This window comes from Pleurodeles waltl, chromosome 4_2 (genome assembly GCF_031143425.1).
Source record: "Pleurodeles waltl isolate 20211129_DDA chromosome 4_2, aPleWal1.hap1.20221129, whole genome shotgun sequence".
Taxonomy (NCBI): domain Eukaryota; kingdom Metazoa; phylum Chordata; class Amphibia; order Caudata; family Salamandridae; genus Pleurodeles; species Pleurodeles waltl.
The window spans coordinates 1,056,154,213-1,056,290,434 of NC_090443.1; the positions used below are offsets into that span (position 1 = coordinate 1,056,154,213).

General features: G+C 46.9%; 1 protein-coding gene across 1 annotated transcript; it reads right to left on the bottom strand.

Moving 5' to 3' along the window:
• Positions 1 to 46,863: 46,863 nt before the first annotated feature.
• Positions 46,864 to 120,166, bottom strand: LOC138293741 (glutathione S-transferase P 1-like). Its single transcript, XM_069233079.1, has 7 exons — positions 119,929 to 120,166; positions 99,676 to 99,711; positions 91,052 to 91,164; positions 84,776 to 84,863; positions 80,610 to 80,713; positions 50,784 to 50,885; positions 46,864 to 47,204 (listed from the first exon to the last, which is right to left on the bottom strand). Coding segments are annotated over exons 1-7 (702 nt in total). The 5' UTR covers positions 119,930 to 120,166; the 3' UTR covers positions 46,864 to 46,946.
• Positions 120,167 to 136,222: the final 16,056 nt, after the last annotated feature.

Sequence of the window (136,222 nt, forward strand, 5' to 3'; positions counted from 1 at the left end):
GATGGCACAATGCCTTCCAATTTACACTAGGTAGAACTCAACATGCACTGTATACATTTATAGAAGGATTACAAAAAGAGCAAAGCTGCCAAGCCAACATCTAAGAATGGAGCAATCTGTTACCCCAAATTAGCCCTAAACCTAGCAAACAAACCAAAAGAATGTACATGCTACAATTTAAAGCAAAACTCTTCATAAATAACAAAAGAATACATTACTTAGAAATGATGACCAAAAGCATATTATAAAATGAATAGTGACCTAACAAGGCACCTCATTACAAGTTTGGTGGACGGGATAACCCATCTGCTGAATATCCGATGGAGAGGTTGCCACCATACTGGCTCCTGCCCCGCCAGGCCCATTACAACTTTCCAGCTGAGCTGATGGGCAGAAACCAAAGTTTCCGCCTGTCAATCCAGCGGGAAAGTGGCGGTAGCATTGTCACCGGCTCATAATGCTGCTGCCTCAGTGGGCACCAGCACCCTCTCAGGAGGATCCCTGCACTGCCCATGCCATTGGTGGTGCAAACCGTGACAGTCGGAAGCCACATCAGTAAAACACCACACCACATTGGATAGTTTGAAAACCCAACACCTGGCACACATCCACACATCCGAAACACCTACAAACTGTACTATATAACGCACCCCTTCACATCCCACAGTCCTTTGCAGCAAAAAACCCCCACACAAAAAATATTACAAAGCACACAATAGGCAACCCTACACATTTCACTCAGCACTCATCCCTCACTTGCAAAACACATAAATGAGTACCCCACACAATACACACCAACTGTCACCCACTCACATCACAGCACCCACACCTAAACACCTATTCAGTTTTCTTTACAGTTTTCTCTACCTCACCGTCTGGTCCACCACTATAATGTTCTCACAAAACATCCGCGTTTCACTGATGATGAGTTGAGGGTCATGGTGGATGAAATCATCAGAGCAGAGTCATACCTTTTTGGAGCACAGGTCCAGCAAACATCAATAGCCAGGAAAATGAAGTTGTGGGAAAGGATAGTCGACAGGGTGAATTCTGAAGGCAGCTACACATGCACAAGGGAGGACCTCAGGTGGAGGGTACATTCCATGGCATTCAGGCACCAGCTGGCGGTCCTCAAGACTGGTAGAGGACCCCCAGCTCCTCCCCCTATTTCACATCATGGGAGAAGAAGGTCTTGGACATCCTGCAGGCCTGACAGGACTACCTGGGGGAGTGGAGTCTGGTAAGTCACTACACAATTCATGCCACCAAACAGTTTTGTCTTGCATGAACACTGATCACCTTTCATTACCTCAATGACCAAACCACCCATCACCCCTGTGTCCCAATGTCCAAATACCCCTCTCTGGCATGCCCCAAGTCAACTAAAATCACCTGGGGCCACAGTGTCTGTGTATGGCATAGGTAGTACAGGGGCTGACAGCACTATAATTCCTAGCAGGCACTGTTCCGCCTGTAAGAAAACCAGAACAGTGTATTACAAGTGAAATTGCCCTACATGTTAAACTGACAATGAATTCAACCCACCTGAATTCTTGACTATTGAATACTCTATGGCAATGACAGCAATGCAATGACCAACCCCCACTACTAATACAAGCAACACAGAGCTACAGCTGTGTTCCCTACTAAACTGGCCTTTGAAATTACCATCCAAATAATGTCATGTACTCACCTGGGGGGGAAACTATATAGGAAGCTGGATGTACTGGCAGTACATCCATACAGAGGCCCAGGGTAAATGGTAGCTCCCATATTGTTGGCTAGCTCAGTTACCATTGTATATTGTGAAGCTGTTAGTTGACTCAATTATGACATACACCTTACTAGGAGATAACTTTACATTGTCATGTCTTTACTCAGACAAGATGGGAATCAACAGTTGTCTAACCACCAAGATACTCCAAGATCTTAGAGCATGGTGCATGCAATTGCAAATCTCTGTGCCCCACATAGATCTAACCCAGATTTAGAAGTAGCTGTCGTTGTCATTTCAGGGGATCATGTAAGGGCTTTGTGTGCATGTCACATAGCACGTCTAGTGGCCAAACTTAAATATCACTTGTTGCATTACTTTCAGCAAATGTGTGTTCCAGTTCTCCTACAGGTAACCTTGCCATTCTCACCACGTAGATGACACCAAACACTGCCACTACCCCTCTGGATGATGGCCCCAGTGAGGAAAACACCACTGGATGTATGGACAATGAGGACAAAGCTGGCTCATCAGGGACATCTGGTCAGTCAACAGCTGTGAGCCTCACCCTGCCCCCATCGACTCCTCCCAGCCCAGTTCCATCAACATCACAGGCAACGATTTGCCCCCAAACCTGTGTCCAAGGGCTGTGTCTTCCATCTTGTGCCCCCCAGTACAGGTACCTAAGTCTCCTGTTGTGACCCCAGACAATGATGGACCTGGCACGAGTGGTAGTGGCCAAACTGTGCTAAGGCACGTGGGGGTATGGTGCGTGGGAGAAATGGGGTGGGCCACAGGATGGAGGCTCCAAGGGACACAACTGGCCAGGACACCATTTCCCAAGTCTTGGGAGCTTACCAACAATCCCAAGGTGTGATAGGCCAGGTACTACCAGCAGGTGTTGAATACTGGGGCTTTCCCCCCCTCTGGAAAGAAGCAAGTGTAATCTCTCTTAAAAAGAAATGAGGAGGCAACCCTAATGATCTTAAGAATGTGCGCCCTATCTCGTTATTACCTACCCCGGCTAAAATTCTAAAAAAGCATCTCAATATCGAATTAGTCAGTTTCCTTCAGGAAAATGGTTGCTTAGACCCCACCCAGCACGGGTTTCGTAAAGCACACAGTACCGAATCTGCCCTCTTGCCACCTCTGACTCTATCCGCCGGATGGTGGAACAAGGTGGGGAGACATTCTTGTATTGTTAGACCTTTCAGCTGCTTTCGATACCATCTCACCTCAACTGATGATGCGTCACCTTCATCAGGCTGGGGTAAGAGACGGCACCTGGGTATTCTGCAGTCATTTCAGTGTGAAAGATACACCATTGTGAGCTGTGGGGACTTTAGAGCTGCCCCGTTCCCACTCCCTTGTGGGGTCCCTCAGGGATCTTCACTCAGCCTCACCCTGTTCAATCTGTATGTGGCACCGCTGGTGAAGTTGATCCGCTCGTTTGGTTGTCAGGTCTCCTCATACGCTGATGATACCCAGCTTATCATCCCGGTTAATAGGAACTGGGAGGAGGTGGCAGACAGGTTTCAGAATTGTATGAATGAGGTCAACAAGTGGATGAGCCAGAATTGGTTACAAATGAACTGAACAGAAAACTGAAATCTTGTTCTTCGGCGCCAACAGCTCACTATGGAGCTCGCGCTGGTGGCCACAATCCTGCGGCGACCTGCCTGCTCCATTACCGGTGGTGAGAAATTTAGGGATTTTGTTTGACTGTGCCATGTCTTTTGACCTACAGGTTAACATTACCATTAAAACCTGTTTCTGGGTGATTAAAACCCTCCAGAAAATTTTACCCTTCATCCCGAAGGATCTTAGGATTTCGGTGATACTTGCTTTAGTCATATCTAAACTGGACTACTGCAATGCATTGATGCTGAATATCAACCAAGGCTCTCTTCACAAGCTGCAACTCATACAGAACACCGCAGCTCACCTGGTGTTGGAAGTTCCGTGGACGGCGTCAGCCAGTGAAAGTCTTAGGCGGCTGCATTGGCTACCTGTGGTGAAGTGCATTTTCTTTAAAGCTCTCTGCTTCACTCACAAGGCTCTTCACTCCCAGGGCTCCAAATACCTGTGCGCCACTTTAAGACGGTAGGCGCCTAGTCGCCTCTTAAGGTCGACCAGTCTCCACCTGGCCTCAGTTCCCCGTTGCAGGAAATCTAAATTGGATGACAGAGCTTTTTCTGTGGCAGCAGCTAAGCTATGGAATACTCTCCCGCTCTGTATCAGGAAACTGGAAACTTTCATGCCTTTCCAGAACCAGCTGAAAGCCTGGCTCTTTGCCCTGTAACTTCTTGCCCCTGAGAAGTTGCTGCTGCTCCTCCATCTCTCTCTGCATTTCTCTGCGCTTAGCGCTTCGATGCTACGGCCGGAACGCGGTCTACAAATACGCATAAATATAAAATACAAATACAATACTAACCATGATGGGGGAGATCAGACAACTGCAGAGGGACAACCACCAGGAAGTCATGCAGCAGTGGCAGGCCCAACATGCTACCTTGCTTCCATTGCTGGGGTGCTGCGAGACATGAACACCACCCTGAGTAGGTTTTGTACTCACCATCTGGCCTCTTCCACTAGCAATGAAACATCAGGTCCTTCTACATCTGTGGCTGCGAGTGAGATGGAGGCCCTGCCAGGGGAAGGGGAAGCCTCAGACACCCAAGCCTCTGGAGCTGAAGAACTCCCCCCAAACACCCTGGAGGAGCAGATGCCAAGAACAAAATCACTGCCAGGGAGTGAACCTCTACTGATTGGTTCCCCTTCTGTGGCACACACACACCCTGCTGACTGTTCTGGAACCTATCTCCATTTCCCTGTGGTACAAGGACACTGGACTTGTGTTTCCAGATGGAGCAGCAGCTGCCCTGATGATGTCACCCACCAGGACTGAACCATTCACTTTTTACTTTGTGTTTTTCTGTATCATTTCAACCATGTTGCTGTACACTTCCCAATAAATACCACTTAACCACATATGTGTTAAAGTTATTTATCAACCACATAAAACTGTCGTGTATGACACCTCTTGCACAAAAACGTTTCGCTCAAATGTAAAACCTTTCTTATGTTCCATCACACACGTACTGTGGAACCAGGCTACATTTTGCATTGCCTAATTATGGAAGACAATACACAAATCACTTGTATTGCACTTTCCCACATACAGATTGGGAGAATGGCAATGATCATACAGTGAGGTACTGCTGCTAACTTCAGAGTTTCGGCATAGGTGTCATACACTACCAACCCACAGTCTTCAGACGTTAGGGACATGTCAGTCTTTCCGTATCCCAGGAGGCAAACATATTGGTTCAATGCATCATCAGCTAAAGCCTCATCATAAACCCATACGATAGCTCCCAAATGACCGTACCCCAGGAAACAGACGTCAGTACAAATGCCCCAACATGGAACCTTCCAACTTACCATTGTCAGTTATCCGAAGGCTTGGCACTCACCTATGTCAGTCTTCAGACACATGCACATTGGTCTGCAATGAGGAAACACACTGACAGCTACATACAAGTTAGTTCTAATCCAACACAAACCATTATGATGATAGAGGGTATGGATACCACATTATGACATGTGTCAGAGATAAATGAACAGACACATGACACCATTGGCCCCACATCCAATGCCAAACAGGTCTTTAGTGTAGAATAGGACACGACCATCCCGCTGTCCTGACAGTCTGGACATAGAACTCACACACCACAAATCACATGCCTGACAGTACCTGGTTCAATCCATGACCATCGCAATGGTCAGTCTGCAAATCCCATCTGCCTGTGACACTGTCTGATATTGCCAAATGAGGATGAGCCAAACAGTGAATCTGCAACCTGCAAATGACAAACCTAAGGTATAGGTTACATTGCTACATAAACATTACACAGCCAATTCATATATACAAATATAACTCTGATTGTACATTCTCATAAACTTAGACTGTGTTGATTAAATGTCTGTACACTACTCCATGTAACAATCCTCATGCATATCTGAGTCATGGGCTTTGGAGCCACTTATGACTTCTCTGATGGTCATACTAAGAACCTTATCAGGCATTCCTAACCTCGCCAGTTCTCCACTGAATCACCTCAATCACATCACATACCTCAAGTCAGGTGAAGTACTGATAGAGGAGATCAGTCCTGATATCTCCAGCTTCCTCTTCATCATGTTCATCCTCACTTGACAAATCTGCATCCTTACCCGCAGGAACTGCTGGCTCCCCCTCATCTGCTATTAATGGTGTCTGACATCTCAGGATGAGGTTGTGGAGCATGCAGCAGGCAACAGTAATTTGACATACTTTGTTGGGTGGGTCGAGGAGGGCTCCTCCAGACTTATCGATGCAGTGAAGTCTTGCCTTTAGGAGCCCAAAAGTCTGCTCTACAACATGCCTTGTCCTTTTGTGGGCCTCATTGAAGCGGACTTCCTCTGGAATGGTTGGGTACCTCACTGGTGTCAACAACCAAGGACAGGTTCGGTAGCCAGAGTCCCCTGTAAGGAATAGTTACAACAAGCCAAACTTAAATCTTGGACATCCCCATATCTGGTAGCAGATATAAGTCACAGACACACATGACATATGTGACTTACCAACCAGCCAGGCCCTCTCTGTGTATTGTCATGTTATCAGCAATGGGATATAGCTGCTTCGCATGATGAAGAAATCATGGACTGACCCTGGGTACCTTGCACAAACCTGTGAAATGTAGAGATCAGCCAAACAGACCATTTGGACATTAATGGAGTGGAAGTTTTTCCTGTTCCTATACACCTGTTTATTGGCATTTGGGGGAACCAAGGCTACATGGGTGCCATCTATGGTCCAACCACATGTGGAATGTGTCCCAAAGCATACAAATCAGCCTTTAAAGACCAAAGTTTCACACTGAAAATTTGATGTAGCTGTCCAGGTGTTTCAACAATGCAGATATTACAGCCTTCAAGACCAGACTGAACATGGGCTGAAGCATCCCTGCAGTTAGGGCCACGGTATTTTGAAAGGATCCTGTAGCCAGAAAGTGAAGCACTGACATGACTTGTACAATGGAACATATGCTATTGGGATTACGAATGGCGGGCATCAGACCTGGCTCCAACTGACAAATCCATTATTGTACGCCTATCCAGGCGGTAGATTTGAATCATATGTTGCTCCTCCATGGTCTGCAGGTCTGCTAGTGGACGGTCCACTGGAGGTTGTCTTGCTCTTCTCATGCCAGGGTAACTATGTTGGACAAAACCAGAATGTATGTGTACCACTCAATCTGTATAGCATAAGTATGATCACACCTATATATGATGCTAAATATTGAAATATTAAACTGTAAAAACATTGTACTCAGCACATACCTAGGCAAATTTAGGCTTATAACTGCACTCAGATCCCCTAACCCCTATCATGTTCTTAAAATGGAGAAACATGCCACTGACAGTATATGTGACATTAACTTACTTAACATGTTGCACATATTTGGTACACCTATACCATTTTCAGATTGTCATTACTCTGCTGAAAAAACTATTTCATGTACATAACTCAGGATACAGCAATTTAACATTCTCTACATAATACATGCACATTTCTACATGTTTGCATAAAGCCAGCAGTGAACACAATGTTGTAGATACATTTCACAGCTTGTGACACAATTTTCAAAACTTTATCATTCATCTATGAGCCTTAAAATGGCAGCTGCCTGACCTACTGTACTGGACATTAGAAAGTGTCTTAACTCCACCGGCGGATGTCGTCATGGCAGTGGGCGGATACAACGGCGGTGGACATTGCCATTGGAACACATTGCTGCCTTTGGCGGACTTGGGCCAATGGCGACATCTGCCGCTGGTGATGGTCCTGTTCGTGGCAGACGTGACCGCCATCTCATGCTTCATCACTCACTTGACTCCTGACACTGCTGCCAGCAAGACCTCCACAACCTGAGCTGCTGTGTACTGCCTCTGGGAGCAATCATGCCACGTCCAGCAGGTGATAGGGGCCCCTGACTTCTCACCAGAGGAGTTGGATAAGCTAGTGCCTGAGGTCCTTCCCCTGTATGGACAGCTCTATGGTGCACCAGAGAAGCAGGTACGTGCAATGCAATACCAATGTTTGAATTGATGAAGTTCAGGAAATGTGTGGTTCAATGAAGGATTGAGATAATATGTGTAGGTAGATGGACATGTGCACATGTGCATAGATAGTTTTTGAGTCCTGAAACATAGTAGAGAGTGTGTGATGTATGTATCCTGACCAACCTACAAACTGTATTACATGATAATTGAAAATAGTGTGAAAAATATTTGGACAGATATACCATGTTTAGAGACATGCTTGTGGTCTGGTCACATGTTTCAAGCTGGATATGCATGTTGTATGCCTGTCTCAACGTCAAACATGGCCTGACTGCAGATGGTCATTCTACATAGAAGGGGATGTCGAAGAAAGTCTGTGTATGGCTACTTGCACTAACTTGTATTTACAGCCTGCTTGTTTTGGTATGGTGCATGTGGACATAACATTCTCTTCTTGTCTGTGTCATGTATGCAGGTCAATGTGCATCAGAAAAAGGGGACGTGGTGTGCCATCGCCAAGAAAGTGCGGACCCTCTGGGCCCACAGCTGGCGGAGCACCCACTGTAGGAAGCGGTGGCAAGACCTGAGATGCTGAGCCCAGAAGACCGTAGAGGCCCAGCTGGGGATGTCCCCCCAAAGAGGACGGGGTGCCCATCGGACCTACTCTGTGTTGGAAGGGCGTTTGAGGGCAGCACAGCAGCACATTTTCATCCCTTCACCAGGTTAGTGTATGATGTGAAAGAATCTAAGCTGTGACAATGTGGTAAGTGCAAAGAGTCAAAGATCTCCAAGTAACACATAGATGTACAGTCCTCAACATTGGTACACAGGTGTGCACATTCTATTGTATATAGGGACAAGTTACTCACCTATGTTGTCCCCTCTGTACTGAAGCATATGATGATGCACATGTGACTGTGTCATATGTGTGCCACTTTACAACTTTTTATTCCCTGCTGGCTGTTCCTGTCCAGGTCTTTGCCCTCTGTCCATTTCAATGTCCCTTGAGCCATGTCTATGCGCAAAATAGGATTTGACATTTGGAAGCCATTTCTACTTTTCAAAAAAATTCTGATGAGTAACAGCATCATGTGAGTCTCTGCTGTCCATCTGACATTTCACATGCTTTACAAGCACAACTTATTCTGACCTGTTACAAAGAGAACCTCCTTGGTAAGTGAGGGATGTAAAGTGGCCTCTGTAATGTGTCATCTGGGTGGACATCGTACATGTTGGTGACCATGGAGGTATTGCTAGACTCCTATAGTATCACATACATTGGTGTGAGAGCTATGAATTTTAGTACCATGTTCATGTTCTGCAGGTGGGAAATGGCTGAACAGTTATTTCCTTAGCCACAGTGTTGTAGGCATGATAAATAGACCAAGACATCTTCTTAACAGTTACAATCTTAGCTGGTTTTTGCCGACATAATGTGTACATTGTAAGGGTTTCTCAAAAATCAACATTGTAATATGTCTCAAACATACCTTCTTTTGCTATTTTGGATATGTTTTGAATGATTTTTGTAGGAAAACCTATTGTTTGCACTGACTACATTGTGATGCAGGTGTGGTAGTTCACACACACATGTGGGTGGAATGGTATGTGTAGTCAGGCATTTGGCTTGCATCAAGGTGTATGTCCCTATCATGGTTGTCTCAGATGTGGTTTGTGTCTCAGATTTTTTCCCAAACAGATGTAAGGCCATTCATATCTGATGTGTGGATGGTGATGTTGCCACTCGGTCATTGGGCTATTGATGGGATAACAGCATGAGACGTTGAACTATGTGTCACCTTCATACACATGACAGGTGTCCATTGTATTGAAAGAGTGGTTATACTACATGTGGTTGTGTGTGGGGAAATGTTCTGGGCTAATTAGGCCCTTAAAGTGTACTATACTTTGTTTACAGGAGGACAATGACTTCGATGACTTGGTCCACAAAGTATGTATCATCCTTTCCTACATCGCAATTGGTACATGTGTTGGTGGCATGTGTTCTGCCTCATCATACTCCAAATGTGGATATGCCAATTAGAGTAGTTGCATGTTTGCAGATTTCCATTGTGAAGGTTGTGAACTCAGTGACATGAAATAGGTTATGGTTTGTATGTAAAAACAATGAGGGAGAAGGAGGTTGTGGGGCTGGGTCTGTCCTCCATATAGCCTATATAACATTACAAAAGAGGCCCAGCTAAAAGAACTACCACAGGATGGACAGGAAAAAGGATTCTCCCACCCACCAGGGTTACCCCTTGGTGGCATGCTTCATCATTGGGTTTCTTCCCATTCCGCTGCGTAGCGGGGCGTGTCACGGGATACGTGGGAGCATTGATTTAGCCTTGTCAATGTAAATGTGCTGTTTGTGTGATGTGTGTGTCAATTGGTATGTTGTATGATTGTGTAATTGTTGTGTGTTTTGTTGGTTATGCATGGTGTTGTATGTGTGATGAGTCCCCGGATAGTATCGGTTGTGAGTGATTGCCAATGTGTTTATGATTGTGCGGATGTGGTGTTGTTGTGACGTGTTGTTATGTTGTTTGGAAATGTGTGAGACTGGGCCTGTGCTGTGTTGTCGTGCTCAAGTGTGTGTTTTTGACGTGTAGTGTGTGTGTGGTGGCTGCACTGTGTGTGCTGTGTATGTATAAGTGTCTTTCTTGATGTATGTGAGTGTGTGTGTCAGCGTACTGTTACATGCAAGTGTATCCCTCGCACCCCCTTCCCTATGGTATGTTATGTAAGTGCACAAAATTGAACAATATACAACAGTAACAAGTGAGCATGTGTACTTATGGTTGCAGTCGTCGTCGGCAGCGAAAATTCCATTGTCTTTTGGCAAGCAGGAGCAGCGGGATGACGTCTAGTTCTGGTTCCATGGAGGCTCCAGACGAGTATGGCTTCCTGAAAGTGAGTGTCTCCTTTTTATACAGTTCGTTTCCACGGTGGTCCGACCACGGCGGAAATCTTAGCGGTGTGGAGCCTTGTACTAAGTCTGACGGAAACATGGTCTCTGCCGGCCTGCTATTGCCTTCAATCGTCCATGGCAGTCTGACCACATTGGCGGTGCCGGTGGTGCTTTGGCTGTATTCCGTAGTGACTACTGCCAAAGTTATAATTTGGCACTCTTCTCCGCCAGCCTGTTGGTGGTCTGACCGCCAAACTCGTAATGAAGCCCAAAGTGTTGAACAATGGAAGGAAAGTTGAAAATCTACACCACACAATACTATGTAAAAATAACTTGCATTTTTTATCAATAAAAAATAAATGTTTTATTTACTTACCTTTATTAAAATGTGTGTTTTTCAGATAAAATATCAAAATTAAAAATGTCAAACTATACAAAAAAAAACTCTTTGAAAACAGAAATAAAACGAGAAACGTGTAAAATGTCTGTATTATACAAAACAATAAAATTAACCCCTCGGATGCCTGGGACGAGCTGGTTTCATCCTTGGCCACGGTGCTCGGGTTCCGAGGACGTAACCAGCTCGTCCTGCACCCGGTCCCCCCGTGGGCCTCCCATCCCCCTCCCATGGGCAGGGATGGAAGGGGAATCGCTTCCCCTTCCACCCCCGAGCCCCTAGTGACATCTGATTACGTCAGAGCGCGATCGGAAGAAAAATTAAAGCATTTTTCTTCCGATCGGGGGGGGGGAGGGCAGAGAGACATGAAAGGAAAGGAAAGTTTTTTCCTTTCTTTTAATTCCTTTCTGAGCATTTCTGCAGCCCGATCGTAAATCGATCGGGATGCAGAAATGCCCACTTGACACCAGGGACTTTGTTTTGGTTAAAAATAAACAATGAAGGGGAGCGACTCCTTGGACAAGGGTCGCTCCCCTGGGGGAGCAAATAGTTTTTAGGCCATTTCTGCCCTCCTTGGGGGCAGATCAGCCTAATTTTATTAGGCCAATCTGTCCCCAAGGGGGGCAGAAACCACTAGACACCAGGGATTTTTTTTGTTCATGACAATTTCACGAAAGGGGAGCGACCCCTTTGGCAAGGGTCGCACCCTTGGGAGGCAAATTTATTTTAGGCCATTTCTGTCCCCCTTGGGGAAAGATCGGCCTATTTTACTTAGATCGATCTGCTCCCAAAGGTGGCAGAAGCCACTAGGCACCATGGATTTTTTTTAAACATTTTTTTTACAGATGGGGAGTGACCCCTTAGGCAAGGGCCGCTCCCCTGGGGGTCAATTTTATTTTAGGCCATTTCTGCCCACCTTGGGGGCAGATTGGTGTATTTTTCTTAGGCCAATCTGTGACACCAGGGATTTATTTTTTGCGCCAATTTCACGCAAGGGGGGCAGAAAGCCTACTAGATGCCAGGGAATTAAAAAAAATAGTGGGGTGGTGGCTACCAACCATTATGGGCATGGTTATGGCCTCACCCCAACTGAAGGGGGTAACAGTCTTTCAGCTCTCCCCCCGCACACTAAAAGATATTATCCCAATGACAAGCAACAGGACATTTGATTATTTTGGGTTTTGGTTTTACATTTGGGCCATGAGAGCTTGTCTAACTCTCAAAATCGTCCCACTTGGAACGGTGAGGGCTGCACTGTTTGGATTATGGGACGCTGCCATGTAGAAAAATCTACGAGACTTAGACACATCTGAAATCTAAACATCTGGGTGAGTCCAGGGTGGTGTGCTTCACATGCACGCTGCACCATTTTCTTACCCACAATGCCCTGCAAACCTCTAACTTTGCTTGAAATCACACATTTTTCCCACATTTTTGTGATGGAACCTTCCGGAATCTGCAAGAATCCACAAAATTCCTACCACCCAGCATTGTCGCATCCATACCGATAACAATTCTGCCCTACTTGTCAGCCTAAAAACGTTTTTTTCCAAACTGCCCTTTTGGACCCACTTTGGTTCCCCTCAATTTCAACTTGTTTTTGGACCTTCCTTGTCACAGGCATTTGGCCCACCTACACAAGTGAGGTATCGTTTTTATCGGGAGACTGAGGGGAACATGGGATGGTAGGAAATTTGTGCTGGTGCGGTGATCTCACTCAGAAATGTGGGGAAAATGTGATTTGTTAGCTAAATTTGAGGTTTACTAGGACTCTGGGTAAGAAAACACTGGGGGATCCACGCAAGTCACACCTCCCTGGATTCCCTCGGGTGTCTAGTTTTCAGAAATGTCTGGGTTTGGTAGGTTTCCCAAGATGGCTGCTGCGCCCAGGACCAAAAACGCAGGTGCCCCCGCAAAAACAGGTAGTTTTGTATTTGATAATTTTGATCTGCCCATGTAGAGTTTTGGGGCATTTCCTGTCGCGGGCGCTAGGCCTACCCACACAAGTGAGGTACCATGTTTCTCGGGAGATGCGAGGGAACGCTTGGTGGAAGGGAGTGTGTGGCTTCCCTCAGATTCCAGAGCTTTGCAGCACTGAAATGTGAGGAAATATTGTTTTTTTGCCAAATGTTGAGGTTTGCTAAGGATTCTAGGTAACAGAACCTGGTGAGAGCGCCAGAAATGACCCCATCCTGGGTTCCCATAGGTGTCTAGTTTTCAGAAATGTCCAGATGTGCTAGGTTTTCCCAAGTGCCGGATGAGCTAGAGGCCAACATCCACAGGTAGGCACTTTGCAAAAAACAAGTCAGTTTTCTTTGGGAAAATGTGATGTGTCCATGTTGTGTTTTGGGGCATTTCCTGTTGCGGGCACTAGGCCTATCCATGCAAGTGAGGTACCATTCTTATTGGGAGACTTGGGGGAATTCTGGGTGGAAGGAAATTTGTGGCTCCTCTCAGATTCCAGAACTTTCTAGCACCGAAATGTGAGGAAAAAGTGTGTTTTTTGCCAAATATTGAGGTTTGCAAAGGATTCTGGGTAACATAACCTGGTGAGAGTGCCACAAGTCACCCCATACTGAATTCCCCTAGGTATCTAGTTTTTAAAAAAATGTAGGTTTGCTAGGTTTCCGTAGGTGCCGGCTGAGCTAGAGGCCAAAATCCACAGCTAGGCACTTTGCGAAAAAGAGGTCAGTTTTATTTGGGAAAATGTGATGTGTCCATGTTGTGTTTTGGGGCGTTTCCTGTCGCGGACACTAGGCCTACCCACACAAGTGAGGTACCATTTTTATCAGGAGACTTGGGTGAATGCTGGGTGGAAGGAAATTTGTGGCTCCTCTCAGATTCCAGAACTTTCTATCATTGAAATGTGAGGAAAAAGTGTTTTTTTTGGCCAAATTTTGAGGTTTGCAAAGGATTCCTACAAGTCAACCCATCCTGGATTCCCCTAGGTGTCTAGTTTTGAAAAATGCACAGGTTTGGTAGGTTTCCCTAGGTGCCGGCTGAGCTAGAGGCCAAAATCCACAGCTAGGCACTTTCCAAAAAACACGTCAGATTTCAATGTAAAAATGTGATGTGTCCATGTTGCGTTTGCTGTTGCGGGCATTAGGCCTACCCACACAAGTGAGGTACCATTTTTATCTGGAGACTTGGGGGAACACGGAATAGAAGAACAAGTGTTATTGCCTCCTTGTCTTTCTCTACATTACGTCTATTTGAGAAATGTCCTGTAATTCACATGCTAGTATGGGCACCCCGGAATTCAGAGATGTGCAAATAACCACTGCTTCTTATCTTGTGCCCATTTTGGAAGTACAAAGGTGTCCTTGATACCTATTTTTCTATCTTTATATTTCACCAAATGAATTGCTGTATACCCGGTATACAGTGAAAAGCCATTGCAAGGTGCAGCTCGCTTATTGGCTCTGGGTAACTAGTGTTCTAGATGAACCTACAAGCCCTATATATCCCCGCAACCAGAAGAGTCCAGCAGACGTAACAGTATATTGCTTTTAAAAATCTGCCATAGATGGAAAAAGTTATAGAAGAAAATGTGGACAGAAATGGCTATTTTTACACCTCAATTTCAATTTTTATTTTATTTTAGCTGTTACTTTATGTAGGAAAATCTCGAAGGATCCACACAAATGACCCCTTGCTAAATTCATAATTGTGTCTACTTATCAGAAATGTTTAACTGTCTGGGATCCAGCATTGGTTTCACACCCATTTCTGTCACTAACTGGAAGGAGGCTGAAAGTACAAAAAATTATAAAAATGGGGTATGTCCGAGTAAAATGCCAAAATTGTGTTGAAAAATGTGGTTTTCTGATTCAAGTCTGCCTGTTCCTGAAAGCTGGGAAGATGGTAATTTTAGCACCGCAAACTGTTTGTTGATGCCACTTTCAGGGAAAAAAACACAAGTTTTCTTCTGCAGCCCTTCTGCCCATTTTGTTTTTAAAAAACGAAAGTGTAGCTGTATTTTGGCTAATTTCTTGGTCTCCTCCAGGGGAACCCATAAACTCTGGGTACTTCTAGAATCCCTAGGATGTTTGGAGAAAAGGACACAAATTTGGCATGGGTAGCTTATGTGGACAAAAAGTTATGAGGGCCTAAGTGCAAACTGCCCCAAATAGCCAAAAGAAGGCTTGGCACCTGAGGGGGAAAAGGCCTGGCAGCGAAGGGGTTAATATTATTATTGTTTACAAACATACACCTATTTTTATTGCATTACTAATGACCAATATTAGTGAAATAACACAAATTATTGCTACTATATACAAAGAAAAATAAGATAACATATTTCAGAAAAAAAGTATACAATTAAATAATGACAGTCCAACATAAAGCATTTATAAAAAATTATTAAAGACTAAAGGGGTGAAATGTACTTTTTTCACGCTGATCTAAACCAATTTAGGGAAGGTGTTGGACACCAAAAAGGGTGCCATTTACCATACACACTCCAATCCAGCAGGAGTTGGACACTAAAGGAGTGATATTTATTATTTCCACTCTAATCTTAACCAATTTGGAGAATGCGTTGGACACTGTATGGGTGACTAAAGGGATGACATTTATTTTTTCCACTCCAATCCAACCATATTGGAGGAAGGTGTTGGACACTAAAGGGGTGTCGTTTACTCTTCATACTCCAATTTAAACCAATTTGGAGAAGGTGGTGGACACCAAAAAGGTGAAAATTACTATTTTCATTCCAATCTAAACCCATTTGAGGACATATTGGACACCAAATGTGTGACCTTTACTATTTCCATTCCAATCTATACCAATTTGAGGAAGGTGTTAGACACTAAAGAGGTGAAACCTACTATACGCACTCAAATCTAAGCCAATTCGAGGAAGGTGTTGGACACTTAAGAGGTGAAACATACTATACCCACTCAAATCTAAGCCAACTTGAGGAAGGTGTTGGACACTTAAGGGGTAAAATTTACTATTCTCATTATAGTTCAACCATATTGGAGAAAGGTGTTGGACACGAAAAGAGTAACACTTAATAATCCCATTCCAATTGGAGGGTATTTGATAAAGCAACTTCGGTCTAGGCAGATGTGCAATCATGTTAACTGTGTCTAGTTCAATCCCCAGAAAAAACAAGGTTGTACTGGGAACTTCTGTCGTCTCAGGAGCCAAGGGCACCCCAAATTCATCAGCCATGACCTCAAACTGATGCAGTATCCTGCCACACTCACCTGCACCCGCCTTGCCGACAAACAAGAAGTCATCCAGGTAGTGCGTAACCCCCGTATGTCCACTGCCCTTCACAAAGACCCATTACAATGAAGAGCTGTGCACTCAAAAAGTGCACAGGAAATGGCACATCCCATAGGCAATGCCCTGCAATGTAAATAGCCCCATCAAACTACATCCCCAACAAGGAAAAATTCCCTGGGTGAATAGGCAGTAAAAGAAAGGCAGATTTGACGTTGATTTTGCCAGGTAAGACCCCTGCCTGCATTGTCGGCCCAAACCCACAGCAACATCAACTGAGGCATACAACACTCTAGTATCGTCTGTGGCTATGAAGTCATTGACCGATATCCCCTCTGGCCATGACATATGGTGTATCAACCTGTACTCCCCCTCTTGCTTCTTGGGCACTACCCCCAGTGGAGAGATCATGAGGTCCAACATGGGCCAATCAAAGAACGGCCCCGCAATCCTATCTTTCCTCGTTTCTTTGCACAATTTTGCCCTCACCACATCCAGCAGCTTCTTGGCTGACCACAAATTGTCAGCCAATCTGCGACCCCTAAGTCCTTGATACCCCAGTCGAAAACCTTCCCAAAAACCCCATTCCAGTCTCAGTGCCACATCCACCTCAGGATGTCGGGCCAGCCATGGCAACAATGCCTCCAACTTAATTGGCGTAGGAGCCCTTTGGACTAGCAGAGCCCTGCTGTCCTCTGCCCCTTCTGGCCTTCCATTGCTCTGCCAGGCTGGCCAGCATAAAGCATTGTGTGATGGGATGTCTGCCCCCACACTTGGAGCATTTGTGCTTGAATCTGCACTGTTGCAGAAACCCTTGTTATAATTCCAACATGCCCCGGATGTCCCCCTGGCTGAATTGCTTCTGGCCCCGGTGTTGACTGCACCACCTAGCCCCTGCTGGGCAGTGCGTGGCTGAAAGGACTTATAAGTGATAGGCAATCCGCTCGCTGTATGAGTTGATGCCGTAGACTGGGTTAATGATATCCATTGCATTCAGGGTTCCGATTCCACATCACCCCACGGCTTGTCCGAGTTGACACTGACTTATGCTCGGAATTCCTCATCGTAGTTAAGTCAGGCAAACCCCCCAAAGTGCATTTGGGCCTTCCTAATGATGTCCATGTATTTAAACAAGGCGATTGCCCTGTCGGGGTATTTATCACAATAAACGTTGCCATATGTCTAAAATGCCGACGTCCAGTTCTCCATGGTAATAGGAACCCTAGGTCACCTGGCTAACTCCCATTCTTCCTCCTTCGATCCTTCTTTGGCCTGAATATCCCTGTGGAGAAGCTTAAACACATCCACATGTACATTCTTCCAAATCCTACTTTTCGTTTTGTCAGATAGATGTGATCCCAGCGGCATGGCCAGCTTCATATAAGGTAACTGCTTCTTGTGCCCCACCTCTTCCTTGGACTCCTCACTCTCTACAACGCCAACCGCCGCTGACTCCCTTACCTGCTGGGATGCTCACATCCTTCTTCTGTTGCTGGCCGCCGGGACCACCTGCTTCCTCCCCCCTTGCGTGCCACTAAGACCAGCCCTCTTCTCCTGCAATTTGGCTACACCCGACATCTAGGCCTCCCCTGTTAAGCCCTGACATTGTTGTCTGGGCCCCCCCACATCCTCACTCACCTCACCTTCCTCCCATGCATCACTCTGATTGTCGTAATCATGTTCCAGCTCATCCCGTCACTCGAACATATGAACCACCTTAGCTTGTGTTGCCATGGAAGATTGCAAAACCCGTTCCCGTTTTGTCTTGACTTTGGATGTTGCAGAACGCCCAGGGTCCGGAGATGTAGGGAGGGCTGCATTAAACTCCCCTATGTCTTCGAAACCACGCCCAGTGCCCTCTTGGGCAGTGATTCTCCACATCCCTCTTAGTCCCACCTCTGACCGACACCCCTTTTCCCTTCTTAACCTGCTGCACCTGCTCATCCCCCTCCTACCTGCACAATGTTTCCGATAAGGCCTCCATCTCCTCCTCTGCCCGACGCTGTTCTCGGATCCTGGCTACCTTGCCAGATTGGTCTGGTGTCTGCTGTTCTGGCCCTCAGGCCCACTACAGCCCTTACACCCTTTGTGTCCTGCTGCAGCCAAACCCTCACTTCCTTGCACGTTGCTGCTCACAAATGTGCCAGCACCCTGCCTGACACCACAGCCGCCATCACCTGCCTGTTTTCTCTTGCCCCCGTAGCTTTGGGCACGGGCTACCGTCCCCCAGGTTCTATAGCATCTGCCCTCGTACACTAAGGTCCAGTGAGCCCTCTCACCCTGTGGCCCCTAGGTCCCCCACGTTTGACAGCTTGCCGCCTTAAACCCTCAAGTGTGGGACAGGTCTGCTGTGTCACACTTTACTCCTCCCAGGCAGCCCCCCCTGCACCTAAAAGCTCAGATGTGTTAGCTTGCAGCTCCTCAGGTGTAGGTTTTGTCCAGGGAGTTGATTCCTCCTCCTCAAAGGTGAAATCTTAATTGGAGGGAGGGATAGTGGATAACATTTTACCCTTTCTACCCCTGCTTTTGGGAAGCTCTTGGTCCATTGTTCCAGGATCCAAGTTTCCCTGTATTCTTTACTTCTTGGCCTGAGCCCCTGTCAAAGCAAAGATGTGCCCAGGAATGCCCAGCATGGCAGCATGGGCCTCCAACTTTCTTTGGACCAGTAACCCCCTCCCCCCCAGTTACGATCAACAACAGCCATGGGGTTGGCTTACAGTGTTGTTATGGGCATCTGTCACTTGGTACTGATGACCAAGTAGGTGTTACTCAGGCACCAACAGTTTTTCAGTCACCATTGTGACACTGGCACCAGTGTCCCTGTAGGCCTCAACCTGATCACCATTTATTAGGGGTTGTTGCTTGTACTTATCCATATTAAGGGGACAAGCAACAAGGGTGGCAAGGTCAATGCCACCATCAGAGACTAAAACAGCCTCAGTTGTTTCCCTAACTAAACCAACCCCCACTACACTTCCCAGAGTGAGCCCTGCCACACCCTTGGAATGACTATTGGTAGTGTTATTTTTCCCACCACCATTGCTATTGCCAGGGGCACTAGTTGAAGCAGTGGGGGTTGTGGTGGTGGGAGCCTTGGTGTTTTTCTTTGGACAAGTACTGTCCTTTGTTCTTACACATATAACACCAAGGCTTCTTATTCTGATGGTTGGAAGAGGATTTAGACCCACCCCAGAAGGTTTCTGTGGGCCTGATGAAGACTCTTTGTTTTGATCTTTGTCCCCACCTTTGTCATGAGACTTGCCATCTTTCTTCTTGTCCTTGTCACCCCCTGTATGAGCTTTTCTGCTCACCCTTGTTCTGACCCATTTGTCTGCGATCTGAGTTTACCAAGTACTGGTGCAACAAGTCAGACACACAGTTATTCAAAATATGCTCTCTTGGAATCAGATTGCATAAGCCCTCATAATCAGACACTTTGCTGCCATGTAACCAGCATTCTAAAGCCTTAACAGAACAGTCCACAAAGTCAACCCAATCCTGAAAGGACGCTTTTCTGTTTTCTCTGAACTTAGGGCCAGATGTAGCAAAGTAAAATTTTGCGAGTTGCAAATTGCGAGTCATACCGACTCGCAATTTGCAACTCGCAAACTTTTATGCAGAAAGGTGTCTCAGACACCTTCTGCGACTCGCTATGGGGTCGCAAAGACCCACCTCATGAATATTAATGAGGTGGGTCGCATTTTGCGACCCCATAGCGAGTCCAGGCACTCACAGGGATGGTGGCCTGCTGGAGACAGCAGATCTCCATGTCTGTGACTGCTTTTTTAATAAAGCAGTTTTTTTTTCTTTTTGCAGCCCGTTTTCCTTAAAGGAAAACGAGTTGCAAAAAGAAAAACTTCCGAAACCATTTGGTTTCGTTTTTTTCAGAGTAGGCAGTGGTCCATAGGACCACTGCCTGCTCCGAAAAAACATTGTTTTCGGCATTCACAAAGGGGAAGGGGTCCCATGGGACCCCTTCCCGTTTGCGAATGAGTTACCACCCACTCCAAGTGGGTGGTAACTGCGAGTTGGTTTGCGACATGGCGATGCGGTCGCAAATAGGAAGGGAACACCCCTTCCTATTTGCGAGTCGCATCCCCAAATTGCGAGTCGGTACCGACTCGCAATTTGGGGATGTCCATCGCGTTAGGATGTTTGCATGCCACAAACTGCGTTTTTCGCAGTTTGCGACATGCAAACAGCTACCTACATCTGGCCCTTAGTCCTGTATTGTCCGGTGGTTAAGCCAAATCCATTCAAGAGTGCAGTTTTAAGAATACCATAATTGTCGCAGTCTTCTTTTCTGACAGTGAGAAGTCTATCCCTTCCCTTGTCAGAAAAGGACAACCACAGAATAGCAACCCACTGCCTTTGAGGGACCCTTTGAACTGTGCAGGCACTTTCAAAAGCAGCAAACCACTTGTAAATAGAATCCCCACCTTGTATGGGGGAACAATTTTGTGCAAATTTCTAGAGTCAATGGTGTCCTCCCTAACTCCCTAACCCCTGAAACTGCTGCTGCTGCCACCATGGGGAACTAACCCCAACCCCTGCCTTTCCCTTTCCACAGCCAAGGCCTCCCTATCTAGGGCTAGCTGTTGCTGCTGCAGCCTCAGCCTGGCCTCCTCCAGTCTCAGTTTCCCGACCTCCCTATCTATGGAGTCATCACCTGGGGCCAGATGTAGGAAGGAAGCAATTTGCGAGTTGCAAATTGCGAGTCCTTCCGACTCGCAATTTGCAACTCGCAAATTGCTATGCAGTACGGTGTCTCAGACACCGACTGCAACTCGCTATGGGGTCGCAATGACCCACCTCATGAATATTCATGAGGTGGGTCGCAAATTGCGGCCCCATAGCGAATATAGGCACTCGCTAACATGGAGGCCTGCTGTAGTCAGCAGGCCTCCATGTTAGCGACCTGCTTTTCAATAAAGCAGTTTTTTTTTTTTTTAAATGTAGCCCGTTTTCCCTAAGGGAAAACGAGCTGCATTTCAAAAAATCCGAAACCTTTTGTTTCGTTTTTTTCAGGGCAGGGAGTGGTCCCTTGGACCACTCCCTGCCCTGAAAAAATATTTTGGGGTCCATTCACAAAGGGGAAGGGGTCCCATGGGGACCCCTTCCCGTTTGCGAATGGGTTACCATCCACTTCAAGTGGATGGTAACTGCGACTCCATTTGCGACCGCATAAGCGGTCACAAATGGAATTGCATACCATTGCGAATCGCAAATAGGAAGGGAACACCCCTTCCTATTTGCGATTCGGAAATGCATTTTGCGAGTCGGTAACGACTCGCAAAATGCATTTCTGCATAGGAAACACGCATTTGCGAGTCGCAAACGGCAAATTTTGCCGTTTGCGACTCGCAAAGTGCTTCCTACATCTGGCCCCTGGAGCTGAACCATGGGATCCCTCAGAAACTGAGGAGATATGGGAATGGGCAGAGGTAGATCTTTCCCTAACTGTTGTGACCCTAGTGACTTGACCTCTGGGTGTGAAGGGAGCCCTGACTGAATGACTACCACTACCAGCTACACTATTGGGTCTACTAGGTGTAAGGTCTTTGGAAGAGCCCTCCCCTGAACTTGAAGGATGATTTTCTGATTCTAAGGATTTAGAATCTCCCTCCGCCTCCTCCTCCTCCTGGCTATAAGCATGTTCCTGATCATCCTGAAGGAGAAGGCTCAAAAGAAAATTCTTATTGGGGTTCTTCCCTACATCTAGTTTTCTGTCTGAGCAAAGCCCCTTCAATTCCTTGAAGGTCATGCCCTTATAGGGTGTACCCATGACCCCAGTGGTAGGCCCACCAGTAGACATGATGTGAGCGTGTGTTAGTGTAGTGTAGGAAACCCTAACCTGCCTAACCTCTAGTCTCTTGGAAAGCAAAGTAAGAGATTAGAAGCCTCTACAAGGTATATGTGTTTAGCTCTAGGTAAAGAGTATTCTTCCCTGTGGAAAGCACGGGTGACAGAGTGATAATGCAATTGTAAGTGCTTATCCCACCGCTGTACCACCAATGGAGGAGGCTGGCCTGGTTTGTAGTACGTACCTAAGGTACTTACACCTTGTACCATGTCCAGTTATCCCTTATTAGTGAAATGTAGGCAGTGTCTAGAAGCCAGGCTCTCTAGAGGATCTGTAGCTGAGCATCCAAGGCTTATCTAGGAGACATGCAAAGCTCATGCAATACCACTGTAGTCAAACAGTACTCACACCTGAAAGAAAATACTCAATGTTGAAAAAATAAAGGTACTTTATTTTGGTGACACAAATGCCAAAGATACCATAGAGACTATACTCTCTTAAGAGGTAAGTAACACACAAATTATATACACTAATATGCAGAAATAGCTAGCTGTAAAACAGTTAGAAAAAGTGCAAATAGTGAAAATCACAATAGGTAGGAATGGGCCTAGGGGGAACACAAACCATATACTAATAAAGTAAAATGCGAAAATCGGTTTCCCACCTAGGCAAGTGTAGTCTGTAGAGGGGTGCTGGGAGTATTAGAAAACACCAAAGGTAAGTAATAGAACCCACCCCAGAGCCCAGGAAAGTGGGAGTAAATCACAGTAACTTTCCTAGAACACACAAGAACACGAGAAAGAAGATTATGCAAGAACCAGAAAAGACTGCAAGACACCAATAATGTACTCCTGCATCTGAAGACCTGTGGAAAAAGGGGACCAAGTCCAAGAAGCACAGAAGAGTCCAGGGAGAACAGGAACCCCTGCTACCCACGGATATAGGTGCAAAAGAAGAACCATTGATTAAGAACAACAGTCAGTACTGCACCCAAGAAGACGGATGTGGGTTCCTGGTTGGTGCAAATGATGTCCCACGCTGGATGGATGATTGCAGTCAGGTTTCGTTGCTGGATTCCGCCAACAAGCCTTGGCACACGCAAAGCTCGCAGTTTTCGGAAAATGGCGCTGCCCGGGACCAGGAGGGATCTGGTGGGCTCTACCCAGGAGGAGGAGTCAGAGGGGGCTCTCAGCAACTCAGAAAGCCCTCCGAAGACCAGGCAGCGAGCACAGGAGTCCCACAGCATGGGTACAAAGGAGGTGTAAAAGGAGGCCCACGCAGCACTACAACAAAGGATCCCATGCCGCTGGAGAATCATGAAGGAAGGTGTGCATCGCAGGAAGATGTGCTGTGGGCTGGAGCTGCAGGGTGCACAAAGAACTTTGTGGAAGGATGCCAACAAAGCCTTGGCAACTGCAAAACATGTGGTGCACGGGGGTACTGTCTTGCGTGGGGAGGCAAGCTCTCACCTCCACCAAAGTTGGACAGTTGGACGGCAGGACCATCGGGACCACTTCAGTCCACCACCCATGATGCAGGATCCAGGCAACTCGTTAGGAGAGGGGACCCACGCAGCCAGTCGTTGATAAAGAGAGGTGCCTGCTGAAGCAGGGGAGGGACTCCTTCACTCCAAGGGAGATTCCTTCGTTCCTCTGGTGCAGGCTGAAGACAGGCTGTCCTCTGAGGATGCACAAATGGGAAACAGTTGCAGTTGCTGGCAGGAGCTGAAGCTACAATGTTGCAGAAGTCGTTTTTTGCTTCTTTGTTGCAGTTTGTAGAGTTTCTGGAGGGTCCAGATGCAGTTTCATCTATAGGAAGGTGATGTAGAGGATGCAGAGGATTCCTGCTGGAGTCTTGCAATCCGAATCTGAAGAACCACCCAAGAGAGAGACCCTAAACAGCCTTGAAAGGCGGATTGGTCAACTACACAGGTAAGCACCAATCAGGGGAGGGCTCTGAGGTTACCATGGCAAAAAGAGGGTACTTTCCTACAGTGGAACTTTCTAATCATTGCTGCCATAACTTTCCAACGCTATAGTTAATACGCCTGAGTGTTGTGACTGAATATACCGGGTGACTGGTCTGCTTGCTTTAAAACCTGTGGAAAAGTTAAAAAGTAGTGTTAACGGGCCACACTAACCTCCCATTGAACTGGAAAGTAAAGAGTTGTACATAACATTCTGCACTATTTTATTAAGCTGTTCTTCTGTGATATTAATATACTTTTGCCAATTGTCAAACCGTGCAAGAGAAGGAATGCTAGATGTATTTAAATTTTTAGTATTAGCTAATCCAAGACACGTATGAGGTCATTCTGACCCCGGCGGTCGGTGTTAAGGTGGCGGTAGTACCGCCAACAGGCTGGCCGTACACACCAACAAATAAGACATTGGCGGGTTGGCTGGAGCCAAACTGCCAATTTACCATTCATACTGCCAATCTCCAGTCCGGCCGCCGCAATAGTTCCGCCAGTGGCATTTTGACCCTGCCTACCGCCATGGTTTTCGTGAAGTTAGCAATGCCACGAAAACCATGAGGGTAGGCTCTACCACTGACAGGGAATTCCTTCCCTGTCACTGGTAGGAGGCTCACCCACCCCCCATACACTCCCCAGAAGCCCCCCAGGCCCCTCCATCCACGCTCCCCCCTTCTAATCCCCCACCCCTCATGCACGCACACACTCCCAGACATGCACAACGCATGCACCCACTCACTCACACTGGCATACACGCATTCATTCATGCATGCACACATCCGTACACGCATTCATTCATGCGTGCACACATCCGTACACACATTCACACTGACATGCAGACATGCATTCACATTTCCATTTTTACACGCATTCACACACATGCATACACCCACGCAAACAGCACTACACACACAGACACATTCACACACAAACTCACACATTCATGCACACAACCCCCCCCCACACACACACACACAACACCCCTCACCCCCCTTCCCTGTCGGAATCCCAACTTACCTGCATCCAGGTGGTCTTCCGTCAGGGAACGGGACGGGGCGCTGCTACCGTCAGCACCACCGCCAGCAGAACACCACCAGGCCGTATCATATGTCATGATACGGCTGGCAGCGGTCTACTGGCATGGCGGTGCTGGTGGTAGCAGCGCCACCATACCAACATCCACCAGAATGGCCACGGATGGATTTCCGCCCTTCTTGGGGAGGAGGTCCGGGTGTGGTCATAATCTGGCGAACGGAGGCTAGCCGCGGTGACGGTCTTTTGGCGGCGGTCAACGTGGCGGTAGGTGGTTTATACCGCCAATGTCATAATGTGGGCTGCAGTCTGTTGTACTGGTTTGTTTAAAAATGTAATTTGCCGAGGGATCAGATAAGCCCTAAATCAAGTATCAATGCCCTGGACCCGCCAGTGTTGTGAATCACAAATTGATTTTAAATCAATATTGTCCTTCCAATATTTATAACCCTTGAGTGTCAATTTGGAAATAAGGGAATCAGAATAAATCAATTTTGTTTGCTTTAGCATATTTTTTTAGCTTGGGAAGGCATGAGCCTATAATAAAATTAAACTGGGTCTGTGGGGACATGAGAAGGAAATAATAAGGGAACTTTTTTGAATATTGTTGGGGACTCCTTACAGTTGGTGTGAGGCAGTGTTCCCACTGTGTATAGTTAAAAACACCACATGGAGCAGTAGCTCTGAGTAAATAATGATGTGCTTAGTAATGATAACAAAACACTGCTCCATAATTTGCAGAATTCAAATACAAATCCTCATTTTTGAACACTGTATAGACTTCTTATTCAAATATATTTGAAACAGTTGCAATATCACATAAATCAGACGTGGAACCTGGGTGACAAAGTTGTTCATAGCAATCTTAAAAACATAAGGAATTTGTAACATTTCTGTGGGACCAAAAATGTCATAAGGGATCTTATACCAAACAATACCATTATGGGCAGAAAATGCAGTAATGCTCACAAGAGACAAGTCTCTTTGGACCTTATGTGAGGAAGAATGGGGTTTAAGTACTTCCACTGCCAGTTCTGGAGGAGAGCGATCTGGGAGATGGTGTCCATTCAGCAGCAGGAAGAAAACCGTAACAAATCCAATCCAGATGAAGAGAAAAAACAAGGAAAGAAAAATCCAAAGGTAGAACTATGGAGTAACCAGGTAAGGCTTTTTCAACCAAAACAACAGCACATGTGCACCATGCAAGTAAGTATGTGAACATTTTGAAGAGAAATTGCCAATATCAACAAAATAACTAGAGGCAATCTGTGCAAAAACAGGGATCTCATTAGACAAAGGAGAGCAAGCTGGTCCCCCCAAAGGTGGTTCATAATAAATAATTGCATTATTAGGGGCAGCCGTTGAAAGCTGTAGACCCACATCAGAAATGAATCCTGTTTTGGCACTACTAACAAGCACCAGGGAAAGTTCAGCAGCAGAAGTCCCCTACTGGGGAGTAGTAAGATTAGGGCTTCTTAATGCATGTAGAGAGATCTCTTGCAGGGTAGGGAGGTGATACCCTTGTGGCCTACTGCGGAGAACTGCCCACATGATGTAACTTAATCAACTCAATGGAAACTTGTTGTTTCTGCTTACAACCAGCAAGAAGTAGTAAAATCACAGATCAAGTACTTTGAACAGCAAGGACAGACACTGGAGCTTGGTAGGGTGGGCCAAACTCTTTTTTAACTGCAATTTGCTCCCAGACTACATCCCTAACTGTAGGAATCCAGCCAGAAGTCACTGGTTGCTTCTTTACTTCGTCAGTGGCAGAATGTTTAGAATTCACACCGGAGTGCTCATCTTGGAAGTCCTCTAATTCCTGTAAGACAGTGAAACTTCATTGATCTCAAAGGGTGCATCTGCCTCCACTGTGCCAGGGTTATCAAGATCAGGACATACATATGGACCCAAAAAAGGACCTCATAGGGGGGTCTGACTACCCAAAGACGTAGACAGATTATTTAAAGCTCAATGGACTCCATAAAGGTGATGAATCTAACTAAGACCTGAACCTAATACTCTAGCTGTTAGTAACTGCTTTAAGTCACGATTCTTCTGTTCGGCTATTGAATTTTCCTTAGGATGATAGGGGGTGGAATAATGTACAGCAACACCCAGGGTGACCATGGTATCCCGATAAGCCTTAGAGGCAAAAGCCGGTCCCTGGTCCGAATGGAATACTGCTACTGCATATGTTCTGATAAAGACCTGCAAATCTTTAATAACAGTTTGAGCATCAGTTGATTACTGTGGCCACACCGATAGAAATTGAGAACATGAATCAACAGCCAATAAAACAAATTTAAAGGTACCATTTATATGGAGTGGTCTGCAATGATTTAAATAGACAAATTGTAGTGGCTTACTCAAGACTAGAAGGGGTGTCTGCAATGGGCGTGCAACAGTGGAATTTTAAACTTGTTGACAAATGTCACAACAAGGGACGGTTTTATTTAGTTTGTTTAGAAAGACCTTGCCACCATTAGCATATCTGTAACAAGGAAATTGTAGTCGTCACACCAGTATGGACAGATGCTAAACCTTTATAAGCAGAAATTATTAATTCTAACCTGTGGTCCTGGTTGGTATCACTTGATCATCCATCTCAGGAATGCAGGCAAAGGGGATATGTTGGGCACTCAACAGATAAGAGCATTTTTTTGGAAAATGTTTTGGTAGAGATGTGCCACTAGTCGAAGTAGTGACAGCAGTCATAATATCGTCACCTAGTCTTGTATGTGAATGAGTAATAGTAGCTACTACAACAGACTGAACATCCGCTTTAGCAGCTTCATCAGCCAATGAATTCCCTATGAGTACACCAACCCGTTGATGCCTCAATGTGCGAATGACATGAGACCACGGCAAAACACCTTTAAGAGCTGGCATCTTCCCCAAAGCAACGTATGCTTGATTGTGTTACCTTTAGAATCTCTGAGTCCATTCAAACGCCAGCAATGGAAGTGATCATTATAGGCCTTGACGCAATAATAGGAATCACACACTACAAGTGTCTGGAATCCTGGATCTGTATTCTGCAGTGCCAGAACCAGAGCTTTCAAATCAGTCAGCTGAGCGGTACAGTCACCCAAATTTTCTGTATGTGTTTTTATGGCTGAAATTCTCCATTTTTCATGACACCCTTCACCGCAGCCCATGGTGATGAGTACTTATGTTTAGTACCAACCGTGAGCTGGACTGAACTATCAGTAAATATTATGTAATCATACTGATCTAGGGTCAAACTTTTATTGGACATGGGGTATTCCTGTGTTTTTAATGTAGGATCAAAACATAATCTACACCAGTAGCTGTCAAGGAAGTGGCCCACTACATCCATCATGGATGTAAGGCTTTTGCCTTAGGAACACTTGCCTTGTTCACAGTCTCTAAGGCTGGAATGGGACAAACCACAATTATGTGCTTCTCCTGAACCACTAGACATTTCTTTAGGACAGCTCTCTGAACTGCAGTCAGAATTGTTTCTGTGGATGCAAAACACATTTTTTCATTAGAGTATAAATGCAATTTACATGCAATTGGTACAGTTTCATCTTCATTAAAGGAGACATATGTGTAACCAGTAGAACCTGCAATTATGCGGATCACTAAGGGGGTCATTTTGACCCTAGCGGTCTTCCGACTGCCAGTGTAAATGTGGCGGTCCCACAGCCAACAGGCTGGCGGTGCAGACCGCCACAGCCACATCTGCACTCATACCGCCATGGCGGTCTGAACCGCCGGGCCAGAGATGATCATCTCCGACTTGGTGGTCCACAGAAGACCGTCGGTGGTATCAGGAGCCAGCCTTCCGACATGGTTTCTGCTGCAGTACCAGCACCACGAAAACCATGGCAGAAGGGCTATCAGTGACAGAGAATTCCTTCTCTGTCACTGGTAGACGGCTCACCCCAGCAAGCACTAGACCCCCCCTCCAGCCACAACACCCCTCCCCCAGCCGCCCTTCTGACATAGCGCCCCCTCCCCCTTCTGACACTGCACTCCCCTTCCCCTATCCCCCACCCACCTCCCCGCATACATGCACACAGACACACACATGCACCACGCATACACCCATTCATCTACACTTACATACATGCATCCACTCACACGCATCCATGCACGTATTCACAACATCCATACACACATTCACAACTCCAAGCATACACACATTCCCAACTCCATTGATACATGCATTCACAACTCCATTCATACACACATTCATGCACGCATTCTTGCACACATCCAAACATGCATACTCACACTCATACACACTGACATACAGACACGCATACAACCACGCACACACACATTCATGCACACATGTAGACACCACACACTCATACACACACACACAACACCTCCCACTCTCCCACCCCCTCCCCTGTCGGACGATCACCTTGCCTGTTCCGTGGAGAAGGTCGTCCGGCAGGAAACAGAATGGGGCACTTCCACCGCCGGCAACGACCTGCCAGCAGGACACCGCCAGGCCATACTATGGCCCATAATATGGCAGGCGGTGCCTTACTGGTGGGGTGGGCCGGTGGTGGAACTGCCAGAGCGCCTATGCCTGCCAGCACAACTACTGCCGGATTTCCACCCAAAGTGTGGTGAAAATCCAGAAGTACCCATAATATGGCAGGCGGAAGACCGCCAGCACTTGCGGTCTCCTGTCGCCCGTGCCATTGGCAGTCTTCAAGGAAGACTGCCAAAGTCATAATGAGGGCCTAAATTAGTAGTGTTAACATGAGTGTGTAGGTGCTTAGATGCAAGCATGTCTGTTTGCAATGTTCTGAGTATATTAGATTTTTCCGTAGTCCAATGTTGGTCTAAAAAATAAGGATGAATTAAATTGTACAATGGTTTAACCCATGGTACATAATCTGGTATGTGTGTTCTACCAAAACTTAGAAAGCCTAAAAGTGATTGTAGCTTTTTTAATGTATTTGGTGGTTGTAGAGAGCACACTTATCTAAGAAGTGTGATACAAGGCTTCTGCATTGATGTGATAATTCATATTCTAGAAACAGGACAGTGAGAAAAGCAATTTTAGATTTTTGAAAAATGAATTTAGAGCCATGGTGAGCCAATCCTAAAACTATGAGATCCACTCTGGCAAAATGTGTGTTTAAATCATCATATCTGAGGTAAATGGCATCAATGTAAGACATTGTTTCTGAGTCAATTTCTTGTAAAATTGACAATACACAGGCAGTAATTGGACCTGGACTGTTCTTGTATCCTTGAGGGAGCCTACAGAATCTTCAATGGGGCTCTAAAGTGGTAAACACTGTCAAATCTTTGCTTTTAGGCGCTATATTTTGAAATAAAAAAAGCACTGGAAATGTCCAATGTAGTTTTGTATTTTTTTACGAACAATATTGTTCATTAAAGCTGTGCTTTGTGAATTTTGTATTTCAAAAGTCTGTGTATGACTGTTTAAATGTGAATAGTCTATGACTATGCGATAGGAATGATCTGGGTTAGCTACAGGAAATAAAGGATTATTCATAGAAGAGATGCAAAGGTCAATCACGCCTTGATATTCTAATTATAATAGAATTTCCCTGAAGGGTGTTTAGCTTCATGTTTGATAGGGTAGTGTTGTTTCATTTGCAGACTGGATCTCATGGGTATAACATGATAAGGTGAGTCTTTCTCCCTTTCTACTTGATTGCAATATAATCCCGGGGCCTGTGCAAGAGCCCATTTCGTGTCATATGCTTCTTTAACTTCATTGGAACAAGCACAGAAAAGGATGGTAATATTACATCCGCCCCGTGGCACTTTTCTAATAAACTCAGATGCCAATCCACCTCAGCCAAGAGAATGTCATACGCATTAGACAAGTTTTGCCAGAATATTACTTTAATCGTACGCGGTGTATCACCCTCGATTTGGATATCCAAATCATAAAGTCTATCAGTAGGAACTGGAGTTTCAACTTGTATGAAATCCATTAGTCAGTCTTGCTGCCAGAAACTCTTGAAGAGTCTGGAAAACTATTGTGACCTCTACTGCACTGTCGAGCAGTGTTTTTGCCCACGCCTTGCTCAGAAGATGTGTCCTGAGTATTTCTAGCATATTTATTTAGTGGAAATTCCTGCCACTTCCTTCTTTTTAAATTGTGTTTTTTTGCTGTGGAAATTTTGCTTCCATTGTTTATGATGGGGTTAGAGGAGTGCTGTGAGTCTATTTTTGGTTTCACAAACTCTTCCTGTCTGTGTGCACCTTGCCTCGCTCTCTCTGACTTTCTGTCTAAAGAGTCTGAAAGGAAGGAGAAGCACTGAATCAGAACACTGATACCTATCAGGCTGTTTAATTGCATCACGGTTATGTAAATTATAAACTTGTTCAGTAGACTCTGGTTGCAGAGGTCCACTCCGTGTTTTAGTTTTATCTTTATCTTTATTTTTATCTCAGCACTTTTAGAAGACTCAGGTGTCTGCTTGGAGGTGCCTGTGTCAGACGCCGTTTTAAGTTGTGGCTTAGGAGGCTTGGCTCCCAATTTATCATGACCTACAGATAGATAGGCCTCAGAAATATTTTGAGGGAGCTCGCACTGCTGATCCGCAGTGGGAACTAATGTGAGACATTGGCCTATTGCCAAAGATGCTGCCTCTGCTTTATTGAGGACACCCTGGCACCTTCTGGACACTCCCAAACACCTCCACCGAGGTTGAGATGTTCATCCTCCTTTATGACATCATCAGTACTCCATACCACACATTGCGTCATCCTTGGATGTTTTCCAACCTTTTATTGTAGTTCAACTTGTGACCGCCAGGATGAAATCTCCATACAAATTTATGTCATTGTGTAGGACAGATGGGGTCCTCAAAACAAAATCTGATGTATTTAGAAAGTAAACACCATTTGTGTCATAATCATCGGTGGTGTCAAATAGTAAACGACGTGTAGTAAACGAACAGTCTGCCGTGGGGATCGCTGCACGTTAAACCAGGTGCACTTGTGCCTAAGTTTATAAACCACGGGTGTTCGTGTGACCAATTGTGAAAAATAAACCACCTAGAAAACTTGTGTGAACTCAGACAGGACTCCAAGAACAATTTCAATTAAATAAACATGTGCGTGAAAGGAATAGTGCGCATGGAAAAAACAGCTCATTCCACACAGCTAATTGTGCCGGCCCTACATCTGTGACGTGACTCAAACAGGCGGGGGGGTCAAAATAACCCCTCACTATCAAATAGACCAAATATTAACGTGACAGTGTATTCATGCAAACACTGTGTGTTAGTGACTGGAATAGAAGCCGCTGTTCATCTCCTTTCCATGTACATGTCTAGCCCGGCTCCTCTGTTTTCAGAATCTAAAAGTGACAAACACATAGCCATGCACTGGCGTGACTCCTGCGGCCAGGAATTAACATCTGGGTCTCTGAGCCACTTATAAATAAATGCGCTTAGCTGTGTGCGAGCGCCTGCTTGTTCCCTTCACGGGGTCTGGCGAGGCCACCATGCTTACTGCGTTAAATATTACAATTCAAGCAAAGACAGTACCCCATATAACGCAATCTTCAACTAGAGGAACCATACCAAGTGGAAGACACATAGGGCCTCATTACGAATTTGGCGTCCTTTAACAGGACCGGCAAAGTCGCTGCAGGCAAAAGACCACCAGTACTGGAGGTCTTTTGTCCGCCAGATTAGGAGTTTTCCGCTGGGCCAGCAGGCGAAAACAGCATGTTCGCCCACTGGCCCAGCGGAAAACTCACCACAACATTGACGCTGGCTCTTAATTGAGCCAGAGGCAATGTTGTGGTGCGTTGGGTGCGACAGCACCCGTTGCACATTTCACTGCCCGTAATAAGGGCAGTGAAATGCGCGATGGCGCTGTGCATGGGGGCCCCTGCACTGCCCATGGCAAGTGCATGGGCAGTGCAGGGCCCCCAGGTGCCCCCCGACACCCCCATTCCACCAGCCTTTCCATGGTGGTGTTAACCACCATGGAAAGGCTGGCAGATGGGGACTCGTAATCCCCGGGGCAGTGCTGCCCTGGCAGATTACAACCACTGGGACCGCCAGACTGCCGGCTGGCAGCATCCTGGCGGTGTCGGCAGTTGGACCATGGCGGCTCCACCAAAGTCATACTGGGGCGGTCGGACCATTCTGTCTATGGGGGTCTGACTGCCATCGTGAGGCTGGCGGTATTAAGACCGCCAGCCTCGTAATGAGGCCCATAGTGACTATTTTGGGTGTATCTTGGAGCCCCCTGTAGGGAAACACTGCTGCAAGCTGATTTGTTGTTTGTGCAATCCCAAAAAGAATTTCCTCCTGTTCGGTAGGTATTTTCCGCATTAATACTAACTGGACTAATTGCAGGCACAGCTAACTGTGGCTGTCCAGCTTGAAGAGCCCTTGCTAGGGCAGTAGTTATTGTGCGCATAACAAACTGCATTAGACGTCAATACAGTCTAACTAAATTAGTGTACAGAGCAAGCACTTTACGATTATTTAATACCCCTGCGTTTGGATATGGTGCATAGCCAGTGAAGACTGGTCATGTTGCCCCCTAAGTACTGAGAGGTCTCAGTATTTCATGTTGAGGTGTTTGTGGGAGGGCTCCTTGGAACCAATTTTTATGTTCCTAGTAGGTTTATAGCATTTTTAAATATTCTTAAGGTGTAAATACACGACTCAGTGTGTGTATGAAATGTTTGTGTTAGCATCGACTCCAGGAAAATTAACCCAGGAATAAAAAACTTCACATTTATAAGCTTTGTATGTCTCAACCACAAAGGGAACATCTCCACAGCCATTGACGAGCCCATTAGCAGTTAAATGTGCAGCTACTGCCTGTCTGCCATTAACAGGAATATTCACTGGTTGTGTCATATTTAATGAATCAGATCCAAAGAGAGGAAACACTATGGGGGGGTAATCCTTTCAAAAGTTGAATCTTTTTCACCACTGATGTCTCCATGAAGAGGAACCTTGCTCACACGTGAGAAAGCTACTGAGGAGACCCATTAAATAAGAACCTGGCGCCATGCAATACAGATCCTACGAGTTCAGTAGGACTGTGTGTGTGACATGAACTTCACATTATAGAGACTTTGGGTCTGATTTAGATCTTGGTGGATCTGGCCCCGCCTTCTCTTTTCCATTGGTTTCTCCGTCCGCCTACTAGGCGGTCCTCCTGCTCTGTTTAGATGCTGGCAGGTCGATGTATGAAAGTCCGTCAGAATGTCGCCGTCTCCATCCACATTTTCCCCTGCGGCGATGGCGCCATAGCCAAACGTGGCTGTCAGAGGGAGTGCAGCCACTTTGTCTGCCCGGCCAAACACGATTTGCCTTCCCGCCCATGTAAATGAATTGGAGAACTGGAAAGAAATATAAGGTTGAAATGTACCCATTTTTTGCCACTTCTTTTTACCCAATCGCCCGAGTCCTTACTTTGCTGCTGCAACTTGACCATGAACCTAATCAACCCCATTGTCACCAGAAACAAAGGTAAGCTACTTTTTTACGTGTTACCTTTTTAATTGTTTGTTTACATTAGCTCTGGACTCGTACATTTTTATTTCACTCTTGCAAGAAATATTTTACTAATGTGCAATGCATATATGTGTAATGTGGTCATTTAAGAAATTTAAAGAAACACACCTGTATAATTTTATTTTAATTACAAATTTAGTGAGAGCTACATTCATGATAATGGACATCTACACAAAAATGTACATGAATCTTAAATTCAACATGTGTCCATACAGGTGTGTTTAATTATTTTTCATAAACTATCAAATCATATACATATGCATTACACATTATTGGAATGAATAAAATGTAATACATTGTAGAAATTGTACTAGCAAGGCAAAACATTGGTTACAATAAATGTAAAATCAATGTTACTTCTAAATTTAAAATACCTTATATATTTAGTAATGTCACATTTCCCCTTGTCTAGTGCACTTTCTGTATATTATTAAATTTTCCTTTACTCAATTTGTTCAAGGTGTAATGCATGTGTGTTTATTTTTATCACTTGTCAAGTTAAAATAAACACCCCTGTATTTACACTTAAAAAAATGTTACATTTTGGCGTAAGTGTCCATTACCATGAGGAATGCTTCACCAAAATGTCTATGTCCATTACAAATTTTTATCACTAATGTTTGCTCTGTACAAATTTGTTATTTAAAAAAGCTTTTGCCTTTACTGTCATAAATGTAAGTAAGAATACGTATCTCACATTTCATCATCATCATTATCATTTATAATAACCAATGACTGGTAAATAAATAAGAATGTCAGGACAAACTTTGGAGAAATAAAATATTTTTATTATTAAATGAGATACTTCTCTCAAATAATTTTATTCCAAGACAAATTATAAAGGGACGCATAACCATGATGCACAGCAACAGCCTGCGTGGTTCTTGCCAAGAATGTGCCTCCTAAACAGTCTGTCAAAAGGTAACCTCCTCTGGAAGGGGCATCTAGTGAGCACGGAGCAGGCACCTCTATAATCTTTCTTGGGAGGGGTGGGTTTACATTTCACAGGGTTTAGGGACAGGTAAGGAATGAATTCATGAGAAGTACGGGCAGGGGAGTGGGAGAGTGTTGGGTTTGGGAGGTAAAAGGAGCTGGAGTGGGTGAGGTGTATGTCTGTATGCTTTAGAGTTGCATGTGGGTATGGTGTATGTTGTGTATGTTTGGGTGTGTGTTTTTTGGAAGTTGTTTGGTGTTCAGGTGAGTGTGCATTTGGGTTTGGTTAGTGTTGTGGGTGTGCTTTTGTGTGAGTGTGTTTGTTTGGATCAGTGTGCTATTGAGGTGGTTGTGATTCACATGTCTGCATGTTTTGCAGTTGCATGTGGGTCTGGTGTGTTTTTGGATGTGTGTGGTTTGGCAGGTGTCTGGTATTTGGGTGAGGTGTGTGTTTGGGTTTGGTGAGTGTTGTTTTGCGTGTAGGTGTGCTTTTGAGTGAGTGTGTTTGTTTGGATGAGTTTGGATGTGTGTGGTTTGGCAGGTGCCTGGTATTTGGGTGAGTTGTGCTTTTGAGTTTGGTGGGTGTTTTGCATGCAGGTGTTCTTTTCTTTTTTTTTTTGTCCTCATTTATAACAAAAGGCAGGAGGTATCAAGCTTGTATCCAACTCCGGCTTAAACCCCACCATGGGGTTAGCCCTTAATAACTAACCTCCGCTAACAAAAAAAGAGGGCTCCTTGTTGGGCCTTGTTTCTTAATCATTGGACTGTCATATGCTCGATTGTCAGAGCAGATTACTTGTCCCCCAGGATAGAGACAGGGGAGCTAGCTGAATAGAAGGATAAGAAAGGTTCCCCCATTCTAAGGCATTTCTCTGAACCATTAATACAATCTAGGTTAGCAATTCTTTGAACCGAAAATAACTAATCCATATGAGTAGAGGGAGACTTAAATATCCAATTAATACAAATCTCCCTGCGCGCTACTAGCACAAAATAGAAAATAAGATGCATCTGAAGCTTTCCTACCTCATCACCTGGACTCATCCCGGCCCCCTCGTGCAGACCAAATATAACCGTTGATAGGCTTACCCCTATTCCACTTTTCATTATAATTGAAACAGTCTTACCCACTTCTCGTCAGAAGGTTTAGATATCCGGACATTGCCACCAAAGATGTACATCGTCTGCACCTTTCAAAGTGCACTTCGAGCAGGAACTCTTCCTCAGGGCTCCTAGTTTTGCCAATTTATTTGGAGTCCAGTAGGACCTGTATTTAGTAAACAGATGGTTCCTTCTAAGGGATGCAGACTTCACAACAGACCAACGTGTGCACATTGATACTTGCCAAAGATGCAAGAGATTGGAGGCAGGCAGGTCCGTTTTCCAAACATCTTCAGATAATGGGAGAGAGACATCCTCTGCTTGAACTAATGACCAGTACCATCTTGATACCTCCTTCTTTAGCACCCGTTACCTATTATTTCATTTTCCCAATTTGTGCTGAGTCCTACCTCAGATTCTCCTTGTAGCCAGCTTTTAATTTGTAAGTATTTAAACCTAGATAATCTGGTGTTGGTCCAGCTGGATAAGAAGTCCCATGAAATCATGGATCCCTCCATGACTAATTGCCCCCATCGTATAACACCCGCATCAATTAATGGAATTGCCAGTGCATCCTGCAGGCACACCGGAGTACCAGGAGTGTTCCAAATCGGGGCCATCTCACTATAATATGGGATTCCCAGCTTTCTCCTCACCTGAAACTATGTCCTACAGGCCTCATTTAGCACCTTGGGTGACCAAATTTAAAGAGGAGGTAGAGACCCTGCTCCCGGAAGTCTTCTGTTAATGCCCGCAGTCAGGGGATGTGTAGTCCTTAGACAGTAATAGTCTAATTTCTTTCAGTTAGGAGGCCCAGCAATATAAATGAAAGTCTGGAAGTGCAATTCCCCCAGCTAACTTCTTTTTGAGAATTTTTTCCAAGCAATTCTTGGGTTTTTATGTGACCAAATAAAGCTAGATGTTTCCCCCTGGAGTTTTTGAAGCCAGTCAGCCTTGAAATATAGGGCCAAAACACTAAAGATAATAGTAAATTTAGGCAGGGTCTTCATTTTTATTAAACTAGTTTTCCCTAGAATGGTAAACAGAAGGTGTGACCATTGATGAAGAAGCCTCTTCGTTCCCATCAAGAGGCTTGTAAAGTTTACCTGGGCCATATCCCTCAAGTTCTTCACCACCTTAAATCCTAGATATCGGGTTTCCTCTTTTTCTAGGGTATTATCCTGTGGTCCATTCTAAGTCATCACCTCTGACTTATCAACATTGACTAAGTAACCAGAGACTTTCCCAAAGTCATTTATAATTTCTAAAATTGCTGGAGAAGACCTTTGAAAATCTTGCATATAAATCAGTAAGTCATCCGCGTAGAGGGCTTCCTTCATAACCCAACCTTTATGTTGCAAAGGTAGTATCCTCTGGTCTTGCCTGATCCTCCTAGCAAGTGGTTCAATATATAAATTAAACAGGAGTGGGGAAAGTGGACATCCCTGTCGTCTTCCTCTTCCTATTTGAAAATGCGGCAAAAGGTTACCATTAATGAGAATCCTAGCCGTGGGGACTTGTAGATTGCCTTAATAGATTTAATGAAATTGTCTCCTAAGTTATTCTGCTTAATTATTGCCTGTAAAAAAGGGCAACTCACTCTGTCAAATGCCTTTGCGGCGTCAATAGTCATTATAGACAGAGAAAAATTGGTAGTTGTTGAAAAGTCAATTGTGGAGACCAGGTCATGGATCAGTTACCCTAGATGTCTATCTCTCATGAAGCCTTTCTGACTGTCAGGAACCAGCCTACCAATCACTTTGTCCAACCTCTTAGCCAGCAGTTGCACAAAGATTTTATAATCATCATTAAGCAGTGAGATAGGTCTGTATGACTCTCATCTCCTTGGATCTTTCTGCGGTTTTAAGATTAAAGGTATGATAACCTCGTTCCAGGAGGCTGGGATCGGAGAAGCCTCTATGAACACGGAATTAATCAGATGAGTTAAGACTGGGGTAGGTTCCTCTTTTAGGAGCTTATACAGCTGAGCTGGTATGTCATCCAGACCCGGTGCCTTCCCATTCTTCAACCCACCAATCATCTTATTTACTTCTACTATCTTAATCTGCTGATTGAGGATTATGTTCATGTCTTGATCTAACAACGGGAGATTATCCTCCCTCAACCATTTGTCATTTTCCTCCTCAGAAGCAGATATGTGATCTCTGTAGAGATCGTGAAAGAAGCTGATGAAAGCCCTCTCAATGTCTAGGTCTTCTACACAGCGCTCACTAGTCTTATTAGTTACTATGGGCCAGATGTAGGAAGAAAATATTTTGCGACTTGCAAATTGCGAGTCATTCCGACTCGCAAATTGCAACTCGCAAAATAGTATGCAGAAAGGTGTCTCAGACACCTTCTGCGACTCGCTATGGGGTCGCAAAGACCCACCTCATGAATATTTATGAGGAGGGTCGCAAATTGCGTCCCCATAGCGAGTCCATGCACTCACAGGGATGGTGGCCTGCTGGAGACAGCAGACCACTATGTCTGTGACTGCTTTTTTTAATAAAGCAGCTTTTTTTTTTTTTATTGCAGCCCGTTTTCCTTAAAGGAAAACGAGTTGCAATTCAAAAAAATCGTTCTTTTGGAGACCGCCCGCCAGCCCAGGGAAAAACTCATAATACCCTCCGCGGTCTTCTGACCGCGGAGCGGTATAATGGAGGGTGGAATCCTGGCGGGTGGCCTCCGCCGCCCGCCAGGGTCATAATGAGGCCCAATGTCTCCTAATATGGTACATGGCATTTATCGCAGCAAAGTCTCCTGCCTCCTTGCATTTTAATCTTCCCAGAAGGGAGTAAAGTGAAGCTGTTGGAGTCTGATAGAGAGTGAGTTGGGTCTACGTCTGTCTGGGGCACAGCATGGTCCAAGATTAATTCCACCCCCTGTCTGGTAGCACCACAGGAACCTTGTTTTTCTTTTATAAAATAATGTTTTATACTCATGTATCTCTTCATAAAATGAGTCATACAGCTGGTTATATTTGCTTGTGTGGCTCATATAGACGCTTTCAGGAACACGTGAGCAGGCCCCAGGCCCAGCTCTCCCTGTGCTGCTGCATCACCCTCGCGTCTGTCTTCTCCTCGCATTTCCCCAGTTTTTTGTGTTCCTTCTCCTTGCTTTTCCCTCATTCTCACTGCTTTCTTCTTGCTTTTTCCCTCATTTACTGTGTGCCTTTTCCTTTCTTTTCCCTCTTTTTTACTGCCTTTTCCTTGATTTCCCCTTATTCTCACTGCTTTCTCCTTACTTTTTTCCCGTTTTGTGTGTGCCTTTTCCTTGCTTTTCCCACATTCTCACTGCTTTCTCCTTGATTTCCCCTGTTTTTTGTGTTCTTTCTTCTTGCTTTTCCCTTGTTTTCACAGCTTTCTCCTTGTTTTTTCCCCCGTTGTTGAGTGCATTCTCCTTGATTTTCCCTTGTTTGCACTCCTTTCTCCTTGCCTTTTCCCCCATTTTGGAGTGCCTTCTCCTTACTTTTCCCTTTTGTTCACTGCTTTCTCCTTGCTTTTTCCACCTGTTTTTTGTGTACCTTCTCCTTGCTTTTCCCTTGTTTTCACTGCTTTCTCTTTGCTTTTTCCCCCATTTTCTGAGTGCCTTCTCCTTGCTTTTCCCTCTTGTTCACAGCTTTCGCCTTGCTTTTTCCTCTTGTTTTTTGTGTGCCTTTTTACCTGCTTTTCACTCATTCTCACTGCTTTCTCCTTGCTTTTCCCTTGTTTTCACTGCTTTCTCCTTGCTATTTCCTTCTTTTTGTGTGCCTTTTCTTTGCTTCCCCTTGTTCTCACTGCTTTCTCCTTGCTTTTTCCCTGTTGTGTGTGCCTTTTCCTTGCTTTTCCCTTGTTCACACTGCTTTCTCCTTGCTTTTTCCCTGTTTTTTTGTGCCTTTTCCTTGCTTTTCCCTTGTTCTCACTTCTTTCTCCTTGCTTTTTCCCTGTTTTTTTGTGCCTTTTCCTTGTTTTTTGCTTGTTCTCACTGCTTTCTCCGTGCTTTTTCCCTGTTTTCTGTTCCTTCTCCTTGCTTTTCCATTATCTCCGCTGCCATCTCCTGGATTTTTCCCCCATTTTTTGAGTGCCTTCTCCATGCTTTTCCCTCGTTTTCACTGCTTTTGCCTTGTTTTTTTCCCCATTTTGTGAGTGCATTCTCCTTGCTTTTCCCTCATTGTCACTGCTTTCTCCTTACTTTTCTCCCATTTTGTGTGTGCCTTCTCCTTGCTTTTCCCACATTCTCACTGCTTTCTCCTTGATTTCCCCTGTTTTTTGTGTTTTCTCCTTGCTTTTCCCTTGTTTTCACAGCTTTCTCCTTGCTTTTTCACCCGTTGTTGAGTGCATTCTCCTTGATTTTCCCTTGTTTGCACTCCTTCCTCCTTGCCTTTTCCCCCATTTTCTGAGTGCCTTCTCCTTGCGTTTCCCTTGTTTTCACTGCTTTCTCTTTGCTTTTCCCCCCATTTTTTGAGTGCCTTCTCCTTGCTTTTCCCTCTTGTTCACGGCTTTCGCCTTGCTTTTTCCTCCTGGTTTTTGTGTGCCTTTTTACCTGCTTTTCCCTCATATTCACTGCTTTCTCCTTGCTTTTTCCCGTTTTTTGTGTGCCTTTTCTTTACTTTTCCCTTATTTTTACTGCTTTCTCTTAGCTTTTTCCCCCATTTTGTGAGTGCCTTCTCCTTGCTTTTCCCTCTTGTTCACGGCTTTCTCCTTGCTTTTTCCACCTGTTTTTTTGTGCCTTTTTACCTGCTTTTCCCTCATATTCACTGCTTTTTCCGGGTCCTGCAAGCACCTGGGTACTCTGTCAGGTGATTAGCTATGCTTTACAGATCCTGATTCACTTGACATCTTTATTTGTCCAAATGTGAATATGTTTTGGAAATGTAATTGAACAATGAATTGTATTTGTAATATTTCAATTCCCTCCTTGATGACCAGCATGGATGTACCTGGTGCCCATGATGGCTGGTCTCCTGATGGTTTGGAGGGGGATTTGTGGACATTCGGTTAGCTGTGTCAATACAAACAATGACCTCAAACTTGGGAGTAATTGGATAATAATTAATTTAAAGTGTGGTGGGATTGAGAATGTCAAAATCACCGATTGGACAGACATAATTTGAATTCTCTACTATTAGCAATCAAATTACTTATCTAAATCTCTCCATTATTTCTTCAAACACTGTTGAGGTTCCTAAACCTCCACATTGTTCAGTAGTTTGATAATGTGTTCAGTGTTTCCAGATTTCATTTGTATTCTATACATTGGCTTGTATTGCTATTGGAATTCGTTTTGTAATCAAGGTATTGCTATCCTTTTGGTGTTTGCTTTTATAGTTGCGGGTTTTATTTATATTAATTGTCCTTTCTTTAGTGAACTATTAATTTATGTCCCTCTTCTTCTTTAACCTCCCTTTGTTATTTTTTTCTGTTTGTTCCTTTTTCTTTGCTTTTATTCTTTGGAAGATATTTGTACATATTCACCTGTTTGAATAGTTTATTGGAATTTGTAGTCTCATATTTAATTGAGTAATTCTTCTTTATCTCAGGTTTCTGTAATTATTTTGTATTTATGCATATTTAAGAATTATTTGACTGATGTTTAACAGCAGCTATGTTTTTTTAATAAGCTCCATATATCAGTAACACATATTAAACTCAGTCAGGGTCCCCTGTTCTTTTACTCCATCTGTGAACCGTGGTGCACTTTGGGTTTTGTTTTCATACATTAACTTCTTGGAAAAGTCCAAAGTGTAGAGTACACAAGAGAGACCTCCAGCTCCAGGGCCCCAGTGGCAGACAGCAGAAGCAGCATTCATCTTCTCTACTCTCAACCTTTGGCAAAGAGAAGGGCCCAGCAGTGGAAATACAAGGACTCCATGGGAAGCCATGAGGAAGGAGGAAGGTAGAGCTAGGATTAAGCCAGGATGACATTTCTGAAACAATATCATATTCTTTCAGACTCTCTGTAATTGTTTACTTCCTGAATTTCCACTATTATGCCACACACAGTGATTATGCGCTGTTTGCGTTAAAAACTGTACACGGGCAGACGGATCAGCGTGAGTGAATAAGACTTGGTTGACCACGGCATGAGTGACCAGGGCATTGGTGAACACATCATGGGTGACCACAGCATGGGTGACCAGGGCCGGAGTGCCGGGGCATGGGTAACCAGAGTATGGGTGACCAGGGCATGGGTGACCAGGGCAAGAGTGACCAGGGCATGGGTGACCACAACACGGGCGACCAGGTCATGGGTGACCAGGGCCGGAGTTCCAGGGAATGGGTAACCAGAGCATGGGTGACTAGGGCATGGGTGACCAGGGCATGAGTGACCCAGGCATGGGTGACCACAACACGGGTGACAAGGGCATGGATGACCAGGGCATGAGTGACCAGGGCATGGATGATCAGGGCATGGATGACCAGGGCATGGGTGACCAGGGCACAAGTGACGAAGGCACTGCATTAGTTCTCGTCCCATCATAGTACCCACTTCCTGTCTGTGTCCCAGTGCTACCATGACCTCTGACTACACCCCTATCAGTAGGTGTCCTTCAAGGTTCAAGGTTCAGCCTTGTATCCCATCCTCTTCTCTCTACACAGGAGCATCTGTGACGTCATCTCATGTCCCTTCTGTGCTGAGTACTCAAGTGATCTTCGTCCCACCTCCCACCCCTCCACCTTCACAAGGAGAATCTCTCATCGGCTTCCAGTCTTCAAACAGTGAATGCACCCCTCTTTCTGTGGTGAAACACTTCCAAAATAATGCATTCTTCTCATCCTCCTGTTCTCTAGCTCTGCTGCTCCTCGATCACTGTCCTGATGAGGGAACATCAACACTTTCGGCCGACTAGCCTGGCGTGCAATTCTACTCCAGCACGGGACTGGTATGACCAGAGAGAAGACAGAGTCGTGTCATCCACACATGGGATGCAGACCGTCCCTGGAGCACAGGATGGATCAGCTCACATGCAGGTACATCTCTACACCTCTGCGCCTTCTCGTTGGAGTCAGAATGGTGGGATGTGGTCAAGTCCTGCTTTACTTTCTTTATGGCTATAGTTTTGTGGTCCCTGGAATGTCCCAGGTACTGAGACAGGGTGTGCACCTTGGAGCGGATGCAGGATCTTCACAAGGGTCATGACTTCTTGTTGTGTTGAGTGACACACAACATCAGCGGTGAGGACATTGTCCCACAGCTCCCTGTAGAGAACCTTGGAGTCATAAAACGGAGAAAGTCAAAAGCAGAAAGAAGGGAACTGACATCAGCACCAAGGATGGCACTTTTATGCGGCTCTGGTCTATCACTTCTGGGGTGGCATGGAGGAAATGTGGAGCCGCACTACGCCACTAGTGGCGTGCAGGAGCACTGCTGCAAACAATCTTGGCATCTTGAGTGGACTTCGGGGATAAAGTGAGTTATTGGCGATCAAAACTGTCCATGCAGAGCCCTGTCCACGCAAACAATGACAGACTGACCCTGAGGAAGGTGAACTTTGACCATTCCGATTGTTGTGCACCTGAGTAAGCTTCCTCCCTGTAGTGTTGTGGATCTCTCAGAGGAGCCTCTTGATGCCGGGAGACACTTGGGGTACACTATTCCTTTTCCGCTCTCTGTCCACTCTGACAGTCTTGAGCTCAGCCTCCGCTCTCGGAGCTCACTATGTACTATCAAATGAATGATCCTCACTCCTCTGGAATCTGGTAATGTACATTACGGGAGGGCAGCTAAATCATCCCAAAGCACGCCTCTGTTTCCACCCAGCTTCGTAATCTTCACTGTTTTACTATAGACAAGTGCATCAAGTACAAAGCCTTGTGCTACATGCATAAAGCCATGATTTGGTCAGGACCACGGAGCTTGCCGCCGTCGGGGTGCCATTACTTTTGGGACTCTGGCGACACAGCCCGTACCCTATATTTACAAGGTGACATATTTAAGCATGTGCATCACTTTTTGTAGGCCTGCATCAGAAAATACTTGTGCCAGAAGCAGCTGTGCCGAGCAGAAATTAAAATATGCAAGGTAGGCATTTCCTCATAAGGTCTATCGTACAACTGACGTGGTGGTATCAATGAGTTTTGTAATGTGTGACACATCTTTTAGATGTGTTGCACTAAGCCTGGAAGACGTCAAAAATCCTACGCCTCGATAACCCAGTCTTAGGGAATGACACATACGCTGTGGTATAGCAATCCGACCAGCTGAAGTCCCTTAAAACACTGTAATAAGTAAGTAAATCACCCCCCCCTCAACTAGTAGTAGACCTACACATCTATCAATCATGTTGTTGGATCACTCGAGCAACCTGGGACCATGGCTCCTCACATATTATTATCCACTGCAGCAGTTCTATGTGATGCTGTGTACTCCGTGTAACGGACAGGTCAGAATTGCCACATATCCATATAGGAATGGGTCCCCAAGTCCAGCCAAGCCTACTGCAAACCACAAAAAGTAAGTACACACATAAGGTAGGCAAGACAGGAACTTTCAGTTTACTTTATATTAGTTACTGGTATTCACTCACATTAACGTTTCACTCAATATGTCACACATACTTAGGTATCTGTACACATAAGTAGACTCTGCCCACTGTAATGTGACACATAGCCATACTTGAATCCTTTACATTCAGGACCAATAGAATAGTGTCCAAGGTGGATTTTGCACCATTTCAAACACTACTACATTGGGTCCCACATGATAGGTCAGTAGCATCAGTCAGGACTGGTGCATCTCCTCTGTTTTGTGACCCATTGCTGAAGTTTTGCTTGTAAGCCCAACTTCAGCAGTGCGCCACTTTTCGGGCAGATGCATTGCACCATCCTTCCCATAGATGCATCAGAATTTCTGATGCATCTTGGGAACTTGCAACATGATGCGCCATACAGAAGATATAGTGCATCCATCTCGCTTCTTCTTGGCATGGTGTAGCGCAACTTTTTCTGATGCATCGATGCTGCAACGCAGCAATGCATCAGTTCTCGTAAATATGCCCCTAATGTTTTATGGATGCTTGTTTATCCTTACTCCCCCAACCATTCTCTAGGCTCGGGCAGTCACAACCCAGCAGTGATTCCTCATGTGACCATGGCCCTACAACCAGGGTGTTCTTTTGTATATTTGGGGCCCAAACTTTGGAGCTCTCTTCTTCCTTCTATGAGACTTTGCACCTCCTTTGAGAGGCTCTGTAAGCAATTGAAAACTTGGTTGTATTCATCTGTTACACTGCTCTGCCAGCACTGGAAGACATTACAAAGCCAGCTTTACAAAACAGATTAACATAGCATACCATGACCAGGGCTTACATAGGTTTCCAACCCTCCCACTCACACGCCCAGAGAAGACAGGGACCTGCCATCCATACATGGGATCCAGATCTTCTCTGGAGCACAGGATAAGACGACTGACCTGCAGGTACCTTGCCTGCTCCGGGGAAGATTGGGGTGCGGTGGGGGTGTCATCAGTGAAGGGCACATTGAGCTTGCTGGTGCGACAGAGACTCTTCAGTACCTCTCTCTGAGGGATCTAGAAGGAACTCAGGGGGGTTCCACCGCAAGTGAAACAGTGTCCAAGGCCCTGGAACACTGGTGGTAAATGACAACACGAATGAAGGAAACTGCCCAGTAACATCTGGATGTTCCAGACCCGGAGAAAAGGCCTTACCTACCCAACATCAATGTGCCCTTCACTGATGACATCTGACTCCCTCATTTCTGTCAGCATCACATCGAGTGGGTCCTACAAACTACTTAGACATCTCCACTGGAGCACCCTTGTCTCCAATCCTGGGGCAAATCCATCCTTTTCTGCTTGCAAATCTGCCCTCAAAGTCCTTCGAAGGTTGGAGGACCAACACTGTTGACACCTCCAAACTCCTCATCCCATCCCTGGCTATCCTATGTATCTGAATGTAAATATATGATATTATCAATGCATTATGGGCCTGGTTCACAAAGGTAAAGTTAGACCAACAGTCTAAATTTAGAACTTAAGTCTAAGTTTAGAGTTAAAGTCTAAGGGCCCCATTCACAAAGGTAAACTTAGCCCAAAACCCGTGTACAAAGTGCATTGTTTCTTTTCAAAGTGCTCTGATTTAAATAAATACTGATACAATTAAAAGCACTCTTTCACATGAGCAGACAAGACACTTTGACGACAAAGCTTTTTATTTTCAGCATCCTCCCATGAACACAGAAGCTGCACAAATCCTTCCACTGCATGAAACAGTTGGTCACAGCTTCCTGCTGAGGTGGAAGTGAGGTCTGATGAGGTTGCAGGTGGCACATGGATGTTGGCCGAAGTGCCGGCTTAATGGGGGGAGGAAAATGCGGTTCTTGTGATCGTTCGACTGCAGGTAGGCCTTGAGTTTGGGACGGCATTCCATCTTTTCCTTGAATGCTTTCAGATGGGGGAAGCTGTTGAGACAGTCGGGGACATAGACCAGGTGGTTATGGAGAAGGTCCAGGAGGTTGTAATCAGCAAAGGAGACCTGTCCAAAGGAAAAGATCCAAGTGATGAAGGGATCGCTCAAAGGAAAATAGAAAGCAAAGGGGTTTGTCAAACAAGATTTCTCCAGAGAAGTTAGAGAAGAGAGAAAGGAATCTGTTGTGTGACCAGAGTGAGAAGAGGAGCTCTATTTATTTGTTAGTCCTACCGTCAAAACAAGCATTGGAGAAGCCACCACTGTGGGCTAATAGAAGGTGGAAGTAGATTATTAGAAAAGCCAGGTCTTGCAGGTCAGATGAATGGACAGTAGTGAATGTTCCTTTCTAATGAGAAGAGAGTAACCATACTCTAGGTCCGAGCACTGTGAATCTTTGGTTTCGGTATGTTTTGGATGTTCTTCAAGGGAGTGTCAGAAGCACAAGATCATATTGATGTTTCGTCTGAGGTACCAGGAAGCCAGACTGGCAAGACACTGATAAACCAGTTCAAAATTGTTCAAGCAATCCTGCCCTGTACCAGGAGTCAGTGTTTGGACTGTAAGATAGGAGAGCAGACCAACGTTTTGAAGTCTGCAGATCATGCATATGTTTGTAAATACTGCGATCATGCTCTCAGAAAATTCAACAATTGACCACACAAGGCATTGCTGTAATCAATTGCTTAATTTGTAAATCTCTGACAAATACTCTATAGGAGTCCCTGTTCTAAAAGCCAGGGATTTTTTGCAGCTGTCAAACTTAAACCAACGTCATCCTTGATTACTTTGTTCATTTGGGGAGGAACTTTCTAGAGGAGAAGACAAAGAGACAAAAGAATTATCTCTATAAGACAGAAAATTAAAGGAAGCACACGACGGAAAAGGTGGAGAAGACACCATAGAAATGAAGGAATCAGCAAAGGGACCTGTCAGAAGAAGAAGTGGACACCTATGAGATGAGGGAATCACCAAAGAACAAGACGGAGTAACAGGAGGAAAGAAAAGAAGCCATTTCAGAAGAAGAGTACACTGGAGAAGAAAGAATCACAACGAGACAAGAGTAACAAGAGAAAATGAAAGGAGACCTGTGTAGGTGGCTGGCCCGCTAAGTAGTGTTCAAAAGTTATACATTGTGCAGAGGGTCCAGGCAACCACATGTTGGTTTACAGAGGTAAAACCTAGACCACCTAATGCTCTAATTTTTATGGTAGCTTTGTAGAGCAGTTAGGCTAATCTTGGAGAAGTGCAAAGCACTTGTTGTACTCACAGTATCAATAAATGAAAACACACACTCAAAAAAATAACTAAAGATCAATTTCCAAAAATGTTTCAGATTTTTATAAACTTTTTAAGACCAAGATCATCAAAATCGGGTAAGTCCATTTTTAAGTTATGAATTTTCAAAGTTCAGAAATGTCTCAGATCTATGCATAATTAGTCACCATATTAATCAATCGAGAAATACTTTAACAATGCATACAAAATCAGTGTTTACCAATGTTTCCTCTTGGTTGTAGGTTGAGGTCATCGGTGGACCCTGTGTACCAGCTGGCAAAGTTCAGGCTGCTCCCGGTTTTGGAGGGAGCAGGTGCAGAAAGTCTTTTGAGCTGGTTCAAGGCCACTGCAGGGTACCACTTGGAAAAGCACTGCACAGGTGGACTTCAAGGAGAGTCCGTGGGTACCCTTGGAGTGTCAAGGTTACCAGGGTGTGATGGACACTGAGAACACATCTGGATCTTCGGTGCAGGGCACAGGGCAGCCGGGTACAGAGCGAATAGGTGAGCCAAAATCAGTTTTTCTGAACTCTCTCAACTGGGGCTCCCTTCTGGTCCTTTTTTAGTCTGGAGTGGACTGTCCTTCTGGGTGTCTGACGTTGGGGTCCAGTACCACTTGCTATTGCACAGTTCAGCCACTGGAGGTTGCAGTGCCACCAAACTTGGCACACTTGCAGGCTTCGTCCCCGGGTGTTCCAGGTGAAAGTTGTTCTGCCTGTGGTGTCTGGTTCCTTGATCAGCAGCCAGTCAGTGAACTGGACTTCACTGGCTTTTGAGTCTTTGATGCAAAAGAGTCATGCCTTCACTCTGAAGGGAGATCTTCAGCGATTTTTAGAAGAGTGGAGGTCCTCTGGGGAATCTTAGAGTCGGTTCGATGTCCGAACAACCCCTCAGCAGCAATTGTTGAGTCCTGACTGCAGCAGGCAGAGTTTGTTGCCTTTTTGGAGATGCAGCAGGAGGGAGGAAAGGCTTTGTTCTGGGACCCAGGGAGCAGGAGCTCTCACCCCATGGTTCCAGAATCTTGTCTCGTGGTGGCAGGCAGGTTGTGACCAGCCAGCAACAATGCCAGTGTTAGGTAGCTTTGCAGGAGTCACCTCAACGGTTGCCCCTGGGTACATTTTGCTATAAATCCAATACTGGTACCAGATTGGATTTATCATTCTGAGTTGTTTGATACCAAACAACCCAGGGTTCAGAGTAGCCATCATGTAACTGTGAAACTCGTACTGACCAGTGATCAGCACATGCATTTAAAATGGCTGCTCTGTTCACTCACTATTTCCCAGGGTTGGCATGGACACAGTAGAGGCACATTGCTCATGCATCTAAGCCCACACATACAGTATACTGCACCCTGCCTTAGGGCTGGAAGGCCTGCCAGAGGGGTGACTTACCTATATTGCATACAGTGTGTAGTGGACAGAGAACACAGACTGTGTGCCATGTCGAGTTTGCATTTTAGGGACTTATAGTGGCAGCTAAAGGTGTTGCCAATTGCATCAATATCTTTACAATTTTAGGGAAATAACACTGGCAATGGGGGCCTGGTTAGCAGGATCCCAGTGCACTCCAGTCCAAGTTGCAGCCAGAAACCAGGCAAAAAGTGTGTGTGGGGGGGGATACTGCAGCAAATTGCCAGTTTCCCACAACCTGTCAAAAGAAGAGGACACTGGAGAAGGAGGAATCGCCAAGAGACAAGAGTGTGAAAGAGGGAAAAGGAAAAGGTGATCTGTCATAGCCTGTCAGAAGAAGAGGACAAAGGAGAGAGAAGTAACAAAGTTAACTAAAGAAGAAGTTTCTGACCAAGAGGACACCAAGGGCACCCATGAGATAAGGGAGTGAAGAAGAAGGGAAGAGAGATGCAGCCAAGGAGGAGTGAAAATGGCATAGACCATCGATAGTAGAAGGAAGGAAGAGATGAAAGGCAACGAGCTTTATCTAGAGAAGAAGTCATCAATGGAACCAGAGAGAGATGGAAAACATTAATGAACAAAGCTACCATCCACTTCCAGCAGCCTCCCCTGAACTCTTCTGTTTAATGTTCCCAACACCCAGATGTACAGTTGCACCAAAGCCCACTCTGTCTCTGTCTGTCTCTGCCACTGCATGAATCAGTCATCTCTATGCAGTGTGAGGGACCAACTGCACAGACCATCTACCCCTCTGTACCTGCCAGGCTCTGTCACCTCTGTACTCTGAGAGGGAGATGAGTCAACAGACCACACCGTCTCTGTCACCATAACGTATTATGAGGGACAGAGTCCATGGTCCGAGGCACCGGAAGTCTCCAGCACTGTGGCTATCCAAAGCCCAACCTCTCTTCTACCTGCAGTTCAGTGTCACCCCACCAGAGGGACGTCATGTTTCTCACCGTGCTGCCAACGAGGAATCCAGATGAGTTCTGGGAGAGAAGACGTTCAAAAGCCCTCAGCTGATTGGGCAAATCTTCCATGTACTTCTCCTTGCCAGTGTCCTGTATGGAAATAAACCAAACATTGACAAATCCAATATGTTTGTTTCGTACATAGTGTATGCACACATAGATACCCAAAACAGGCATAGTGGCTCACACAATATATGTATATCTGCTGACACCAACACACACAGTCTAACAGGCACCACCAGGAACTACTCAATCAATCAATCAATATTTGTAAATCGCAGCTACTCACCTGGGTGGGTCTCAAGGCACTGGGGGGAGGGAAATGGCCTCATCTGAAGAGCCACGTCTTGAGGTTCTTCCTGAAGATGGTGAGCAACGGGCTTTGTCTGAGGTGCAGGGGGTGATTGTTCAAGCTCTATGCTGCAGTGTAGGTGAAAGATCGTCCTCCAGCGGTGGTTTTGCAGATGCAAGGGACGGTGGCCAGGACCATCTGGGTGGAGCGGAGGGATCTGGCGGGGTGTTGAAGGAGACACAGTGGTTCCACGATGGTTCAGATAGGCTGGTCCTGCGTTGTGTACGGCCTTGTATGTGTGGGTGAGAAGCTTGAAGGTGATTCGATTCTCGATCGGTAGCCAGTGGAGGGCCATCAGGTGTTGGGAGATGTGTTCTCGGTGAGGGAGGGCCAGAATGAGTCTGGCGGCGGTGTTCTGGATGAGTTGAAGTTTTTTGATGTTCCTAGTTGAAGTGCTGGCGTAGAGGGCGTTGCCGTAGTCTAGCTTGCTAGTGACTAAGGCGTGGGTGACTGTCCTGCGAGTCTGCTGGGATCCATCTGAAGATCTTACAAAGTTTGTGGAGTGTGTGCCAGCAGGAGGAGGCAACAGAGTTTACCTGGAATGTCATTGATAAGGAGGAGTCGAGGATGATTCCTAAGTTGCGGGCATGCTCAGTCGGTGAAGGTGGGGCGCTGAGGGATGTGGGCCACCAGGAGTTGTCCCAAGCTGAGGTGGCATTTCTGAAGATGATGAGCTCAGTCTTGTCGGAGTTGAGCTTGAGGCAGCTTTCTCTCATCCAAGTGGTGACGGCTTCCATTCCTGAGTGGAAATTCCTTTTGGTCGGGTCTTCAGTCAGGGAAATGATGAGCTGTGTGTCGCCGACATATGACACAATGTTCACACCATGGTTTCTAGCGATGGCAGCAAGAGGGGCCATGTATACGCTGAACAGTGTGGGACACAGTGAGGATCCTTGGGGGACTCCGCAGATGACCCCTGTGGGTCTGGAAGTGTAGGGTGGGAGTCTGACTCTCCGCATCCTCCCGGAGAGGAAGGAGTGGATCCATTCCAGGGCTCTTCCACGGATTCCTATGTTGTGGAGTCTGGTACGCAGAGTGCTGTGGGAGACTGTGTTGAATGCTGCTGAGAGGTCGAGGAGTATGAGTGCTGCAATGTGCAGGATTTTTGGGGAGGAATCTGTCGTAGAAGTCCTGGATCTTGAGGTGGAAAAGGAGGTGAGTTTGTCACAGAGGTCCTGTGACGGGTGGGATGCTGGTGGCTTCGGGGGGGCTCTGTGAACTCTTGATGACTGAGAAGAGTTCCTTAGTGTTGTGTGTGGAGGAGTTGATGCGCTCCCAGAGTGCGTCCTTCCTTGCGTTCTTGATTTTTCGTCGGTGGGCGGCAGTTGCAGCTCTGAATGATGCAAGGTCTTCGCTGGTTTGGCGGTTCCTCCATTTTTTCTTCAAACGTCTGCGGGTACGCTTTCATTCTTAGAGTTCGGTGGTGAACCAGCTGGTTTTTATAGGTACGCGTTTGGCCATTTGTCAAACGGAGAGGGGCTAGAGTGTCGGCGCATTCAAGATCCATGCATTGAGATTGCACGCTGCTGTGTTGGTGTCATGAGAGGGAGGAGGGAGGGATTTGGCACACAATGAGGTGAGTTGCTCGTTGGTGATTTAGTTCCATTTCCTGTGAGGGGTCCTGGGGGTGCGGCTGCTGGGTGCGGTGATTGTGAAGTGTATGCAGAGGTGGTCGGTCCAGTCTGGGGTGGAGATGGTCTCGATGGTGATCCGGTTGCTTGAGGTGAAGATGGGGCCCAGTGTGTGTCCTGCGATGTGTGTGGGTGCGGAGACCAGCTGTCTGAGGCCGAGGGTGGCAAGGTTGTCGAGTAGAGTGGTGGTGTTTGGGTCGGTGCAGTCCTCAAGGTGGAAATTCAGGTCGCCCAGGAGGAGTTAGTCGACTGACGCCAGGGCCTGGGCAGTAGCGATGTCGATGACATTGTCTATGAAAGCTGGCTGGGCGGGGGGGCCTGTACACCAGGGTGCCGGGGATGGAGGAGTTGTGGTTGGAGTGGACCAGGAAGTGAAGGTGTTCCATGGTGGTGCACTGTTCTTCTGGGACGGCCATGACACGTAGCGAGGACTTGTGTACGATGGCGAGTCCACCGGGTGGGAGGGCCGGCCCCTCCTTAGGATGCTGTAACCGTTGGGAACGGCGATGGCAATGTCTGGACCCAAGGTGTGGTTGGTCCAGGTCTTGGTAAGGAAGGCGATGTCTGGTCGAGCGGTGTCGATCAAATCCCAGAGTTCGGTGGCGTGTTTGTGGAGGGAGCGGATGTTCAGGAGCAGGCAGTTGATGGGGTTGTGGAGGTTGTTGGTATCTCTGTGTGGAGAGTACCTTCGCTTGTTGAGGCCTGCGCTGAAGTTGCAGTTCCTGCAGGGGAAAGGTCAGTGGGTGTCCTTGGGGAGATGATGCAGCAGTTGCTGAGACATGAGAGAATTTAGAGAAAAAGGCAGAAAAAGCAAGAGTGAAAGAGCGACAGAGAGAAAGAAATACTTACTTGTGATGGCCACTAGACCATCACGGATGAGGCGAGGGGACGAGCCTGCGGGTGGAGGAGGGCCTCAAACTGAGAGTCAGGAGACTCTCAGGTCGTCCCAGCAAAGGCAGAGGCAGCAGCAGCCAGAGGAGCAGGGGAGGGCAGCAGATGCTGACCAGGAGGTCAGTGCAGTTGCCAAACGCAGAGAAACTCATATACATACACTCTCCCATGTATGCAGAGCAGCAAACATACAGCTACCTAGCCAAAGAGATCAATAGAAATGCAGGAATCTGTGTACACACACCAACAAGCATAAGGTAATCATACAATTAGACCCGTAGACACACAGACACTACAGTACACAGACCTACAGACATCTGTGTAGAAAGCCCAACAAGCATACTGGTACCCATACACTGTGAGAACATACATGCAGGTACCTATGTACCTGGACATACAGACTTTCAGGCCATCAACACTGCCCTCCACACATACTCTTCATACACTGACCAACAGTCTATCCCATGTATTCAGACCTAAAGATTTATAGGCACAGAATTAACTACAACCACTGATGGACACACACAAAACACATAGAAACATTCATGTGTGTAGCAACGTAGAAAGGTTCACATACACACCTCAAACAGACACGCACACACAATTCATCAGCAGCACAGTCAAAAACAAACATGGCACCCATGTACACAGACCAACAAGCTTACAGATGCCATTACAAACAGACCATCAGCCACACATGTACAAGAAAATAAGCCAGCCGACATGCAGATACGCGTATACACAAACCAATGGACATACGCGAATCCATGCGCAATGGCCAACATAACACAGTCTCCCATGAACATGTACAAATAGACGTACAGGTGCCCATGCACACCACTTCTCATTCACTGATCAACAGTCCTAAACTTGCATAGAGCCCTAAAGACTGACACAAGCATATTTAAATGCACACACAAAAGACATACGGATAACATAATACAAACACACAAGCAGTCCCAGACATAACAATCAACCACAGACATTCAAGTGCACATGGAACAAAAAATGGATGGACCAATAAACCAGTTTATGAAAGCACTGATCAAAGGACAGCGAGAAAGGCAAATGGGTGAATTGATGGATGCATAGTTAGCGCAGAAGAGATCCAGGGCCACATGTACAAACAAAAACCTTTGCAATTTCCAAATTGTGATTCAATGCGAATGGCAAATAGGAAATGGCAATTCGGTATGTACGTACAATGTGAGTCCACAAATAGCGAGTCAGTAACAAGTCACGTCACAATTTTAGAAATCGCAGATAGCTATTACCAAATTGCGAATCACATTCCAAATTGTGACACCCTTGAACATAAGGTTTGCGGGTCGCAATTACCGATTCTGTATTTGTGACTTGCAAATACCGGTCTCTAAAAATACCTCTTCGCAAAAGTGTTGCATCGTTATATTGGCTAACGAAAGGCGTTCGTACATGCCAAAGCACCACTTTTTCAGTCGCAAATACGTTTGCAAGCTATTTGTGAGTCACAAACCATTCATACATCTAGCCCTTAGGCTTAATTTCTCCTTAATCTTTAGCCCTTCTGCAGAGGAAATCACAAGTGAGGTGTAGAGTGCAGTGGGGCATTGATTCTCATTTCATCCTTTGCCTCCCTTTGGAAGAATTAGTTCCAGAGGATGGTGGCCGATTCCAATCTTCACGCCCAAGTTATCACTGCAAATATTGGAAGAAGCCCAATTGGTAACAACGCAAGGTGTTCTGCATGCCAATTCAACTTTGGAATCTGTGGGGAAAAACACACCTACAGCACTGCAGTTCATTCACTCCAGTGATCTCTTTTTATGAAAAACAAATGACATATCAGTGCAGTCCCTTCAAGCATGATCACTTGAGGAAGTTTCATTTCTACTGGAAAATCATACATTTGATATTTGTGATGTTGATAATTTGGCTTATTTGTGCTTTTGTGCATTCAGAAGATGTAAAATATTCCCATGTTGACATTTGGCAACAATGACAATAACAAGAAACTTTCAAAAGTTTGAATTTTATGGAGTCTGCTTGCTTCTCAGACATTTCAGTTTCGGCAGTTAGATTTTTCTGCAGACATTAAAGCCATTCCTGGATGCCAGCCGTGCGTCATATTTAAGCTATGACGCTAGCCGGCGGTAAGGCCCAGTTAGCGTCAAAATTATTGACTCTAACCGGTTGGGGGAGGTGTAGGGTAAACAGGAGGTTGTGCGTGAAAGAATGGCGCTTGTCAGGTAAGAGTAAAAAAAAATGACTCTAACATGATTAGCGTCATTATTCCCATGCACAACCCCCATGGATATGACTCCTGTCTAAGTAAAGACAGAAGTCATGTCCGCCAGCCCAATGGCCATGCCCAGGGGAGTCCCCTGGGCATGGCCATTGGGCACAGTGCCATGTAGGGGGGCCCAAGTTAGGCCCCCCCATTGGCACTTTGCAAAACAAATAAAAAAACTTACCTGGACTTACCTGGGATGGGTCCCCCCATCCTTAGGTGTCCTCCAGGTGTGGGTGCGGGTGGGTGGGGGTGTCCCTGGGGGCAGGGAAGGGCACCTGTGGGCTCTTTCCAAGGTCTCTGACCATAGAAAAACGCCCACAGGTCCACTAACGCCTGCCCTGACCCAGGCGTTAAATAATGGTGCTAAGAAGGCTTAGCGCCATTATTTAAGGCCCTCCTCCTCCCATGCATGATTTTTGCATGGGAGGATAAATAAGGCACTAGGGCCCTTTGAGTCATTTTTTGCCCGGGAACACCTACCTTGCATCTCATTGGCGCAAGGTAGTTTTCCGCAGGCAAAAAATGACTTTAACTCCAATATTTTGGCACTAGACATATCTATCATCAAAATATAAATATGGAGTTCAGTTTGCGCCAGATTTGCGTAAAAAAAAACGCAAATCCGGCACAGAGTATAAATATGCCCCTAAGGCTCTCACACACAACTCATTTTAATGCGATAGGGACTTTTTAACCTTATATCGTTATGTACGGTGGCGGGGGGCCAGCCTGCGCACTGACTGCTGTAACTCAGGTCCTGATTTAGATTTCGGATAGCCCATGCGCCAAACTATAAATCCGAAATACAGAATTGCTAATTGTGATTCACAAATCTTATGTTCGAGGGTGTCGCAATTGAGATGCAGTTGCAATTTTGGTAATAGCTATTTGCGATTTCTAAAATTGCTAAACATTTTGTTATATCCTACGGGATTTATATTTCGGCGGACGGGCTAGCTGTCATCCGCCGAGATCTAAATAAGGGCCTCAGCCTACTTTGTTTTGCAGCCAATGTGACAAACTTCAACAATTACAAATATGTATATCGGGCTGGAGTGTGGACACAGGTACACTAACTGTATCACTGACAGAATATCAAAAACACAAATATCATGTGGATAAAATATTGTGCCCAAAATATCGAGGAACAAAATATCGAGAAGTTAAGTGCACATAAGCGAGTATAGATTTACCATTCGTAACTCCACATTTATCTACCTTGAAGATATATATATCATCCAGGTACATATTTGTGGAGTTAAGTATATTAAAAGTTTACTTACTTCCACAATATTTTTGTCCTCGATATTCATGACACAATAATTTTTCCCGCGATATTTGTTTTCTCAATATTCTGTATAAATACCCACTGTAGGAGGCTGGCCTGGTTTGTAGTGGGTACCAGAGGTACTTACACCTTATACCAGGTCCAGTTATCCCTTATTAGTGAAATGTGGTCAGTGTCTAGAAGTCAGGCTGTCTAGGGGTAGCTGTATCTAAGCAGCCAAGGCTTATCTAGGAGACATGCAAAGCGCATGCAATACCAGTTTAGTCACACAGTGCTCACACAGATGAAAGAAAATACTTAGAGGGTCATTCTGACCCTGGCGGCCGGTGGCCGCCAGGGCCACCGACCACGGGAGCACCGCCAACAGGCTGGCGGTGCTCCAACGAGCATTCTGACCGCGGCGGTTCAGCCGCGGTCAGAAGCGGAAAGTCAGCGGTCTCCCGCTGACTTTCCGCTGCTCGTTTGAATCCTCCATGGCTGCGGAGCGCGCTCCGCAGCCATGAGGATTCTGACCCCCCCTACCGCCATCCTGTTCATGGCGGGAAAGCCAATGGCATGGGCACGGCAGGGGCCCCCGTAAGAGGGCCCCGCAAAGTATTTCAGTGTCTGCCTTGCAGACACTGAAATACGCGACGGGTGCCACTGCACCCGTCGCACCTTCCCACTCCGCCGGCTCGATTACGAGCCGGCATCCTCGTGGGAAGGTCGTTTTCCCCTGGGCTGGCGGGCGGTTTTTCAGCAACCGCCCGCCAGCCCAGGGGAAAACTCGTAATACCCGCCGCGGTCTTTTGACCGTGGCGCGGTATTTTGACCGCGGCGCGGTATTTTGGAGGGCGGCATCCTGGCGGGCGGCCTCCGCCGCCCGCCAGGGTCATAATGAGGCCCTTAGTGTTACAAAAATAAAGGTACTTTATTTTTAGTGACACAATGCCAAAAATACCTTAGAGACTATGGCCCAGATGTATCAAAGGATTTGGCATTCGCAAACGGTGCGAATTCCAAATTCCACCGTTTGCGAATGCAAAATCGCCTTTCATGATTTATGAAAGGAATTCGCAGTGCAATTTTAAGGAATCGCAAAAATAGTGATTCCTTAAAAATGCGACTCCGATTAGGAATAGGTAATCGCAAATAGGGAATACCTGTTTGCGATTACCTATTCACATATATCATGCATTTCCTAAATGCGAATTTGGCATTTAGGAAATGCAATTACCACAAACTCAAGTTTGGTGGTAAGCATGTGCAATTTTTAAAAATGCATTACAAATGCATTTTTTTAAATTTCATGTAGCACACACATGCCCTTTGGGCATGTGCGTGATTTACATGTCCACAAATATTTTTTTGGGGTGCATCAAAGGGGGCCTTAGGCCCCCAGCACCCTGGGGTAATGCAAAACCATTCTCACCTATGGTCCTACGGGCCCATAGGGATGAATGGAGTCCCATTCCCTAATTGCGATTCGGTAATAGCAATTGCGAATTTTAAGAAATAGATATTACCGAATCGCAATTTTCATACATCGCTATTTAGGAAATGCAAACCGGGATGATGATAAATCTGGCCCTAAACTCCCTTAGGAGGTAAGTAATATACACACTATATACACTAGTGTCCAAAAACAGGTAAGTAAATAGTGAAAATCACAATAGGTTGCAATGGGCCTGGGGTAACACAAACCATATACTAAAATAGTGGAATGCGAATGTCGGTTTCCCACCTAGGAAAGTGTAGTGTGTAGAGGGGCCCTTGGAGTGTAAGGAAACACCAAAGGTAAGTAATAGAACCCACCGCAGAGCCCAGGAAAACAGGAGTAAATCACAGTAAGTTTCCTAGAACACACAAGATGTTGTGATAGAAGATTATGCAAGAACCAGAAGAGACTGCAAGACACCAATGATGGATTCCTGGACCTGAAGACCTGTGGAAGAAGGGGACCAAGTCCAAGAATCACTGAAGTCCAGGGAGAACAGGCGCCCCTGCTAACCCGGATGAAGGTGCAAAAGTGGAACCACCAGTGAGAAGACAAAGTCAGTTATGCACCCAAGAAGGTGGATGCAGTTTCCTGGTTGGTGCAGACGATGTACCACACCGGATGGATGATTGCAGTCTGGTTTGCATTGCTGGATTCTGCCAACAAGCCTTGGCACACGCAGAGCTCGCAGTTAGTGGAAAATGGCGCACCCCGGGACCAGGAGGGACCTGGTGGCCTCTACCCAGAAGGGCGAGACAGAGGGGCCTCTCAGCAACTCAGAGACCCTCAGAGGACCAGGCAACGTGCACAGGAGTCCCACAGCACGGGGACAAAGAAGGTGCAAATGGAGGCCCACACAGCATGACACAAAGGGATCCCATGCTGCCGGATAACCACTCAGGAAGCAGTGCGTCCCAGGATGGAGTGCTGGGGGTCTAACTGTGCTGTGCACGAATAACTTTGTGGAAGGTCACCCACAAGCCTTGGCAACTGCAAGTCACGCGGTGCAGGGGGGTACTGTCTTGCATGGGAAGGTAAGCCCTTACCTCCAACAAAGTTGGACAGCTGGACCTTTGGACTGTCAGGGTCACTTTAGGCTACCACCTGTGTTGCTGGATCCATGCTCGTCGTCAGGAGATGGGTCCCACGCCACCGGTCGTCACTGCAGAAGGGTGCCTGCTGAAGCAGGGAAGTGACTCCGTCACTCCATGGGAGATTCCTTTGATTCTTCTGGTGCAGGAGGAAGACAGGCAGTCCTTGGAGGATGCACAACCTGGGAACAGTTGCAGTTGCTGGCAGGAGCTGAAGATACAATGTTGCAGAAGTTGTCTTTGCTTCTTTGTTGCAGTTTGTAGATTTCCTGGAGTGTTCAGCTGCGGTTCCGTCAGTAGAAGACTGGCCACTCAGATGCTCCTAGAGTTCTCTGCCCATCCTGAAAACAAGATGGCAGAACCCAGGTACCCTCTGGAGGAGCTCTGAGCACCACCCCTGGGGTGGTGATGGACAGGGGAGTGGTCACTCCCCTTTCCTTTGTCCAGTTTCGCGCCAGAGCAGGGACTGGAGGGCCCTGAACTAGTGTAGACTGAATTATGCACAGAGGGCACCATCTGTGCCCTTCAAAGCATTTCCAGAGGCTCTGGGAGGCTAACCCTCCCATGCCTGTAACACCTCTTTCCGAAGGGAGAGGATGTAATACCCCGTTCCCAAAAGAAATCCTTTGTTCTGCCTTCCTGGGACTCAACTGCTCAAGCAACAGGAGGGCAGAAACCTCTCTGTGAGGTGGCAGCAGCTGGGGCTGCCTGGTAAACCTCAGAAGGGTGGTATGGCAGTACTGGGGTCCACTGTCGAGCCCCAGGAGTGCATGGAATTGTGCATCCAATACCAGAATCATTATTGGGGTACAATTATTTATTGTTAGACACCTTACATGGCCATATTCAGAGTTACAATTGTGAAGCTGGACATAGGTATTGACCTATGTCCAGTGCACGTGTAAAATGGCGTCCCCACACTCACGAAGTATGAAAAAATGGTACTGGACGACGTGGGGGCACCTCTGCTAGTGAAGGGGTGCCCTCACACACAGATACTCTGCGCCCTGCCCTCAGGGCTGAATGGCCTACTATAGGGGTAACTTATAAGTGATCTGGTGCAGTGATAATGGCTGTGAAAGGCTGCATACACCTTTTCAAGCAGTCTGCAATGGCAGTCCTGCAGAAGCCTTTGCAGGGGCTCCCTATGGGTGGCAAAAGTAATGCTGCAGCCCATAGTGATCCCCTGCAACCCCAATGCCCTGGGTACTTAAGCACCATATATTAGGGACTTATAAGGGGGCACCAGTATGCCAATTTGGGATGACATACTGGGTTACCAGTATGTAGTGACAAATTTGGGAAAAGAGAGAGCATAAGCACTGGGGTCCTGGTTAGCAGGGTCCCAGTGACACAGTCAAGCATACTGACGAACAGTCAAACACACTGAAAAAAAGGCCAAAACATGGGGGTAACCATGCTAGAAAGAGGTTTCCTTCTCACACCCACTAACTGTGTCTTGGCAGCCAAAGTCTGCCCTGGCTGTCTGTCAAAAATTATGTGTGGTTTAATTTTTGTAGTATAATTGTCCTGGAAATAGTTGTATTAATTCTGCACGTCTAAAGATAACACAACTATGGGTCCCATTAATTCTGGATACCCTCAGTGGGTGGAATGTTTTTATAGCCTTATAGCCCTTCTGCCTCAGGCTATACTGGTTGTGAAGGTTCCTCTACCTTGTTCCAGGCCCTTGCCTCTGACTTGGCCTATAACTAGGGCTCACGGCCTTTAACAACTGGTATACCCTCAGCAGCGGGCTATTGTTTTTTTTAATGTCTTTTTTGCCTCTTCCTATAATTTATCATTAATTTTCTCATTGAGGTATGCGCTAGGGGAACCATTAAACATGACAGTTTGTGGTAGAAATAATTTAGGTTCACAGCATTGGTGTATGTTTTGTGGCCTGTATTAACCTCTTAAAAAAATAAATTTGTTCATGTAAGACAAAGAGAAGTTTCCATGGGCGTATCATGTCAGCACCTTAATTAAAATATAGGTGGTCCCAAACTGTAGATTTATCTGTATTGCAGTGTTATATTAATCATGCAGTCATCATGGAACTTTAACAGTGTAGTTGGGGCTTACTGATTTTAATTGTATTCATATAGCGCTTACTACCCTTAACGAGGCGTCAAAGCCCTTTTTGGCGAGTAGCACGCTACTCCGGAACCCAAGATGAATTAGTGGTGGATTAGTATAGGGAAATATGAGTACATAAGTAGTATTATTATGAGTTAATTTGAGCGGAGGGAATGTGAGTTTGTTAATTGGATTGACTGGAGTAATGGAGGGATAGAGGAGGGAAGAATCCAGAAGTGTTAATTGGGAGTTTACAGTTATAGGATGGGGCTTGGGATGAGTAACGGAGAGATGGAGGAGGGAGATCATAGAAGCAGGAGGGGTTTTGGATGAGTAAAAGGTGAGATAAATGAGGGAGAATTTAGTAGGGTTGTTTGGGAGATCACAGTAGTAAATTGAGGTTTGGGGGTGAGCCAGGAGCGGTAGAGGAGGGAAGAATTTACGCAGGGTTATTTTGGAGATCAAAGTAGTAGAATGGGTTTGGGATGAGTCAGAGTGGGGATGGAGGATAGAATGATAGAGACAAAGGGTGATGGGGAGACAGAGTAAAGCTTACAAGAGAGTACTTTTTTAAAAACAAATTTTATTTAATTATTTATTTGTAGAAATGTCTTTAATTTTATTTATTTGTATTTCTTTTTTCTCTAGTACAGTATGACTAGAGTAATAGATAGATATGTAAATACACAGTAACTGAGTATATGTGCAAGGAATATAATAATGGGTATAATAATATGAGAAGAAAAGTAGCATTGTATAAACACAGACTTTTAAAATTTGTAATATTTGATGTTAATTAATAAGTGTACTTTTCTAACATTAATTTATCTTCCCTCAATTTTTCAACAGAAAAATGCTTGCTCGCCATCATACATAAAAGCACCATCAAGATCACCACCAACACCAAGGACACCCTAGACAGTGCAGAACACCTACACTTCTTAATTCACATAAACGGCAACACCACCCTCAGAGGAACCCTCATTTACAGACCACCAGGACCTCACCCCCCTTTCTGTGATGCCATCACTGACACCATCAGCCCCCACGCCCTCAGCTCCACAGACTATATCCTCCTCGGTGACATCAACTTTCACCTGGAAAACACCCATGACCACAACTCCACAGCCCTGCTAGACAACCTCACGAACCTAGGACTCAAACAACTGGTCACCTCCCCCACTTACTCAGCAGGACACACGCTGGACGCAATTTTCACCTCCAGCAACCACATAACATTCACACACACCACCGAACTCCACTGGACCAACCACCACTGCGCCCACTTCTCCTTCACGAAACCCCTCACCCACTACCGACAACACTCCACACCCTGCCCTATGTGGGACAAGATCCCCACAGAACACCTGAACACCAAGCTCGCACAAGCCACTCCCCCCCACCAACGACCCCAACATCGCTGCCCCCAACTTCACACAATGGCTTACAACCTGCGCAGACTCCCTCACCCCTCTGAAAAGCAACAACACCACCCGCAACATCAAGACCGTCCCCTGGTTCACCACTGAAATCCAAGCCTCCAAGCGTGAATGCTGCAAAACCGAGAAAGCTTGGCACCAAGAACCCTCCAAGATCAACTTCTCCACCCTCAAAACCACCATACGCAAACACCACCAACTCATCCGGACCACCAAAAGAGCTTACTACAAAGAACACATAGATAGTAACTCACATAACAGCAAAGAACTCTTTACCATCATCAAAGAGCTCACCAAACCTAAATCCTGCAGCAGCGACCCCACTCACAGACAAAACCTTTGCAATTCCCTCTCCAACCACTTTCACCTCAAAATCTTAGACATATACAACAGCTTCACACCATCTGCACCGACCAACACCACCACTGACACAACCAACAACACCACACCCCCCCACTCCAACGTACTACACACCTGGGCCTCTACCGACGACGAAGAAACTGAAATAACATGAACTCCGTCCACTCAGACTCCCCGACAGACCCCTGCCCCCATCACATCTTCAACAAGGCCAGCCCAATCATCGCTCCCCAGCTTCGCGCCGTAATCAACAGCTCCTTCGACGACACCACCTTCCCAGACGCCTGGAAGCACGCCGAAGTAACCGCACTCCTCAAAAAACCCAAAGCAGACCCGGAAGACCTCATGAACTACCGCCCCATTTCTCTTCTCCCCTTCCCCGCCAAGGTCGCTGAGAAGATAGTGAACGCCTGCCTGTCTCACTTCCTAGAGGAAAACAACGCACTCAACGCCTCCCAGTCTGGATTCCGCAAGAACCACATGTAGAAGGCTGGACTGGCTTGTAGTGAGTACCAAGGGGTACTTGCACCTTGCACCAGGCCCAGTTATCCCTTATTAGTGTATAGGGTGTCTAGCAGCTTAGGCTGATAGATAATGGTAGCTTAGCAGAGCAGCTTAGGCTGAACTAGGAGACGTGTGAAGCTACTACAGTACCACTTAGTGTCATATGCACAATATCATAAGAAAACACAATACACAGTTATACTAAAATTAAAGGTACTTTATTTTTATGACAATATGCCAAAGTATCTTAGAGTGTACCCTCAGTGAGAGGATAGGAAATATACACAAGATATATATACACAATAGTAAAAATATGCAGTATAGTCTTAGAAAACAGTGCAAACAATGTATAGTTACAATAGGATGCAATGGGGAAACATAGGGATAGGGGCAACACAAACCATATACTCCAGAAGTGGAATGCGAACCACGAATGGACCCCAAACCTATGTGACCTTGTAGAGGGTCGCTGGGACTATTAGAAAACAGTGAGAGTTAGAAAAATAACCCTCCCCAAGACCCTGAAAAGTGAGTGCAAAGTGCACTAAAGTTACCCTAAGGACAAAATAGTCGTGTTAGAGGGAAAATGCAAGGAAAACACAAATCAGCAATGCAACAACGATGGATTCCTGACTGAGGGTACCTGTGGAACAAGGGGACCAAGTCCAAAAGTCACAAGCAACTCGGAGATGGGCAGATGCCCAAGAAATGCCAGCGGTTGGTGCAAAGAAGCTCTTACTAGGCTGAAGAACTGTGAATACTGCAGGAACGACAAGGGCTAGAGACTTTCCCTTTGGAGAATGGATCCCCCACGCCTTGGAGAGTCGTGCAGAAGTGTTTTCCCGCCGGATGGACGCCAACAAGCCTTGCTACACGCAAATCGTGCGTTTGGCGTTTTTGGACGCTGCTGGGGCCCAGGAGGGACCAGGAGGTCGCAAATTGGACCTGCAGAGAGAGGGGACGTCGAGCAAGACAAAGAGCCCTCACTGAAGCAGGTAGCACCCGGAGAAGTGCCAGAAACAGGCACTACGAGGATGCGTGAAACGGTGCTCGCCGAAGTTGCACAAAGGAGTCCCACGTCGCCGGAGACCAACTTAGAAAGTCGTGCAATGCAGGTTAGAGTGCCGTGGACCCAGGCTTGGCTGTGCACGAAGGATTTCCGCCGGAAGTGCACAGGGGCCGGAGTAGCTTGCAAAGTCGCGGTTCCCAGCAATGCAGCCCAGCGAGGTGAGGCAAGGACTTACCTCCACCAAACTTGGGCTGAAGAGTCACTGGACTGTGGGGGTCACTTGGACGGTGTCGCTGGATTCGAGGGACCTCGCTCGTCTTGCTGAGAGGAGACCCAAGGGACCGGTAATGCAGCTTTTTGGTGCCTGCGGTTGCAGGGGGAAGATTCCGTCAACCCACGGGAGATTTCTTCGGAGCTTCTGGTGCAGAGAGGAGGCAGACTACCCCCACAGCATGCACAAGCAGGAAAACAGTCGAGAAGGCGGCAGGATCAGCGTTACAGAGTTGCAGTAGTCGTCTTTGCTACTATGTTGCAGGTTTGCAGGCTTCCAGCGCGGTCAGCGGTCGATTCCTTATCAGAAGGTGAAGAGGGAGATGCAGAGGAACTCGGGTGAGCTCATGCATTCGTTATCTAAAGTTTCCCCAGAGACAGAGACCCTAAATAGCCAGAAAAGAGGGTTTGGCTACCTAGGAGAGAGGAAAGGCTACTAACACCTGAAGGAGCCTATCAGCAGGAGTTTCTGACGTCACCTGGTGGCACTGGCCACTCAGAGCAGTCCAGTGTGCCAGCAGCACCTCTGTTTCCAAGATGGCAGAGGTCTGGAGCACACTGGAGGAGCTATGGACACCTCCCAGGGGAGGTGCAGGTCAGGGGAGTGGTCACTCCCCTTTCCTTTGTCCAGTTTCGCGCCAGAGCAGGGGCTAAGGGGTCCCTGAACCGGTGTAGACTGGCTTATGCAGAATTGGGCACCTCTGTGCCCAACAAAGCATTTCCAGAGGCTGGGGGAGGCTACTCCTCCCCTGCCTTCACACCATTTTCCAAAGGGAGAGGGTGTCACACCCTCTCTCAGAGGAAGTTCTTTGTTCTGCCATCCTGGGCCAGGCCTGGCTGGACCCCAGGAGGGCAGCTGCCTGTCTGAGGGGTTGGCAGCAGCAGCAGCTGCAGTGAAACCCCAGGAAGGGCAGTTTGGCAGTACCAGGGTCTGTGCTACAGACCACTGGGATCATGGGATTGTGCCAACTATGCCAGGATGGTATAGAGGGGGCAATTCCATGATCATAGACATGTTACATGGCCATATTCGGAGTTACCATGGTGAAGCTACATATAGGTAGTGACCTATATGTAGTGCACGCGTGTAATGGTGTCCCCGCACTCACAAAGTTCAGGGAATTGGCTCTGAACAATGTGGGGGCACCTTGGCTAGTGCCAGGGTGCCCTCACACTAAGTAACTTTGCACCTAACCTTTACCAGGTAAAGGTTAGACATATAGGTGACTTATAAGTTACTTAAGTGCAGTGTAAAATGGCTGTGAAATAACGTGGACGTTATTTCACTCAGGCTGCAGTGGCAGGCCTGTGTAAGAATTGTCAGAGCTCCCTATGGGTGGCAAAAGAAATGCTGCAGCCCATAGGGATCTCCTGGAACCCGAATACCCTGGGTACCTCAGTACCATATACTAGGGAATTATAAGGGTGTTCCAGTAAGCCAATGTAAATTGGTAAAATTGGTCACTAGCCTGTTAGTGACAATTTGAAAGTAATGAGAGAGCATAACCACCGAGGTTCTGGTTAGCAGAGCCTCAGTGAGACAGTTAGGCACCACACAGGGAACATATACATGCACACCTATGAGCACTGGGGCCCTGTGTGACAGGGTCCCAGTGACACATACATATAGGCCACAAACCTATGAGCACTGGGGTCCTGACCAGCAGGATCCCAGTGACACATAACAAACATACTGAAAACATAGTGTTTTCACTATGAGCACTGAGGCCTGGCTATCAGGATCTCAGTGAGACAGTGAAAACAGTGACAAACACCCTGACATACACTCACAAACAGGCCAAAAGTGGGGGTAACAAGGCTAGAAAGAGGCTACCTTCTCACACAACCCCCCCCGAAACGAAGGACAATAAGGCTAACCTTGGCCAGTTGAGACTTTATTGTCTAAGTGGTGATAAGTAGAGAGTAGCTCTGCAATAGACTGGTTACTCCCTTTATCATCCACTATAAGGTTACTTCCCTGTGGGGATGTAAACCACCCTGTTTGAAGTTTTTTAGCTAAGCAACAATGTGAAGATGTATTTTCAGAGTTTCTATCAGTAAGTTTTAGTTTAGAGCAGTGGGAATTGTCCACTGAACCTATTTGTAGTGATGGAAATGCCAGACAGGGATGCTGTCTCAGAAAAGCCATAGCTGGGCAAAAACTTTGTCCATCTGGCTGGAAGAGAGAACAGGGATGTTGTTTCTCTTGAGTTGGAGCAGGGCAGGGATGCTGTCCTATGAGCTCCACACTAGGGCAGGGATGCTGTCCTAAGTGTTGTGAGGTAGTGCAGGGTTTCTGCACTAAAGTTTCTCTGGGAGGGTTGGAGGGATGCTCCATGTTAACTAAAATGGTGCTGTTTTTCTCACCAATGTTAGTTATCCCACAGAGAGGTACTTCCACCTCAGGGAGTCCAGCTTTGCCAGCTGATGATTCCCTTGGAACAGGTGCCACCCCAGGAGAGGTTTCTCCCACCACAGGAATAGTATCCTGAATGGTAGGGTGGTTAGGGGATACTGTGATACCCTTTTTACCTGTTGATGGAGAGGGATCCTGAGTTTTCAGGCCTTCTCTCCTTTGCTTTTTCATTTCACTTGAAATGAGAGGGAACAATTCCTCAGGGATGCCCAGCATGGCCTCATGGGCATAAAACTCTACATCAGCCCAACCTGAGGCCTCTAGGTCATTACCTAAGAGACAGTCTACAGGTAAGCTAGGTGATACCACCACCTGCTTAGGGCCAGTAACTCCACCCCAACTAAACTGAATTATAGCTAAGGGAAGAAACTTAGTGGAGTTATGGACATCAATAATCTTATACTGTTGTCCAATGATGTGTTGATCAGGGTGCACTAGGTTTTCAGTCACCAAAGTGAAACTGCCACCTGTGTCCCTGTAGGCCAAGGCCTCAACACCATTTATTAAAACTGTCTGCCTGTACTTATCCATTGTAAGGGGACAAGCAGCCAGTGTGGCAAGGCCAATGCCACTAGGTGTGACAGAAACTGTCTTGGGACTGATGACATCAGTTTCCACTATGGACCCATAAGTGAACCCAACTACACCCTTTGCTTGACTGTTGCCAGCAGTCCCACCACTAGTACCACTACTGCTAGGGGCACTAGAGCTTGATGTATTAGTGGTGGTAGGCTCAGGGGGTTTACCTGGACAGGACTTATTCCCTGGCCTATGGCCTCTATTTTTACACACAAAGCACCAAGGCTTTTTAATGTGTGCAGGTTGGGAAGAAGAGGAATAATTTGTTTTATCCCCACCCTCTGAAGAGTGTTTAAGATTTGAAGTGGGATCTTTGGTTTTACCCTTATCCCCATGCTTATCTTGAGATTTTTCACCATCTTTCTTCTTATTGCCATCTTTGTCACCCCCTGTATGAACTTTTCTGTTCACCCTTGTTCTGACCCATTTGTCTGCCTTCTTTCCCAATTCTTGGGGAGAGGTCAGATCAGAGTCTACCAGGTACTGGTGCAACAAATCAGACACACAATTATTAAGTATATGCTCTCTCAGGATTGTGTTATACAGGCTTTCATAATCAGTAACTTTACTGCCATGTAACCACCCCTCCAAGGCCTTCACTGAATGGTCAATAAAATCAACCCAGTCTTGTGAAGACTCCTTTTTGGTCTCTCTGAACTTTATCCTGTACTGTTCAGTGGTTAAGCCATAACCATCCAGGAGTGCATTCTTAAGAACTTGGAAATTATTAGCATCATTTTCTTTCACAGTAAGGAGCCTATCCCTACCTTTTCCACTAAATGATAGCCATAGGATAGCAGCCCACTGCTTTTGAGGGACATCCTGTACAGCACAGGCCCTCTCAAGTGCAGCAAACCACTTGTTAATGTCATCCCCCTCCTTATAAGGGGGAACTATCTTGTGCAGATTCCTGGAATCATGCTCTTTTGCAGGATGACTATGGGGAATACTGCTGCTGCCACCATGGGTATCTAAACCCAACTTCTGTCTTTCCTTCTCTAATTCTAAAGACTGTCTATCCAAATCCAGCTGTTGCTTCTTGAGCTTCAGTCTGGTTTGTTCCACTCTCAATCTATTGAGCTCCCTTTCTAACAATCTGTCATCAGGGTGGGTGGGAGGGACATTTCTAGATACAGAGGTATGATGGGAATGAACAGAAGGAGACCTGTCCCTTACAGAGGGCACCCTAACAGCTTGGCTACCAGTATAATGTGAGAGCACACCATCAGTATGGTGTGATTCAACCTCTGTACCAACTATGCTAGACTGTCTAGTAATGGGCAGGCTGAGAAGTTTCTTTCCTGAACCTTTTCCTGGGGGAGTCCCTGGATCAGATTGAGAACCATTAGCTACTTTTTCACCAGATTTGGCACTTATGGCCTTATCCTGTACTCTAAGCATATTAATTAACAGTTCTAAGGAAGGATTCTTCCCTATACTCAAACCTCTCTCTATGCAGAGACTCCTTGCTCCTTTCCAGCTAAGGTGATCATATGCAATTTTGGACAGTTCAACATTTTGGCCTGTACCAGACATTTTTTAGAGAGAGTTAAAGTGATAGAAAAAGAGAAAAAAGTTTTCAGAACTTTTTGGAAAGACAGAAAAAAACTTTTTAAACTTTTAAGAACTTTTTGAAAGTTTAGGAGTACTTTTCAGCACTTAGAAAAGAGTGAAAAGAGGAAATGCAAAACTTTTTGGCTATGTGTATATACACTGACCTTGTTTTGTATATTTTTCTCTTATGAAAAGTACAATGACAAGAGTGGTAAGTAGTCTCAAGCACTTATCCCACCACTGCACAACCAATGTAGGAGGCTGGACTGGCTTGTAGTGAGTACCAAGGGGTACTTGCACCTTGCACCAGGCCCAGTTATCCCTTATTAGTGTATAGGGTGTCTAGCAGCTTAGGCTGATAGATAATGGTAGCTTAGCAGAGCAGCTTAGGCTGAACTAGGAGACGTGTGAAGCTACTACAGTACCACTTAGTGTCATATGCACAATATCATAAGAAAACACAATACACAGTTATACTAAAATTAAAGGTACTTTATTTTTATGACAATATGCCAAAGTATCTTAGAGTGTACCCTCAGTGAGAGGATAGGAAATATACACAAGATATATATACACAATAGTAAAAATATGCAGTATAGTCTTAGAAAACAGTGCAAACAATGTATAGTTACAATAGGATGCAATGGGGAAACATAGGGATAGGGGCAACACAAACCATATACTCCAGAAGTGGAATGCGAACCACGAATGGACCCCAAACCTATGTGACCTTGTAGAGGGTCGCTGGGACTATTAGAAAACAGTGAGAGTTAGAAAAATAACCCTCCCCAAGACCCTGAAAAGTGAGTGCAAAGTGCACTAAAGTTACCCTAAGGACAAAATAGTCGTGTTAGAGGGAAAATGCAAGGAAAACACAAATCAGCAATGCAACAACGATGGATTCCTGACTGAGGGTACCTGTGGAACAAGGGGACCAAGTCCAAAAGTCACAAGCAACTCGGAGATGGGCAGATGCCCAAGAAATGCCAGCGGTTGGTGCAAAGAAGCTCTTACTAGGCTGAAGAACTGTGAATACTGCAGGAACGACAAGGGCTAGAGACTTTCCCTTTGGAGAATGGATCCCCCACGCCTTGGAGAGTCGTGCAGAAGTGTTTTCCCGCCGGATGGACGCCAACAAGCCTTGCTACACGCAAATCGTGCGTTTGGCGTTTTTGGACGCTGCTGGGGCCCAGGAGGGACCAGGAGGTCGCAAATTGGACCTGCAGAGAGAGGGGACGTCGAGCAAGACAAAGAGCACTCACTGAAGCAGGTAGCACCCGGAGAAGTGCCAGAAACAGGCACTAGGAGGATGCGTGAAACGGTGCTCGCCGAAGTTGCACAAAGGAGTCCCACGTCGCCGGAGACCAACTTAGAAAGTCGTGCAATGCAGGTTAGAGTGCCGTGGACCCAGGCTTGGCTGTGCACGAAGGATTTCCGCCGGAAGTGCACAGGGGCCGGAGTAGCTTGCAAAGTCGCGGTTCCCAGCAATGCAGCCCAGCGAGGTGAGGCAAGGACTTACCTCCACCAAACTTGGGCTGAAGAGTCACTGGACTGTGGGGGTCACTTGGACGGTGTCGCTGGATTCGAGGGACCTCGCTCGTCGTGCTGAGAGGAGACCCAAGGGACCGGTAATGCAGCTTTTTGGTGCCTGCGGTTGCAGGGGGAAGATTCCGTCGACCCACGGGAGATTTCTTCGGAGCTTCTGGTGCAGAGAGGAGGCAGACTACCCCCACAGCATGCACAAGCAGGAAAACAGTCGAGAAGGCGGCAGGATCAGCGTTACAGAGTTGCAGTAGTCGTCTTTGCTACTATGTTGCAGGTTTGCAGGCTTCCAGCGCGGTCAGCGGTCGATTCCTTATCAGAAGGTGAAGAGGGAGATGCAGAGGAACTCGGCTGAGCTCATGCATTCGTTATCTAAAGTTTCCCCAGAGACAGAGACCCTAAATAGCCAGAAAAGAGGGTTTGGCTACCTAGGAGAGAGGAAAGGCTACTAACACCTGAAGGAGCCTATCAGCAGGAGTCTCTGACGTCACCTGGTGGCACTGGCCACTCAGAGCAGTCCAGTGTGCCAGCAGCACCTCTGTTTCCAAGATGGCAGAGGTCTGGAGCACACTGGAGGAGCTCTGGACACCTCCCAGGGGAGGTGCAGGTCAGGGGAGTGGTCACTCCCCTTTCCTTTGTCCAGTTTCGCGCCAGAGCAGGGGCTAAGGGGTCCCTGAACCGGTGTAGACTGGCTTATGCAGAATTGGGCACCTCTGTGCCCAACAAAGCATTTCCAGAGGCTGGGGGAGGCTACTCCTCCCCTGCCTTCACACCATTTTCCAAAGGGAGAGGGTGTCACACCCTCTCTCAGAGGAAGTTCTTTGTTCTGCCATCCTGGGCCAGGCCTGGCTGGACCCCAGAAGGGCAGCTGCCTGTCTGAGGGGTTGGCAGCAGCAGCAGCTGCAGTGAAACCCCAGGAAGGGCAGTTTGGCAGTACCAGGGTCTGTGCTACAGACCACTGGGATCATGGGATTGTGCCAACTATGCCAGGATGGTATAGAGGGGGCAATTCCATGATCATAGACATGTTACATGGCCATATTCGGAGTTACCATGGTGAAGCTACATATAGGTAGTGACCTATATGTAGTGCATGCGTGTAATGGTGTCCCCGCACTCACAAAGTTCAGGGAATTGGCTCTGAACAATGTGGGGGCACCTTGGCTAGTGCCAGGGTGCCCTCACACTAAGTAACTTTGCACCTAACCTTTACCAGGTAAAGGTTAGACATATAGGTGACTTATAAGTTACTTAAGTGCAGTGTAAAATGGCTGTGAAATAACGTGGACGTTATTTCACTCAGGCTGCAGTGGCAGGCCTGTGTAAGAATTGTCAGAGCTCCCTATGGGTGGCAAAAGAAATGCTGCAGCCCATAGGGATCTCCTGGAACCCCAATACCCTGGGTACCTCAGTACCATATACTAGGGAATTATAAGGGTGTTCCAGTAAGCCAATGTAAATTGGTAAAATTGGTCACTAGCCTGTTAGTGACAATTTGAAAGTAATGAGAGAGCATAACCACTGAGGTTCTGGTTAGCAGAGCCTCAGTGAGACAGTTAGGCACCACACAGGGAACATATACATTCACACCTATGAGCACTGGGGCCCTGTGTGACAGGGTCCCAGTGACACATACATATAGGCCACAAACCTATGAGCACTGGGGTCCTGACCAGCAGGATCCCAGTGACACATAACAAACATACTGAAAACATAGTGTTTTCACTATGAGCACTGAGGCCTGGCTATCAGGATCTCAGTGAGACAGTGAAAACAGTGACAAACACCCTGACATACACTCACAAACAGGCCAAAAGTGGGGGTAACAAGGCTAGAAAGAGGCTACCTTCTCACACCACAGCACTGGGACCGCCCTCATCGCCTGCACTGACCAAATCAGAACCAGAGTTGACAAGGGCGAGATGGTCGCACTCATCCTCCTGGACCTCTCTGCAGATTTCGACACTGTTTGCCACCGAATCCTCCGCGCACGCCTTTTCAATGCAGGAATCCGACACAAGGCCCTGGACTGGCTCACCTCCTTCCTCGCCGAAAGAACCCAGAAAGTTCGCCTCCCTCCCTTCCAGTCCCCAGCAACCAAGATCATCTGCGAGGTCCCCCAAGGGTCCTCCCTCAGCCCTACCCTATTCAACATTTACATAGCCCCGCTCGCCAACATCCTCTGCCCTCACAGAATCACCATCATCTCGTACGCAGAGAACACCCAGCTCGTCATCTCCCTCACCAGGAACCCCACCACCACCAACACAAACCTCCACGCCGGACTCCTCAATACCGCCAAATGGATGACAGCAAGCCACCTCAAACTCAACTCCAACAAAACAGAAATCATCATCTTTGGCCCGACAAGACAGTATGGGACGACTCCTGGTGGCCCACTGCCCTAGGACCACCCCCAACACCCTCCACCCACGCACGCAATCTCGGCATCATCTTAGACTCATCTTCCTCCATGGCCCAGCAAATCAACAGCATAACTTCCTCCTGTTTCAACACCCTCTGCATGCTACGAAATACCTTCAAATGGATCCCCAGAGAAACCAGGAAAACCGTCACCCATGCACTCATCAGCAGCAGACTAGACTACGGAAACGCTGGCACCGCAGCCAAGCTTCAGCAGAAACTCCAGCGAATCCAGAACGCAGCTGCACGCCTTATCCTGAACCTCCCACGCCATGAACACATCTCCGCCCACCTCAGATCCCTTCACTGGCTACCCATCAGCAAAAGGATCATTTTCAAAGTCCTCATCCACGCCCACAAATCCCTCCACAACACTGGACCAGCCTACCTCAACGAACGAGTGAACGTCCACACACCGACTCGTCTCCTCTGCTCTGCTGACCTCACCCTCACCGCAGTCTCCCGCATCCAACGCACCACCTCTGGAGGCAGATCCTTGTCCTACCTCGCCTCCAAGACCTGGAACACCCTCCCCACCAGCCGACGCAAGACCCAGGACCTCCTGACTTTCAGAAAACACCTCAAGACATGGCTTTTTGAGCAGTAAATTGGCATCCCGCCCCTCTTTGTCCCCCCCACAGCGCCTTGAGACCCTACCAGGTGAGTAGCGCACTTAATACATTTTTTGATTGATTGATTGCTGTTAAAATAGTCAAGATAACATTTTCTCATTGTGATATAACTAAGAAAGCAGGGATTCATAAGTATTTATATCACAGCTGATCTATGAGCTATGCAATGACCTATGAACATGTAAGGCATAGAATAATATACAGATATATATGTATATAGAAACACAAATACATGCATGCACACACACGCATACACACATATATATATATTTAACCGTGAGTAAATATACATTTGTTAAACAGGTTTAAAGAGTATGTGTATCATTTATTATTATGAAATAGTAACTATATATATGTCCTAAAGAAATATACATATCTAGAATATACACATAATCAGATTATAAATATTTATCAACACGGGCATATGCAGTCCATTGCTGTTTGAATATGGTGGTTAGGAAGGAAAGAGCCAACTCTTGAGTAGTCTTCTGAAGACAAGATAGTTATCCGTGGATCTTATATTTGGGGTAATGAGTTCCATAGTTTGGCTTCTTGAACAGAGAAGGATGTACCACCTATTGTCTTTTTCTTGTATGGTGGTGTTTTAAGGTGGGGTGCCAATCTTGAGCGAAGGTTTCTTTGCTGAATGTATTTGGTTATTTTGTTTCTGATTAAAAGTGGTCCTGTTCCATGTATAGCTTTGTGGGTGATACAAAGCAGCTTGAAGGTGGATCTTCTGTCAACAGGTAACCAGTGTAGTGCTCTCAAAGGCAGGGGAGATGTGGGCTTGTGGCTTTACGTGTAATAGTAGCCTGGCAGCTGAGTTCTGAATTCGTTTTTTCACAATAGATAGAGACGATTCCATGGTAGGGACCATTGGCATAATCCAGTTTGGATAGTACAAGAGAGATACTAGCCTGCACCTTTTGTAGAAATCAGAGGTGGGGGAAGATGCGTTGCAGAGTCTTCAAGGTGATGAAGCTTGTTCCTGCTAATTTGTCCACTTGGGCATTCATTGTTAACTTGGAGTCCATGGTAATTCCAAGGTTTTTAACTTCCTTGGATACTTCAGGAGGTGGTCCGAGATCATCAGGCCAGGAGCACAGTGGGTCATAATTTTTCCAGTCTCCACGTGAGTATTTCCGTTTTGGAAGCATTTAGTTTGAGATGGCTCCAAGTCACCCATTGATCAACAGCTCTGACACAACTGAAGATCTGTGGGTTTTCAATATCTTTGGGCCATTGCAATTTAAGTAGTATTTATGTGTCATATGCATAGTTGTAGCATGTGAATTGAAAATCATTGATCAATTCTGGTAATGACATCATGTAGATGATGAAAAGCAAAGGTGAGATGATTGATCCTTGGGGGGCCCCTGCTTTTGTGAGGTAGTGTTTGGATGAGAAGGGGGGAGAATAAATTATATTAGTTCTGTTTTGAAGGTAGGATGTAATCCAGTCGAGAACAGTCCCTTCTATGCGGGTTTGGTGGAGTCTTTGAATTAGGGTGTCATGGTCAACCGTTCAAAGGCAGCTGAGAGGTCCACGAGAAGTAGTGCAGCAACTCCATTGCGGTCGACTGTGTTTTTAAGATCATCCCAGATAGCTATGAGTGCCAGTTCAGTGTCCCTTCCTGGGCGGAATCCAGTTTGGTAGTCTCAAAATATGGAGTTGTCTTCAATGAATTGTGACATCTGGGTGAATGCTGCCCTTTCTGTCAGTTTGCCCAGCAAAGGTCTATTTGTCTGTAGTTGTTGGGGTCAAGCAGGTCTAGGTTTGTTTTCTTTAAGAACGGACTTATGTATGCCTTGTTCAGGTCTTCAGGAAAAGTTCCTATAGTTAAGGAGTTATTGATGATTCTCCTTACAGGTGTGGCAGCAGAAGTAGATAAAAGAATGTTCTTGAAGATGTGTGGTGGACAAGGGTCAAAAGGGCAGCCAGAAGGCCTGCTTGTTTTGACAAAATCCATAAATTCACCTTGTGATATTTGTTTGAAGGAGTGCAGAAACTGGGTTGGTTTACTCTTGGAGGGGATTTTAGGAAACAGGTTGGTGCTGATGGTTTTCTTCTGTTTTAAATAGGAGTCCAATTTGTCTGCCTCGGTTGTGTAATGAATTGCCAGTTAGGTTGTGAAATCTTGAGTAGTGGGATGACTTCCATCCATGCATTTAGATTTCCGAAATACATTGAGAATTTTATAAAATGTTTTAGTTGTCGTTTAGCATTTTGAATTCTGTCTGAGTTATACCTTTTTTCGCTTTTTTGATTGATGATTTATGTATTTTGCTAAGTTTGTGTAGCTGAAGTTTGTCTTGAATGTTGTTTGCTTTGTGCCAGGTCCGTTGCAGCCTTCTGATTTGTTGCTTTATCTTTTTAAGTTCTGTGTTTCTCCAAGGTGTTGGTTTTCTTTCGTCCTGTTTAGTTTTTTTGGTATTAGGATATTGAAAGCTTCCTGTAGCCACTCCTAAAGTTCTGGAACATAATTAATTGTGTCTAGATCTGTGTTGGCTGTTAGTTGTGTTTCTAAGTCTTCAAAACTGAGTTTGCTCCATGGTCGATAGGTGCATGTATGTAAGTAGTTGTGGGGTGTGTTGATTTGTTGTGTTTTATGTCAGAAAGTTACCAAATGTTGGTCTGACCATGTGATTGGCGTGATGCTTTGAACGGTAACTAGTTCAGGGTTTGCAAAAATGACATCTAGGATGTGTCCAGCGATGTGTGTGGGATTGTGCACAATCTGATGTAGGTTCAATGCGACTAGGCCAGTGGTGATAGCTTTTGGATGGGGCGTATTGGGTTTGTCAAACAAAATGTTTAGGTCCCCAAGAATGCATAGGTTTGAGTATAATGTAATAAGGTTTGAGACTGTGTCTAGAAAAGCGTCTGCGAATGTTGAGCTAGGTGGAGGTCTGTAAAGGAGGAGAAAGTTACAGGAAGAAGTTGGTGTGTGGTGGCATCTGGCAAGGAGGGCCTCACAACCTTGGATGGAAATGTTGTCTGTTTTACTGAGATTTATTGCTTGTTTGTCTATAACAGCTAGTCCACCTCCTCTCTTGCCTATACGGTTTTGTGTGAGATTTTGAGGCCCAACTGGAGGAACGGCATCATGCAACACTGGGGCATTGTCATCTTCCAACCATGATTCTGTTATGGATAGTAAGTCAGGTTGTGTGTCCGTGAGCAGGTCGGAGATGTGGTGCTTGTTGAGAGTGATCCCTCATTTATGAATAGGTCGTTTAGAAAATGCGTGTTTGTGGCGGTGTCATTTTGTTTTCGAGAAGGGTGAGCAGTATATTTTGAGCTTGTAGACTGTATGAGGGTCACAATAGCCCTGTTTTTCTATATAGTGTTCCTCGTCCAGCAGGCCTAGGAGGCATTTTGTTGGGTCTGTGTGTGTTGGTGGTGGACTTGGAGGCTGATAATGACATGGTGAGTGTAGTTTTCTTTTGTACAGTAGCCTTATTGTGTAATAGACAAGGGGATGCGAGGTTGCTATGAGTGGCGTGTTGTTTATTTTGTTTGCCTCTGTTTAGTGTGGATGGAGTATGGGTTAGGGGTGGTGGAGGAGCATGTGAATCCTAATGTAAGGCTCTGAATTGTGCAATGGATGAGCGGCGGGTGAATGAATGTTGCTGTGTTGGGGTGCTTGGGGTAGATGTTTGTGAAGTGTGAGAATGTAGGGGTAAAGATTGGTCAGGGTTTGTGTTATTTGTGTAGTCATGAGGGTGGGAGTGGGTGTGACGGAAAGTATGAAAGTTTGTGTTATTTTGATGTGCTGATGTGTGTGGTTTGTTTGTTTTTGTGGAATAGTGAGAGGAGATGTTGATGTAGTGGTTTTCTGTGAAGGATTTGTATGTGAGTTACTGCTGGTGAGTGGTATTAGAATATTACAGGGGGTGTTGATGTGTTTTGGAGAAGTGTATGAGGTGTGTAAGAGGGGATGGACGAGAGTTCGGGGTGTCTGTGTTAGTTCTGATCACTGGAAGAGGTAATATGTGTGGTGGAGTGGAGTGTAAGGATTGTATGGTTGTGTGTAATTGGTGAAGAGAGGTGTAGGAAAGTACTCTCTTTCTTGGGATGGTTACCCCCTATTTATGTCTGCTGTCAGTGTGTTTGACTGTGTTCATTGGGATGCTGCTAACCAGGACCCCAGTGATTATGCTCTCTCTCTCCCAAAGCCCGTATGTCATCCACGTTAGGCATACTGGTGCCCCCATGTAAGTCCCTATTATATGGTACCTAGGTACCCAGGACATTGCGGTAACAGGGGATCCCTATGAGCTGCAGAATGTATTTTGCCACCCATAGGGAGCCTATGCAAACAGTTCAGCAGGCCTGCCACTGCAGTCTGCGTGAAAGGGTGCATGCACTCTTTCACTTCCAGGTCACTGCACCAGGTCACTGTAAGTCACCCCTATAGCAGGCCCTCCTAGCCCAGAGAGTAGGGTGCAAGTACCTGTGTGTAATGGCACCTCTGCACTAGCAGAGGTTCCCCCACGAATTTCAGTTCCATTTTCCTTGATTTCATAAGTGTGGGGACGCCATTTTATGCATGTACTGGACATAGGTCACTACCTATGTTCAGCTACAAAATGGTAACTCCGAACTTGGGCATGTTTGGTATCAAACATGTCAGAATCATACCCCAATACTGTTGCAAGTATTGGAAGTATGATTCCATGCACTCTGGGGGCTCCCTAGAGGACCCCCAGCATTGCTACCACCAGTCTTACAGGTCATGTGACATCACTTCTTGGGAAGGTTATGGATCAAAAGTTGTGATGGAACTTCCTGTGATGTCACTGAGGTCAAAGTGTATGTGATTTCACTTCTATTACGTTTAATATTTTGTTAATCGACAAATCAGTCTTTGTGTAATTCCCCATTCTTGGCCCAATGTTTAAATCAAGTGCAAAAAACAGTAGAAGTGCCAAGAGCAAATGTAATCTGTGCCAGTGATATTTTTGCACCCTTTGTACAGCTCAGGTCTCACTGTGCCCTCTCTCGCCAAGAGTCATTGGCTGCTCAATGGAATCATATTCTTCTGTTAGCAGAGGGAGTTCACTGTCCCCTAGTTCAAAACAGGGACTGGAAAAAATAAATGAGAAACTCTGTTTAATTTAAAGCTTCTCTACCTCCAGGAGATGATGAACACCACACCACCTGCATGAGAAGCCATACCCCCTGTCCTCCTCTCTAGATTAAAGGATCTCGAGGTCAAGAGATCAGGATCTCTTGGTAGCCACTCCTCAAAGCAGCTGCACAGACATCGAGGGGCTTATTACAAGCTCTTGCGCCACCTTAGTGCCATCATATTCTTTCAGCGAAGGCGGCACTAAGGTGACTTTTCTGCTGCATTTTATTTACAAAGTGGCCCAATGCATGCATTGCACCACTGTGCGACCCTTTGCGCCACATTATGCCTGCGTCAGGCCTAATTTATGCAAGGGGGGCATTCCGGCGCAGGGAGGCCCAAAAAATGGCGCCGTGAAATTCCCAACATTTCACTGCGCCATTTTTCCATAATTTTTTACGCCTGCTCAGAGCAGGCGTAAATGTGGAGCACTCTGTATTCAATGGGCCTCCCTGTGCTTTGCTGCACTAGTGCCAACACTTTTCACGCCAGTGTAGCAAAGCACCACAATAGCGTAAACAATGCTGACGGTATTGTGCTAACGACCGCCATGGTGCGCCGTATTATAAATATGGTGTAACCATGGTGTCATTAGGTGCTGGTCAAAGATGCGCCACTTTCTTGTAAATATGCCCCTAAGTGTCACAAAGTGGCAGAGATGGGCAGTCCTACAGGTGCTTGCTGACCTGTGATTGTCTCTGCACCTTACAGAGGCATGGATTGAGTGGGAAAGCACCCCATTCCCCAACAGACATTTCTGCTTCTGAAGTCTGCAACAGGTTTCTCTCTTGGTGCCATGAACTGAACCCTAAAAAAAGAGGACCCAGCGGTCTTGCAGCCATCTTGTAGTAAACATAAAAACAAACCTACCCATTCGAAGAAATAGCATCTGTAAAACTTCTCTCGCAGGTCCTCCACCCCGTCGTTGGCCATGTCAATGAGCGCAGCTTCCTTGTCGTTCTTCCCGTAGACATCTGTGAGGGAAGGTGAGGTGTTTAGAAGGGTGGAACGGAGGCAACACACTACAGACGGGACTTTTCAGACACATTTATAAGGCTTGAGAGAGCTGTTGAAAAGGATGACATGGAGGCAATGTGCACTATGGGTGGCTAGTATTGGCGCTTTCCACTAATGTAAAAGATCTGATTGGATGGATTGAGTCCATGTCAGTCCCAAGGTTCTAGGCAAATTACAGAAAATCAACACAGCAAAATCCCCACGCAGGACAAAATATAAAGTCCAAAACTTGAAAGTTTATTTAAAAAGTAACAATCATTACAGAAGGCAAAAGGAAAATGGCTAGTCGATTTCAAATCCATATTTAATATTGTAAGTCAAGAGACATTCTAAGTATAGTGTCCGATAACAGACTGTCATATCAATCAATCAATCAAGGATTTCTAAAGCACAGGGTCTCAAGGTGATGTTTCAGGTGTGTTGCTCAATCGAAGAGCCAGGTCTTGGGGTCCTTCCTGTCCTGCTTCAGTGATGCGGTCTGCCTGAGCTTGAGAGGTAGCGTGTTTCAGGTCCCGCTGCGCGATAGGAGAAGGATTTTCCTCCTGCTGTACTTTTTTAGAACTTGGAAACGGCGAGTTGGGAAGAATGGAGTTCTCTGTTGGGTACATAGAGGGCGAGGCGGTGGTTGAGGTATGCCAGTCCTTTGTTGTGTAGTGCCTTGTAGGTGTGGATCAGGAGTTTGTATGTGATGCGCTTGTTGACTGGGAGCCAGTGTAGGTCTCTGAGGTGGGAGGAGATGTGACTATGTCGGGGATGGCCAGGATGAGTCTGGCTGCTGCACTCTGGATTCTTTGAAGTCTTGATTGTAGTTTCTTGGTGTTGCCGGAGTAGAGTGCGTTGCCATAGTCCAGTTTGCTAGTGACAAGTGCATGGGTGACTGTCTTCCTCGTGTAAGAGGGGATCCACTAGAAGATCTTTCGAAGGAGTCGGAGGGTGTGGAAGCATAACGACGAGTCGGCGTTGACTTGGCAGGTCATGGATAGAGAGGAGTCCAGGATGATGCCCAGATTGCGTGCTTGGTCCGTGGGAGCGGGGGCGCTTCCCAGTGCGGTGGGCCACCAGGAGCTGTTACAGGCGCAAGGGGTGGAGCCGATTACGAGGATCTCCGTCTTCTCCGTGTTGAGTGTGAGGCAGCTGGCTTCCATCCAGGCGGCGACTGCTCTCATTCCATTGTGGAAATTTCTCGTTGCCTTTACAGTGTCATCTGACAGGGAGAGGATCAGTTGGGTATCATTGGCGTAAGAGACTATGTTTAGCCCATGTTGTTTGATGATCTTGGCTAGCGGGGCCATGTAGATGTTGAAAAGCGTCGGGCTGAGTGATGATCTCTGGGGCACGATAGTCTGACATTTTGTGTTCTTCTGGTGAGGAATGATCTGATCCATTCCAGTGCTTCATCTCGGATGCCGGCGTTGTGGAGTGTGACGCAGAGAGTGCAGTGGGAGACGGTTGAATGCGGCGGAGAGGTCGAGGAGGATGAGTGCAGCCATGCCTCCATCGTCTAGTATGGCATGTATGCTGTCAGTGGCCGCTAGGAGTGCTGTTTTGGTGCTGTGGTTGCTGCTGAATCTGGATTGGGATAGGTCTAGGATTTGGTGTGTCTCGAGAAATTTGGTGAGTTGCTGGTTGACGGCCTTTTCCGTTACTTTGGCTGGGAAAGGGAGCAGAGAGATGGGTCTGTAGTTTTTCAGCTCCGTTGGGTCAGCGGTGGGCTTCTTGCATAGCGGGTTGATCTCGGCATGCTTCCAGTCTGATGGGAAGGTGGCGGTCTTGAAGGATTGGTTGATAGTTCAGCAGAGCTCAGGTGCTATGGTGGCGCTGGTCAGGTTGAAGATATGATGGGGACACGGATCCGAGGGTGCTTCTGAGTGGATGAAGTTCAGGAGTCTTTGCGTGTCCTCTTTAGTGATAGGGGTGCAGGAGCTCAGGATCTGGTGTGGTGCTGGGGTTGTGGTGGTATTTGTGGGTGGTACGGGCGGGTTTTGGTTCTTGAAGCCTTCGTAAATGTCAGGGATTTTTCGGTGGAAAAAGGTGGCAAGGTCATCGCAGATGTCGTGGGAGGGAGGGATCGATGAATGAGGTGCCTGTCCTAGGGTTTGTGAACTCTTTGATGGTAGTGAAGAGCTCTTTGCTGTTGTGAGCGCTGGTGCTGAGGTGTTCTTGAATGGCAGCTTTTTTGGCAGCTTTGAAGCTCTGGTGGTGCGTGGTGACTGCGTTCTTGTAGGCTGCACGGTCTGTCTTAGCTAGAGGTATAGATTGCGTGCGACTTCATTAGCATCCGCTGCGTCCGGCGGGGGGAGTGGCTCAGAACGTTGGTGAGTTGTGCTTCTGAAACTTTGCCCCAGCGTCTGCCGAGGAAGCGGGGGCATAGCGGCATGCAGTGTTCTTTATGAAGGTAACGTGGACACACTTGTGGTCGGTCCAATGGTATTCAGATGTGTGAGAGATGGTGATGTTGTTCCCTGCTGAGAAGACGTGGTCGAGGATGTGTCCGTCTCTGTGGGTGGGGATGTTGACAAGTTGTTTGAGGCCGAGTGTTGCCAGGTTGTCTGAGAGATTTGTGGTGTTGGGGTCATCGTGGATATCAAGGTAGAAGTTGAGGTCGCCGAGTAGGATGTAGTTGGAGAAGGTGAGTGCTCGGGGGGCAACGAGGTCAGTGATGTCTTTGCCGAAATTAGGTTGTGTCTGGGTGGCCTATAGATGAGTGTGCCACGGAGGGAGGAGTTGGGGTTGGTCTGAATCTGGAAGTGTAGGTGTTCATGGATTGGCTGTGACTGTGACTCATTGGTGGTTGTCAGGCAGAGTATCTACTCAGTATGAAAGCAAGGAAGAAGTCTGAAATATTCTAACTACAAAGTCAAATCACAATCTGTCATGGGGACGGCTAAGTTAGAATAGGGAAAAAGCTCAGGCTCACATCCCTAAATTAGCACATTATATAGGTTTTAAAGAGTAGAAGACCACACTCTTTGCATTGGGGTGATGTGGCAGCACGGCCCGCACTATTAAAGGTTACATGTCAGAAAACAATCAACGTTTCATGGATTGCGTTACGTAAAGCAGTCTCACTCTAGAAACACTCCAAAAATGGATAGTCAATGAGTAGCCTTCACCTACATCCAAGAGGAAATGACATTGCACTGCCAAACAATAAACTACTGAAATATGACTGAGAGCACAGTGTAACCAGCATTAACCTTGAACAATTGTAACTACATGTAAATCTCTGGCAGGCTTCCTCCTGTCTGCATAAGGTGATACAGTACAATGAAAAGAGTACAATTGCCTCTGTTTTATAATGAATAAAAAACACAGAATGAGGGAAATCATGCATGTAGTGCAACCTTATAAAAGCTCCTTTCCTTCAGCTGTCAGCAACCAGACTAAAGGCATACTAAATTAATTTTGCAGCCTACTCATGCTAACTTAAATACACAAACATGAACATTCATCATTACTAGTAAATCTGCGCTCACGCTAGAGAGAGGTGAGGTTCAGAAACCTTCTGGTCTCTAAACTTTCTATGAGTACAGCAAGGGTGACTGCAAAGCTTCACCAGCTAGGCTTCTTCCACACACTGGCCCTAAAGCTTTTGTTGAATCCTGATGGTGTTTGTTGCTTCCTTGCTTCCTGAGGTTCTGAGACAGTGACGTAACAAAACTTGAGGGGGTCCCCCTGCAAAGTACAAGGAGGGCCCCCCAATCCATTGAGGGGCTTTCAGGCTAAGGGTCCTCTGCCTGTGCACAGTGTACTGTGATAAGTGGGCCCATTGGAGCTCGGATGGCCCAAGCACAACAGGGGCAGCGGGGGCCTTTGGTATGCTACTTCACTTGATCCTCACTTATTTCATTCCTCATACTATTTCTTTTGTAAAAAAAATTGAATAAAATGTTCTTGAGACAGAAATATTATTTGTGACTGGCCATCACCGTATAATACAGAAAAAGACCAGCAGAAGGAAAGATTCCCCCCAACCGCGCTGTCCGCCAGTGCTCCACACCCCCTTGGATGGTGCTCACCGTGTTTGCGCCCCAGATATCGAAGGATGGCTTTCGACTGAAACAGGATAAAATCACCATCTGCAAACATGGGCAACTGCCCAAAGACCTGAGAAAGGAGGAGAAAGAAGAAACAGTCAATATGTTGGGACCAGTATGGCAGCTAAAGTCCCAGAGAGGAGATCCTGATGAAGAGTTATGGATGAAACCTCAGAGGATGAGGGGGCCCGATCAACAACCAACCTGCTACCTATCAGCTCCTGGTGATATCCTGAGATAGTTAAAAGAGGCCTGGTGCGAATCCCCAACGTGGATCCCACATGGGTACCTGTGTGTGCTGTTAACAAGGTGCACCTCACAGAACCACCTGGCCCATGAGGCAGTGATGCCTGAGTTTCCTGCCCATCTGTGGCAGCCCAAGAGGAAGCGATCAATCCCATCTGGTGCAGTCTCTGTGTACAATGCAATGCCCAGACAAGCCATCCATACAGCCCAGGGGCATAGCTTCAGGGAGATTTTTGGGAAATGACACCACCCAAGTAAATACATTCTTTGCCTCGTAGTTGGGTCTGGGGAGCTTGAGTCAGGTTTGTTGTCTCTGTGTCGGTTTTCTCATCCTCCCCCAAGGATAAAAGAGAAAACAGCCACTTTTGATGTAAAACAGAGGAGAAAGAGACAGAGGCATATGCATGGTGGCTGAATTTCAAAATGTGAAACCAGATAACTTGGAATCAATACAGCTTCCCTGCTTGCACAAAGTGGATGATGCTAGTCAAACATTACATTTCACAAAGTCTCCTTTTTTCTTGATAATCACCTATTTGAGAGCACTTTTAAATAATTGAGATCAGGATGTGAGCTGTACAAGCACCTGTTGCATTTGATTTAGTAGACTATAATGTGGGTCCATCTGTAATAAAAATCTAGGGCATGTTTATGGTTTACGTGACTACTGATTCGCCTCTTAGTTCACTAATGACGTTATCATTGGGAGCGAGCCATTCATGTTTCCAGATCATGTTTAAAAAATATCACTTTTATTAAAGGTCTATGTAAGAAATTGAGTTATTGATTGAAGGAGGTAAAAATCCTAATCGGGCAACAACCACGATCCTTGTCAGGAACCACAGAAGTCACTAAATTAACCTGTGTTTAATATTCAGGGCGGGCACAAAAGCAGTCAGGCTTAACTTAGGGCCACAGTGTTATATATTTATGCGGCACACAAACAGTAATAAAGTGAAAACTTTAACAAAAGAAAAATCCTAAACCAATGTAGAGAAATAGAGAAACGTTTAATAAATAAAATGACACCAAAACGAACAAAACTCAATCATTAGAATCAGAGCTATGAATTTTTACAATTTTAAGCGAAAAATAGTACCTAAAAGATCAAAGCACCAACAGCGGCTATCTGGATTTCGATGGAGTGCTGGCCGGATACACGAGGTCGATTGTTATCTTATGGGAGAGGTAAGCAGTGGAAAACGAATCTAGAAGTTTTTGGCTACCAGGACATGTAAAACATAAAAACACATGTCCCACTCTTTAAATGCAGTACTGTTTAGGGCTTATTGTAGGAGTTATGTATAGCCTGGCAAAAAGTCTATTTTGCAGGTAGAACTGGCAGTTTAAAACTGCACTACAGGCTGCAAATACACGCCTGGGACATGTTTTAAAGGGCATCTGTAGTGGGTGGCACAATCAGGCCCTGGGTAAATGTAGTACCATATATTAGGGAGGTATAAGTAAATTAAATGTTCACATTAGGTGTAGGCCAGTAGTACCATATTTTAAGGAGAAAGCACATGCAGCGTAGCACTAGTTAGCAGTGGTAAAGTGCACAGAGTCCTAATGCCAACAAAATGAATTTCAGAAAACTGGATGGGTGAAGCCAAAAGGATTGGCGGACGGCCACACCAAGGACGTCAGGTCTAACAGTCTATTTAAACAGTGATTTGATGTGCCCAGCTCTTAACTTGCTGGCATACCCACCTCTATTTTGCAACTCGGGTTTGGTACATGGGGCCATCAGTCACTTTATGAAAGGACTGGAAGCACGGCAACTCTACCATCAAGGCAGAGACGAAGAAGAGGGCTTCCAGTGAATATACATTGAAAAGAAGTGATCCCAGGGCAGGGACTCCAGTCAGTTGTACATATACAGAAAGGTAGTAGTGGTATATAAATCACATCTCCTATTGAACAAACATTAATGTGGATAATGTAAACAAAGAACACAGCTGATTAGGGCGGTGCTTGACAGGTATCATGTGTCCTACTACCACGGGATGAACAGCAATGGTCCAATAGGTCCACTGTATGCTAAAGTATAAAAAGATACTCAAGCACTCATATAGTATTCCAAAAGGAATTGTAAGTCTATAGAGTAAGAATTCATATCTAATGAGTCCCATCAAGTGAGTTTTATTCGGGACCCCCAAGCCCAGTGGACCACCACCCCCTGGGCTATGTCCTCGTTGGAGGGGGACCCCTTCTTGGAGCTACTGATGGGCCTAGGAACCACCTCCCAGAGCCGGCTCCTTCTATGTACCGGGTTGCCCACCCCCGGGACATAGCTGTTTGCTGCGGCTTGGCTGTAGCTCTGCAGCTACAGCCAAGCCACAGCAAACAGTCTAGTTTTTGACAAGGGGACCTGTAAAGCACCCACTCACTCACAGACCCACTTAGACCCTCATGCATTCACTAACAGCCCCAGTCAGAACCTCATGCTCCCACTCTGACCCACTCAGGCAGTTACGCACCCACTCACAGATCCAATGACACTCTGATGCACTGTTTTGCTTCACTACTGACCGAGCTGAAATACACACACAGTGAAAATAATCTCTGGAATGCAACTCTTAGTCTAGGAAATACACTTAACAAATCATTCTGCAAGGCTCGTAAAGGAAGGTCAGTACAACTGAAAGTGCACTTTAAAAATGGGCGCAACAATAAAGTGAGGACTTGTACAAAGAATCTTCAACCTCTAAACAGCAAATATATACATGCAAAGATACAGACACCTATATTTATATATATATATATATTCATACACAATGCAAAGCAAATAATTAATAAAAATTCATCACCATGGGGCACAGCTGCTCCTTCATCTTTCTCTCAGTAGCTTCAAGCTGTAGAACCCTAAGATCGGCTGCAAGGAGAAAGAGAGATCTACCCTCACGGGAGGTCAGGCATTAACATCTCAATCCTGACTGAAGTCTCTGAGTCTCCCCACCGTCAACCCTAGGTCTCTTATATACCTTAAACAAGCCAGTGAGGAGATTTCTAAAAAAAAAACCTTGCTTCGCAGTTGGTCATTCAAAAATGCTGGCTACTTCAGGTCAGTTTAGAAAGGAACACACTGGAATTAGTCAAGATCCCACGGTGCCCTCTCTCAAAACAAAACCGTTCCCTGCCGTACAACAAACATCATCCTAGCACATTCTTATCAGCCTAAGCCCTTGGTGAGAAAGAACATGCAGACACACAGAATAAAAACATGAGCAAAAAGCACATTGCATAACATGGGCACTGATAAAATACTTGTAGCTTCTGCATTTCTAACATCTGTACCTCTAACGTGGCAGTGGCTAACGCTAAAATAAAGTCAATAGGCAAAATAAATCCGGTGGTCACTAATGTGACGGCGTGCTGCTAGGCTAAGTGCGACGTGGAGTCAGTGGTCAAAACACATATCATTTCATGCACCCACTCACAGAACCGCGCACATAGTGATGCACCCACTGAAACACTGATGCATGCACTCTCACACCCACACAGACACTCTAACAGTCACTATTACCCCCGATACAACCTCTCACACCTACTCTCACACCCAGGGAGGCCGCAGACAATTTCCACTGTGCAAGCGCAAAGGGCCATGCACGGCATTGGGTTGGGTGGTTAGGGGGGTTGGCCGCAGGGACTGGCTACAGGTCAGCCATTGTGGGCATTCCCTACTGCACACAGGAGAAGGCCGTGCATGATTCAACATTGGGTGCTTATAGGGGATTGGCCTCAGGGCAAGGCCTCAGGGCATGGCCCCAGGCCAGGCCCTGTGGCCAACCACCGCTGCACAGGGCCGAAGACCGTGCGCAGCGGTGGTTGGATTCACATACAGCAATGAAAATTACTTTACGTAAAAAAAACCATAGAAATTCACTGAAAAAAACAAAGGTTACAGGGACGTTATACTTAGGTTCTGAATTTACAAGTACAAAAGCATAGAAATTTAGCAGTTATACTTAGAGTTTTTCAAGTAACTAAAACACGTGCCCTGAGGTAACTATAACTCGCGCCTCCACCATGCACAGCTAATTACTCTACATGTTATATCATTAATGACATATTCTATGCCATCTTTCATAGTTTCACTGCAACATTTGCAATAAAATTATTGATGAGACAACTGTGCATGGTGAGGGCGCTAGTTATAGTTACCTTAAGGCACGGGTTTTAGTTACTTGAAAGAAAGTAAATTCAGAACTTAACTATAATGTCACTGTAACCTGTTTTTTCAATGAATATATATATATATATATATATATATATATATATATATACACACACACACACACACATATATATGTATATAGATATATATATATATATATATATACATATATAAATATATATGTGTGTGTGTGTGTATATATATATATATATATATATATATATATATATATAGTGTCTGGTTTACCAAAAACTAGTAAATAGGCACTTGAACGGGCACAAATTTACAACTTTTTAGAATTCACAAACCTTGGCAGTAGTAGGCTTGGAAAGCTGCACCTGCCTCAGGTTTCAAGGCACACTGCTGGCAATCAAACACCCAAAAGGTGATGAGATGAACGCTTGTAAATGGTCTCATCCATGGAATTTGCTCGGGTTAACCTTTCAACCCATTGTTTTTTACCCACTGTGCCACTCTAGACAGAGGCCCACCTAAAACAAATCAGTGCTGACCCTGTTCCTCATGGACACAGTAAATCCTGAATCTTAGTCGTCTGAGCTCTCCTCTCTGCCCCTTTTTTAGTTGTGAAATTTGAGATTCTCCCCCCCCTGAATCTCAAGGTGTAAGCCATGCCTTTGATACAGCCTTTGTTTAGCCTGAGACAGAGGTGTCCCTCACTGACTATCTCCTCCTTCAACAGGACATCCATGTTCTTCTTCAGACCGGTTGCCGCTGTGCAGCTCCTGGACCCGGCTTACTTGCACAAATACCACTCTACTTGGATTAAAGGTTACCCTGTGGCTTCCAAGGTCAGGAACTGTATTTCAGGGCAAGACACTCCAATCTTAAAGGCCATTTCAAAGCTCCCATTGGGCAAGTGTGTGCTTTTCCCCCTCTGGGCGGCAGGAGCATCCCCTGCCCTCCCCTAAAAACAGTGTTTTGGTTTCCACATTTCAGACAATTTCCATCAATAACCTCAACTCCTGTCCCCATTCAAAAGCTGAACTGGGCCCAGCACGCCACACACACACGATGCTACTGGATCTCACCAGGCTTCTTCTTAGAGTGTGTGGACGGTGAGCAGCTGGCAAGGAACACAGAAGTAGACCTGTCGCAGGTACTGGACTCTGGCTCACCCTACGACGAAGACTCGCCTTCGCGACATAGCAATGATTTACTACTGGGAACTCTCAAACTGCTCAGTACAACACTGTGTTGAACACTGTTTGCGATTCCCAAAGGGGTTGCAACATATTCATGAGGCAGGTCGCAATTTGGGACCCATTTGGGAATGGCCAAAGTCACAGAGATGGTGGACTGCGGGGTTAAGCGGACCACCAGGTCTGTGATAGCCTTTTAAATAAAGCAGTCCGTTGTTAGTCCGTTGTTCTAGGGCAGCCAGTTTACTTTGAAGGGAAATGGTAGGCATTACAAAAAGAAAAGTGAAATGTTTTCTATTCTTAAGAGTAGGAAGTGGTCTGTGGGACCACTGCCTGTTCTTAAAAAATGTTTGCACCCCCACTGGCAAAGGGGAAGGCTCCCTTGGGGACCCCTTCCCTTTTGCAAATGGCTTACCACCAACTTGAAATTGGTGGTAATCTGCAAATGTATTCCCAGTTGCAAAACTTTCCTCGTACCCTTGTGATTCATTAGTAGGAAGGGACGCGCCTGTCATGCCTCTTCCTAATAGAGAGTCGCAAACTCTAATTTGGGAGTCGGTAATAGGTTGCTGACTCGCAAAATCTGGCTGGTACATGTCTAAAGGCATCTAACCGGCCACCAGCAAAAATGCTTCATCTATCTGGCCCAGAATCCTTACGCTCATAAATACTCACCGCTGTCTTCTTGAGATCAACCTTTCCATCAATCCAGTCTTGAAGGGACACTACCTCCTCCTTCCACTCGCAGCCCTGGTCTGCCAGCAGGAACCGCGTGGCCCCTGAACGGCCTACAGGGAAAAAAGCAAAGGAAAGTTAGGACTTTACAAACACTTTACAAGGCACTGCACGTGGGTTACACTGTGAGCTGTACCACTGAGATATATAATACAAGAGTTCATGCAATCCCAGTATAAACACCTGCCTCTAATTCCATTATTACAATTGAGTTGTTACATCTGTAGTTTCCTACAAAACCAAAATGATGTAGCTTCCCAATTGTAATAACGTGTTACAGTGGAACAGTGATTCATAATGCCTATTGCAAGTGCCAGCAGCCAGAGTGAAAGGCTGGTCACAGAGCATGATTACAGATGCAACTTAAAGAACAAAAATAAGAACGTCTTTTCATTCTTCTGTTCTCTTTTTCTAACATGGTCATTCATCAGCATAAACGAGAAAGTTATATTAATACGGTTATTTTATGCACATAGTTCATTAAAGAACACCCAACTTTAAGAGGCCTCTTTCCTCTATATGGTCATGTAGCTTCTCAGTGACTTGCAATGCCTTTGAAATGTATGGTGGGGGTATTTTTTTCCTTATAGATAGCTCTCTGCCTTTACTGAGGCGTTAACTGTTAGATAGGAGTCCCCCAGGTCCCTGACTTCATGGAGGACACTTCCTGCACACTCACAAGAGGGAGACGTGGCACCCTGCCCATCCACATTAAATAGGCATGCAGCTGTCCTGCACACTCACAACAAGGAGGCGTGGTGTCCCACACATTCGCATGAAAGAGGCATGTAGATGTCCTGCACACTCACAAGAGTGAGACGTGGCTGTCCTGCACATTCACATGAAAGAGTCATGCAGATATCTTGCACACTCACAAGTGGGAGATGTGTACATTTCCTGCACACTCACAAGTGGGAGGTGTGTAGATGTCTTGCACACTCACAAATGGGAGGTGTGTGGGAGGCATGTAGACGTCCTGCACCCTCACAAGTGGGAGGCATCTAGATGTCCTGCATGCTCATAAGTGGGAGGCATGTAGTTGTCCTTCACACTCAGGAGTGGGAGGCATGTAGATGTCCTGCACACTCATACGTGGGAGGCATGTGGACATCCTGTACACTCACAAGTGGGAGGCGCGTAGATGTCCTGCACACTCACAAGTGGGAGGCGTGTAGATGTTCTGCACCCTCACAAGTGGGAGGCACGTAGATGCCCTGCATTCTCATAAGTGGGAGGCATGTAGCTGTCCTTCACACTCACGAGTGGGAGGCATGTAGATGTCCTGCATACTCACAAGTGGGAGATGTGTACATTTCCTGCACACTCACAGGAGGGAGGTGTGTAGATATCCTGCACACTTACAAGTAGGAGGCATGTAGATGTCTTGCACACTCACAGGAGGGAGGTGTGTGGGAGGTGTGTACATGTCCTGCACCCTCACAAGTGGGAGGCATCTAGATGTCCTGCATGCTCCAAGGTGGGAGGCATGCAGTTGTCCTTCACTCTCAGGAGTGGGAGGCATGTAGATGTCCTGCACACTCATAAGTGGGAGGCATGTGGATGTCCTGTACATTCACAAGTGGGAGGCGCATAGATGTTCAGCACACTCACAAGTGGGAGGCATGTAGATGACCTGCATGCTCATAAGTGGGAGGCATGTAGATGTCCTTCATACTCACGAGTGGGAGGCATGTAGATGTGCCACTCACAAGTGGGAGGCATGTACATTTCCTGCACACTCACAAGTGGGAGGTGTGTGGGAGGCCCGTAGGAGTCCTTCACCCTCCCAAGTGGGAAGCATGTAGATGTCCTGCATGCCCATAAGTTGGAGGCATGGAGCCGTCCTGGACACTCACAAGTGGGAGGCGTGAAGATATCCTGCACACTCACAAGTGGGAGGTGTGAAGATGTCCTGTACACTCACAAGTGGGAGGCGTGAAGATATCCTGCACACTCACAAGTGGGAGGCGTGAAGATGTTCTGTACACTCACAGTATGTAAATGTAGATGTCCTGCACTCTCACAAGTATGTGCATGGGGATCCACTAGCTAGCCACACGTCAGATGTAACTGAAGCCCGACAACTGATTGGAATAATACTTAGTAACTTAGATGCAGATGGAAAAGAGGTCCGAAGTGATCCAGAATATGAATAACATGAATCAGTAATGATCCATAATATTTAGGGTGACAGAGTTGATTGTTCGTACAGTATTTTCTGCCTTGTCCTTTACATTTATGAGGACTGTCACTGCTACTTGGAAACTAAACAAAATAATGAACTTAAAATAATAATCAATGAGTAAAGACTTTTGCAGAAATGGTACTCTAGTTACTATAATACTTTATGAGCAGTTATTTGTCCTTAAGTAGAAATGTGGTACAATTCCAGGAAAAGGATCTGGAACAGCCGCAGCCCAGACAGCACCTGATAGCAGGAACATGATTAACAAAGATCCAGCAATGTCTCCAAGAGTGTGGAAACAGAACAAAGAGACAAGCAAACCTTTCACCAGACTGCTCCTGAGGGCAACAACACGATTAACAAACACCCCAGTAATGTCTCCAAAAGTTTGGAAAGAGAGAAAATGGAGAGACCTTGAAACCTTTCACCAGACCACTCCTGAGGGCAACAACTTGATTAACAAAGATCCCAGCAACTTATTTGAAGCATGTGAAAAGAGAATGAAGAGACCCTGAAACGTTTCACCAGATCACTCCTGTGGGCAGCAACTTGATTAACAAAGAGTCTAGCGATGTCTTCAAAGCATGTGGAAAGAGAACGAAGAGATCCTGAAACCTTTTACCAGACCCTACTACATTTACATGCAGTGGTGTAGCAAGGTTGCATTTGGCTATAATGCAAGCAAGGGAAATGGACCATCTTAGATTAGACTCCGCCCATTCGTCAAACTCCTACAGCATAATCTATACCTCCCACATCATCATCTTCCACATCCCACATGAGCACACCTCTCTTGTCTTTCTCCTCCCTTGCATTGCAGCTGTGGGTATCAACGCAATAACCCTCAGAAAAGAGGGGCGGGTGAAAGGACAAACCACCTATTAGCAATGTGTTGACTGTGTTAGATATCTGTTATGTTTGTTAGAACAATAGGTTAATGAATGGGTCTTACTGTGAAACAAAGTATTAACTCTGGGCTGTTAAAGTCTTTTTTAATGGCCACTTAAATAATTTATCCTGCATTTAGCAGCACTTTGCACAAAAGCAAGTTAATTATCAGATAGATTTTTCACTTCTCAGAAGCATTAAATAATGCAAATGCATTCTGCAGATACACATTGTCCCTACCTCCTAGGAATGAAAGCCTCCCAATCCCAGAACAGAAACAAAAAATAATGCAAATATGAATACAGAGAAATTATCTTTAGAAACATAAAGGAAATGCCTGTTACTATAAAATGTAAGCAATATATCTGCCTGACATCCTTACAAGAATTACAGAGTAAAACATAATTTTCACAATCATAAGACTTGTTATCAGCCAGATTTATGGTTAGTTTTCCTTTTGATAAGAGCTTGGCCAAGTGCTTGATTTGTAATAATAAAAAAATAAATACATAAATAAATAAATGTAAGTGCCAAAACCTTATATTATAGTTCAGAGCAAATTTCCAGAGCTGGCAGTGCCCACTTCCACCACTGGCACAGCCCACTGCCTGTATTGACAATGCCCAAAGCTGGACTGCAGTGCCTGACGTGGACAAGCCGCATTCCTCAATGGAGAATTGGGAGTTTCCTTCAGGGAAGTGCATTTTACATCACATTTTCCCAGAGAAATTGGCTAAAAGGTGAAAGGGAATTCTATCACCTGCTTCCAGGTTTCTAGCAGGTTTTTCTACTGTCTCCACCTATCTTGTCATCTCCTCTGCCCCTTCATTATCCCCCTCTATTTCTTCCACTTTCTTCTCACCTTTCTCTGTGCATTTACCTCTTACAAATAATTATTCCTTTTTCTACCTGCTGCCCCTCGTTGTGTCTCTACCCTTTGTTTCTTTCTTCCTTTTCATTTCAGCTTTTCCCTCCTCTTCTCCCATGGAGGCATGTTCTCTTTTCTCCAGCCATGTACCTTTGCATTTGTGATGCAGTTCCTTCTCTCCCATGCACCTAGATCTGTGGCCTTTCTTCTGTACCCTGTATCTTTACCATCTCACTTGCATCCCAAATGTGTGTGTCTGTTCTGCATCTGTGAAGCAATACTCCTTTGTAAGGAAATACCCCTTTTTGTATGATCACCCCCAAAGAGTTGGGCTGATGCTGCTAGATTTTCAACGTTGGGGGTGCACAGAGGCCTGCTAACTAGACCTCAATGTATGTGCAATGATGCTTATAAAGTACGTTTGATTAGGTTATACCCAATTGGAATAAGTTAACTTACTTATAAGTCCCCGGTATATATTAGAGGTACCCAGGGCCTTTAAGTTAAAGTGCCCCCCAGGGACTGGAGAACTTCGTGTGCCATCCTGAATATGACAAAGCATAACATGAGTCCAAGCCTGCCACTGCAGCCTGTGAGAGCAGTAGTTTTAAACTGCTAACTCAACTGTACCATTTTTGTCTAGGACTTGTTTTAAAGAACACATAGCTGCCAAGTTTCCCAGGTCCGTGTTTGATCTGCTGCTCCAGTCCAGGTTTTTTTCTTTGAATTCTGGGACTTGTAGGTCCTGTTTTACAGTTCAAAGTTAAAACCTGGGCTGGAGCACCACATCACGCATGGACCTGGGAAACTTGGCTGTGCTGAGAACACAGTTAAAAAACTGCAAAATTCAATCACCCAAGCCAAGCACCCAACATAGTGCTGCTGTGGCACAACATCCCGCCTAGTGTGCATACATGCTAGAGTATGCCATCTGAATGTAGCATTGAATTGTGCCTCTTTGAAAAGGTGGCACTGTGCCCTGTGCTTGGCTTATAGTATGGAACTGGCCAGCATTTGCTTATTATTTAAATGGCCTTTGTAGCATGTTCAGGTGTCCAGGTTGTTTTTGCCATTTTATATCTTCATGTACTTACTAGTGCTACCAAGACCACCACCACTTGTTGGGAAACCTCAGTCTCACACTCAGAGGTAACAGCAGACCTTGGTGGAAGGGACATTCCTGACCCACTTGTCAATAAATACATTGAATTTCTCTTTGCTATACGAGATCCGTCCAGCCAGGAGTTTCAGGGATTAACTGCATGACATAATAAGTGTTGCCTTGTGGTCCCAGGACATGTGACCAGCCAGCCCTGGCTTTCTACCCAACAGCTTTCTGCATGATGGGAGGGTTCACTTTAGCACTGCTAGAATGGGTCGACGTTCCTAGCTTGCCACACTGGATAGAAGCTCACACTGAGACACCACATGGCCTGGGGCTCCTGGGGAGCTGTGAAGCGCAGGCTTACATGGTGTGCGCTTTTCAAATCCCTTCACATCACATCCTAGCTGGTAGACAAGTAACCTCTCTCTCCCTAACCGACTGCAGGACCTGTCGGAGTGCCTCGGATCATGTGTGTGCATGTGCGTGCATGCATGTGTGTATCCGTGTGCATGTGTGTGTGTGTGCATGTGTCTGTGTATGCACGTATGTGCGTGCATGTGTGTGTCTGTGTGCGTGCATTCAAGTGTCTGTGTATGCAAGTGTGCACGTGTATGTGCGTGCATGCATCTGTGTATGCACGTGTGTGCATGCATGTATGTGTGTGTGCTTGTCAAACCACTGAAGTTACACACCAAGGTTGTGTAGCTCTAACATCACACCATGACTACATGGCCTCCCCTGTGTGCAGCCTCAGACACACACTGGCAGGCAGGGCACAACACTTCACCCCCTGCAGCACAGGCTCTGATTGTGTACCACATGGACACACAAGAGGGAGAAATGGGGAGAGACAGAGAGAGAGACAGAGAGGAAGAGAGAACACTCTTGTCTGTGTGTGCATGGCACCCTACCATCACCACACCCCTCAGAGGTCTCAATGCAGGAGCCTGCATGCCTGAAACAAGATGGGTATCAGTGGTCGAAGTGAGCAGGATGGGAGGGCCATGACGTGCCCATTCGTTTTTGATTTATGAAACAGTGTTCCACTACTTTCATGAAAAGACAACTGTCCTGGGACGGTTATTCTGAGAGTTTATATGCTTCAGTTGAAGTGTCATTCAATGAGTCTCCTGTGCAGTGAAACTGCGGGAGGAGCAGACCGCTAAACAAGCCTTCCTGTTGGGAGTGGGGGCTGCTTCCTGAAAGAAATGAGAATGTGAGCAAAGAGTTAGTTTGCAAATGCAGACCTGCCAACTCACACGGTGCCATGTGACCCACGGTATTGGCTCCCCTCACACGGTGTCACACAGTGACAGGGAAAATACGCAGTGGTGTTCAGCTCGTTTTCGGAGGCTTCTAACTGCGGATGTCCATTAATGGGTGTGAAAACACCCCGGGACACAGCAGCAGCCTCAGCAAGCTTGTTTTTGTTATTTTGAGGAGGAGGTTTTGGGGGCAGGGTGGGGGCAAAAGTGCCTCTTAGGTGCTTCACAGCACAAGGCCATGCCCCCTCCAAGGCCCCGCCCCCCACTTCACACTGTGAGGTTTTTGATGAAGTTGGCAGGTTTGGCAAATGTAAAGGGTGCTTGGGAGCCTTCAGTGACCCAATCACTAGAGGCTTTGTGATGACAGAGGTGTATTCGTTTTGAGTGGTAGTGCAAAGAGTTAACAACTGGGTTGTGTCGTGCGTGTGTTTAGTTGGCACTTGCTACAGCTGGAGGTGTTGAAGGGACGGTGATGTAAAAAAGATGCAATATGTAGACTTTGGGTATTACTAATATCTATATTTTGGAAGCACCATTTTATCTTAAACATTTTGTAGTAGTCTATCTTACAGTGTGTGTAATGCAAGTCTAAAATAATGACTTACATATTCACAGTGCTTTCTGTCACAGGTTGTGACCTCCTAGCTCTATAAATACACAAGTCCAACTCTTCACTGCAGCAACCAAGATTTAGGTCTGTGTCTCTCTGGTTACACCCAGACCTGCAGTGCATTAACTAATAGAGGTTTCATAATGTACTACTGTGCATTTCCCAATGAGTAACAACTTTGTTAAAATCTATTTTTCATTTAAGCTGCATGTTATTTTATATGTAGCTACCTGATGGTAAAAGACAAAAAAAGTACTTAATATTATAATTTTTTAGCCACAACTTTGACCCCGACCCCAATGATTGCAGTATCACAGCGCCCATACTTGTTTTAATCACTTCGACCGCTGGTAAGTATTTAAACTATTATGATGTAACTTCAGCAAGTATCCCGATCCACAGAAATAAGCCCCAGTGGGGACAACCCGCACAAAAAGCAGCTCAGCGAGCTAATGCCCCTGCTGCAGAGATCCCTGGCAACCTGCAGTCAGATGTGCTCAAACGCAGATATTTCAGATATACCCTGAATTAGAACAGCAGAGTCTCACACAATGTTTCTCAATGCACCTCTGAAGAGTTTCCCTTGTGCAGCACATGGCGTGTCCTTAGGTAAGCTAGTATCACACATTATTTCAAAAGGTACCCTGACCTCTGCTTTTGGGGATCCTCACAGATTACACCGAGTACTCCTGCACAGTAATCACAGCGACAGAGTTCCAGGAATACTCTAGGGAACCTTTAGTGAACCCCCATTAACCCGCACTGACTCCAATTATGCTGCTGGTCTGTGTTCATTTACTCCCCAGAAACAGATGTACTTACTACTGCTCCTGGCAGGAGTACATTCCAGACAATTTCCAGGCTGTGAGTGGATAAAACATGAGTAAATAGGTACAGTGAAGTACATGGGCTGGTGTCCCCAATCCTGAAGTACATTCTTGCACAGAACGCCCACTCTCTGCGTCTGATAAGAGATTTACTCAGACAAATATCTAGATGTGAGTAAATCTATTTCCAATTGTCAAACCATAGAGGCCACAACATAGTGAAACTGCAGTACTACTACTTGGCCACAGAGGGCAGTCAGACATGTCTGCTGTAATACTCAATGCCACAGGTGGGAGGTGGTGTCATTGCTGCAGTACACGCTGTTGGCCGCAGAGGGCAGTCACGTCCACAGCTGCTGTAGTACTCAATGCCACAGGTGGGAGGTGGTGTCATTGTTACAGTACACGCTGTTGACCACAGAGGGCAGCCAGTGACATCACTTCTCTTTAGTGAGTGCGGCCCTACTTGAGTGTTTCAGGGATTTAGGGGGATAGCTACCCCTTTGGCCAAGACTCAGTGGGGGAATTACATCAGCTCTCCATCTTCAATCAGTAAATCAGGATTTATACAGCGTGGCATTAACCCGTGAGGGTTTCAAGGCGCTGGAGTTGCTAGCTGCTTCGTGGTGCTCTGTTCATTCCAACAGCCAGTCTTGAGTCCTTTCCTGAGTTCCTGGATCTCTGGCCCAGGAAAGATCCCAGATCCACACTGGACAGGCTGGAGTCACTCAGATCACAAGGTTTCCGAGACCCTCACCCTCTACCTCCCCCATTCTTTCCCTCTGTACCTGAAAGAGGAGGAGATAGGTGACTTACCACGGACATCGAAGTAGGTGATGGTGTACTGCGACACTGCAAGAAGGAAGACACAGAATGAGCATGTGCAAGGGATACAGGTGAAGAAATACAGCAAGGGGGCTTTCTGGTAGCGGTCGCAAAGCCAACACAGCACACAGGACAGACAGACAGACAACCTCAGAGGGATGGAGAGTGGTGTGGAGGACGTGGGGGAGAGATGCTTTTAGGGATAGTTGGCCAGAGCACTCCTCATCTATACAGTCCTGACATTGACAACTCACTAGTAGATTGAAAAAGAACTGACAACAGGTTGACCAGACAGCTACCATTGTCAAGAACCAGACCTCAAAGGGGCTCTACATGGATGAGTGTCCGACTCGGGTATCGGGTATCCTGGTTCTTGTACCCAGCCTCACACAAATCCAGTGTGTGGGCAGAGGCCTGGGCACCTCCCTTGACATGAGTGAGGTCCTCATGCATGACATTCAGAGACCTCTGATATATGTCACATGACTGTCACACACTCTCTTATTGGTCTGGGCACCTCCCTTGAGATGAGGGAGGTCCTCATGCAGACATTCACAGACCTCTCTGTCACACCCTCTTATTGCTCCTCATGTATGACATTGAAAGACTACTGATGTATGTCACATGACTGTCACACACTCTGCCATTGGTCCTCGTGCATGACATTTAAATACCACTTACATAGGTCACATGACTGTCACACACTCTTATTGGTCCTCATGCAGACATTCATCATATACCACTGATGTAGATCAGATTCCTGTCCTCATGCGTGACACTGAAATACCACTGATATAGGTCCCATGACAGTCACACACTCTCCCATTGGTTCAAATACCACGCAATAGGTCTCATGACGGTCACACTCTTCGATCTGACCACCCCGCGGAGTAGCGTGCTACCCATCTGAAACTGCCCCCCGAAACTGTGAAGCGATGTATGAATGCATTACAACACAGCACACTGTGGTGCCACGGGAGGGCTGCTAGTTACCCCGCTTCTCTGCTGCCGGGCTGGGACAGTAACAGAGTTTGCAGTAGTTGGTGGGCGGACATGTTCCTGCTAAACAGCAGCGGTGATGTCCCATGTGAATAGAATGCCCCCCCCCCCCACCCCCTAGCCACGCGGGCAGGGGCACAGCAGAGAACGGTGTGCTCTCGGGCAGGTGGAGTGACAAACTGAGGGGACATCTAGTAGTGCAGCAGGAGTAGCTGCATGGACTCTGGGGGGGTCCACTGCACCCCAATCAGACCTGAAACTTACTAGCCACCCACTGGGCTAGGGGCATGTCCCTGCTAGCGTCAGGAGCAGCACTGCCCTTCCTACGACACTGCTATGACACTACTGTGGCACTGCTATGACACTGCTATGACACTGCTGTGGCACTGCTATGACACTGCTATGACACTGCTGTGACTGCTGTGACACTGCTATGACACTGCTGTGACTGCTGTGACACTGCTATGGCACTGCTATGACACTGCTGTGGCACTGCTATGACACTGCTGTGACTGCTACGACACTGCTATGACTGCTATGACAGTGCTGTGGCACTGCTATGACTGCTATGACACTGCTGTGGCACTGCTAAGACACTGCTGTGACTGCTACGACACTGCTACGACTGCTATGACAGTGCTGTGACACTGCTACGACTCCTATGACAGTGCTGTGGCACTGCTATGACAGTGCTGTGACTGTGCTGTGACAGTGCTATGACACTGCTATGACACTGCTGTGACACCGCTATGACACTGCTACGAGTCTGCTCTGACACTGTCCATAAGCTGCTGAGAATGTGCACTACTCACTTTGAAGTCTGCTCAGTAACAGGGATGTTTACCAGCTCAGTATTGGCTCAGTGTTGTACCATTCAGCAGCCACAAAATACACAGAGTACTCATAGCCACACCTATTATTACCACTGTTTCTTACTCCTACACTTACTCTATTACCATATTCTTACTCACTGCTACTTACTCAAGCAAACTACTTTTTCTGTTTAGAGCAACTTGTACTCCTGCTAACTCCTACATACTCCTCTCATTAGTCAAACATACTCTTTACGTATTCCTATCTATTTACTCCTACTCTTACTCCTACCTACTCCTATAATTAGTCAAACATACTCTTTACGTATTCCTATCTCTTTACTCCTACCCTTAGCCCTACCTACTCCTCTCATTAGTCAAACATACTCTTTACGTATTCCTCTCTCTTTACTCCTACCCTTATTCCTACCTACTCCTATTATTACTCAAACATGCTCTTTACTTATTCATATCTATTTACTCCTACTAACACCTACATAACATACTCTTTACTTATTCCTATTTATTTACTCCTACCCTAACTCCTATCTATTCCTCTCATTAGTCAAACATACTCTTTACGTACTCCTATCTGTTCACTCCTAACCTTACTCCTCCCTACTCTTATTATTAATCAAACATATTCTTTACATATTCCTACCTATCTACTCCTACCCTTACTCCTACCTACTCCTCTTATTAGTCAAATATACTCTTTACTTATTCCTATTTATTTACTCCTACTCTTACTCCTACCTACTCCTTTCATTAGTCAAACATGCTCTTTACGTATTCCTATCTATTTACTCCTACCCTTACTCCTACCTACTCCTCTCATTAGTCAAGCATACTGTTTACTTGTTCCTATCTATTTACTCCCACCCTTACTCCTACCTACTTCTCTCATTAGTCAAACATATTCTTTACATATTCCTATTTACTCCTACCCTTACTCCTACCTACTCCTATCATTAGTCCAACATACTCTATACGTATTCCTATGTAATCCTACTCTTACTCCTTCCTACTCCTATAATTAGTCAAACATACACTTTATGTATTCCTTTCTATTTACTCCCACCCTTACTCCTACCTACTCCTATTATTAGTCAAACATACCCTTCATGTATTCCTATCTATTTACTCCTACCCTTACTCCTATCTACTCCTATTATTAGTGAAACATACCCTTTATGTATTCCTATCTCTTTACTCCTACCCTTACTCCTACCTACTCCTCTCATTAGTCAAACATGCTCTTTACGTATTCCTATCTATTTACTCCTCCCCCTATTCCTACCTACTCCTCTCATTAGTCAAACATACACTTTATGTATTCCTATCTATTCACTCCTACCCTTACTCCTACCTACTCCTCTCATTGGTCGAACATACTCTTTACGTATTCCTATGGATGCACTCCTACCTTCATTCTCTCTGCACTCAGTCAGGGGAGGCTGCCTGCTGCAGCACAGGGACTGATAGCTAACGTGCTACACCTCTGCCCCAACCTGAATGGAAGTGTGGACACTTGGACCCCGAACTGTGGGGTAGCAGGGGTGCAAGCAAGCAAAATGGATCTCACAGTTCTCAGGTTTGGTAGTAAAAACATATAAAACTGGGGTGCAGAGGGCCCCTCTCAGAGCCCTGGTGCCGCTGCACATGCTGCGTTATTGACAGCTACACCCCTGGCCCCACAACTGGTCAGTGGCCTTCTTATGAGCATAGCCAGCCTTCTGGAGAAGGGAGTGAGTGAGCCCTGCAGCTAAAAGGAGGGTCTAGGTAAGGGCATCTCCTCTAGGTGTGGGCATCTCCTCTAGGTCTGGGCATCTCCTCTATGTATGGGCATCTCCTCTAGGTGTGGGCATCTCCTCTAGGTCTGCGCATTTCCTCTAGCTATGGGAATCTCCTCTAGGTGTGGGCATCTCTATGTATGGGCATCTTCTCTAGGTCTGGGCATCTCCTCTAGCTATGGGCATCTCCTCTAGGTCTGGGCATCTTCTCTAGCTATGGACATATCCTCTAGTGTGGGCATCTTCTCTAGCTATGGACATATCCTCTAGGTGTGGGCATCTCCTCTAGGCGTGGGCATCTCCTATAGCTCTGGGCATCTCCTTTAGAAAACAGAGGGGGGTGGTGATGTCCAGATCTAGTTTGCTGGGAGTAGGCCTCTGCCCCACCTAATGAACATGACAGCTGTAGGCAACGGCCTTCAAGTCAATGGTGGGTGGTGCACTACCGTCATAGGTCCTTCCTCCCGCTGATGCCACCAATGGTCATGGAATTTGAACATGCATATGCCAGGTGAAGAGGTGCTTCCCCTTGGGGACAAGAAACAGATACCTTGGGAACAAAGAAGCCTGGTGTCTATCCTTCAGAAGGAAGAAAGAGATGGCAATGCCCAGACATGCCAGTCATGCCAGCTCTGAGTCCATGGGCTGTGCCAGCCACCATTTTGGGGCAAGCCGTGAACAACAAACCATTGCAGTGCCCAAGGCTACCCAGAGGGAGAGGCTACAGTAGGAAAAGGTGTGGGAAATTCCTCCATTCTCCAGTGGAGGTGCCCATGTCTAGTTCTACCTGTGCAGGTGTGATGGCACACCCATCAAATGCCACTCTTAAAACATAACTTGCCGTAGCAGGCAATGCGTACTCTGTTATACTTTATGTGACACACCTGGTGCCATGAGAGTCACCAAAAGCATCACTGGGACACCATATGTTTGGGACCAGCCACCTCCCAGGATGTCACAAGCCTTGAAGATAAACCTGAACATAAACAATGATCCCCACAATGAGCCGTAGCAGCACCAACCTATGGTGCCAGGTGAACAAACACCATGCCAGGGGAGCCAGGCTAAAGATCACAGATGCCACCCATGGTGAAGTATATACAGCAGCCACAGGGCGGGTTTAAGTCCTACGAAAGTCCTGGAAAAACATCTACACTACACAAAGGGCAACAGCAGTGCAGTGATGTCCCTCATTAAGGGAGATGTCTCAGCGGAGTTCAGTATCATGGACTAGGCTCTCTACAGGCCTCAGGGAACAGCCGATATCTAAGATTCTGCTTTGTGATGCTCAAGCCTCACTACACTCACTACAGACCACAGCATACAGATGGCATCCAAGGATCTGCTCTGAGATGGTGGTGAAACTCCTCTAGCATGGACCAGGCTCTCCACAGACCACAGCGTACAGCCAGTATCCTGGCATCTGCTCCGAGATGGCTGTGAATCTCCTCTAGCATGGACCAGGCTCTCCACAGACCACAGCGTACAGCCTGTATCCAAGCATCTGCTCCGAGATGGTTGTGAAGCTCGAGCATGGCCTAAGCTCTCTACAGACCACAGCATGCAGCCGGTTTCCAAGGCTCTCTACAGACCACAGAGTACAGGCAATATCCAAGACTCTGCATGGTACTGGTGGTGAAGCTATAGCATACACCAGACTCTCTACAGACCACAGCATACAGCTGGTATCCAGGGCTCTGCTCGGAGATGGTTGTGAACCTGTAACATACACTAGGTTCTTTACGGACCACAGCGTACACCTGGTATCTAAGACTCTCTTCCGAGATGGTTATGAAGATCCAGCATGTATCAGGCTCTCTACACACCACAGCGAACAGTCGTTATCCAAGGCCCTGCTCTGAGATAGTGGTGAAAATCCTCAAGCATGGAGCAGGCTCTCTACAGACCACAGTGTACAGCCGGTATCCAAGGCTGTCTATAGACCACACCGTACAGCTGGTATCCAAGGATCTCTACAGACCACAGCATGCAGCCAGTATCCAAGGCTCTGCTTGGAGATGGTGGTGACACTTTAGCGTAGACAAGGGCACTCTACAGACCACAACCTACAGCCGGTATCCACAGTATCAAACATGTTGGAATCATACCCAAATGCTTTTGCAAGCATTGGTTGTATGATCCCATGCACTCTGGGGGCTCCTTAGAGGACCCCCAGTATTGCCATTTCAGCCTTCTGAGGTTTTCCAGGCAGCCCCAGCTGCTGCCACCTCTCAGACATGTTTCTGCCCTCCTGTTGCTTGAGAAGCTCAAGCCCAGGAAGGTAGAACAAAGGATTTTCTTCGGGAGAGGGATGTTACACCCTTCCCCTTTGGAAATAGGTGTTGCAGGCTCGGGAGGGGTAGCCTCCCCAAGCCATTGGCTTTGCTTTGAAGGGCGCATGTGCCCTCCTTGCATAATCCAGTCTACACCGGTTCAGGGACCCCCCAGTCCCTGTTCTGGCGTGAAACTGGACAAAGGAAAGGGGAGTGACCACTCCCCTGTCCATCACCACCCCAAGGGTGGTGCCCAGAGCTCCTCCTGAGAGTCCCTAAGTTTTACCATCTTGGATTCCAGGTTTGCAGGGAACTCTGGGAGCATCTGATTGGCCAGTGCCAGCAGGTGATGTCAGAGCCCCCTTATGATAGGTGGTCACCCAGCTATGTGACCACTTCCCCTTTTAGGGCTATTTAGAGTCTCTCCTTCGGATGGTTCCTCAGATTTGGATTGGAAGACTCCAGCAGGAATCCTCTACACCATCCACTTCTGACCGAAGAAACTGCATCTGGACGCTCTAGGACTCGGCAAGCTGCAACAAAGAAGCAAGACGCCTTCTACAACATTGTATCCACGGCTCCTTCCAGCAACTGCAACATTTCCCTGGTTGTGCATCTTCTGAGGACAGCCTATCTTCATCCTGCATCAGAAGGAAGAAGGAATCTCCCTTGGGGTGAAGGAGTCACTCCCCTGCTTCTGCAGGCACCATCTTCAACGACGACCGGCTGCGTGAATCCCTCCTCCTACTGAGCTGCGTGGATCCTGCATCATGAGTGGTGGACTGAAGCGGCCCGGATGGTCCTCTCTTCCAACTGTCCAACTTGGGTGGAGGTAAGCCCTTGCCTGCCCACGCAGGACAGTACCCACGTGCACCATGTTCTTTGCAGCTGCCAAGGCTTGTTGGCATCCTTCCTCCAAGATTTTCATGAATCTTGAAGCTCCAGCCTCCAGCACTCCTTCCTGGGATGCATAGCACCCTGAGTCGTTCTCCGGCAGCGTGGGAGCCTTTCTCGTAGTGCTGCCTGGGCCTCTTCTGCGACACTTGTGTCCCTGTCCTGTGGTACTCCTGTGGGTGCTGCCTGGGCTTCTGTGGGCTCTCTGTGTTTCTGAGGGCCCCCTCTGACTCCACCTCCAGGATAGAGTCCACCTGGTCCTTCCTAGTCCCCGGCAGCTCTACTTTCCACTGACTGCAAGTTTTGCGTGTGCCAAGGCTTGTTGGCAGAACCTGACTACGCAAACCAGAATGCAACACTTGCACCCCCTAGGAGCCCGACTTCATCTTCTTGGGAGCAGTGCTGACTCTTCTTATTCACTGGTGGTTCACTTCTTGCAACTTCATCCTAGTGGGTAGGGGCTCCTGTCCTTCCTGGACTCTTCTTTGCTTCTTGGACTTGGTTCCCTCTTTCCACAGGGCCTCTTGTCCAGGAATCCACTGTTGGTGTCTTGCAGTCTCTTCTGGGTTTTGCATAATTCTTTTTTACTTCTGTGTGTGTGTGTTCTAGGAAACGCACTGTGATTTATTCCTGCTTTCCTGGTTGCTGGGTGGGTTGTGGTACTTACCTTTGAGATTTATTAGTACTCCCAGCTCACCTCTACAGTTACCTAGGTGGGGGACAGATTTTCGCATTCCACTTTCTTTGCATATGGTTTGAGCTCCCCCAAGCCCATTTCTTCCTATTGTGATTTTCACTAATTGCACTGTTTTATAACAGTTTTACGCCTATCTCTGCATACTAGTGTATATAATTTGTGTATTACATACCCCAATGAGAGTATTACCTCTATGATAGTTTGGTATTTGTGTCACCAAAATAAAGTACCTTTATTTTTGTAACGCTGAGTGTTTTCTTTCATGTGTGTAAGTACTGAGTGTGACTGCAGTGGTATACTGCATGAGCTTTGCATGACTCCTAGATAAGCTTTGGCTGCTCATCCACAGCTACCTCTAGACAGCCTGGCTTCTAGACACTGACTACACTGAGAGTGGATACCTGGTATAAGGTGTAAGTACCATAGGTACCCACCACAGAGCAGGCCAGCCTCCTACAGTATCCAAGACTCTGCCCCGTGATGTTTGTGAAGCTCTTGCGTGGACCAGGCTCTCAACAGACCACAGGGAACAGTCGGTATCCAAGGCTCTGCTCTGAGATGGTGGTGAAGCTCCTCTAGCATGAAGCAGGCTCTGTACAGACGACAGCGTACAGCCAGTATCCACGGGTCTGCTCTGAGATGGTTGTGAAGCTCGAGAATGGATTAGTCTCTTTACAGACCACTGCGTACAGCCGGTATCCAAGGCTCTCCATAGACCACAGCATGCAGCTAGTATCCAAGGATCTGCTTGGAGATGGCGGTGATGCTTTGGCATAGACAAGGGCACTCTACAGACCACAGCTTGCAGCTGGGATCCAAGGATCTGCTCAGCGACAGTGGTGAAGCTGTAGCATGCACCAGGCTCTCTACAGACCACAGCGTAAAGCTAGTATCCAGTTCTAGAATCGATCAAGCTTTCTTCAGACCACAGGGAACAGTCGGTATCCAAGGCTCTGAGATCGTGGTGAAGCTCATCTAGCCTGGACCAGGCTCTCTACAGACCACAGCATTCAGCCAGTATCCAAGAATTTGCTCTGAGATGGTTGTGAAGTTCTAGCATGGACCAGGCTCTCTACAGACCACAGCAAAGATCCAGTGTCCAGGGCTCTGCCCGGAGAGGATTGTGAAGCTCTAGAATACCAGGCTCTCTACAGACCACAGCGAAAGGTCAGAATCCAAGCCTCTGCTCTGAGATGGTGGTGAAGTTCTAGCATGGACCAGGCTCTTTACAGACTACAGCGAACAGCCAGTATATAAGGATCTGTTTAACAATGGTCGTGAAGCATGAGCTGACCCAGGCCATGAGGTCCAGTTTATTTCTGAATTATATTTGTTTTAATTTTATTTATTTAGAGAGTTTTATACAGTGCAAACATGTCCCCAGGGTACCATAGTGCTGTACAGAGATATCCCACCCCCCTTTATATTATAAAAAGTGTCAGTTGCAGTAAACAATAGAAACACATAGCATAAAGTACGTCATCAGACCACATAAAAAAAGCACAAAGTGAAACATTTGTCATCTATGAACGACAGCGCAACAGCAAATCTATTGATAGGCAAGGCTGGGCACGAGGAATGTCAGGTGGTCCAGCGGTCAACTCTGGGCAAACTTTGTGTCCAGTGATGTGGGATTCTGCCCTGGGCCAGATCAATTAAAGTAGGAATATATTTAGTAAAATCCTTTTAACCTCTTTCTTGAAAGAGCTGGTCAGTGGTTTCAACCACATTTCAGGAGAGACAGAGTTCCAAATTCTCGCGCCAGTCAGGAGAAGGCGAGAGCATAGGACTTCTTTTTTCTGAATCCAGGAGGTTCTAGCGGGAGGGGACATCTAACTCCAGAGATTTGGGGGCCTTCTGTTCTAGGTACATGCGGGCCTTGAAAGCAAGGTGTGTGCGTCAAGCATGTTATCTTAAGATGCATCCAAATGGGAGTCAGTGGGGATACTTGAGAGAGGGTGTGATGTGTTTGAAATGTCTCGTTCTTGGTATCAGTCTGGCTGCAGCACTGAGGGCCACCTTGACTGGTGCAGTTTGTGATTTTGGAAGTCCTGATAAGGTTGCCTTATTATATTCTAATCTGCAAATGACAAGTAATTGAATGCGATCTTAAAGTCTGGTGGTGGGATGAATGGTTTCACCTTTTTGAGGAGACTGAGGAGGTGAGCTAATGTGTGCCTGCAAGCTGAGGATCTTACTAGGGTTATTCTGAGGGATTTTGTTTACTCGATGATGAAGGGCTTACATTTGAGGGCATGCAGGTGGCCGATCCGTTCGTGTGTGGGTTGGGGACTCTGGGGTGTGGAGATGAGCAGGAATTCAGGTTTCAAGGAATACAGATTGAGGTGGTTTCTTGACAGCCAGGTTTTGAGTCTCACTAAGTGTCATTGAGTCGGATGTTGTCCTCCAGGGGGGATATTTGGTTATAACTGAGCATCATCTGCATACATATAATGCTCAACATTCACTTGTTTGAGGATCTCCATCAGTGGAGTGTGGGGAAGATGGTGGATTCTTAAGGGATTTGAAGTCTATCAAGGGATGCGTGTGATAGTTGGCCACCCACTTTGATTCGTTGTGAGAGGTTTTGTAAGAATGAGGTGAACCATTTGAGTGCGTTTCCTGAGCGCCCCATTCACCATTCTCGTGACTCTTAAAGGCTACTCTGATTGAGCATGACGAACACCGTGGAAAGATCGAGGAGAATGAGTAGGCAGGAGTCATTCCGGCCCAGAATATGGAGTGTATCGTAGATTTTGTGTAGGATGGCTCTCTCTGTGCTGTGTCATGATCTGAAGCCGGATTGGAACTTGTTGAGGAAGTTGAACTGGTAAATGTGAACACAGAGTTGGTTGTGAACACGTTTTTGGAACAGTTTTGCAAGAATGGAAATGTTTGGCACTAGCAGAAAATTATTTACATCTCTCGGGTAAGCACCTTGTTTTTTTCAGAAGTGTCTCCTGTCCAGTCTACAAGCAGTCTGGATTTTTGGCTTGGTTTGGTTATAAGTTCATGATCTTCATCAAGTGTGGGAGAAAGGTTGTGTGAGATCCTTTATGAGTGTAGAAGGGGCTGAGTCAATAAAACGTGAGGTTGGTTTGATTATCGCTTTGATCTTCAGGATCTCCATTTCATTGAGGGCTTTGAATTCGCTCCATGTTGCCTCATTTTTGGTTTTAATGGACTGGTTGAAAGTCTGAGCCTTCTCTGTTGTAGTAAATCCCTGCTGCGAGATGTGCATGCTGATATTCAAATCTCTTGAAGTTTTTCTATCAATAGTGATCGACTTTTGCATTTTTGTAATATTTTCCTGGAAATTGTTTGAGAATGCCTCACAGTTCACCGCGGGGGGTTACTGATCATAGTGGTATAATTGGTCCCTGGTTGTTCATTGACAATTTCAAAGAGATACCAGGTGGGTTTCTGGAGTTATCTAGATAGGATCTGAAGAAACATAATTTGTCACTCCATATTCACCTTTAGTAGGTGTTTATTAGGTGTTTTAGAAGCATTGAGGAGGGCTTGTGCCTCCAAAGCCTCTCTGCATGTCTGAGCTTCCTCCTTTCTTGAGTTATGTTTTGATTGTACCCTGGGTGGAGTCATTTGGTTTTGAGTCTTTTGAGGCAGAGTGGGCCCACCACCTCCATTCTGTCTGATTGGTTGAGGTGCTCAGTAAGGCCCTTGCCTTCGTCAGTCTGTGGACCTCTCCATAGTACGGTGGTCCAATGTGGGGGGGGGGGGCAGCCTGGTGGAACTGCCCTGGGTCTATCAATATTGTCTTTATTTTCCATCAATATGGCTGGTCCCTTGCCCATCTCCTGTATTCAGAGGGCTAAAAGTTGTATATCTGTGCAGACAGCACACAGATCCTTCTCACCTTGTGGGGTTGCGGGTCTGGTATTTCGCCCCGTTTTTGGGATGCCGCAGCAGCCATTAACAACTTGACACATTCACTTTGACTTCAGTTGAATAATAATAAAGCATTGGTAAAGGTTCCTGGGAGGCAATCATGTCTTGAATGAATGTCATTGCATGTATGGCTCTGATCCATAGCCCTGTCTCACTCTACATTTTAATAAAAATACAAACAGAGTGTTTTATTCACCCAGGGACACTGAAAAGTGCACATTTCAAATTTTGCATCGATGGGAACTTGCTGTTTGTTTTAAAATGTTTTTACTTTGAGTCAGTTCTAAGCTCAAGTATCCCTATAAGCGGGAAAGTATCAGGGATGTGTCACTTACAGTGGGTGACAATATTTAATTGTACTTTCTTCATTTATATCTGTCATGCTATTTATTTCTACCTTCCATATAGTGCTTAAGCAGTCAAGAGGCTGTTTCGGGGTCCTAATACAAACATTAAAATATAACATGACCACAGATCTCATATGCAAAGTCCTGATGTCTGTCAGAGATCTGTACTGCAAACCAAAGGAGAAACACGTAGTCCCACCTTCTTGGTTAGATGCAGATATATTATCAGCAGAGACATAATCATGTGCTTCAAGGGTTATAATGCAAATATAAAGTGCGTCTTAAGTGCAAGGTGAACAGATTGTGCTTGTGAGAAATTGGGCGCAAGTGAAGCACTTGAGAAAAAGGTGGCACTTCGTATTGAGAATGAGTCACAGGAATGTTGTGACCAGTTGCTTGAATTCAGTAAAAATAATGCAACATGTCATAAATGAAAGATCCAAATTTAGCTGGTACGTGTCGATGGTGTTTCGACAGGGAGCTCCAAGTGTATCTTGCCCGGGGTAACAAAAAACCCAAACTGGGGCCTAGTTGCTCAGTAGTGGGATTCGAGAAATATTACTTGGTTTGTCTCTCTGTCATGCATGTTTCCTTTTTAGGTCAATCGTCAACTTGGTGTATACTTAAGTATACTTATACTTTGGGTTAAAGCGATTTCATTGTTGGTTGCAGTGTTCTTTAAAAATTCTTGCTCACGTGTGGTCAGTTCTGCTTTTTTCTCCCTCCTTTTTCCATTTTAGAGCAGTGACCAACTACTGTATTGTTCCACTTTGGTTTCTTTATCTGTTGCTGTGAGGGACTATTTTTTTACATTTCTTTGGTGGTTCCCTTTCACTGTGCATGAGTGCGTGTTTTAGGTTGGAAGCTGCCTGCGTTTTACTGCAGCATTCCGTTCCTCCCACCTCCTCCCATGTCGCTGACATTTGTTTTGGCTTTATTGCAGTGTTGTACTTGTACCCGGCTCCTAAAATACGCTTATTTTACTAAACAAATGGCTCTTAAAATAAGCTTATTCTACTAAATGAACACCATGTGCCCTTGCATTGCAGAGAGTCTGTCTCTCTCCAAGGTCCCTTCCTGCCAGCACTCATGACATCGCACACAGGACATTGCTTATCTCCTTTATTGAGGCCATAAATCTTGGGTTGCTCTGCTAACTTCATTAGGGCTTTATTGAAATGCGAGGCAAAAATGCATGTTGTAAGCTTGTCTCTCAAAAGTGGCACCAGCGAGCAGCCAGGGCTGACTGCATGAGGTTGCAAAAGGATCGTAGCTCAAAAACCATATGAATAGCAATCCCACTCAATTCGGATCAAGTTATATTTTTAATATGGTTTGATTTAGAGTATGGGATTATGGAATGAAACTGCAAACCTGCGCTCAGCGACTCCTGTTTCACTTGTTCCGCAGTAAGCATGCTTTGAGGCCTCCTGTGCACAGTGTCCTGCAGAGTGATAGTGGAAAGTTGGTGGCCCTAGTTCTGTGTCAGGAGTCAGCATCTTGTCCACTCTCGGTGTTATGTCACTGTTTCATTCGAACCCTTGTATTTTCAATTTTTCTCATTGTAAATACAGGGTTGCAAGCCACAGAATTCACAGAATGAATGAAGACTGGTTGAGGCACTCCAATGGTACAAAGTGATGTCTACGGGCAATGCTGTGAGCTTTGAATGACCAGAAAGGAGATAAGTAAAACCGTTTAAAAATTACAAAATAAATAAATGCTAAGCTGTGTGTTCTGTGTGAAAGATTACTGCCAGTGGCCTCGGCTCCAATGACTTCAGTAAATCGAGGCAAAAACACCTGGGTAATAACACTGGTGCATAGCATTGGAACGGCACTTGATTTGTAGCTCTGCCACTTACAAGGGGGGTAAAGTGCAGAAACATTCTCTGAGATTGGTTTACCTGATCACACGAGTGCCTGGGCCATTCTCTTTATACATTGAACTCGGAGGGACATTGTGAGTGCACAAACCAAGACTGGGTGCATGTTTCTTCATACCTGCGACAGTAAAACCGAATGCAGACCCTGCATTCCACTTTCCAATCTCTTCTGAGCTCACAGCAGTGACAGTGCACAGCACTTTGTCATCCTTGCACCCATACATGCCAACATTTTAGAAGAGGAAAGTGGGAGATATTGAAAACACTAATCGGGAGAAAGTATTTCACACATTAACTTGTATTGGAGCTGGAGGCAATTTCAGGCGGAGCCAGACAAAATGTATTCATTTTTGCTCCAAAAATCAGGAGTCTCCTAACTAAGTCAGGTCTATTGGTATGTGTGCTTGCGCTATAAAACCCCTTAGCACAGAGACGGAGGTCACACTTGCACAAATAAACATGCTGGAAAAACAAGAGGTTTCCGCTGTGAACAGTCGCCCGCTTCAAGGACTTCCCACGCGGCAGTGGCTTCACCCCGGGGCTGTTTGTCCCCTCCTGTTGCAGCAAGAGGTAGAAGGGTATCTGTCGCCTCAGCACCGTCGGCCGCGTGTGCTCGCTGCCTCCCATCACACCTTGACCCTGCCTCCCATCACACTGCGGCGCTGCCTCCCATCACACCTTGGCGCTGCCTCCCACCACACTCTGGCGCTGCCTCCCACCACACTCTGGCGCTGCCTCCCGTCACACTCTGGCGCTGCCTCCCACCACACTCTGGCGCTGCCTCCCACCACACTCTGGCGCTGCCTCCCGTCACACTCTGGCGCTGCCTCCCGTCACACTCTGGCGCTGCCTCCCGTCACACTCTGGCGCTGCCTCCCACCACACTCTGGCGCTGCCTCCCACCACACTTTGGCGCTGCCTCCCACCACACTCTGGCGCTCCCTCCCACCACACTCTGGAGCTGCCTCCCACCACACTCTGGTGCTGCCTCCCACCACACTCTGGCGCTGCCTCTCGTCACACTCTGGCACCCACACTTGCACCGCCTCCCATCACACACTGGCGCTGGTACCCACACTGGCGCTGCCTCCTATCACACACTGGCGCTGGTACCCACACTGGCGCTGCCTCCTATCACACCTTGACCCTGCCTCCCATCACACTGCGGCGCTGCCTCCCATCACACTCTGGCGCTGCCTCACATCACACCTTGGTGCTGGTACCCACACTGGCACCGCCTCCTATCACACACTGGCGCTGCCTCACATCACACTTTGGCACCTACTCCTGCGCCGCCTCCCATCACACCCTGGTGCTGGTACCCACACTGGCACTGCCCCCTATCACACAATGGCGCTGCCTCCCACCATACTCTGGCGCTGCCTCTCGTCACACTCTGGCACCCACACTTGCACCGCCTCCCATCACACACTGGCGCTGGTACCCACACTGGCGCTGCCCCCTATCACACACTGGCGCTGGTACCCACACTGGCGCTGCCTCCCATCACACACTGGCGCTGGTACCCACACTGGCGCTGCCTCCCATCACACACTGGCGCTGGTACCCACACTGGCGCTGTCTCCCATCACACACTGGCGCTGGTACCCACACTGATGCTGCCTCCCATCACACACTGGTGCCCACACAGGCGCTGCCTACAATCACACCCTGGCGCTGGTACCCACTCTGGCGCTGCCTCCCATCACACCTTAGTGCTGGTGCCCACACTGACACTGCCCCCTATCACACACTGGCGCTGCCTCCCATCACACCCTGGTGCTGGTACCCACACTGGCGCTGCCTCCCATCACACACTGGCGCTGCCTCCCATCACACACTGGCGCTGGTACCCACACTGATGCTGCCTCCCATCACACACTGGTGCCCACACAGGCGCTGCCTACAATCACACCCTGGCGCTGGTACCCACTCTGGCGCTGCCTCCCATCACACCTTAGTGCTGGTGCCCACACTGACACTGCCCCTATCACAGACTGGCGCTGCCTCCCATCACACCCTGGTGCTGGTACCCACACTGGCACTACCTCCTATCACACACTGGCACTGCCTCCCATCACACTCTGGCGCTGGTACCCACATGGGAACTGCCGTCCATCACATGCTGGTGCCCACACAGGTGCTGCCTACCATCACACAGTGGCGCTGGTACCCACCCTGGTGCTGCTTCCCATCACACCCTGGCGCTGGTACCCACACTGATGCTGCCGCCCATCACACACTGGCACTGCCTCACATCACACTCTGGCACCTACTCCTGCGCCGCCTCCCATCACACACTGGCGGTGTCTCCCACCACACACTGGCACTGCCTCCCATCACACACTGGTGCTGCCTCCCATCACACACTGGTGCTGCCTCCCACTCCTGTGGCACAGTCGCGCCCTCTGTGAGGCAGCCCTCCCTCCACATGAGCCTCCCAGGAAGGCATCTTAGGAACACTGCGCGTCACTAACCTAATCTGCAGGGGGTGCTGTTGAACTCAGCGGGCACTGGAAATCCAGCCTTACCATTCAAATATCAAAGTTCTTCCAGATACATATTGGGAAAAGTTTCCACTGCAATAAATTCCATTCCACTTTTCCAGTCATGGTCCAAAACGCGTGGATTAGCGTGATATCCGTCCACTCCAATCGCTATGGTGCCTCGTCAGGGGCATGAAGCGCTAGATGCAGCTGTGAAAAAGTAAAAATCAAATGCATGCAACAGGCTTTCAGTGATCAGCAGCGAAGGGGTCATAGGGGGCGAGTCACTGCACACCAGGTGGTGTATAGAACTCACACATGCTAATCACCACCGACTGATGCTGCAACAAGTGTAAGATGACCAGGCATCCTGGATTTGTGCGGACAGTCCTGGTTTCTCACCAGCTGTCCTGGCAGATTTCGGGAAATTTAGCTCATGTTCTAGTTTTTAGAGAGGGGCGCCTGAAAACTGTGGGAGGTGATTTTTTTTGTTTCCCAAATAAGAGCTAGTTAGCAGGTGCTATCAGAAAGCAATTCAATTAAAGGGTATTATACTGGTTTTAAAAATTGCATTTTATTTATGTTCTTAGTGCCTCTTCTGCAGTTCTGTGCTGATAAGCGCTGTCATTCTGTGCGCTCGGTTGAAGTAAAATTGTAGTCCTTCTTCTATCTTTTGTGAAATGTTCCGCTTTTTGGCCTTAAAATTCTAGTCACCCTAACAAAGTGTAAATCGAATTTTTTGTTTCTCATGCTTCATCACCAGCGTTGATGGTACCACTCGACCTCGGATGGATCAAACAGAGAGTTGGCTCTGCCCTGTCAGGATTTGAACTCGCGGCAGATCTTCGCAGCATGTGCACTACCCATTCAGTTATCTTTTGGGGTTTTTTGTCAGTGTTACTGGTTGGATCCTCCTTGTACCTCATAACGGCCCCTCTGGGTGCACAACTGGGGAAGTTTCCCAGGCAGGTCAGCTGCACCGGCAGCCAGTCTCATCTGGTCTGGGGCCAAATTACCAGCACCTCCGAGAGCTGGGTGACCAGGAGTCCCGGATTTGCCAGGACACTCCGGTCTTTAGGTCGAGCACTTCTGCAATGTGTTGGTATCTATGTGGGCTTTTAATCACGCCCACTGCACCCCATCACTATCACTCGTTAACGGGCTTGCCTTTCAAAAATCATTTATTATTGGTAAATGCTTTATGTTTGTTGCTCCTTGGGGAGAATTTGTTACCACTTTGGACACCGACCCTGTTACATGGAATATTGGACTTTTGCCGATACGTTTGACTGAGCAAACTTCTTTTTCCTTTTTTGTCTCTCCTTCGCGCTCATGTTCCTGGCGGCCGTGGCGCTTTGAATCGGCTCACTAATGTCAACTATTTTACTCTTCATGTTCAATTTATGCGGGAAGAATAGTCCAGTTAGGAATTTACAACGCTAATAGCTCTAACTCGAGCAAACGCAAGATCCGTTGCATTGCAAATGCTTGTTTCATTTAGTGGTGTCCTGTTTGTTGACCGAAGCTGAGTGTTGTGAAAGTTTATCTCATGGGATACCGCCAGGGACACTGATTAAACATGATACGGCGCCATCCGGTGCTGGCCTGGCTCAAAGCACAATTTACCGCTGATTCATCCAAATATGGCTGATAAAATGTGAATGAGTCCAGGACCCGCTTTATAAAAGAATTATACTAAATGAACATTCAGAGGCTTATAGCAGACACCTGGGCTTTTTAGTTCCAAGCCGAAGATCACACCCTTTACATGGGGGCTACCCGAGATCTGGGGCTCTGTGAATGGGGACACCACCTACCTCAGACACAAACAGTGGATCTTTGTACAGTCAGTCAGTCAATAGCCTTCACTCGGTCTAAAACATGACCATGAAAGCACAAAATAAAAATACATTTATAACATTCGGAAGCATAATCCGTAATTTATTTAATGCAGTTAAAAAGTATAAATAACAAACCTTGGGGAACCAGAGGCAATCTCATCGTACACATTTAAACTGATGATGTAAAAAGCACACCTCTCTCTTAATTTTATTGCAGAGAAAATATAATAAAGTGAAAGAAAATAGATGTTTGGGGAACCTCAACATTGTAAAAAAGACAGCCCTTCCCGGCGTGAGGTGAAGTGCGTGTGAGATAAAAGTGGGGGTAACACCCGGAGCCTTAGGGTGCACAGCAAAGTGCGAAACATCATAAAGTGTGTGACAGGTGGGAGGAGGCAGCGCCAGAGGGACAGCCTGGGAGGATAGCACAAGAGGTGAGATCCTAGGGGGGGAGGACGGCATCCATGTCCAACACTGCTCCATCCGTGAGGCAGTGGAGACTGGACAGCCTGGGACATAGAACAAGAGGGGGGATCCTCGGCGGGGAGGACAGCATCCATGTCCATGTCCAGCACGCTCCATCCCTGAGGCAGTGGAGAAGGGACAGCCTGGGAGGGTAGAACAAGAGGGGGGATCCTCGGCGGGGAGGACAGCATCCATGTCCCTGTCCAGCACGCTCCATCCCTGAGGCAGTGGAGAAGGGACAGCCTGGGACATAGAACAAGAGGGGGGATCCTCGGCGGGGAGGACAGCATCCATGTCCCTGTCCAGCACGCTCCATCCCTGAGGCAGTGGAGAAGGGACAGCCTGGGAGGGTAGAACAAGAGGGGGGATCCTAGGGGGGGAGGACGGCATCCATGTCCAACACTGCTCCATCCGTGAGGCAGTGGAGACTGGACAGCCTGGGACATAGAACAAGAGGTGGGATCCTAGGCGGGGAGGACAGCATCCATGTCCATGTCGCGCAAGTTCCATCTCTGAGCCAGTGCAGACTGGACACACCCAACAGGAGCGGCCTCTTTATTCATGATTTGAGGGTCTGGAAGGGCCTGGAGTGATGTGCAAACTCCTCTGTATCTTTATATCCCATCTATAGACAGTTGGGCCTTGGGGCAGCCCATTACTTCTTATTGGTTGGCCTTTGCCCAGCTCATTGATTCTTATTGGTTGGCCCTTGAGCCAGCCCATTGCTTCTTATTGGTTGGGCCTTAGGCCAGCCCACTGACTGTTATCAGTTGGCCCTTAGGGCAGCCCATTCATTGTTATTGGTTGGCCCTTAGGCCAGCCCATTCATTCTCATTGGTTGGGCCTTGGGCCAGGTCATTGACTCTTATCTTAGCCCTTGGGCCAGTCCAGATTCTTATTGGTTGGGCCTTGGCTCAGCCCATTGATTCTTATTGGTTGGGCCTTGGGCCAGCTCATTGACTCTTATCTTGGCCCCTGGGCAAGTCCGTTGATTCTTATTGGTTGGGCCTTGGCTCAGCCCATTGATTCTTATTGGTTGGGCCTTGGGCCAGCTCATTGACTCTTATCTTGGCCCCTGGGCAAGTCCGTTGATTCTTATTGGTTGGGCCTTGGGTCAGCCCGTTGCTTCTTATTGGCTGGCCCTGTTGTGAATATCATGTTTTCTTCCTACTGGATGGCTTTCCCTAACGTTCCGCTCCCGAGCTCGTCATTGCTTCCCCCACATGCCCCGTTCAGCGCAGCTTTCGTGGAAACCCCCCCCCGTTGTTTCCTACCTCGGCCCCCCACACATTTTAGAAACTTTTTTAATTTGCACTGGGCTGCTCCTTGCATTTTCTGTTTATCCCTGCAAGGCTGGAAAGGCGAATTAAAGACAGTAAATGACTGCTGTGCCGTGACGTGCACGTTCATGTCATCACGCCTGGCCCATGGTGCCCTCATGGCACAACACACGCACGCATGATGGGGCATGTCCGGGGTAGGCTTCGTCATGCTTCTGCGCTTTTCCGGGGATGAAAACCATTTTTGGTGATCGACGCCGTAGTGCTTCTTCAAAAAGCATTGGCAAAGCCAATAGTTCTGCACTGAAAACAAAACAAGGTGAGACCTATTGGCCTTGCCAGTGCTTCTTTAACACGGCAGGTCTGCCTCTGTTTGCTTCAAGGATTAAACATGTCACGGCGCAACCAGTGCAAACACCTCTACGGCACCTTTGAGCTGTGTTCTTAGTTTGATGGTTTTGATTTTGTTTTTAATTGTCTGCACCGTGAACTACGCGCTGTGTCGGTAAAATACTGTCAAGGAGCCCCCCCCCCCCCCCCCGATGAAAACGTCGGTCACTTACTTGTGGTCTCTAGATGAGCAGCGGCTCTCCGAACCGTCCAACCCCTGCACTCTCAGAGAGTTGTACAGCGCCTAGACTCTGCCAGAACAAATCTGTGCTGGGAGCTGAGTCACGGAGGGGGAGGGAGAGGGAGGCGGGGAGGTGAGGGAGGAGGAGAGGGGAGTGAGGAAGAGAGAGAGAGAGGGAGGTAGAGAGTGACAGATAGGGAGGGGGAGAGAGAGAGAGAGATGGGGAGAGCTTGAGTGAGAGAGGGAGAGGAAGAGAGAGTGAGGGTGGAGAGAGAGAGAGGGAGATTGAGAGAGGGAGAGGAAGTCGAAGAGAGAGGGATTCATCAGGATTGACAGATGCAAATTTATTTTTCAAGAGTCAAGAATGCGAAATTAAAGTTTTTGTTAAACATTCTTTCATAGTTTGTTTTCTTTATTAATCAAGCTTTATTGGCAGATGTGGGAGCAAATGTCCGAGGGTGCCATATGAGGGGCTGTACCGGGGAAGGGGGCGGCCACTGTAGTGAAGTGATGGAAACAGGCGACCCACGCCTTAGGGTGCCAGGGCAAGTTGGCAGCAGAGACTGTGGCTCAGATCAGCACATTTGAGGGGTCAGAGCACATGCACTGGGGCCTAGTTGGCAGCAGGGCGCAGTCACTTCAGAGCCGAAAGACGAGCAGCATCCGTCCAAAACGCTGAGGGGTGGGGTGACCACACAGGACGAGGCACTTTCGGGGATGCTGGAGCAGCGGGCTCATTTACAACAGCAGGTCTAAGTCCTGGACCTCTTCATTGTCTTCATAGGAGCTCCCAACATCCCAACGTTGTAGTACAATTCTTGGTGACGAGTTGGCCAAGGGCACCACTGAGGACACAGCACTGTGGCGAGCAGGCCAAGGGCACCACTGAGGAGACAGCGCTGTGACGAGCAGGCCAAGGGCACCACTGAGGAGACAGCGCTGTGATGGGCACCACTGAGGAGACAGCGCTGTGATGGGCACCACTGAGGAGACAGCGCTGTGACGAGCAGGCCAAGGGCACCACGGAGGAGGCAGCGCTGTGACGATCAGGCCAAGGGCACCACTGATGAGACAGCGCTGTGATGGGCACCACTGAGGAGACAGCGCTGTGATGGGCACCACTGAGGAGACAGCGCTGTGAAGAGCTGGCCAACGGCACCACTGAGGAGACAGCGCTGTGACGAGCAGGCCAAGGGCACCACTGAGGAGACAGCGCTGTGATGGGCACCACTGAGGAGACATCGCTGTGACGAGCAGGCCAAGGGCACCACTGAGGAGACAGCGCTGTGATGGGCACCACTGAGGAGACAGCACTGTGACGAGCAGGCCAAGGGCACCACTGAGGAGACAGCGCTGTGACGAGCAGGCCAAGGGCACCACTGAGGACACAGCACTGTGGCGAGCAGGCCAAGGGCACCACTGAGGAGACAGCGCTGTGACGAGCAGGCCAAGGGCACCACTGAGGACACAGCACTGTGGCGAGCAGGCCAAGGGCACCACTGAGGACACAGCACTGTGGCGAGCAGGCCAAGGGCACCACTGAGGACACAGCACTGTGGCGAGCAGGCCAAGGGCACCACTGAGGAGACAGTGCTGTGACGAGCAGGCCAAGGGCACCACTGAGGAGGCAGCGCTGTGACGAGCAGGCCAAGGGCACCACTGAGGACACAGCACTGTGGCGAGCAGGCCAAGGGCACCACTGAGGAGACAGCGCTGTGATGGGCACCACTGAGGAGACAGCGCTGTGATGGGCACCACTGAGGAGACAGCGCTGTGACGAGCAGGCCAAGGGCACCACTGAGGAGACAGCGCTGTGATGGGCACCACTGAGGAGACAGCGCTGTGATGGGCACCACTGAGGAGACAGCGCTGTGACGAGCAGGCCAAGGGCACCACTGAGGAGACAGCGCTGTGACGATCAGGCCAAGGGCACCACTGAGGAGACAGCGCTGTGATGGGCACCACTGAGGAGACAGCGCTGTGGCGAGCAGGCCAAGGGCACCACTGAGGAGACAGCGCTGTGGCGAGCAGGCCAAGGGCACCACTGAGGAGACAGCGCTGTGGCGAGCAGGCCAACAGCACCACTGAGGAGACAGCGCTGTGACGAGCAGGCCAAGGGCACCAATGAGAAGCGCTGTGACGAGCAGGCCAAGGGCACCACTGAGGAGACAGCGCTGCGATGGGCACCACTGAGGAGACAGCGCTGCGATGAGCAGGCCAAGGGCACCACTGAGGAGACAGCGCTGTGGCAAGCCAAGGGCACCACTGAGGAGACAGCGCTGTGGCGAGCAGGCCAAGGGCACCACTGAGGACACAGCACTGATTACTGTGTCTACACCTGCGCCAAAACAATAGTATGCACTGATCAATCGTCCTAAAGCTTTTTACAGGCTTTTATCTTCAAATGTTCACAAGGAATTTGTGCTCTATGTATGAATTGCACTAGTTTGAGTCACAAAAAGAAGGAAGATGCGATATAGCTTGTTTAGAAAATACGTCTGCAACTCTGCAGAGTAATATTTGGGTATCTGAGACCCTCCTGTTGATCAGAGGGATTGGTTTGGAAGTTTAGTACCTTACCTTTCAGCAGTAGATGGCTTGGAGATTGCAGCAGCTAGGGTGAACCATTGCTGCTCAGGGCACTCACAGAGGAAGCTCCAGTGGTTTGTTCAGAAGCCCGCGGCCGGTGCTCTGGAAGGTGGAAGGTCCAGGGCTCTCCGTGTAAAGCGTGCGCAGTCTTCATTCCACCTCAGGCCTCTTTTGTCCATGTTTTTCTGTCGTTCTCCTCATCTTTGCTCTGGATCGAAATCTGTTGAGGAAAAACAGTTGCTGGACTCCAAAAATAAGTGCCGACGGGCCCCCCTTTCAATCACGGGCTCATGTTAAGCACTCGGAAGAGTAACATCTCGTTAAGTACCTGCCACAAGTCAGTGGTGAGCAGGAGGTGGGATTTCACAAGTATTCAAAGAGGGCAAACTTAGAGTTTGGCGGACGGGTTACTCTGTCACAAATGTGACGAATATCACGTCCGCCTTATTACGATTTCCTTAGGGTATAATGGAATCATAATACTGCGGATGGGATATCTGTCATGTTTGTGACAAAGTAACCCCCTCACCCAAACTCTAAATCAGGCCCTAAGATTGGAATCAAGATTTTCAAAGTCAATAATGCGGCAATGAGTCGCCATAAGTTCTATATATAATCATAAAACCATTAGAATCTGTGGGTGAATGTGTGGCTAGGCTGTGTGAATTAGCAGCGAAGTGTAAAGCTACGACCAAGGAATTGGTCAACCCATTGTGCAATACTGCAGTGGGAAGAGGAACGAACAAGTTTGGGCTGCAAGTAACCCGTCTCGAACGAAGGCCGTAGCACTGCTTAAGTGGTCGAAGAACCCGAGAGGTGTCTAAAGGAGATGCAAAAACTAGAAATTAAAAACCTTGTAGACCTGCCGGGAGTAGATGATAAGCCAGAAGATATGCGACGGTCATGGTGGATTTTTATTCTAAGTAGATTGAGGCAATGTTCTTTAGGACCTTAACACTATTGATCAGAGGAAATGGGGGGAAGGGAGGAAGCATATTTGCACCTCTTTGAACAACCCTCAAGGCAAAGGCCTAGTAGAGAGAGCCAACAAGCTAGCTAAAGGAACCATGGAGATGGCAATCAAGTCTAGTTTGTGACTACAACATGAAATGAGGTAATCACATCACAATTAATCCTGTTACGGGTGAATCACATTTCGAGATGATGAGAGGTGGAGCTCCACCCATGAAGCTAGTGCCAACGTAGATGCGTGAGTTGAGTTTGGGTGGGCGCGGGAAAAGCCAGTATGGTATGTATGTAGGTCAAAGAGTTGTTATAGGTGACTTGATCAAAGTTAAGCCATGTAAAAGAGGTTAAGAGTTATCAAAATTCAAACATCCCTCTTGTGAAACTTGCGTAGGTGGAAACTGGGTGTTTTTTGGAAAATGGGCAAGATGGAATTTAAGACGTATGGCTTTGTATCAGAAGGGTGGTTCGCTAAGAGTTGTTGAGGTCAGAATGAAGGGTGCAGATGTGGTTGTTCATGTCTGATGCTGATTTCCATAACAATGGAAGGAGGGAAAGTGATAACTTGAGGTTGCTGCACTCAGTGTGAGAGTAGCTGATGGAAATGCCACGGTCACGGGGAAGGTCCCATTCGAACTGTTTAGAGGGAAGGAGTCAAATTAGCTGACATGTCTCCCATGGATTGGTCGCCTAAAGGTAAGGACGATGAATGATGAGGACGAGTGGAGAGTGAGAGAGCAGAAAAAGATGCCCTGGAGAAGAGCTACACGATGCCAGGCAAGCTGTAAGACAGAATTAACTGTGAGTGATTGGTCAGAGTAAAGTTACCACTGGGTTTACGCAGAGCTTCAAAGTTTGGGGTACCTCAGAGGGTGGTCAGTAATAAGTAAGAATGCAATAAAGCTTGAGGACCTTGGCATTTGGAAGTTGAGTAGGGTGATGGGGATTAAGCCTGGAAGAAGGATGTGTTGGTGAAGTAGGGAGTGGAGAAGAGTGATGGAGAGAGAAAGAAAAATCTGGGAATAGAGGTTCAGAGAAAGGTGGAGGCCAAGGAGTTCGCACAGCAGCAGGGGGGTGATGTCACGCAGTAATTGAGAGACTATGTGGAATTAATGTAGACTTACGTGTCCGCTCTCTTGCATGTGGTCACTTCTGTATGTGCATGGGTGTGTTACCTGATAGAGAATATCTTTTATTTGTGTTAGTTATCACCTTTTCTAGTCAGCTTGAGTACTTTCTTATGCTTGTGTAATACCAGTTATAAAAGAAGGAATATGTGTGTTATCTTGTAATGTGGGTGGGGCCTGGGGAAAACGAATGTGGATTGTAGGAGGTTTGGTGGGGACTTTGGGCTCCACATCTGTCAGGTGAGACAGAACCCCAGTGCTGGTGGGTGGATCAGGCGTTTTGAATATCTCACTTACAATGAAAACACTAAATGAAACAGAAGCCTTGTCTTTTCTACAACCCTAGGAAGAAACCACCACACCCCTGTCAGAGAAACAGAACATAGGAAAAGGGTAAGATTTCTCAAAACTTCCGCAAGGAGGAAAAGGAGAATCCAAAGGGGGTACAGCAATATCTAGGGAGAAATATGAACCATAAAGGGAAAACCAGGGATCCTGTTGTTCCATGGAGTATGAAAAACCACACAAGTTAAACTTTGGGCATGAAAACATGATCAAAGCACCTGGGTACCAAGACTATATTGCTTTCCTTAACCGCTACGGTGCCTTGGACGAGGTGATCTCGTCCACGGCACCGCCTCGTCCAAGGCACCCGGGAACCGGGGGGAGCGCTAGCGCTCCCCCCTGGGCCCCTCACCCACACCCCCCGGTCGCGGATGGAAGGGGAAGCCCTTCCCCTTCCACCCCCGACACCCCCCTCGGCAATCCGATAAAGTCAGCGCGCCGACGTCATCAAATATTGCAGAGGGACACGCTGGAAGCCATTTGCTTCCAGCGCGTCAAGGGAACAGGACCTACAGGTGAGTCCTTCCCTCTTTGGGGGGTTGGGGGGTGGGGAAACAGACAAGGGGGGAAAGGAAAGGGTTTTTCCTTTCCCCCTGTGCCTGTTTTCAGTGGATTCCTGCTCCACGATCGCTGGCAGGACCCGCGATCGTGGAGCAGGAATCCCCACTAGGCACCAGGGATTTCCTTTTTGTGTTAGTTTTGGGGGCGACCCCTTGGGCAAGGGTGGCTCCCATTGGGGGGCATTATTTTCCTTTTTCGCACCCCCCCCCCCCCCGGGGGCAGATCGGCCCATTTTTTGTCCGATCTGCCCCCAGAGAGGGCCGAAAAACCACTGGACACCAAGGAAATAATTTTTTGCATATATTTTGGGAGCGACCTCTTAGGCAAGGGTCGCTCCCATTGGAGGTAATTTTTTCAGTATTTCGGCCCCCCCGGGGGCAGATCGGCCGATTTTTTGTCCGATCTGCCCCCGGGGGGGCGAAATCCACTAGACACCAGGGAAATTATGTTGGGCATGCATTTTAGGGAGCGACCCCTTGGGCAAGGGTCGATCCCATTGGGGGCTAATTTTTTGTCTTTTTTCGGCCCCCCCAGGGGCAGATAGGCCGATTTTTTTGGCCGATCTACCCCCAGGGGGGGATGAAAACCACTAGACACCAGGGAAATTATTTTCTTTGTTTTAGGGCAGAGACCCCTTAGGTAAGGGTCGCTGCCCCGGGGGCAATAATTTTTTTATATGTTTCGCCACCCCCCCCGGGGCTAGATAGGCCATGTTTTTGGCCGATCTGGCCCCCGGGGGGGGGGGGTTGAAACCCACTAGGCACCAGGGATTGTGAGGTGTGTGTGTTTTGTGTGTTTGGGGGCACCCCTTGGGCAAGGGTCGCCCCCCCCCAAAGGGGGGAAATTTCTTATTGGCCATCTCTGCCTCCCTTCGGGGCAGATGGGCCTATTTTTGTAGGCCCATCTGCCCCCAAGGAGGGCAGAAACCACCAATACGGCAGGGATTTTTTTTTTTTGGTCCCCCTTTTTTTGTTTAGTGCTGGGGGTGCCCCCCGTTTGCCCCCTTTGGCAAGGGTTGCCCCCTAAAGTGGGCACAGAGCTGTTGGCCATTTCTGATCTCCTTGGGGGCAGATCGGCCAATTTGTTTACGCCCATCTGCCTCCTAGTGGGGCAGAAGCCACTTAGGCACCAGGGACAATTTCTAAGTTCTTGTTTGTGGGGTGTTTGTCAACTGGTGAAGTATTTGTATTTGTGATTATAACAGTTTATTTCTTCTTTTTGTTCTAGTTCAAAGCTTTTGCTTCCTTTGCTGTGGATCCTTGGGGTTTTGGCAGTAGTTGTCCTGCAGTTTGCATAGTTGCATGTTTTAGGTAAGTGAAAGCAATTTACTCCAAAGGAGTATTGTTGACATGCATGAATTACATGTTTGTAGGTTGTGACTAAATGCAGTATTGTGTGTAAAATTGTCCTTAGATTTGAGCACAATGATATTTGTGTTGTCATATGTCTAATTTTCTTTTTTCTTTTTAGTGGAATATCTTTGGTGATTGCTGTGTCTGTGCAGAGTAGTTGCTGGTGAGTAGCTTTTTCAGGCAAGTGAGTGGTATAGTTTTTTAGTACATAACTCTTTGTGATAAAGCTACACTTTGTTTATTACTTATTTTAGTTCTAGTTGTTGTTGGCAATCCATTTGTTGTTAGTGAGGATCATGGCTAGCCGCAGAGTGACCGCTCAGCAGGTTGTTGGCATGCTTTTTGAGTCGTCTTCAGACCATGATTACGAGACTGACTCTGCATCTGAGGCAGAGGAGGAAGTGAGAGATTCTGGGAGTGAGTTTTCTGTCAGAGAGAATTCTTCTGATGAGGAAGCTACTCTCAGTGAAGATGAAGGGCCTGTTGTAGAGGAGGACATTGATGTGCCAAGAGTGCAGCAGCCCGGGGCTGAAGGGTTTCCCATTAGAAGACCTGACACCTGGATTGCCCCAAACATGGACCAGCCACAGTTACCTGCATTTACTGGTCTCCCAGGGTGTAGAGTCAATACGGAAAACTTTTTGCCTGTCCATTTCTTTCACTTGTTTATGGACGATGTATTTTTGGAAGAGATTGTGGAGCAGACTAATTTGTATGCAGAGCAATATTTGAGGGACAACGCTGCCAGACTTAGGCCTCAGTCTAGAGCTACTCAGTGGGTTCCCACATATCTGGAAGAGATGAAAAAGTTTTCAGGTTTGACTTTTTTGATGGGGTTGATCAGGAAGCCGTCACTGGCTTCTTATTGGTCTACTAGTCCCTTGATGGCAACGGCTATATTTCCTGCAACTATGACACGTAATTGCTATTTGCTTCTTCGTATGCTGCATTTGGTAGACAATGCTTTAGCCTTGCCATGAGATCACCCTGATTGTGACCGTCTTTTTAAGATTAGGCCAGTCCTTGATAATTTTGTAGATCGGTTTTCAGAGGTCTATGTTCCAGGCAAAGAGATAAGTGTGGACGAGTCTTTGGTCCTTTTCAAGGGGCGTTTAGTTTTTAAGCAGTACATTCCTAGTAAGAGGGCATGGTATGGGATAAAATTGTATATGCTGTCAGAAAGCAGTACAGGATATGTGTATAATTTCCGGGTCTACACTGGTAGGGATTCCAATATTGACCCTCCTGGTTGTCCAGCCACTTTTGTAGTTAGCAAAAAAATTGTGTGGGAACTTGGTAGACGACTGTTTAACAAAGGTCACCATTTGTACGTAGATAATTTCTACACTGGAGTGCAGTTGTTCAAGGAGTTGTTCAGAGTGGACACTGTTGCTTGTGGCACAATCCGTTCTAACCGGAAAGGCTATCCAAGGGAGCTTGTCTGTAAAGAACTTGATAGGGGACAGTGCAGTGCCCTGCGGAATAATGAGCTAGCTCTGAAATTTTCAGACAGGAGGGATGTGTACATGCTAACTACCATCTATGATGAGAGTACTTCCCCTGTGACTGTTTGGGGTCAGGTTGCGGAAGTGCGCAAACCTGCGTGCATTTTGGTCTACAATAGGCACATGGGTGGTGTTGATAGAGTAGATCAGAGGTTGGAACCTTACACTGCTTTTCGTAAGTCTTACGTGTGGTATGAAAAGTTGGCCCTACATTTATTTCATTTGGCAAATTTTAATGCTTTTATTGTGTTCAAGGATTGTTCACCTGAGTCAAGGATGACTTTTGTTAAATTTCAGGAGTCAGTGATAGAAAGCCTTATTGTGGTGGAACGGGCAAGAGTTCCTAGAGTAGAAGTGGTGGAGGAAGTGGCTAGATTGAAAGATCGCCACTTTCCAGATCACATTCCTCCCACTCCCAAAAAAGACTTGCCCACAAAGAAATGTAGAGTATGTGCCCGGAGATCAATCCGGAGGGAGAGCCGTATGTACTGCCCTGAATGCCCTTCAAAGACTGGGCTGTGTGTGCCCGGCTGTTTTAGAAGTTACCACACAAGGACATTTTTTTGGGAAATACCGTGAGCGTAAACTGCCTGTTTTAAATTTTCATATGTTCAGTTTCACGGTTGGCATTACTGTCATGTATTTAGTTAGAGCTTTTGTGTTTGTAGTTTTGTACTTATTTTATAATTAGTTAGTGGTTTCTTTGTTGTTTATAAACAACAACAAAAGTGATGGTGGTGTGCGTGGGGTGGCGCTTGGCTGGCGGTGTGCGTTGAGTGGCGCTTGGCTGGCGGTGTGGGTGGAGTGGCGCTTGGCTGGCGGTGTGCTTGGGGTGACGCTTGGCTGGCAGTATGGGTGGGGTGGCGCTTGGCTGGCGGTGTGCTTGGGGTGGCGCTAGGCTGGCGTTATGGGTGGGGTGGCGCTTGGCTGGCGTTATGGGTGGGGTGGTGCTTGGCTGGCGGTGTGCTTGTGGTGGCGCTTGGCTGGCGGTATGGGTGGGGTGGCGCTTGGCTGGCAGTGTGCTTGGGGTGGCGCTTGGCTGGCGGTGTGCTTGGGGTGGCGCTTGGCTGGCGGTATGGGTGGGGTGGCGCTTGGCTAGCGGTGCCAGCCAAACGCCAGTCCACACACTCATCAGCTGGTGTGATTGCTGTATCAGGCATGTGGGCGTATGTAAGTGATGGGCCCTTGACTGGCGCTGTCTGTCGATGCGAGTGTTGTAATGTGCTGGGCCCATGGCTGGTGGCCTGAATGGTCTTGTGCATGTCATGTATGAAAGGTGTGTGAATGGACTGTAAAGCAGTTGGTGCCTTGCCGTGGCTTTACAGCTCACGGGTTGTGAGTCATTGATTCAGTTTTTTGCCTTTCAGTTATTACCAGTGCATTTCACTTTTGTGAAATCTCTTGTTAATAAAATTTGATCTACTGAACCATCACTCACCCTCGTGCCAAATCCAACCAGTATGTGTGGTAAAAATGACAAAACCTGCTCCGCTGTAATCAGGCATCGCAGCACACTTGAGACACGCTAGGTGTCTCAGATTGGACCCCATTGATGAAGCATGCCACCAACTTGGTTGGTGGGTGAGGGGTCTTTTTCACATAACCTAAGTGCGTTTCTTTTCACAATTTTAGTGTTTGGCACATCACAGACGTATGTGGACACATCAAAATAATATATTACAAAACTACATGTGTTTGGGGGGTCACCCATGTTTTTGGTCCTGGGTGCGGCCTTCATCTAGGTGAACCTAGCAGACCCAAACAGTTTTTAAAACTAGACACCCCAAGGAGTCCAGGGAGGTGTGGCTTGCGTGGATCCCCCAACATTTTGTTACAAAGACTCCTCTGCAAACCTCAAAATTTGCTTAAAAAAGCATATTTTCCTGACTTTTCTAAGTAGGATCATAGCTCCAGCACAAACTTCCTACTCCCCAGTGTTCCCCTCAGTCTCCCAAGTAAAATGACAGCTCACTTATGTGGGTCCCTGTGAGAAAGTAGCCTCTTTCTAGCCTTGTTACCCCCACTTTTGGCCTGTTTGTGAGTGTATGTCAGGGTGTTTTCACTGTCTCACTGGGATCCTGCTAGCCAGGGCCCAGTGCTCATAGTGAAAACCCTATGTTTTCAGTATGTTTGTTATGTGTCACTGGGACCCTGCTAGTCAGGACCCCAGTGCTCATAAGTTTGTGGCCTATATGTATGTGTTCCCTGTGTAGTGCCTAACTGTCTCACTGAGGCTCTGCTATCCAGAACCTCAGTGGTTATGCTCTCTCATTTCTTTCAAATTGTCACTAACAGGCTAGTGACCAATTTTACCAATTTACATTGGCTTACTGGAACACCCTTATAATTCCCTAGTATATGGTACTGAGGTACCCAGGGTATTGGGGTTCCAGGAGATCCCTATGGGCTGCAGCATTTCTTTTGCCACCCATAGGGAGCTCTGACAATTCTTACACAGGCCTGCCACTGCAGCCTGAGTGAAATAACGTCCACGTTATTTCACAGCCATTTTACACTGCACTTAAGTAACTTATAAGTCACCTATATGTCTAACCTTTACCTGGTAAAGGTTAGGTGCAAAGTTACTTAGTGTGAGGGCACCCTGGCACTAGCCAAGGTGCCCCCACATTGTTCAGGGCCAATTCCCTGGACTTTGTGAGTGCGGGGACACCATTACACGTGTGCACTACATATAGGTCACTACCTATATGTAGCTTCACAATGGTAACTCCGAATATGGCCATGTAACATGTCTATGATCATGGAATTGCCCCCTCTATGCCATCCTGGCATAGTTGGCACAATCCCATGATCCCAGTGGTCTGTAGCACAGACCCTGGTACTGCCAAACTGCCTTTCCTGGGGTTTCACTGCAGCTGCTGCTGCTGCCAACCCCTCAGACAGGTTTCTGCCCCCCTGGGGTCAAGCCAGGCTTGTCCCAGGATGGCAGAACAAAGGACTTCCTCTGAGAGAGGGTGTTACACCCTCTCCCTTTGGAAAATGGTGTGAAGGCAGGGGAGGAGTAGCCTCCCCCAGCCTCTGAAAATGCTTTCATGGACACAGATGTGCCCAATTCTGCATAAGCCAGTCTACACCGGTTCAGGGGACCCCTTAGCCCTGCTCTGGCGCGAAACTGGTCAAAGGAAAGGGGAGTGACCACTCCCCTGACCTGCACCTCCCCTGGGAGGTGTCCAGAGCTCCTCCAGTGTGCTCCAGACCTCTGCCATCTTGGAAACAGAGGTGCTGCTGGCACACTGGACTGCTCTGAGTGGCCAGTGCCACCAGGTGACGTCAGAGACTCCTTCTGATAGGCTCCTTCAGGTGTTGCTAGCCTATCCTCTCTCCTAGGTAGCCAAACCCTCTTTTCTGGCTATTTAGGGTCTCTGTCTCTGGGGAAACTTTAGATAACGAATGCAAGAGCTCATCAGAGTTCCTCTGCATCTCTCTCTTCACCTTCTGCCAAGGAATCGACTGCTGACCGCGCTGGAAGCCTGCAAAACTGCAACATAGTAGCAAAGACGACTACTGCAACTCTGTAACGCTGATCCTGCCGCCTTCTCGACTATTTTCCTGGTGGTGCATGCTGTGGGGGTAGTCTGCCTCCTCTCTGCACTAGAAGCTCTGAGGAAATCTCCCGTGGGTCGACGGAATCTTCCCCCTGCTACCGCAGGCACCAAAAAGCTGCATTACTGGTCCCTTGGGTCTCCTCTCAGCACAACGAGCGAGGTCCCTTGAATCCAGCAACTCTGTCCAAGTGACTCCCACAGTCCAGTGACTCTTCAGTCCAAGTTTGGTGGAGGTAAGTCCTTGCCTCCCCACGCCAGACTGCATTGTTGGAAACTGCGTCTTTTGCAACTACTCCAGCTTCCGTGCACTTCCGGTGGAAATCCTTTGTGCACAGCCAAGCCTGGGTCCACAGCACTCTAACCTGCATTGCACGACTTTCTAAGTTGGTCTCCGGCGACGTGGGACTCCTTTGTGCAACTTCGGCGAGCACCGTTTCACGCATCCTCGTAGTGCCTGTTTCTGGCACTTCTCTGGGTGCTACCTGCTGCTGAGAGAGTTTCTTGTCTTGCTCGACGTCTCCTCTCTCTCCTGACGCAATTTGCGACATCCTGGTCCCTCCTGGGCCATAGCAGCATCCAAAAACGCTTACCGCATGATTTGCAGCTAGCAAGGCTTGTTGGCAGTCTTTCGGCGGGAAAACACTTTTAAACAACTCTCCACGGCGAGAGGGATCCGTCCACATAAGGGGAAGTCTCTAGCCCTTTTCGTTCCTGCAGAAACCTCAGCTTCTTCTGTCCAGTAGAAGCTTCTTTGCACCCACAGCTGGCATTTCCTGGGCATCTGCCCATCTCCGACTTGCTTGTGACTTTTGGACTTGGTCCTCTTGTTCCACAGGCACCCTAGATTGGAAATCCATTGTTGTTGCATTGCTGGTTTGTGTCTTTCCTGCATTATTCCCCTATCACGACTTCTTTGTCCTTTGGGGAACTTTAGTGCACTTTGCACTCACTTTTCAGGGTCTTGGGGTGGGCTATTTTTCTAACCCTCACTATTTTCTAATAGTCCCAGCGACCCTCTACAAGCTCACATAGGTTTGGGGTCCATTCGTGGTTCTCATTCCACTTTTGGAGTATATGGTTTGTGTTGCCCCCATACCTATGTGCTCCTATTACAATCTACTATAACTTTACATTGCTTGCATTACTTCCTTTTGCTATTACTGCATATTTTTGGTATTGTGTACATATATCTTGTGTATATTTGGCATCCTCATACTGAGGGTACTCACTGAGATACTTTTGGCATATTGTCATAAAAATAAAGTACCTTAATTTTTAGTATATCTGTGTATTGTGTTTTCTTATGATATTGTGCATGTGACACCAGTGGTATAGTAGGAGCTTTTTATGTCTCCTAGTTCAGCCTAACCTGCTCTGCTGTAGCTACCTTCTATCAGCCTAAGCTGCTAGAAACACCTGTTCTATACTAATAAGGGATAACTGGACCTGGTACAGAGTGTAAGTACCCCTTGGTACCCACTACAAGCCAGGCCAGACTCCTACATTGGTTGTGCAGCGGTGGGATAAGTACTTGTAACTACTTACCACTTTGTCATATTGTACTTTTCATAAGAGAAAAATACACAAAACAAGTTCAGTGTATGTACACCTAACCAAAAAGTTTTGCTTTTCTTCTCTTACACTTTCTGCTAAGTGCTGAAAAGTACTCCTAAACTTTCTAAAAAGTTTCAAAAAGTTTCAAAAAGTTTTTTTTCCTGTTCTTTAAAAAGTCCTGAAACTTTTCCTCTCTTCTCACTGTCCCTAAACCTTCTTCTATCATGTCTGATGTAGGAACATCTCTTAAAATGGTCAATACAACATATGACAATCTTAACTTTAAGAGCCGAAGGAGTCTCTGCATTGATAGAGGTTTAGTGGTAGGAAAGAACCCTTCTAGAGAATTTCTGTCTAACATGCTCATTGAGAATGATACGTCCCAGGGTGGCACTTCATCTGAGAAGTTAGTAGATAGCTCAGACTCTGACTCAGGAGAGCCCCTTGAAGGAGGTGTACAGGGTTCTCTTCCTAATCTGCCCCTTAGCAGACCACCTAGCAACGCTGGTAGTAATAGAAGCTCTCATCATAGTAGGGATGTTTTTGTTCCTGAAGGCCAGGTTGTTAGAGTGCAAGCTGTTAGGGGCAGGTCTCCCTCTGTTGAATCCAATATATCTTCTGTGTCCAAGCATTCCCAACCCACCCACCCTGAAGACAAAATGTTAGAGAGGGAACTCAAAAAGTTGAGAGTGGAAGAGACCAGACTGAAGCTTAAACAGCAACAGCTGGCTCTTGACAGGGAATCCCTAGATCTGGAGAAGGAGAGACAGAGGTTGGGGTTTGGACCCCATGGTGGCAGCAGCAGTATTCCTGATAGCAATCCTGTGAGAGAGCATGATTCCAGGAATCTGCACAAGATAGTTCCCCCTTACTAGGAGGGGGATGACATTAACAAGTGGTTTGCTGCACTTGAGAGGGCCTGTATGGTACAGGGGGTCCCTCAAAGGCAGTGGGCTGCTATCCTATGGCTATCTTTCAATGGAAAGGGTAGGGATAGGCTCCTTACTGTTAGAGAAAGTGATGCCAATAATTGTGCAGTTTTGAAGGATGCACTCTTGGATGGATTTGGCTTAACCACTGAACAATACAGGATTAAGTTCAGAGACACCAGAAAAGAGTCCTCACAAGAATGGATATACTTTGTTGACTGTCTAGTGAAGGCCTTGGAGGGGTGGTTACATGGCAGTAAAGTTTCTGACTATGAAAGCCTGTACAATCTAATTCTAAGAGAGCATATTCTGAATAACTGTGTGTCTGATTTGTTACACCAATATCTAGTGAACTCAGATCTGACCTCTCCCCAAGAACTGGGAAAGAAGGCAGACAAATGGGTCAGAACAAGAGTGAACAGAAAAGTTCATACAGGGGGTGACAAGGATGGCAAGAAGAAGGATGGTAAGTCTTCTGACAAGGGTGGGGACAAATCTAAAAATTAGTCTTCATCAGGCCCACAAAAACACTCTGGTGGGGGTGGTGGGTCCAAATCCTCTTCAAATCAAGTAAAAAAGCCTTGGTGTTATTTATGTAAAGTAAAAGGCCATTTGACAACTGATGCCAGTTGTCCAAAGAAAAACACCAAACCTCCCACTACCACAACCCCTACTGCAACCATTAGTGCCCCTAGTAATAGCAGTGGTGGTGGGAGCAAACCTACTAATAGCCAATCCAAGGGAGTAGCTGGGCTCACTTTTGGTAATTTAGTTGGGGTTGGTCTTGTTAGGGAGACCACAGAGGCTGTGTTAGTCTCTGAAGGTGCCATTGATTTGGCCACCTTGGTTGCTTGTCCCCTTAATATGGATAAGTACAAGCAATTTCCCCTAATAAATGGTGTTGAGGTTCAGGCCTACAGGGACACAGGTGCCAGTGTTACTATGATAATAGAGAAACTGGTACACCCTGAACAACACCTACTTGGTCAACAGTACCAAGTGACAGACGCTCATAACAACACTCTTAGCCACCCCATGGCTGTTGTGAATCTCAACTGGGGGGGGTAGTTACTGGTCCAAAGAAAGTTGTGGGTGCTTCAGATTTACCTGTAGACTGTCTACTAGGAAATGATTTAGAGACATCAGCTTAGGCAGAAGTGGAGTTGGAGGCTCATGCAGCAATGCTGGGCATTCCTGGGCCTATTTTTGCTTTGACAAGGGCTCAGGCCAAAAAGCAAAAAGGACAGGGTGACTTGGATCTTTGGAACAATGGACCAAGTGCTCCCTAAAGCTAGGGGTAGCAAGGGTAAATCCCTACCCACTATCCCTCCCTCTACAGATGATTCAACTTCTGAGGAAGAAGAATTTCCACCCTGTGCAGAACCTTCACCAGAGGAGCTGGCAGCAGACAATGCTGAGCTTTTGGGTGGAGGGGGGCCTGCCAGGGAGGAGCTGAGTGTGGCACAGCAATCCTGTCCCACATTAGAGGGTCTCAGACAGCAAGCTGTCAAGCAGCAAAATGGGGATGTCAGTGACTCACATAGAGTTTACTGGGAGGACAACCTCTTGTACACAGAGGCAAGGGACCCAAAACCTGGAGCAGCCAGGAGATTGGTAATTCCCCTGCAGTACAGAGAGTTCCTCCTAACTCTGGCACATGACATTCCCTTGGCTGGGCATTTGGGCCAGATCAAAACATGGGAAAGGCTTGTCCCCCTGTTTCACTGGCCTAGGATGTCAGAGGACAGAAAGGATTTCTGTAAGTCTTGCGTGACCTGCCAAGCCAGTGGCA

Coding starts and splice junctions, on each gene's coding strand:
- LOC138293741 (XM_069233079.1), bottom strand. Junction 91,165..99,675: donor CACCTACTTCGATGTCCGTG/GTAAGTCACCTA, acceptor TTTTCCCTGTAG/GCCGTTCAGGGGCCACGCGG. Junction 80,714..84,775: donor ATATCTGGGGCGCAAACACG/GTGAGCACCATC, acceptor CTTCCCTCACAG/ATGTCTACGGGAAGAACGAC.